This window comes from Notamacropus eugenii, chromosome 3, assembly GCF_028372415.1.
Source record: "Notamacropus eugenii isolate mMacEug1 chromosome 3, mMacEug1.pri_v2, whole genome shotgun sequence".
Taxonomy (NCBI): Eukaryota; Metazoa; Chordata; class Mammalia; order Diprotodontia; family Macropodidae; genus Notamacropus; species Notamacropus eugenii.
The window spans coordinates 113,796,956-113,918,851 of NC_092874.1; the positions used below are offsets into that span (position 1 = coordinate 113,796,956).

The 121,896-nt window shown below is 40.4% G+C and overlaps 2 protein-coding genes across 2 annotated transcripts; both read left to right on the forward strand.

Annotated features, from left to right (window-relative positions):
* Positions 1 to 27,533: 27,533 nt before the first annotated feature.
* FAM180A (family with sequence similarity 180 member A) lies at positions 27,534 to 52,934 on the forward strand. Its single transcript, XM_072652631.1, has 3 exons — positions 27,534 to 27,861; positions 50,412 to 50,512; positions 51,802 to 52,934. Exons 1-3 carry the CDS (start codon positions 27,786 to 27,788, stop codon positions 52,144 to 52,146), a joined length of 522 nt encoding a protein of 173 aa, XP_072508732.1. The 5' UTR covers positions 27,534 to 27,785; the 3' UTR covers positions 52,147 to 52,934.
* A 9,138-nt stretch (positions 52,935 to 62,072) lies between these two features.
* SLC13A4 (solute carrier family 13 member 4) lies at positions 62,073 to 121,288 on the forward strand. Its single transcript, XM_072652635.1, has 16 exons — positions 62,073 to 63,017; positions 69,746 to 69,874; positions 91,925 to 92,061; positions 94,334 to 94,512; positions 94,944 to 95,004; positions 95,572 to 95,611; positions 97,196 to 97,273; positions 99,378 to 99,562; positions 100,390 to 100,509; positions 103,881 to 103,982; positions 105,053 to 105,154; positions 108,586 to 108,683; positions 109,253 to 109,383; positions 113,715 to 113,876; positions 115,244 to 115,381; positions 119,449 to 121,288. The coding sequence occupies exons 1-16, from the start codon at positions 62,919 to 62,921 to the stop codon at positions 119,584 to 119,586; spliced, it is 1,899 nt and encodes a 632-aa protein (XP_072508736.1). The 5' UTR covers positions 62,073 to 62,918; the 3' UTR covers positions 119,587 to 121,288.
* The last annotated feature ends 608 nt before the right edge of the window (positions 121,289 to 121,896 follow it).

Here is a 121,896-nt window from a genome sequence, read left to right on the forward strand (position 1 = left end):
AAGCTTCTATTACGTGTCAGACATTGTACACTGGGGAAACAATAAAAAGAAAGACTTCCCTGCCCTCAGGAAGTTCACAGTCTAATAGGAGGAGTTTCAGTTGTCCTATCTGGCTTTTTGTGACTTCATTTGGGATTTTCTTGGCAGAGATACTGGAGCAGTTGGCCATTTCCTTCTCCAGTTCATTTTACAGAGGAGGAAACTGAGGCAAACAGGTGTAAGTGACTTGCCCAAGGTCACATAGCTAGTTTCTGAGGCCAGATTTTAATCTGAGAAGATAAGTCTTCCTGACTCCAGGCCTGGTGCTATATCCACTGTGCCACTGAGCTGCCTCTTAGAGGAGGACACAACACACAACAGAAGGAAAGAGGAAGCAGAGGTTGGGGGGTTGGACACCAGGGGGTATCTTGTTCTGTGGACTTGAGAAAAACAGGCAGGGAAGCAGATACAGAAAGGAGTGAGGCCAAAAGTTCAGTTTCTGTCCCCTATAAAGAAAGGCATTAGGAGGAGTTTGGTACTCCCCCCTCACAGAGGGGAGAGAGGGATGAGGGACTTGGTGCTAACCTGAGTTAGCAGTGTGCTGATGAGAGCAGAGGCGATGAGCTTAACCTGGAAACGGCATCTTGTGTGGTGGAGCTGAAAAAAGCATGCAAGGCAGCAAAGACAGAGAGGAGTGCGTCGGTAGGTACATAGGTAATTGCAAGTAGGTAGGAAAAGACCCAGAACTCAACATTTTTTCCAGCTTAAGAGAGAGGTCTTAACTGCACCTTGTTTTGAGTCCAGGCCTTCCTCTCCCTGCTGAACCAAGAAGTTTGTATTTTTTTCCTAGTTCTATACTATTCTTGTTCCTATCCTGTTTAGACCCTGAGGGAACCAGTACCTGACAAGGGAACTATTCCTGCTTCTGAGCAAGTTCCTATTTTCTCTGGCATCCAAGGAAGGAACTCTCTCTGGGACCCCAACTTTTTACCAACTTTCCTCTGCCTCACATCCAGACTCCTGGGTTCCATTTTCTATTATGTTACCCGGGACCCAGTGATTTTTGTGTAATATAATGGAAGAAGCACCAAAAAAGGAATGAAGAGACTTCAGCTTTCCAGATCCACTTTGCATTCTAGAAAGAGTCTCACTGTTCTCACAACGAGGAAAACATCTGCCAATCTCACAGGTTTGTTATGAGGAGACAACTCTACTTCAAGCACCGTAGAGCTTTATTGGAGGCCTTCAAACAAAGGCTATATAGGATAACTAGTCAGAAGTGTTATAATGGGGACTACTTTTTGCTGTGGGATGGACTAGATGATTACAAGAGTGTGCTGGAGCCGGCTCTAACTGGCTTGTGAGAGCCACTTGTTAAATTTTCATTATGAGCATTGATGCCTCAGAAATTGGCAAATGTGACAAATTGGACCTTGATTTATTGTTTTTGCTGATTGTCTAGGCTTATAAAAGTGATGCAGAAAATGTTAATAATGCAGATTAAATTTACAAATATCCTGCATACATTTTTTTCCAGCAAAGGGCAAGTTGTTAAACATTTACCAGTATACCACGGCTCTACCTCTCAGACTCTGTGGTTCTGCAAATTATGACAGACTGCTAATGACTTGGCAGGGTTATTATGAAAATCCAATGAGATAATGAATATGACAAAGATGTAAAAACTACAAGGTGCTATACCAGCACCACCCATTCAGCTGCTCTCTAGGCTAAGGTGGCTGTTTGTGAGTAATAACTATTCAATTCATAGCCCGAGCCCCCCATCTGATATATTACTCTATTGCCAGACCATACCATAGACATAGAAACCAGTAGGAAAGTATTTCATTAAAACTGAAGTACTTCTAATGACAAGGAAATTAATCAAAAAATAAAACACATAAGAAAGTATTTCATTAAAGCATAATACAATCCTAATGGCAAGGAAAATAATCAAAAAGTAAGACATACACTGAACCCACAGAGATACAATTTCCTATGCCCTCAGGGCAATTATAATCTAAATCTCCTTCAATTTCTTTGGCTCCTCAGCATAGTGGGAGGCCAGGGCTTTTTCAGAGATCATGGTTCCAGTGATGAACATTTAAGAGTGTAATGTCATTTGCCTCTTGGCATGTCTTTCCTAGAACTCCATCTCAGATAGACTGGAGGATGACTGAAAGCTCTTACCTGGGCTCTAGAATGATCCTGCTGCAGACCACTCCAAGGTTTTCGAGGTATCATGTCCATACTATTTCACTTGATCATCTTTTCTCTATTCCAACAGTAGCTTTGCATCTTGTCTCTCCTGTCCATACCACTTTTCTTTCCTAGGTACCATACTAGCATGACTAGTCCCTCACTTTTTTAATGTAAATACTATTTTATTTTTCCAATTATATGTAAAGATAGTTTTCAATATTCATTTTTATAAGAGTTTGTTCTAAATTTTTCTCCCTTCCTCCTTCCCCTTACCTCCCCAAGACAGCAAGCAATCTGATGTAAGTTATTCATGTACAATTGTGTTAAACCTATTTCCACATTAGTCATCTTGTAAAAGAAGAAACAACAAAAGGAGGAAAAAAAGAAAGTGAAAGCATGCTTCAATCTGCATTCAGATTCCATCAGTTTTTCTCTGGATGTGGACGGCATTTTCCATCATGAGCCTTTGGAAAGGTCTTACATCATTGTATCGCTCAGCAGATCTAAGTCTATTAAAGTTAGTCATTGCACGATGTTGCTATTACGATGCACAGTGTTCTCCTGGTTCTGCTCACTTCATTCAGCATCAGTTCCAGGTTTTTTTCTGAAGTCTACCTGCTCATCATTTCTTATAGCACAACAGTATTCCATTATATTCATATACCACAGCTTGTTCAGATATTCCTCAATTGAAGGGCATTCCTGCAATTTGCAATTTTTTTGACACCACAAAAAGAGCTGCTATAAACATTTCTGTACATGTAGGTCCTTTTCCCTTTTTTATGATCTCTTTAGGATACAGATCTAGTAGTGGTATTGCGGGATCAAAAGGTATGCACAGTTTGATTACTCCTTAGGCATAGTCCCATATTGCTCTCCAGAATTAGCCCCCCACTTTTTAAATCTTCCACTATGTAGTGCACTCTTCACCAATCCGCATCTCACCTCATTACATCACCATGTTATGGACTCACACTAATCCTGAGTATTGTGCAGAGACTCTCTCCCAAGGGGTAATGGTCTTGGTCCCAAGTATTATAGGAAATAAAGTCTTCTACAGTACTGGTGCCAATCTCAAAGAAATTGGACCACCTAACCACATATAAGGAATCCCTGCATCCCTGCACGGTGGCTTAGAAAACCATGTGTTAACATTATCTACATTCTATGGTATTTCTATTTATTTTGTTAAATATTTACTAGTCACATTTTAATCTGGTTTGGTTTCACTTGGGAGTGTTGTAGGTTGCAATGACCAAATGGCAGCATGTTTGATACCTCTGTTCTATAGTGCTGAATATTTATAATGTATTATCAGCTTTCTCAGTGGTAAGACTCTTCTCTTTACCCATTATCAATTAATCTGCCATCATTAGCTGTAGCCATTAGCATGTAATAGTAATTTTGTATATCTTTCAACTGAGTAGACGTCACACACAAATACTAATAGTGGGGTTGTTTCACCAAAAATGATTTCCAAGGGTTTTCTGATGAAGGCATTGGATGATTTCAGCAGTTTGCTAAGATGCACTTTGTAGATCTCCTCAAGCTTTACCCAGGCTCTGCTGAAGGAGAAGGTCCTCTCTCTACCATTTTCCAATACCAGCCTCTTCTTCTCCTGAAAGTTCAGCCCCTCCTGTTTCCTTTCTCTCTGTTTTCTCTCTTTCACTGCATCTGCCCACAGCTGTATTTACCATTCAAATGACCTATCTAGCCAACTCTGTTGACAAGTCAGCCCAATCAGTTATTCAACTGAAATCACTAATGATATCTGATAAAAATAATCATTCCAGGTCTTCTCTTCCTTCTCCTCTTCTTAATTTCTTTTCTTTCTCATTGCCCTCCTCTCTTTCGTTTTTCCATTTTGCCTGAGGTAAATATATCCTATAAAATTTCATCATCCATGGATGTCTTGCTCTCAAAATATCAGTATTGCCAGTGGGGTTCTTTGTAAGCAATGGAAAATCTTTTCTCTTTTATTCATTTTACTGTTGGGAAAACAGATAGAGAATGGTTTCAGTCACTTGCCTGAGGTCCACATCAGATCCAAGACTAGAAAAAAAATGGTATGATTGGATTTTGTAGTGACAGGCTTTTTTTTTTTCCTGCTTTTATTTTACTTGTGACTTGTCCCTTCCAGCTTTGAAATTCTACAGCTCTGTGAAAAATAATTTCCCCTCTGTGCCCACTTGACTGATGATGGCAATATCTGAGGGGCTTCCCCCCTTTCTTATTGCGTAAATTTCAAAATCTAACCTTCCAGAATTCTTACTCAACTCCCCTGTGACAGCTTCATGTGAGCCATCCCTACCAAATACCCCCTTCTATTCTCTGTGTTTCCCTGTCATGACCACCCAAGGAGCTATATACCCTTCACTGTCATTGCTTCTACAATATCAACCACAAGAGATCTCTGCCGCCTTAACCTTGGCCCCAATATCCTTTAGCATCATGGTACATTGGGGAAAGCACTGGATTTGAAGTCAAAGAACCTGGGTTTCAGGTCACTTACTAACTGAGAGACCTTGAATCCTTCACATCTTGGCCCCTCCCTATTTTTCAAGTCTTCTTATACATTACAGTGAATCCTCACTTTACCGGCCAGCCACACTGGCTAACTTGCTGTTCATTACAGGCTCCATCCCCTGTCCCGAGGCCTTCTCATAGGCTTTCCCTCCATGCCTACAAGGTCCTACTTAAGCCCCAGCTTCTGCAAGAAACGTTTTCAGATCTTCTCCATGACTAGTGACCTCCATCCCTAATTACCTTTTATTGTCTTTATGGTAATTCTCTACATGCTTATATATGTTTGTTCTTGTTTATCTTTTGTTTTGAAGAGACCTGATGACATCACAGGATGATGTTCTGACTCGCTCATGAATTGGATTTAAGTGAGAATGGTGCAAAGTCATCAGCCTCATTCTCTCTTCCAGAGTTATTGAAGTCCCAAAGCAAGACAAAAAGTCCAGATGACTGGCGATGGTCTGGGATGCAGTGGATGACCTTGGCATCTTCAATGTCTAATCAAGCTCTAAAAGAGTTTGAGTCCTATTGGTTACCCTCTACCTGGTTTAGCCTGTTGGCTGAGGTGGTTTTACGGGGGTGTGACTGCTTGCATATACTATACAGCTTCTTGGAACCACAAGTGGGAGTTAGGTGAAGGTGAACACCAATGGTGAATGAGCAGCCCTAAAAAAGGTGCCAATTTTCCATGAATACCCCATACAGTAGTAACAATATCTAACATATATATATGTATATATATATATATATGTATATATATATATATATATACATATATATATGTATATACCCTTCTATGTACCAGGCACTACACTAAGCACTTTGCAATTCTTATCTCATTTGATCTTCAGAACAATCCTAAGAAATAGGTGCTGTTATCCCCATTTTACAGAGGAGAAACTGAGGCAAAGTTTAAGGGACTTCCTCAGAGTGTCACACCTAATAAGTGTAAGAGGCAGGATTTGAATTCAAACCTGATTCCAGGCCTAGTGCTCTATCCACTCACTGTGCCAGCCAGCTACCCCATTCATCTCCAGTCATCCTGATCTATATCTTGCCAATGGATGCAGATGACTCTGGAGGAAAAAGTGAAACTGGTGACTGCACAGCCCTGCCTCACTTAAATCCAGTTCACCTGCATGTCACGGCATCTCCTCCCTGATGTCATAGTCCCCTTAGAGAATGAAAGACAAACAACAGATGCCCTATTAAAATGTCTTCCAATCAGAATCTAACTTCCTTGAGAGTATTAATTATTTCATTCTTTTTATTTGGATGCCCAGTATTTATGGCAGTGCCTGGCACATAATAGGTACTTGATAATTGCTTGTAAATTAACTGATTGAACAAGATCCCTGTGGCGAGAGGCATTCCAAGTTCCAAACCACAAGTGGACCAAAACAAACAAACAACTTGAACATAGCTCTTTCACAAGTTGGGTCCACATTCATCCCTCCATCTAAGACTGCTCAGCATGTGAGGATGCCAAATGTTCAGAAAGAGCACTGATTTGGAGTCAGAGGACTTGTATCTGAATCCCAGATCTGCTTCTCTAGCTGCCTATGTTAGGGGCAGGCAAGTGAACTACGTGACCAAAATCATCCTGAATCCCTGCCTCAAACTCTACATTCTGTATTCTCTTGTCAAGAATTGACTCTTCCCCATCCAAAGTTTGGGAAGGCCTTCCCATATGGAGGAAGGGTATGGTTCTACCCTCAGGCACTGATTCATTGAAGACCCCATAGTAAGTCTCTATTGATAAGAGCTGAATAGGACCTTTGAAGCCATATATCCAGCCCCCTCATTTTACATATGAGGAAACTGAGGCACAGAGAAGTATAGTGACTTTCCTAGGGTCACACAGTCAGTAAGTGTCTACAGCAAGTCTTATGTCCTATGCATAAGGAAGAGTAAATCTGGCTTTGTTCCTATGCCACAAAGGTAAGTATGTTAATTAAATAAATTAATGGGTTAAGGAAATGAGCTGGAAAAAAGAGAAACCCAACTCAATTCAGTTCAACATTTATCAAGTGCCTAGTTGGTGCAAGTCACAATGTTAAGGACTGGGGATACAAAGATGAAAAAAACTAGATGGTTTCTGACCCCAAAGAGTTCACAATCTACTGTGTGGTTCTGACACATACAAAGATGATTATAATAGCTAGTACTTATATAGCACTTTAAGGTTCTCAATATTTTCTCGTTTGATCCCTACAACAACCCTATGGGGGTAGCATGTTATTGTTCAGTCATGTCTAATTCTTCATGACACCATTTGGGTGGTTTTTGGCAAAGATATTAGAATGGTTTGCCATTTTCTTCTCTGGCTCTTTCTACAGAGGAGGAAACTGAGACAAACCGGATTAGGTGAGTTGCCCAGGGTCACTAATAAGTGTCTAATATAATAATAAGACACTAATAAGTGTCTGAGGCCAGATTTAAATTCAAGTCTTCCTGACTCTGAGTCAGGCACTCTATCCACCATATCACTATTGTCCCCAAGGTCACAGGGCTAGCAAGTTTCTAAGGTAACATTTGAACTCAAATCTAACACCACATACCTGCCTCTGTAATTATAAAACAATTATAGTATTGAGGAAAGATTCAAGCTTCTAGAAAAAGTTTGAAGACAAGAAAACACGTTCACTACAAGCATCAGGCTACAGCGAGAAAGTGGCAAGGGAGCTAAACCAGCCAGGGAACAATTCATAAATTCAGTTACCATAAATGGTCCTGAACTAAGAAGGCCCCTTTTTTCCCCTTCTTTAGGAATTAGGATAGAGAGGGGCTTTTCTGACTCATTTTGCCCCTAGGAGGGACTGTCTCCTTACAACTAGGTCAAGTAATTCTATTGTCACTTGTCTGCCCCTAAGGAGAAAGTTGGTTACCTTGGAATTCCTAGCCACCCATTTTAGGCGTGAGGCTGGTACTGCTCAGACAGCCGTCTCTGTGGCTTTCAATTCGCTCAGGAAACAGAGACAGCCTTTCAGAGCCAAGCAGCAGCGAATAGAAGGGAGGCAAGGGAGAAACAAGGAGGAAAAGTACGCTCTGCCTCTCGTGCCAGCTATAAGACTCTTTTCATGGCTCAGAATTGGCTTACCCCGCATACAGGAAAGACAAGAGTGAAAGCAAAGGGTGGACCAGGGGCAGGGAACTTGTAGCTCGAGGCCACATACAGCCCTCTAGGTCCTCAAGTGCAGCTTTTTGACTGAGTCTGTTTTACAGAACAAATCCTTTTATTAAGGGGATTTGTCCTATGCAGTTTGGATTCAGTCAAAGAGCCACACTTGAGGACCTGGAAGGCCACATGTGGCCTCAGAGCCCCAGGTTCCTCACCCCGGAGGCAGTAATTGAATGAAGAGGGTTCTAGGCTTGAAGTCAGGAAGCCCTGGGTTCAGTCCTACCTTAGGCACATACTAGCAGTATGGTCTTGGACAACAAGTGTCCCATACAACTCTCTAAAGCTATAAGTCAATCAAACAGCCAGTATTTATTAAGTGCTTATTCTATGCTGGGTACTATACTAAGGTCTTAGGATAGAAAGAAAGGCACCTGAAAATTAAAGATGAATTGCCAGTCTGGGGAGTTCCCTCATTGAGGGGAGGGGGTTCCCCCACATCAATGAAACTACATCTCTTTCCCACTCTACCCTCCAAAAAATCTTTGTCTCAACTTCTAGAGATGACTCACAAGTTATCACAAGAGATATGGGGAAAAATTAAAGTCAAACTTCTTTTGTCATTTGCTAAGTGAGATAAAAGGGGACAGCTAGGTGGTAGAGGGCATAGAGGGCTCTTCCTAAGTTCAAATCCAGTCTCAGACACTTACTAGCTATCTGACCCTGGGCAAGTCACTTGACCCATTTTGCAGTTTCCTCATCTGTAAAATGAGCTGGAGAAGGAAATGACAAAATCCTCTACTATCTTTGCCAAGAAAACCCCAAATGAGGTCATGAAGAGTTGGGCACAACAACTGAGTCTTGACAAAAAAATAACAATTTATCATTATGGATGTAGATATAGATAACATAGATATAGATAGAGAGAAATGTAGAGTAGATATAAACATTGTCTATAGATATAGATATAAGCATACACAAATACAGACATAGACAAATGAGAGACAACTGGACCTATTATTATTATTAGCATAGGAAATTAGCATATTAGCAAATTAGCACAGGAAATTTCCTCTACCAATTCAATCAGAACCTGCTCTGCAACTAATCATCTTAGAAAGCTGCCTAGAACGCTAAAAAATTGTCCAAGATTGCACAGACAGGAAGTGCCACCATTTTGACATCATAATTCCTTGCCACAAAGGCAAACACTTGGAACCACCTTTGGGAATCTCCCTGGTTACCTTCACTTTCCCAATCTAAAGCTATGCCTATGTGTCTGGGTGATATAGGTACAGGACTACAAAAGATGAAACTTCCCCATCCATCCCCACCTTTTATCCCTCCTCTCTTGTCTTTTATTCCTTCTTCTCTCCTTTTCCTTCCTTTCCTTTTCCCTCCCTGCCCCCTCTCATTTCTTCTATCCTTTCTCTTCTCTTCTCTTATCTCTATTTCTCCCCTTCCTTTGCCTTCTCCTTGTCATCTACAAGGAGTAAGGAAGATGAAGGACCCAAACTAATCCATGTGCTTAATTCTCACCACCCCAACTATTGTTTTGTTCTTTCAAAGTGAGTTACAAATACCCAGAGAAGACTATGAAATGCCTTAGTGTGTACCTCTCCTATCACCAACCCCATTAGGACACTAACACACATCTCCTGCCAACATTTGGTTCCTCTTTTCTGAGGTAGAGTCATGCTGGCTAATTAGGACCTTCATGAAAGAGTCAATATAATCCTCTTGCCATTCAAAGAGTTGATTTACATATTATATCACTCTGATTCCCTTCCTCCCTACACTAATATCGCTGTGATCAAACTAATAATATCTCCCAGAATAGATTAGTTTTCCCTAAAAGCTAATAAGCTGTCCCTGGAACTTGAGCAGCCCCTGTCTCCCTAGGTACAGCTTCCTAGTGGCCTCTGGCTATGTTGACAGTGCTCTCTGGTCACGTAAAGGCATAACTTCTCATGGAGTCTGGGGCCCTCATGACCAGATGGATATCTGAAGGCCACACAAGTCACCACATGCTAGCTCTGCTGACAAGACTCCTATATGGAGAGCAGGGAGACTGCACTGAAGTTGTGTCACTGTACCCTTGTTCCATAGTCTTGCTATGCTATAGCTAAGTAGACCTCCTTTTGATAACTGTTTACAGACTTAGGAGTGCCTCATTTCATCCCAACATCAAACCTAAACTAACAGGGTGCCAGTATGAGGCCCACCCCTAGCATCCATCTTGCTCTTAACTTGATAGCACTGCAGAATCATGTCCCACAAAAATCATTGTTTATCCCATCCTTAATCTTCTCTAACCTGGAAATTTGAAGGACCATTCTATCTATCATACATCCTCTACCAATATTAAGAATTCTTTCTAAATGGATATTTTTCTAGCACTTTTCCACTGCAGCCCTTCCCTCTCATCACTTATTCCTTCCAACAGAAAAATGTTTTTGCCCAAACGTTCCTAGCTAAGGAAGAAAATAAATGTAAAAATGTAAAAACTTCTGCTGTTTTGAGTGCTAGGAGAAAATATGACAAGTTGTATAGATGGTCTCTACCTGTAATTTGGGGAATGGGCTAGCCCTGCCTGGCCTGTAGGTTTTATGGTCAGACCCCATGTTGCTTCTGCAGTTGTTCTAAAAACCTCAAGTCCCCAGGAGGTGAAATTGCAAGGCTGTGGTTATTGGCATTATGAATTAAAAAGGCAGGAAATGCCCTGCATAGCTAACCTCCCTTTTCTGATTCCTGCTGGGATCTGGAGCCTGAGGCCTCTCACTAACTCCCTTCTCTCCCTACATCACCCTCCCTTGGCTCAAAGCATGTCTGACTAACCATTTAATGGAAGTAAAAAAAAAATCTTATGAAGAATCAGCTCAGTCCCTCAGCTTCTCAGTTTCAATGGACCCAGCTATACGTTTTATTCTGAAGAGTATGATTTCTGTGAATCACAAAATGTCAAAGCATCCTCTCTAACGGGCCTTAGAAATTATCTAATCTGGCCCTCTCAAGAAGTGATTAGATGTAATTAAAGGAAACTTCAACTTTTGTTTATTTCCTAAGGGCTCTCCACCATAATTTTTTCCCTGTTAGCATTTCCATAAGGTATACTTTGAGGGGAAGGGAGAACAGGTGAGGAGTTGAGAAACTGATGGAGAGAAAGGAGGCAGATTTGGAATTTCAATAGTATAGGGCAGTGTTGTCAAATCCCAATAGAAACTGGGTGACTAATCCATCTATAAGAATCCCTCTAGATGCTAGACATTTGATACCTCTGGTGTAGAGAACTCCCTCTACCAGTACGGATCTATAGCTTTATCTGCAACTTACAGTTAGATAGCACAGTGGATAGAGCACTGGGCTTGGAATCAAAGACTCATGTTCCTGTGTTCAAATCTGGCCTCAGACATTTACTAGCTGTGTGACCCTGGGCAAGTTACTTAACCTCATGTGCCTCAGTTTCCTCATCTGTAAAATGAGCTGGCAAAAGAAATGGTAAATCACTCTAGTATCTTTGCCAAAAAAACTCCAAATGGGGTCACTGAGAGTCAAACACAATTGAAAAACAACTGAATGGTCATACAGAGTTGCCTACTGACACTGAGAGTTTAAGTGGCTTGCAGAGGTTCACACAGCCAGGATGTGTCAGAGGTGGTGGGACTTGGAACTTAAGCCTTCTTGATGCAATCTAGTTTTCTATCTACTACACTAAATTTATTGAAGTACCTTCTTATCAGTCAAGCCTAAGGACTAATGAAATTAGAGGCACCAAAAGAAGAGCTTGAGAAATACCTAGTAGGACGTTTTAAAGCTGCCTATCAGATATTGTTTAAATATGTCAAAGAGAGAATACCAGACAAGTACCAGGCAGGGTGATTGTTTTTCATTGTTTCAATGAATGTACATGGAAAGAAGCCTTGTTCTCATTTTAAAGCACCATAAGTTTAAGACACACAGATGGCAGAATGGCACATTGTGCTGGTTGTAACTTCCTCACAATCATCATTAAACTTGTTGGCAAACACTTGGAACCACCTTTGAGAATCTCCCTGGCTGCCTTCACTTTCTCAGTCTAAAGCTGTGCCTGTTTGTAGGAAGGGAGGTTCACAGAGATAACATGGCGGTTCATCTGACATTGTGGCCTCATGGTTCCTCATCCTGTTTTAGTCCACTGGCTTTCAGCAGCATGATACAGAGGGAAGAACATGGGCTTTTTAGAGGGGGTGATTTCAAATCCTGCCTGTGATGTGCATTACCTTTGCAACCTTAGGCCTGAATGGGGACGTGTGTGTGTGTGTGTGTGTGTGTGTGTGAGACAGAGAGAGAGAGAGGGAGAGAGAGAGAGAGAGAGAGAGAGAGAGAGAGAGAGAGAGGAAAGAGAGAATAAAAGAGAATAAGAGAGAATATGAGAATGAAAAAGAGGAAAGAAAAAGAGAGGAGAGAGAATAATAAAAAGGGGAGAGAGAAGATAGAAGAGGAGGAAGGAGGGAGAGAGGAAAGGAGAAAGGGAGGAGGAGGAGAAAGAAAGGAAGGAAGGAAGGAAAGAGAAAAGGAGAAAGAACAGAGACAGAGGAAAGGAGAAAGAGCAAACAAGAGGGGAAGAGGGAAGAAAGGAGGAGAAGGAGAGGAAGAGGAAAAGAAGGATGAGGAGGAAGACAAAAGAAGAGGAGGAAATGGGTTAGATGGTCTTTGAGGTCTTTTCCAGCTCTATAATTAAGATCCCATGAACTGAAAGTCACTGAAACTTTCCGGACTTCAGTTTCCTCAAATTATAAACGTAAGAGGTTTGAACTAGATCAGGTCTGCACAACCTACAGCCCACTGGTCGCTTGTGGTTCACCAAAGGATTTCAGGCTGCCCACGAAAAATGTAGGGTTGCCACTGCGCACGCTCCTGTTTGTCACGCAACCAGGGGCAACCAACCATCGTCAGTCTGTCTCTAATCTAACCTATCCTCAGCCCAAAGAAGTTTAGCCTATTTTAATTTTGGTCCCTACCTACTGCTAAATTGTGCACATCTGAATTAAATGATCTCTGAAATCTAACCCCTTTCAGCTCTAAAGCTATGCCCTCTTTTTAGCTTCTAGCCTACACAACCACACCCATCATCAGGAAGGTTTTGGAGTCAGATCTTATTGACTTAGAGCTAAATGTTAAATTTTCAGTCTGAGCATTTACACTTCAGAAATTAGCAAACATTACAAACCAGGGCTTAATTTATTGGTTTATTTTTTTTGATTGCTTCATCTTAAGAAAGTGATGGAGAAAGTGTTAATAATGAATATTAAACTTAAAAATATGCCTCATCATGCATTCCCCTCCCCCACCCAAGTCTGGCTGTTAAACATTTACCAGAGAACCCCCATCCATCATGTTGAGTTATTTTACATTTGAGCTCTCCGCTTCTTTGACTATTAAGTCTCCTATTGTCTAATATCTACTAAACTTATTTGGGGCCTTCACTACATCTTCACTTGTTCAATTCCTTCCACTCAATCTCAATTATTTGCCCCCTGGCTAGCTGCCTATGACTCCCTACCTGGTGTGACTTTGTATCATCCATCACTTCAACTGACTATATGTGAAAGTGAGCATCATGAAATATCTAGAAAGGTAGATTGGAGCTTGACTGTGGAGAGTTTTAAATAACAGATTGAAGAGTTTACATTTTATGCTACAGGCACCAGAGAGCCACAAAAGAATTTTGAGCAATGGAGCTGCCTGGTCAGCACCTTCAGTTGTTTAAGAAGATTATTTTGACAGCTATATGGAGGATGGATTGCAACAAAGAGAGACTCTGGAAAAAGGGGGACCAATTAGGAGGCTGGAGAGAAAGGAGGATAAATGTAAGAAATGGAATGTGAATCATAGTTGGCAAAACCTGGCAGTGGGTTGGATGAGTTGGCCAAACCTGGTAATGGGTTGGATGTGGTGGGTAAGAGGAAGAAGTCAGAGATGACTCTGAGGTTTAAACCTTGGGTGATTCACAGCATCGTACTACCCTCAACAAAAATGGCTTGAAAGAATTTAGAGGGTAGTTTGGAAGAATTCAGTGGGTTTAGGAGAGAATTTTTGATGTTTTGGAAAAGAAATAATTGGTACTATTTTGATATGTTGGATTTTGTGTTCATCCTTCATCGCCGAAGAAGACCATGCCATCAGAGAAATGATGACATGACTTGCACTTGACTTTGTTTTGAGTGAGTGTGCAGGTCACCAACCTTACTTGTCCTCCTGAGCCTTCTGAATCCAGTGACCAGATATTCATCAGGATGACTGGAGATAACCCAGGATGCAATAGGAGACCTTGGCCCCTTCAGACCAAGGTCAATTTAGGAACTCACTTAAGGTGAGGTTTAAGATGCCAGGGAACATCTAGGTAAAGATCTCCAGTTGGAAGTTGGTGATACAGAACTGGAGTTCATGAGAGAAATGAGTGTTAGATTCCAGATTTAGCTATCATTTTCCTAGGAATAATTTAATCCACAAGAGTTAATGAAAACTCCTAAGAATAGCATTTTAAAAGACTATAGCAGGAGATCCAGTATGACTCCTGGAGGATCCCCACATTTTGTATGGGGATGGATGATGGTCAGACAGGAAAGAACTAAAGATGATTAGTGTCATAAAAGACAAGTGAGGAGAAGGTGTCCAGAAGTGTCTAGAAGTGTCCAAATCTATAGAGAGATCAAACTAGATGAGGAGGGGAGAAAAGACCATCACATTTAACAGTTGAGACATCATTGGTAATTTTGGAGTGTATAGTTTTCAGTGGAGCCATACAGTCAAAAACTTGATTCCAAGTCTATTATCTGGACTGGCAGCAACCAGGATAGCCTACTCCCTATGACTCAGACACATTTTGGGTGGGGAGAGGATCATGGTGGCAATGAGCCTTTGCTTCTTATCTTATATTGTAAAGACTCTTTACACTCTGTTGATCTTTTCACTTCAGGCTGTTTCAATTCAAAGAATTGAAAAGATCTTCTAAAATGTTATTTTCTACCTTATTGCTTCCTTACCATCTCATAAAAAGTAGCTTTCCTTTCCAAGGCTAAAACTTGCTTTGAATTTCATCCTCTTCTCTGTGAAAAATCATTTGCATTCTCTCTCTCTTTCTCTCTCCCTCTCTCTCTCTCTCTCTCCCCCCCTCTCTCTTCCTCCTCCATCCTTCCCTTTCTCTCCTTCCCTCCCTTCCTTCCTCTCTCCCTTTTTCTCCCTCTCCCTCCCCTCCTCTCTCTGCCTGTCTCTCTTGATGTTGAATTTCCAGTCTTTCCTTTTCCCCTGGCTCCTTCCCCTTTGCCTCTCACTATGCACAATTCTCATCTATCTTAAAGAAATCTCTGTTTTGGCCTTGCTAACCCTCTAGCTATTGTCCTGTCTTTCCTCACTTTCACTGCCAAACTTCTCAAACAGAGTCTTTCTGTTGCCTACACCGTCCCCTTCTCCCCCTAAAATCTAGTTTCATTCTCCACCATCCTATTAAAATTGTTCTCTTAGAAATCACCAAGTGCCTACTAATTGTCAAACTTGTATGACTTCTTTGCAGCATTCAGCAGTATTGACCATCCCCTCAGTCAGTCAACAAACATCTTTTAAGGCTTATTTTGTGCCAGGAACTATGCTAAGTATTGGGGATTTAAAGAAAGATAAAAACAATGCCCGCCCTTGAGGAGTGTACATTTTAATGGGGCAAGACAACTGATAAATAAGTAGGTGTGCACAGAGAAGATGGAAGAAAATCTGAGAGGGGAAGGTACCGGCAGCTAGGAGGACCAGGAAGAAGGTGAAAATTATATTCTCTCTTTCTTTGACTATCTTGATAGTATAATGTTCCTCATTCTCCTGCTAACTCTAACATCAAAAGTTCTTAACCTGGAGTCCACAGACCTCTGAGGGATTCAGGAATAAATTTCAGGGGGTCTGTGTACTTGGATGGGAAAAAAAACCACATCTTTATTTTTGCTAATCTCTACCTGAAACTTAGCATTTCCTTTGATTATGAATGTAGATGATAAACATTACTCTGAGATGGGAACCACTGATTTCACCAAATGGATCCATGCATCCAAAGGGATCTATGAGCCAAAAAGACTTAGAGCCCCTATTCTAAATGTCTAACCTTCTGCTCTTCCCTTTTTACATTCTCTCCCTTAGAAATCACTTCTGTTTTGTTGGGTCCAATGACTACTTTTAAACAGCAGATTTTTAAATCAGGAAATTTAGGAGAGACAGTGGGATTCCTGAATTCCTGAATTCTAATCCTATAGGAGAGACAGTGGGATATAATGGATAGAGCACTGGACTAGAAATCAGGAAGAACCAGGTTCAAACTTTACCTCAGACATTTATTTCCCATGTAACTGACTGACCGTGGCAAATCACTTATTCTCTCTGGGCCTCAGTTTCCCCAACCATAAAATGAAAGGATTGGACTAGATATCCTCTCATTCCCCTTCCTGCAGTAATTCTATGACCTTATAATCTCCAGTCTCTCATGGACAATTCATTTGTGAAAGCCTCTCCACCTTAAACTTAAACTAAGGATGCTTAAAACCAATCTCATCATCTCCATTTCTGTCATGGAAGTCACCTTCCAAATCAATCAGCAAGTCTTAATTGAGTACTTTCTAAGTGAAGCCAATCAATCAATGTGCATTTGCTACACATGAGGTTGTTATTTGTAGAAGAGGACCAATGACATCACGAAGTGATGTCTTGACCCCTGCATGAATTGGATTTAAGTGAGGCAGAGTTGCACGAAGTCGTCAGCCTCATTTTCTCTTCCAGATTCATTGAAGTCCAGTGGCAGGACAGAATCAAGACTATTGGTGGTGGCCCAGGATGCATGTGGGATACAATGCAGTCTGTTGATTGACATTTCAGAGTGTTATCAAGCTCCTCCCTTTCCCTCAGCCCCAATCAACAATGAATCACCAAGTCTTGTCCAATCTTCTTTCAGACTAAGTAGTTTCCTTGTCTCAGTTCTTATCCCCTACAATCCTCTCTGCATCAGGTGGTCTTATTAAAATTTTTCAAACTCTACTTTCTAAACATTCTAAAACATCAAATAAGGCAGCTGGGTGGCACAGTGGATAGAGCACCAGGTCTGAAGTCAGGAAGACTCATCCTTCTGAGTTCAAATCTGGCCTCAGACACTTACTAGCTGTGTGACCCTGGCCAAGTCACTTAACCCTGTTTGACTCAGTTTCCTCATCTGTAAAATGAGCTGGAGAAAGAAATGGCAAACCACTCCAGTATCTTTGCAATGAAGGTCATGAAGAGTGGGAGACTACTGACTAAACAACAAAACATCAAATGGCCCATTGCCTCCAGGATAAAGTCAAAATTTCCTAAACTGAAAATTACCTATCTGACACTTAGTTGATACTTATCATAAAGGGCAACTAGGAGGCAAAGTGGACAGAATGCTGGGCCTAGAGACAGAAAGACCTGAGTTCAAATCCAACCTCACTCACTAGTTGTGTGACCCTGGTCAAGTCACTTTAAACCTTGATTTGCTTCAGTTTCCTCATCTGTAAAAATGAGGATAATGATAATAATTATTAATAATAGCACCTACCTCCCAGAGTTGTTGTGAGGATCCAATGAGATAATAATTGTGAAGCACTTAGCACGGTGCCTAGCACATGGGGAACACCATATACATGTTAGCTGTTATTATAATACATTGCCTTTTTTTAGTGGAAAAAACATAGAACCACACATGAAGAGACCATGGGTTTTTAGTCCTGACTTTCATTAGTTGTAGAACCATAGACAACCTCTCTGAACCTCAGATTCATTACCAGTAAATGAAGGGGTTAAACTAAGTGATTTCTAAGGTTTCTCAAAAAAATTACACATTTATAACTCTAAGCATCTAGACTAGACTTGAGAGGCCATTGAGGCAGAGTGTAGGAACTCCCTGGGGCTGAACTTCAATCTATGCAAGTTGGCAGCTTCTCTGCAAGTTATACCTTCGTCAGAGTGTAAGTTCCTTGAGGCCAGGCACTGTTTTTGCCTTGCTTACATGCCTCAGTGCTTAACCTGGTGTCTAGCACAATGTGAGCCTGTTATCGTTACTTCTTGACTGTCTGACAGAGCACTGAAAGGTTAGGTGACTCGCCCTTACTCAGGGTCACACAGTCTAGAAGTGTTAGAGGAGGAGGAGACTTCAATCCAAGAGGCTTCCTGACTCTTAAGGCCAGGTCTCTCTATTTACTAGGCCATGCTTCATCTCATTAGAATTCTAAATCTATAATTAATTTCCTATATGTATATTTCTTATATGTATATGTCTTGTCCTCCTGCAACTGTTCACCTTATATACAATATGTTATCAATAAATAATATCTTGTATATGATACTAATTTAATATATACTCGTGAGATGGAATGGGATGGGATGGAATTGATAAAGGCAACTAGGCTTTTTAGAAGCATTAGAAGAACAACCAAGCGGCTGCATGAAAAGGAGCATGGATTTCCTTCCTCCTGAAGTACACACATGCTTGGACCCCATCCTATAATTCTGAAAAGATGGATAAACATAGAAACTGGGTCTGTGATTTTATTACTATAGGGGACTCCCAAATGAAGATATCTCATTACCTTCTCTGCAATTTATGTTAAGAGTTTCCTAGGATACTGAGAGGTTAAGGGATTTGCCCTGCATCACACAGTCATAAAAATCAGAGGCATAACTCAAAATTAGGTCCTTCTAGCTCCAAGTCCAGCTCTCTCTCCTCCCCCTCCTCTATGCCATGATGCCTCTGGAAAGACAGAAGCAGAAGGAAATTCAAATTATTTTAAATCCATGAAACATGATTATAAAGTAATATCTGTTATCTTAGTTGGCAAGGCTTAAACATTCTAGATAAATCAGGGGGGGAATGGAGTTAATCTGACTGTTGGGCATTATGGAGGCAAAGTATCTCCATGTCTATCTACCTAGATTTCATTCAACAATTTTGTTTAAACTCCACCAAATAGCTAGATTGGCTGAATTTTCACCTTACTTGTCTAGATCACTTGGCACCAAGGAAACTGAACCTCAGATCTATGCCTACTTAGTTAGATTGCTTCTATGCCAGCATCAGTTGACCCACTGGACTCATTTTACTTAATTGGCCAGTGGATTTAGTCCCACAAGTGGTTTGACAGATTCTTTAACTGGCCTGATGAATGTATCTGGCCGAGTTGACTACATCAACTGAATATTTTGGCCTCATGTAGGCTCAGATTCAGTTTTCTGAGCCACCTGCAAATGACTTTTACCTAGAAAGAAGGACAGTCTGTCTACACAAGGACTTCTCTGTTGTAGGAGAGCTGGTTAGGGCATACAGCCACATTTGAACGTGGCACAGACAAGCCCGCCATAGTAACATTTGTGTTGGCAATACTTGGAGCTGAAGTGACTTACCCACCTATGTTTTAGAGACTAGGACTTCATAATTACTGCAGTGTTTTAGTTGTGGTACCAAATGACCTCACTGACAGCCTAAAAATAGAATCACAGATCGAGGTGTTGGCTGAGGTGGCAAAGGGAGGACTAGAAAAGACTTAAGAGCTCTCGAAATCCCTGTGGCAGCCGAGCTGAGGTGCTGGGCTAGGGGTTGGTGGGTGGACATAGGAGCCAGGCTGTTTCAAATATGCACAAGGACCAGACTGTTAGAGACACAGGTATCTCTCCACCACATCACCCAGCTAAAATAGAGATGTGTGGCCCAAAGATTCCTCCCTAACCTGGGAAGCCACACAATGAAATTCAATTCAATTCAGTATCTAAAATACACTAAGTATGGTACAGTAAAGGGCACAAAGATATCCTCATCACAATCAACTTACAGTCTCCTGGGGAAGACATATATACAAATAATAGTAATGTAAATGAGGACATATGAGCTAGAAGATAAAATAACAGGATATTGGGAATAATTTATTGATTTAGAGGAAGAAGAAGTTACTCAATTCAAGGAGGACCAGGAAATCTCCTTGACAGCAAGAACTACCTCACTTTTGTAGCTTTAGCTCCCAACACCTGGCATATAATTAGTTTTTAATAAGTACCTTTTCATTCATTTATTCAGGAAAGAGAAAATTTGAGATATTGTTACTCTCACAGTCTTATACCATAATAGTAATTATTTAACCTCTCTGAGCCTAAGTTTCTCTGCCTGCAGACCAAAAGTGTCATCTGAAGGGGCTGACCTTAATGATAGGTGTGATAAATTGTCAATTGCCTTTGATTTGAGGAATGGCTAAAAGGCCACCACCCAAAAATATCTTCCATATTCCAACGATCCTACTTCATCTTAAATTCTACCATGAGAAATACATTCTTTGCTTAACTTGAATTTTTTAGGCTTTTATTGATCATTCACACTTTATATTAAATAAGCTTTTCCGATATTCCCTCATGACAGCAATCAGTGAACAAATGACCAAGAGATTAGGACTTTAATGGGAGACTGGGGAAGCAGGCAAAGAATTTTGGAGCCCAGGACACTTTCAAGATATGGCAGGTATTATTAAGTAGCAGTTTTCAGGGGACCGTTAGGGAACAGTTAATGATGGGTTTTAATTAACTCACCAACTGTTTATATGTGTGACCTGGAAGTCCATCAAGTCAATTAATCAATTACCCCCCTCAAAGTGATAAGATGCTTTGCTCTGATACCTTAACCAGGTAAGAACACTTCTCCACTGAACCAGTCATAGGCTTTAGAGTTCAATAGGGAAATACTTTAATCAGTTTAGATGTCTTTGAGAGCTTTTTGCATGAACAGGAGTGACACTGCATAAGAAGTGTGTTCAGATTGTTTGAGGAAACTTGGTCATGCCCCTCAGGCCCTCTATAAGATAAAAAAGGCAGTTCAGAACTCAGAGGATTAACCCATCTTTCAGCTAAAGTGGTGGAGGTGTTCTTGCCAAGCCCCTAAGAAGGAATTGCTTGAAGAGGGGAGAGAAAAGCCTCAGCTTCAGCCTCAGTATCAGTTTCCCATCCTACCCCTCCTGTTTTGGTCAGAGGAAGAACTTGTGTCAGAGGACCTAAGGTTTCTATCAGCATCCTCACAGTATCTCTGGAACAGTACTAACCAGAAGCAGTACCTGCATTGGAAGCCAAGGACTGACTAGACACAAAAAGGAAAAGAGTTGCCTCTAAAAATCTAAAAGAGTACTGAAGCACACCATAGAGGAACTTGGGAGGGAGTGGGAGACTTCACATGTAGCCCACAAAAAGGAAAAAAAGGACTTCTATCAGCCAGGAATGAGTTACTCCTCTGCTAGTTGTGCTCTCCAAATTCTCTGTATGTATTGGAGAGAGAGTGTGCCACAAATTGAGGGGGAGTGAAGTTTGAGGGGGGAGGGAGGATGTATCTGATGTTCTCACTTAAAGTAAATACTCAGTAGATTATGAACATTACCTCTGTAGCTATATCTTTCATAATCTTGTTTATGTAATGGAGGTCTAGAGAATGCACACTCCATCAACTTGCTTGGTTGATATAGAGTCTCCTCTTAGAAGAACTCACTTCTGGAAAAATAATGATGACATGTAAGAGAATAACATGACCTATAAAGAAACTGTGTACCATGTTTAAACATTGCTTAACTGGAATGGTCAGCTAGCAATGTGGTAGAAACGAGGCTTTTGGATTAGACATTCAAAAAGATCCATCAGCAGGGTGGAGCCAAGATAGTGGAGTAGAAGGACAGACCTGTTCTAGTTCTCCCCATGTAGCTCAGAAAATACCTGTAAAAAATGACTCTAAATAAATTCTAGAGTAGCAGAAGCCACAAAAACAACAGAGTGAAAGAGATTTCCAGCCTAAGACAGCCTGAAAAGCCAACAGGAAAGGTCTATCATACCCACTTCAGAGTGGAGTGCCACCCAGCCTTGGCCATACAGCACAGCACAGACAGGTCTGGAGCAGGCCTCAGGGTGCAGATTCATGGGTAGCAGCTGAGGTTCCCAGATTTCTCAACCCACAAATACCAAAGACAGCTTCAAAGGTCAGTGAGAAAATTCTTTCACCTGGGTGAGAAGGGAGCCCAATCCAGCCCTAGCCCCCGATCCCAGGGCAGTGGCAACCACTATGGCACAGTATCCATTTTTGAAGCCCTAGGCCTAAAAACTCTGGGGGAATAGTGCAGTTGATCTGAATCTCAGCCCTGAGTGGTGGCTCTGGGGTGAGGAAGAGTGATGGCTGGCATGGTGGAACTGGTGGAGGCTCTAGAAAGGGAATTCTACTTGTATATCCTGGGCAGAAAAACTTTGGTAGCTCCCAGACCAGAGCTCAGACCAGGAGAGGAGTAAACTCCTCTCCCTTGATTGTGTCACCTTGGAGGAACTGAAAACTTATAGTTCCCTAAAGTATATCCTCCACTTGGCAAAAGACTCAAAATTCAAATAACAGACTGGGAAAATGGCCAAAAGGGAGGGAAGCAAGACTATAGAAGTTTACTTTCTTAGTGAACAGGTATTTTCTTCCATCCTTTTGAGTGAGGAAGAATAAAACATACCATCAGAAGAAGACACAAAAGTCAAGGCTTCTGCATCCAAAACCTCCAAAAAAAATATGTAGTGGTCTCAGGCCATGGAAGAGCTCAAGAAGGATTTTGAAAATCAAGTAAGAGAGGTGAAGAAAAAATTGGGAAAAGAAATGAGAGTGATGCTAAAGGAGACCCCAAAAAATGCTGAAGAAAGTAACACCTTTAAAAATAGACTAACCCAAACAGTAAAAGAGGTCCAAAATATCAATGAGGAGAAGAATGTCCTAAAAAGCAGAATTAGCCAAATGGAAAAGGAGGTTCAAAAACTCACTGAAGGAAATAGTTCTTTAAAAATTACAATGGAACAGATGGAAGCTATTGACTTTATGAGAAACCAAGAAATTACAAAACAAAACCAAAAGAATGGAAAAACAACTGAACTGGAAAATAGATGCAGGAGAGAAAATTTAAAAATTATGTGACTAACTAAAAGTCATAATCAAAAAAAGATCCTAGACATCATCTTTCATGAAATTACCAAGGAAAACTACCCTGATATTCTAGAACCAAAGGATAAAATAAATATTGAAAGAATTCACTGATCACCTCCTGAAAGAGATCAAAAAGAAAAACTCCTAGGAATATTGTAGCCAAATTCCAGAGTTCCCAGGTTAGGGAGAAAACATTGCAAGCAGCCAGAAAGAAACAATTCAAATACTGTGGAAATACAATCAGGATAACACAAGATCTAGTAACTTCTACATTAAGGGATCAAAGGACTTGGAATATGATATTCCAGAAGTCAAAGGAACTAGGATTAAAACCAAGAATCACCTACCCAGCAAAACTGAGTATAATACTTCAGGGGGAAAATATGGTCATTCAATTAAATAGAGGACTTTCAAGCATTCTTGATGAAAAGACCAGACCTGAATAGAAATTTTGACTTTCAAACATAAGAATCAAGAGAAGCATGAAAAGGTAAACAGGAAAGAGAAATCATAAAGGACTTACTAAAGTTGAACTGTTTACATTCCTACATGGAAAGATAATATTTGTAACTCTTGAAACTTTTCTCAGTATTTGGGTAGTTGAAGGGATCATATACATACATACATACATACATATACATATATATATAGACAAAGGGCATAGGGTAAGTTGAATAGGAAGGGATGATATCTAGAAAAATAAAATTAAGGGGTGAGAGAGGAATATATTGGAAGGAGGAAGGGAGAAATGGAATGGGGAAAATTATCTCTCATAAAAGAGGCAAGAAAAAGCTTTTTCAATGGAGGGGAAAAGGGAGAAGATGAGAGAGAAAACATGAAGCTTACTCTCATCACATTTGGCTTAAGGAGGGAATAATGTTCACACTCAATTTGGTATGAAAATCCATCTTACACTATAGGAAAGTAGGGGAGAAGGGGAGAAGGGGAGAAGTAGGGTGTGGGGGATGATAGAAGGGAGGGCAAATGGGAGGAGGGAGTAATTAGAAGTAAACACTTTTGGGGAGGGACAAGGTCAAAAGAGAGAATAGAATAAATGGGGGGGAGGATAGGATGGAGGGAAATATAGTCTTTCACAACATAACTATTATGGAAGTCTTTTACATAACTACACATGTGTAGCCTATATTGAATTGCTTGCCTTCCCAGTGGGGATGGGTGGGGAGGAGGGAAGGGAGAGAAATTGGAACTCAAAGTTTTAGGAACAAATGTTGAAGATTGTTTTTGCATGCAACTGGGAAATAAAAAATACAAGTAATGGGGTGTAGAAATCTATCTTGCCCTACAAGAAAAGAGAGAAGATGGGGATAAGGGAAGGGAGGGGTATGGCTGAAGGGAGGACAGATTGGGGGAAGGAGTAATCAGAATGCACAGTGTCTTGGGGTGGGGGGAGGGGAGAGATGGGGAGAAAATTTGGAACTCAAAATCTTGTGGAAATGAATGTTGAAAATTAAAGATAGATAGATAGATTAGATAGATAGATAGATAGATAGATAGATAGATAGATAGATAGATAGATAGATAGATAGATAGATGATAGACAGATAAAAGGTCCATCAGCATCAACCACAACCTCTTGGTTTCATTCACATCTGGAGAAGCTCACATTCACTTTTAATCTGTGAACAGAAGACACTGTGATGGAAAGGAGCTAGATTTTCTTCTACTAAATCAAATTCTTCTCAAGAACAAGAAACAATAAACCCTAGCATTTTCCATTCTCTGCACCTCCATCAGTGAAATACTTGACTACAAAATGTGGTCTGATTTTTAAAAGCATTTATGGAAGTCAACTTGCTCCTTTCTCATGTTTTCATTAAGGTTATTCTTAATCTGTGCATAGCCCATTCTCAGAGACCTCTTTGGATACATGAAGCGAGCAGTCATGGGTGTCCATAGTGGCCACTGGGGGTCCTTTCTTTTGCTTTATTTTAATAGCACTATGTGTAATCTTTTCCATACTTTTGGAATCTTGCTACCTTTGCTCTTTTCAAAACACCTTTAAAATTTTGTCATCTCAACCAGAGATTTTTTTCTAGATTTGGTCAAGTTCAGTCACTTTTCATGATATCCCAAAAAATCTGATTCTATTAAATTCATGGACTTTTACTATTTTGCCAAAGGGTATTAGTGTGTTCTTCTTTCCCAGTCTCTACCCCTAGAGCCAGGGTTGTAATAAGAACCAAGAGGAGATGTATGATGCCAAAATTTCCCATGACTTAAGTTACCCACCTTTGTAAACTATGGCAAGATGCTGCATATAGCAGATCATAATAGTAGGAGAAAATGACTGCTCAGCTCATTATAAATTAGCTACAGACACAGAAATGGTTAAGTGAAGGACAAATGGTAGATTGGAGACTTGGACCAAATGTCTGACCAGATGGAAAAAACACAGAAGTTAGGTCCTGACTCTGTGGGGATAGAAACTGGGGTAAATTATCCATTCCTTACCCACTGCTTCCTTATCTGCACCAAATCTCTGCTTTCCTCTAATATCCATTAGGTAAAGGACTAAAAAACCTGAGCCCGGTAAGTCTTTATTCAACCAATATTGTGTTGCCTGACATGCCTGACAACAGCTAGGGGGCAATCTTTGATGAGTTTATCATCTAGCTGGGGAGACCACCTAAAATATAGATAATATTATAAAATAATAATAACATAATTGTAATATAACATAATAATATTATAACATAAACAGCTGCCACCAGGCAAATAGGTAGTACAATGGCTAGAATACTGGCTCTGGATTCAAAACATGAGTTGAATCCAACTTGAGATCCTTATCAGTTGTGTAATCCTGGTCACTTACCCTCTCTGGGACTCAGTTTTCTCATCTATAAAGTGGGGATAATAATAGCAACTCTCTCCCATGGTTGTTACAAGGATCAAACGAGATATCTGTAAAGTGTTTTGTAAAGTGTCAAATATAATGCAAATATATTTATATAGGCATAAATGCTAGTTATATGTTAACACGAGTAAAAGAGGGAAAAATGAAGAACAAATTATGCTGCTTATAAATACAAGTTGGGAATTCAGAGACAGGAGATAAGAGGTGTTCTATCCTCTTTGGCAGTACATAAAAAAAATTTTAACTAGAAATAAATGTTAAATCAAATAATCTTAAATCTAATAAAAATTTTAAATCCCAATAATTTAGAGAGATAGAAAAGACAGCCACATAATCATAACCCAACGGAACTAGTAAAGGGCAAGAGGCACTGACCAGAAGTTCCAGTTTTAGGCACTCCCTGATCTAGGCTGCTTCTAAGTAGGGATATGCTAGAGCCAATCCATATGGCTCTCCAGAGAGCTGATTGTTAAATTTTCAGCGTGAGCATTTATACTGCAAAAATTGGCAAATTCTACAAATTAGGGCTTGGTTTATTTTGTTGATAGTCCAGACTGAAGTGAAGTGAATAAGCAGTTAGCTGTTAATAAATACCACCTCATTTAATCCTCACAATAACCTTGTAAGGGAGATGCTGCTACTATCCCCCTTTTACAATTGAGTAAAATAAGGCAAATAAAGGTTACATGACTTGCCCAAGGTCACCCAACTAGCATCTGGCCCAGTACTATAGAACACATTGTGTGTGTTTGTCCTTCGTTGCCGAAGAAGACCGTGCCATCACAAAAATGATGACATGACTTGCACTTGACTTTGTTTTTGAGTGAGGGAGGGCTGTGCAAGTCACCAGCCCCAGTTCTCCTCCAGAGCCATCTGCATCCAGTAACCAGATAATCATCAGGCTGACTGGAGATGACCCAGGATGAGGCAATTGGGGTTAAGTGACTTGCCCAAGGTCACACAGCTAGTGACTGTCAAGTGTCTGAGGTGAGATTTGAACTCAGGCACTCCTGACTCCTGCATTGGTGCTCTATCCACTGCACCACCTAGCTGCCCAGAATACATTGTACACAGTACTATAGAACACATTGTACTCAAGAAAGTGATGGAGAAAATGTAAAAAAAATGCATATTAAACATAAATGTGCACATTTTTTTCAGCACATCCCTGCATTAGGTTAATTGTTCAACATTTGCTATCTTCCTTTATCATAAGATCATAAATTTAGGCCTTAGAGGTAAACTCATCTCCCCTATTTTCCATATAAGGAAACCAAGACAGAGGCTTGCCAAAGCTCAAATACCTAATAAATGCCTGAGGTGGAATTTGAACTCAGATATTTCTGCCTCCAAGTCTAGTATCCTATCCACAATACCATAATGCCTCTCATCAGAGCATCTCCCCTGATGAGAGTTAGGAACTTCCCTCCCTTCCATACTCCAAGAAATAGCTCTCAGGCTTGCCCCCAGACAAAGAAATTCCTAGTTCTGTCCCGAGGGAAAGGCATCTATCTAATTGACATCCTGCCTCGGGCGATGAAATGCTTTTGCTGTCCTGAGGACAATTTGTTGAAGGTCTGTCCCCAAAGCTATGATACTTCCATCCTAAACTAGTCATCCTTGTTCATCTTCTCTCCAATTCCTGCTACTGTGTCCCAGGAACCATGGAGAACTGAAGCAATCTTTCATCAGGTTCCTTAACGAAGTTCCCTGTGTCTGTTTGCTAAAGAAAAGTTCCAGTGGGTCCATCCAACACATGGAACTTAAGTACAGAAATTATATTTATCCACCCTTCTGCCAAGGAAATCACATGCCCCATGAGTCACTCCAGATGTGCTCAAAAACAGAGTCTGTCTGTGAAAGTGGAGTCCCCCAATTCCAGGGAGAGCTGGATTAAGAGGTGCTGACTTCTGTCCCACCCAGGAGGGCAGGCAGGCCCTTCCTTCCAAGGAAAGGGGAAGGCGTTTCTCCATTTCTGAGAGGGGAAGGGCAATAAGAAAGATACACACTTCTTAGTTGAATTATATGCTGCATCACCCTCAGATATTGGGGTTCTGTGTGGTTTTGAGGGTGCTTTTCTCTTCTTGAAGTAAAAGATGTGTTGGAAGACCTTAATGCTTCTCTTGCTGTATTACAACGCTCAAGCTACCCTGGCCCACAGATGGAACAGAGGTGAGTTGTCTTTTGTTTTTTATATGTTTTTTCTCTCCCAAATTTGGAAGAAAAAAAAAAAGGTGGTTATTGGAGGGGAGACAAGAACCCTAAAACATTCTGATTTTCTATTCTATTTTCATTTCACTTCATTAGACTGTCTTTCTTTAACGCCTGTCTTTTTTGTCCCATGGCAGCAGGTGGAGAAAGAAGTGATACTTAAAAGGGAGGGTTAGGCGGGGAAGGAATCAGGCAGCAGAGAGACCTCCTGGCACAGAAACCAGAGAATAGACCTTTCTGGTGCCCTAGGGTAGAATCTTTCCCTCCTTTCCTCTCCCCCAAGAAAACATTAACAGCTCTCTCACTGACACATTGGCTGCTCTATCTGGGAAGGACCCTTCTTATTGCTAGCTGCGAACAGGTACTGTGCTCTCCATCTCAAGGGACCAACCAGTGGGGAGTTAGAGATGGAGATGGAGATGGAGAATGATCATGCCCTCATCCTAGAAGGCAGCAGGCAGTCTTGCCCAATTTACTAGCATAAAGGTGAGGTTGCCTATTGGCGGGAACTTTGTTCATCTCTACAGCCAGCCAGGACTGTCCCTGTGGCAAGAAACACATTTCTAACACAGGCAGCCAACTGGCACACTATTTCTCTTTGGGATTTTTAGGGTTTTCAAATTAATTTTAATTTTTAATTTTTTTAAGAAGTATTTTTTTTCCTTTTCATCACCTCCTCCCCTAGGGGAAAAAAAAGATAAAGAAAACCCTTGTAACAAATGGATTAGCTAGGTAGACCAACAGATGGAATGTTATACTTAAGTCAGAAAGACCTTAGTTCAAATACTGCCTCAGATACTTACTAACCTTACTAACTGTGGGACCCTGGGCAAATCAGTCTGACACTGTCTCAGTTTCTTCATATGTAAAATGGGGATAATAATCACATCTAGCTCATAGTGTTGTAATTAGCAAATGAAATGACATGTGCTATTTCTCTTTGCAAAAAGAAGCTTTCTCTGCATTGAGAGGGGATCATGGAGACCTCCCCATTAGGAGAAGATAGACTCTTCTCCCCTGTGGCTAACATCCCTTCTCACAAGATTTGACTTCCCAGAAGAAGCTGGGCTAGCAGCTAGGGCAGAGGAAATAGTTCCACTTTGCATTCCTGTGACCCACAGCCCTCTTGGAGCTGAGAATGGCAAGGCCCCAGAGTTCATGTTCAATTTATCACTTTGAGGAAATGCCAGCCCAGTAATGCCAACCCCACAGGCTCCACTTCTAATTAGAACCTCTCCTTAGTTGGGAATTGATCAGGGTTGCCTAGAAGTGAGCTCCTTTTGTAATAGGCTGAATGTGCAGAAAGTGCTTAATGCAGCCCCAGATGGTAAGGAAATCAACCTAGTGATTTGGAGGCTCTCCTAAGCCTGGAAGGGAGGGAGCGGAAGGAGATAGAGGTGAATTTGAGAGGGCATGAGAATAAGCAGACATGGCAACGTTTTCCCCGACATAGGTATTTGTTTCACAAGCAAAACAAAAGAACCACCCACCCACCCCTTTTTTTGCCTTCTTAATCCTCTCCTTTGTAAACCTGAGATCTTGGAGACTAAAATTTCCTCTCTGAGAGGCTCTGAATAATGAAGCACTGTTACCACACTGGGTGGAATTCATCTGGATTTTACCTTCTTTCTTTCTGGTGACTACACACTGTTCATCTATGCTCACCACCACCCCCACCACACACCACACACACAACACACACATACAGCACCACCCACACCCATCACTACCCACCACATACCCACACCCACCTACCAACACACACAAATACACAATCACCACCACCCATACACACCACACACACACAACACACACCCAAAATACACACATACACCTATACACACCCACCATCACCCCCCACACACACGTATACACTCACAGCCATCACCACCCACACCCATGTATACCCACCTATAAACATACACACACAATCACTAACACTCATACATCCATACACACCACACACACACTACCACACACTACACACACAACACACACATACAGCACCACCCATACGTATCACCACCACCCACATACCCACATCCACTTACCAACACACACAAATACACAATCACCACCACCCATACATATCACATGCACACACTACACACACAACACACACAACACACACACACACACACACACACTGCTCATACTCTACCCATTCTGAGCATCAGCTTTAGGTGTTAAAAACTGTACCTACTCCTTCAGATAGAAAAAGAGATGGGGTGGATCCATCGAAAGAAAGTTGGCTCTGGAGTCAGACTACTTTAATACAAATTCCAACTCTCCTGTTTACCTCTGTGACCTTGGATGAGTCATTTTTCTACCTCTCTGGACTTCCGTTTCTCCATCCATAAAAATGAGGAACTAGATGACCTCTACTGCTCTTTCCAGCTCTAATTCTCTAATTCTGTGAGTGTAAGCTCCTTAAGGAGCAGGACAAAGTGCTTTCAATAGAGTATGTGCTTAATAAATGCTTTTAAGATGGATTTGAAGTGATCATATGGACTTTCAGAGTGAAATTCTCAAGAAAAGTGAACAGTGGTCTGAGATTTATTCCTTCCAAGCGTACACACTTTCTTTTATGCCAAATTCCACAAGGGAATTTCCATTAATTTACTTAGACAAGAAAGGAAGCCCTGCATAAGCAAACCCCAAGCCCCTCACCCTCCGGACAGATTGCTCATAAACACACTAGCCATAGCACAGTGCTTAGCACATGTTTAAGAAAAGTTTGTTTCATTCATTCATTCAAATTGGGAAGTAAGGAAGGGATGTGTATGACGGCTCCCCCAAATCACACTTTCTCCTCTTCAAAACCAGGTAAATAATCAGAAGCTAAAGGCTGAAATCCCTCATCCCACCTGCACCTCTGCTCACCCTTCCTAGCCTTCCTGTGTGGTTGACTCTACAAAGAAAGGAACTAGTTCACAGAGATACTCAGTGCCTTTTAGAGTGAAGGTGGCCAGCTTTCCCCACATTAACTTCTACCATATCATTCGGCACTTAATTATATTATAGACCAAGTTATATATTCCACAACTCAGGAATGAAGGCACGGTGACTTCTCATTCATTCATTCATTCAACAAATAATCTCTGAGTCCCGATTATGAGCAAGATGCTGTGTTAGGTTCTGGGTACTGTCACAGAAATGTAGTAAACTCACTGCAATGGGAGGCAGGGTCGTATAGTGAATGAAGTGTTTGACCGGTGGTGGGGAGGACTGGAGTTCAAAGCCAGCCTTAGACGTTTACTAGCTGTGTGAGTCTGAGCAATTCACTTACCTTCTCTTAGCTTTAGCTTCTTCGTCTGTAAAGTGGAGATAACTATAGTGCCTACCTCCCAGGGTTGTTCTGAGAGTAAAATGAAGTCATGTGTGGATTTTGTAAGTCTTAAAGCACCACACAAATGCAAGATATTATCATTATTATTCCTGGAGTCAGGGAAATCTGAGTCCAAATCTGGCCTCAAACACTGACTAACCGTGTGACCCTGGGCAAGTCACTTAGCCCTGTTTGCCTCAGTTTCCTCATCTGTAAAATGAGCTGAAAAATGAAATGGCAAACCACTCCAATGTCTTTTCCAAGAAAACCCCAAATGAGGTCATGGAGAGTCAGACACAACTGAAACAAGTGAATAACAACAACACTATTATTATTAGAAATACCTTTTGGGGAAAAAAAAAGTACTTCGTAGAACATAGGGTTTGCCTGATCCAAACTCACTGCTATAACTTTTTCCTCAGTGAGAAAATTCTTACTTGATTTCTTCTCCATCAATCTTCCTTAGCTCCCAGCTGTTCCCTCTAACTAAGTAAAGGTAGGAGCTCCATCCTGGCTTCTCAGCAGACTTAGAGCTGAGAACCCCCATGTATCTCCATTAGAATATGTCCCCTCTACCCCACCTTTTCTAAAAGTAAGAACAGCCTACCTCCCTCAGCATCTTCTTCTAACAAAGAGGGGTAAGAATAAATGAAGATGGTTGACCTTGAATACACAGTGTGTTTATAGTAGAAAGTATGAAGGGCTTAGCATCAGAGGGCCTGGGTTCAAATCCCACCTCAACCATTTATGATGTGTATTTCCTCAGGCAAGTCACTTGACTTCTCAGGGCTTCAGTTTTCTTATATATGTGTGTGTGTCCATATACACACATACACACATACATACATATACGATGATCTCTGAGGTCCCTTACAACTCTAAATCTGTGACAAGCCCAATTTCTTCCCCTTTCAGGATAGAGAGAAAGGCTACAGTAATGATTTCATTGGTATAGGGTAAGGAACTTCCACTGGTGAGGAACTTTCTTTCAATGCAAATCAGCACCATATAATCTTAAGAGCAGAGTCCTCAGAGCACTGAAAAGTTAGGTGATTTTACCAGGGTCACACAGTCAATATTTATGAAGGGCAGCACTTGAACCCAGGTCTCTCTGGTGCCCAGGATATCTCTCCATCTACTAAGCCACACTATATCTCCATATCAAATTTCTGATAAGCCAATGTATACTACCTGATGAAGGTAATTGATGAAGGAAATAAGAGTGGAAAAAGGAAGAAATTTCCAGGTGTTTATCAAAGACAGTCTAGGCCTGGAGGTCATGCACCCTCCAAATACTATTTTCTGCATTTTCTTTCATGCAAGTCCCATGCTTCTCATTATGACAGATGGTACAGATATCTTAAAGGAGAAAAGAGTTGAAAAGATAAAGAGGAAAGTGGGAATGAATGAAGAGTCAGAAAGAGGAAAAAGGGAAAGAAAGGGATCAGAAAACAGAGAGACATAAAATATGTAAATGGAAGGACATGTTCAAAGATTTAGTACTGGGTAAATCATGAATATGCAAACTAGAACTCTACAGCACGGAATTTCTGGTCTAATTACATTGGGATTAAAAAAAATGAAATTATATGCCCCCTGGAACTCGGCAAAAGGTGTCCCGTAATACTATTTTTATAGAAAAGGCCTTCTCTAACTGTTAGTCATCTCCATGGGTATACAGGGTGTATGCCATGTGACTAGAAAGTGTTGGGTGTGTATTGTGAACCTGTAAGCATTTCCATGGTAATGAGGGTGGGACACTGTGACACAGTAAATCTAGGTGGAGTCACACTAATGTGGTAGACCCATGACAAATGGAAACTCTGATTTTGGAAAATGGTAGAAAACAGTCAACTTCAAAATAGAAATGAACCTGCATTGGACTGAGAAAAGTCTAATAAAAGCTCACATTTCTATGGAACATTAAAAGTTTACCTCACAACACCACAGTGAGGCAGGTAGTAAAATGATTACCCCCCCTTTCACAGATGAGAAACTGAGGCCTGAGAACTTTAAGATATTTTACAGTTATTCTATATTCTTTAATCTAGGAGGAACAATTTTTAATTCAGCCTTTAAAATCAGCCAGGTTCCATGCTTGAGAGAGGTTGTATCTGAGAGACAACTAAAATTACATTCAAAAAATAGTAGGATTTAGCTTTTAAATAAAATACACATGGGGGAAGATGAGACACAAATCAGTATCACATTTATTTTACTACAAAATACCAAAATGACTACCTCCAGTTCCCTTTCTTTATAAAAAAATATTAGCTAAAATGACTTGCTTAAGATCAGTTAGGTAGTTGAGGGACAGCACGGATATTTGTATCCAATTCTTCTGACCCAACATTGTGTTCTTTCCACCAAACCACCACCTCTACAGGTAAAAAAGACAAAGTCATTCTCCTGAAAGAAAGTGTTGGCTGACTGCATAATAGATCTAGCCAGACGGAGAGGTTAGGCAGATGATAGTATAGCAGACAAATGGCAGCTTCTTTGACATCAAGGGTATCTTGGCGTCAAATTTCCAAAGTTTGTCATTGCACAGCTGTGATTCTGTTTATTTAACTTGGTTTCCCTTAAGTACTAACAAAGACCTATCTAAAAACCAAACCTCAAAGAATAATGCTCTAAGGAGAAAAAGAGAGGTCTATAACTTTAAGTCAGAAGACTTGGGGATAACTGAAGTACTTCTAAGGTCTTAGTGGAAATTTCAAGAGCTTGATGGCAGCAACATAGAGAGTTCAAAAGGGGCCATATTCATATGAGTCTATATGCCAGCCCAACAAAGAATGAGCATGACAGTAGGAAAGAAGAAGACGATGGAGAACTCTTTTGGGTCCAGGGGCAACTGGAGATCACCTCCTTTTCCTGCCTAAGGTCCTACTCCTTCATACTGTCTTCTGGTCCTCACTTCACCTCTCCCTGCCTTCCCCCATCCCCACCCCCAGCTCCAATCCCACTGACTGATATTCTCTGAAGAAAGCATTCCAATGCTGTATACCCCCTCCACCCAAGAGGTTACAAGAATGTGCTGCCACACCAGGCTAAGGCTGCACATTAAAGGGGAATTGGTAATCTGTGAAAGGAGTTGCCCACAATGATAAAATCATCGTGTTAGTCCTTTGTTGCCGAAGAGGACCATGCCATCAGAGAAATGCTGACATGACTTGCACTTGATTTTGTTTTGAGTGAGGGAGGGCTGTGCAGGTCACCAGCCTCATTTCTCCTCCAGAGCCATCTCAATCCAGTGACCAGATATTCATCAGGATGACTGGAGATGACCCAGGATGCACTGGGAGACCTTGGGGCCTTTAGGCTGAGGTCTTTGCAGATATTCACTTAAGGTGAGGCAATGCCCATTCATTGAATAGGCCTGTTTAAGAAGTAGCCAGGGCATGGCCCCTTTAATGAGGTCAAGAAAAACAAAGACATCAGGCTGGGTGGGAAACAACAGTTACTGTTGATAATCATTGTAAAGCTAGGAGGGTCCAGGACCCATTGGGGTCCCAGTTTCAGAGTGCAGTAGGTTTAGGGTTTGGGGAGAGGACAGGACAGGACAGGGGAAAGGAAAGGAAAGGATAAAATCATAGATCCCATCCAAAGGAACTCCATGCTAGAGCTGCAAAATAAAGTGCTACAAAGGCACAAACACAACTTAATGCTACAGGGGGTTTCCAACCTGTATGGTAAAGGGATTTTCCACACCAGGAATTACCTAAGCTACTACAAACATATAACTTCTCTGAGCCTCAGTTTCCTTATCTGTAAAAGGAGGGGGTTGAGTAAGAAGACCCTTCCAGAAGTAGACATTGCAAAAACTTTCCCCTCTTGCTCCCAGCCTGCCTGCAGAACACTTTCTAGGATTCAGTCCTGTTGTGTAGTTTTCTGGTCCAGGGTCAATATCTGTCAGCTGGATTGAGAAAGAATGACTCACCTGTGGCCAGAGAAGCTAAGCAGAGGGAGCTGGGCCACCTCCTTTGTTCCCCTGGCTCCCTTCCCAGTACAGAGACATATTTGCTCAACCTTTCAGGGGACACAGGAGAGCTCATCTCCAATGTCGATGGAGCCTTAGTAGGTTGTCAGCTTTCAAAACGTCACAGGAAGAAATTATTAAACTATTACTAATATCAAAGAAAAGAAACTTTTATATGATTCAATACTGTCATCTGTAAGGAGCAAGATCATTCGTACAAGTCTATTTCCTAACTCTGTTTGGCTCACACCATCTTCCCTCACAGACATCCGGGGACGGTGGGTGACGATGGCTTTCAGTCAAGCCATTCTTTATCCCCCTCATTTTCTCCTCCGTTCATTCTGCTCTGGTACTCTGCAGCACCTCCATTCAGCTATGCACATGTGCAGCTCAGAGGGCTCGGCTCGGGCCAAGGCAAGCTGGCTAGCTTCCATTTCTTTCACAAGTGGCCACATGTGTGCTCCCAGAGGACCCCACTGTATTGAGCTCTGCTTCCAGCCTCCTCAGAACAGGGCTCTGTTTCCAAAGGCCTGGCCCAGAAGCAAAAAAGTAAATCATATCAGCGGGACCTGAAATAGGCTCTTTTATAAATGAAGGCGCTTCCCTTCCACACCCACTCTCATTCCCATAAAAAGTTGCCTAATCTGATTTATGAAAAACGTACTGAATGTAGTGCTGTACATGGCATTCTATATTATGTTGTTGGATTGACGGCTACAGGCTAGTCTAGTATTGCTTGCTGCTAAACTGAGAAGGCAGTTTTCCCATGCTCTTAACTGGACAAATTGTTCTGTCATGTTCAGACATTTTAACTGTTCAGGAGTTGAGGATGGGAGAGCATGGAGGAAGATTACTCCCTTTGGAAAATCTATAGCAATCAGCGATAGATGGTGGACAAAAGCCAGGTTATAAAATGGAGACAGTTCATCAAGGGAGATTATTCAAACGTTTTCCATTTGGGAAATGTTTAGACTCTGTCATGAGGTACATAGAGGACCTGAAAGCTCAGAACCGTAAACAAGCATAATCTTTCCTGGAAGAAATTAAAAGCAGTGTCTTCCAGGCAGAAGGGGATGGTTGATGTTTCCCAGTTAAGTATCGTGTTAAGGACATGGTTAACACGTACATTTTGAATGAATAGAAGAGAATGAAAACTGAGAAAACAGCTAAGGTTAGTCTTGTGGGTAAGAAAAGTTTGAATAAGTACAATTACTAGTAATAGTGAAGTTTAGTGATAAGAATATCTGACTCATCCTTAGGGGTATTATGTATGCTCTACTATTATCAAAAGAGAAATTAAAGGTTATTAAAATATGTTATAAATTTAAGAAAAAGAAATTTTTGTAGAAAACAGTTAATGAATCATGTGGCATATCTCACACACACACACACACACACACACACACACACTTTTCCATTTCTGGAACAGTAATCAATTTAGTACTGCCTTTGTAACTGGGAAGGGTGTGTCAATACACTCCTATGACTCCAACTACTCACTACCCCAGTGACTTTCCAAATCAGAACATCCCTTGGCCACCACTCCCCTGTATAATTACTGTCTCTATTTATTAAAATAAGCTCCTTGAGGATTCTGTATTTACATTCCCAGTGTTTAGCTCAGCACTTGCACAAAGTAGAAGCTTAATAAATGCTTTTTCATCAGATTCATTCATTTATTCATTTTTAAATCATCTGAGCCTAAGGCATGGACTACACATTCACCAAACAGGTGATCTCTCAAAGCTTAAGCAGAGTACCTAAGAGAATAAACAACAGGGAGACTCTAATGCTGCCTTGTGAACTTGAACTCCAGTCTTGTTTCCAGCTCTGTATTTAGCCATCAGTCAATAAATGTGTCTTACATATTTACTATGTGCAGGGTGCTGAGGATACAAATATGAAGAAAGAAATACCGTATCTGCACTCAAGAAGCTTACAATCAAATAGAGGAAGAAGGCACACAAAAGGAAGTTGGAAATCTGGGAAAGGGAGGGGGGAGGTAACCCACACAGGGGCAGAATGAAGACATCAGAGAAGTCTCAAAACAGTGCAGTCAGGTAAGAAATGAGGAGAACTCGTTCCTTAAAATGCAGGGTTTGAAACTCATGGTTGTTCCCACCCGCTAATCAGAGGGGCAGGGGGTAGTAATGAGATAGAATACCAAGGCTGATGGGATCTTACCATCCTGGGAAGACTTCTCAAACTTTCTTTTTGTTGTTGTCCAGTCGTGTCTGACGCTTTGTGATCCCATTTGGGGTTTTCTAGGTAGAGATATTGGATTGGTTTGTCATTTCCTTCTCCAGCTCATTTTACAGATGAGAAAACTGAGGCAAACAGGAACGGTTAAGTGACTTGCCCAGGGTCATAAAGCTAGTAATTGCCTGAGGCCAGATTTGAACTCAGAAAGATGAGTCTTCCTGATTCTAGACCCAGCACCCTATCCACTGCACCACCCCAGGGGTCAATTGTCAGGGGACTTCTGAAGTCAGAGAGGTGGCACTCTCCTTTCTCTGATCTCTTAGTTGCTTGGGAAGAAAATTTAGGAGTGAATAGAGGTCCTTTAGTGCACAAACCATTCCTAAAAATAAAGAATTTAATGTTCTCTGGCAGTGTTATGGAGCATACCTAGTACTTCTCAAAATAAAATAAAACCCAAAAGGTACTCCACACATATTTAGTGACAGTAGAGAGAGAACTTCAAAGCAAGCACCAAGATTTATTTTTCAAATGTTTGAGTGTCTGATTGATTTAAGAAATCAATAGCATTAATTGAACACCTACTAAGGCACCCAACAATCTACTAAGACAAAGACAAAACTTGCCTATTTTGCACCAGGGCAAGTAGTACAATCTGGCCTGGAGCAAGTGACATGATACACTGGAGAAGCCTCCCCACCCCCCCACGTTCCCCAGGTAGTGGAGTGGAGAAGCAGGCCAGAGCTTAGGAAAAACCACCTCTAGTTGTGGGGGCGTAAGGAGGGGATCTGCAGGATTGGAAGTCAGAGGGAAATGTGCTTCCCCTTGGATCTAATTACTCTTACTAATTGGATCTTAAGATCTTTTAGTTCTTCTAAGATTCTCAGCAGAAGACAAACTGCACAAGCTATCAGCACTTTCAAAATCTGGCATCCACAGACAAAACCTTGGTTGGCTTGTCTTAGTTCTGCCTCTGTACTTGATAGTAAAGACGCATAGAGGGAGGAAGCCTTGAATTTATCTTAAAACAGCACAATATAAAAGGTAGTGAAAATATTCTTATCCTCAGAAAGTTTAAGTGACCTATCTAGATCCTTAGAGGCAGCTAGATGGCTCAGTGGATAGAGCACTGGGCCTGGATTCATAAGGATCTGAGTTCAAATCTAGCCTCAGACACTTACTAGTTATGTGATCCTGGGCAAGTCAGTTAACATCTCTTTGCCTTAAACCACTGGAAAAGGAAATGGCAAACCTTTCCAGTATTCTTGCCAAGAACACCCATGGACATCTTTAGCATGCTGTGGTTCACAGGGTCATGAAAAATCCAACAGTAGCAACAACAGTTGTCAGATAGAGCCTAGTGTCAGATCCAGGATTCCAATCCAGATCTTCTCACCACTGTTGGAGTTGGAGTCAGAAAACCTTACTAAAATCTCAGGTTCCCCGGGATGTCTCTTTCTGTTCTCTGTTACCACCATGATCACCTGATCTAGACCTTCCTCTGCCTACATACGGACTATTGCCATAGCCTGCTGGTCTACCTGCCACAAGTTTCTCCATGCCAATCCATCTTCTATTCAACTGTCCAAGTCATCTTCTTAAAGTGTAGGTCTGACCATGTCACCCATTTAGTAAACTCCCATGGCTCCTACCACCTTCAGGATCAAATATAAAAACCAGTACTTGGTTTTAAAAACCTTTCATCACCTGATCCTACCTATCTTCCCAGTCTTCTTACAGTTTTTATCTTTTAGCATTGTAAAGATTAAATGAGATAGTAAGTGCACAGTGCCTGGCACACCAGAGGCATTTAATAGATGCTTGTTTCCTTGTTTCCTTACATGTTATTCCCCTCCACTTACTCCACAATCAGATGACACCCCCTGGCTGTTCTTCCAACAAGACACTCAACACCCACTCTGTGCATTTTCATTGACTCTCCTCCATGCTTAGAATGTTCTCCTTCTTTATCTCTCCCTCCCGTATTTCCTGGCTCCTTCCCAGTCTCAGCTATAATCCCACCTTCTATGAGAAGACTTTCCCAATCCCCCTTAATGTTAGTGCCTTCTCCCTATGACATCCCCCCTAAATTGCCCTGTCTAGTTTTTGTTTGTTCGTAGCCACTTATATGCTGTGACCCCTGTTAGATTGTGAGTTCCTTGAAGGTAAGAATTGTTTTTGTGCTTAGCACAATACCTGGCACATAGTAGGCACTTAATAAATCCTTGCTGACTTGACCCACTAGGCATGTTACTTCCTAAGCCTCAGCTGCCCCATCTCTAAAATAAGGGAGTTAAACTAGATGGCCTCTGAGATCCCTTTCAGTTCTAAACCTATCATCTATCCATGACCTCCCATACTAATGTTCTGTCTACATTGCCTAGCTCCAGCCCATGAATAGCTTATGATTTCGTTGGGCAACAAGACTTAAGATTGTGAAATAATTAGAAATTATTATAACATTCATCAACAAGCATTTATTAAGCACCTACTGTATCCTAGACACTGGAGATCAAAAGATCAAAAAAAATGAATCAATCCCTGCACTCAAGAAACTTACATTTTCTTTAATACAATAGGTATTAAAGGACAAGGAAGACAGTAGCACAGGATGGAACCATCCAGGAAGGCTTCAGGGAAGAAGTGGGATGGTTTATATTTTCAGGAAGATTGAGATATGGAGAAGAAACAATATTAACTTAAAGACTTAAAGCATTTAAACTCCCATGTACTAAAACATCAAGATGCTGGCCACTGAGTAAGCCAGCCTGAATTTCACTTTTTAGTTAGCTGTCTTGGCATTAGATAGACAACCTCTTGCACAATAACATCCTCCATCCAGAACCTCTGACATTTCCAAGAGAGATATATTGACCCCCCCCCCCCTTCATCATGTATTGGGTGTTAAAAGAGCAAATGTTGAGCAACTGAGGAGTTCCACCCCAGGGCTGATCACACGTTGCTGCTGACCACAGGGAAAGTCATATCTTCCTCTATTATATTTAAAATCATGGAATAATAGAGATGGAAGGCGTCTTAGAGGTCTTCTAGTACAATGCTATCATCTTACAGATGAGGAAACTGAGTTCCAAAGAACCTAGATAATAAATAGCTAGCGTGTCTATCGTGCTTACTATGCGCCACCACTATGCTAAATATTTGAGAATTATTATCTCATTTGATTCTTATAACAACCCTGAGGACTATTATTATCCCCATTTCACAAAGAAAGAAACTGAGCCAAATAGAGGTTAAGTGACTTGCCCAGGGTTATACTGCTAATAAGTATCTGAGGCCAAATAACTAAGTAGAATGATTTCAGGGGCATAGGAAGAGCACTCTACCAGGGCACAAAGACTTTGTTTCACAATTAAAGGCAGTCTTAAGTGCAAATACACCTAGGAGAGGCAAACATTGAGTCAAATTTAGCATAAATGACTGCTACCCAATTCTTTCTCAGAACAGGTTTACATTAAAGGGAGAATACAAGTGCCTCAAAGGTAGCAGGACAGAGACATGGGGCAAGAGGGAAAGAGAGGTTCCCATGTAGCATGGGGAATTGGAAACAAAGGTTCTAGATTGGTATGCCAAGACTATTACTTCCTACTTCCTAGCTATGTGACCTAGAACCCTTCTTTCCACCTCAGTTTTCTACTCTGTAAAAATGGAAATGGATTAGAAAATCTCTGAAGTCACCTCCAGCTTTGTATTCTCTTATTCTATGAGAGCTGGACTCCCACATCTATTGGTTACTTAGGAGCCACATGACCTTGGATAAGTCACTTCACTGCTCTAAAGTTCCATTTCCTTACCTATAAAATAGGAGGTTAGGACTAGATCAGTTTTAGGATCCTTTATAAAATAGTAAAGCATCATTGACCTTGTGAACGTTGCCTATGGCCAGCTTTTATTCTAACTTCACTTCTGGCTCACTAGATGTCTAGGCACACTCCTACTGGACCTCTATGTCTGCTTGGATATAGGTAGTGCCCTCCTTCTATGAAGATGATACTGATGATCCAGCATCACTAGGACATAGAAGTGACACAGTAGATCGAGAGCTGGGCCTGGAGTCAGGAAGCATCAGATTCAAATCCAGCCTCAGAAGCTGTCTGCCTCAGTTCCCTCATCTGTACAAAGGAAAACTTAACAGCACCTACCTCCCAGGATTGTTCTGAGGATAAAATATGGTAATATTTATAAAATATGTATATTTTACATATAATTTATAAACATTTGTAAAATATTTATAAAGCTCTTTGCAAACCTTAAAGCCCAATATAAAGGTTAGATATTATTACTATTGGGTAGGGGATGGAGAGCAGTTAGGTATATAGATAATATAGATAATTATAGATAAAGCACTGAGTCTGGAGTCAGAAAGACATGAGTTCTAATGCAGCCTCAGACACTTACTATGTGACCCTGGGTAAGTCACTTAATCTTGTTGCCTCAGTTTCCTCATCTGTAAAATGAGCTAGAGAAGGAAATGGCAAATCACTCCAGTATCTTTGCCAAAAAAACCCAAATGGGGTCATGAAGAGAAGGAAACAACTGAACATCAACATTATTACCATTTGCTTTGAATTAGTTTTTTTTCAGTAGGAGGTAATACTATAGAATGGAAAAAAACACTGAATATAGAATCAGAAGAGACCTGTTTGGAATACTACCACTAATACCCAATACCTATGTGATCATGATCAGGTCATTTAAACCTCAATTTCTTTATCTGTAAAATGAGGATAATAATAGCTATAAGACCTATACTTACCACATCTACTTCCACTCACCTAGACCCAAGCTTAAAATAACCCCTAACTCTTAGAACTCTTATTGTCTGAAACGTTCATTTAGCAATTAATCCTATAATGTCTTATAACATCTCTTTTATTGCTTTCCTGAAATCTTATCTAAAGATTATATTGTTACTTAATTAACCAGCTTTTAAAAAATATCTGAAGTCAAATTGTATAGAGTTTCGGTTCTGTTGATCTCACCTTACATCACTTCATGGACATCTTTCTATATTGATCTATATGCCTCACATTCATTATCTTTATGGCACTCTAGAATAAGGCATTACATTACTAGGTCATAATTATTGATTCAGTGATGCTTCTGCCATTTAACCAAGAGATCCTAAACAACAGGTAGTGTGATGTAATGGAAAGAATGGGGATCTCATTCTAGCTCTTCCCCTTATGTTCCCTGGGTCTCAGTTTCCTCAGCTATAAAATGAAGGACTTGGACTACCTCATCCAGAAGTATCTTTCTAATGTTAATATTCCATGAGAGTAAGTCACTGTCCCTCACTGAAGCTCATTTGCCTCATTTCCATAGTTAGGGTTATGGCAAAATCTGACCTCCCACCTCATAGAGTTGTTGCAAGGATCAAATGTGGAGTCTTGTAGAAGGGCTTTATAAACAGTAAAGTACTGCACAAATGTAAAAACTAAACTTTGGTAATTAGTAAGAATTGGAAATAGAATCTGCTTGGGTTCAAAGATCATTGCAGATGGTGACTGCAAGTCATGAAACTAAAAGATGCTTGCTCTTTGGAAGGAAATCTATGGCAGCCCTGGACAGCCCACTAAAAAGCAGGAACAAGGGTCCATAGAGTCAAAGCTATGGTTTTTTCCAGTGCTGATGTGTGGCTATGAGAATTGGACTCTAAGGAAAGCTGAGTGCCACAGAATCAATGATTTCTAATTGTGGTGATGACAAAGACTTCTGAGAGTCCCTTGGATAGCAAGGAGATCAAATCAGTCTATACTTAAAGAAATTAATTCAGGCTATTCACTGGAAGGTGAAGTCTAAATACTTTGCCCACATAATGAGAAGACAGGACTCATCAACCATTATAGACATTAGACCGGACTCATTCCTGATATTGGAAAAGATCGAAGGTAAAAGGAAAAGGGGATAGCAGAGGATGAGATAAATCAGAAGCATCATGGAAATAACAAATGTGAACTCGGACAGACTTTGAGAGATGGTAGAGGGTAAAAGGGCTTGGAGTGCTATGGTCCATGGAGTCATGAACAGTCAGATATAGCTGAAAGACTGAACAGCAACAATTATTTTAAAATATTATTATTACTATTTATTTTAAAGAAACATTATATATGGCACCTGCCCTTCAGGAACTTAAAATATTCCTGAGGAAGCCTAGGGCAAAGCCTCTTCTTTGCCTACTTCGAGGGAATGGACGCAGGGAGAAGGAAAGTCATACAAACATATTCAAAATGCTCACTGACAGGAGGTACAGATGAAGACAATTCTCTCTAGTGTAAGAAGAGTGTCAGTGACCTTATGTGAACTTAGCCTCTGGAACAAGTGACTTAGAATGCCACCACAACTAGCACTATCACAGTTGGTGAACATTTAGAAAGAGAAGTCATAATCACTTTAAAAATCTTACACACAGTTTCATCAACCAAGGAAGAAAGAAAAGACATCTGTTTTAGGGGAGAAATGAAACTCTCACCCTAGTCTAAAGTTCCATGGTTATGGGTGTGGGCTGGACTCCTCAGGAAGTAGAAGACAACTGAGCTGGGATTTCCTGGCAACAGCACACGTCCTGGAAGTTATCTTGAGATCACAAATAGACAGCAAGGGCCAGGTTTGGACACTAGCACTCTGTCTTGCTTTTAGGGAGGGCCATGGAGCAAATTAGCATTACTCTGGGAATCGACTAAATGGCCTCAGTTCCCTGTGCCCAGAAAATGAAATCCAGTGAAAGGTTTCTGGGACTTCTTTCAAATAGGTATCTTCTCAATCAGCTATAGTGTGTTCATTATAGGATATATACGGTTCAAAACCTAACTAGAAAAAAAAAGATAGAGAAAGAAAATTCAAGTAGACAGACCAGCCCTTCTTCCCATGAGTGATGAGGAGAAGGAGAGAATGGAGGAGGCAAAGCTTAAGAAGTGACCAATTGTGACCAATTGTGAGGCATCTGAACATTCTGCAGGCATTGAATGCCATATAACATATAGCCATAAGAAGCACATTACATATGGCAATGAGAGGCAATTTTATTAACAATTATGTTGTGTGGGACAACAGAGGTTACACCTGGGGCAAGAAGCATGAGAGTGCTTCCTCTCAAGCCTGAATATATACTCCTATGGAAAGAGCTGCTAGGACATTGTGAGGCCACTGCTGGGGAGACCTGAGAGAGAAGCCATTTGGTAACTTCTTATTTTAACTAATTCTTCTTGCTAAACTGGATTCTAAGCTATATTGTCTTTTCAACAGAAGGACAAGTGCTATCGAGGCCCTCTAAATTTGACACCCTAGGGAAAAGCCCCAACTACCTTACCTTAGTTACAACCCTGATGGTAATAATGTACTGGAGAAAATTCAATTCAACAAACATTTATTGAGCTCCTATGGGGTTACGAAGAGTCAGACATGACTGAAATGACTGAATAACAGCAACAAATTATATTCCAAGGAGGAAGAGAGAGGAAAACTCAGATCCATAGCATTATAGCTTTAGAGCTAGAATGTATCATAAAAGTCATTTAGTCTCACTCCTTCATTTTACATATAAGGAAATTGAGACCCAGAAAGGCAAAATGACTTGCCCAGCATCACACAGATAATAGTTGTTAGAGATAGGATTCAAACCCAGGTCCCATGATTCCAGATCATACTGCCTTTTTCAATTGTAAAACAAAATAAATAGAAAATGATCATTGTATTAGAAAAGTATAAACAAAGGCTCCAAGAGATCCAAGGCACTGTGGGAAAGATTCACAGATAAGGTGGCATTTTAGTTGAATCCTGAAGAATGGGTGGCATTTCAGCTGGCAGAGATGTGAGAGAAAGCCTAAGAAATTACAAGAGCGCAATCCAAAGAAAGACTCCTGCTGGGGGATAGGGGTGATAATGTTGACCCAGAGCTCACTTAGAGTCATAGGAGATTCAAGCTGGAGACCATCTAGTCCTCTAGGGGATACTGGGAAAATAAATCAGGTGAATGATTTAAATGCAAGAACTTTGAAAACACAAAGTGTTACACAAGCCTGGCGCTCAAAGCCTGGATGATCATCATCCCTCGACATCAGATGGCACAGTGGACAGAGCGCCAGGCCTGCAGTCAGAAAGACCTGAAGTCGATGCCAGTCTCAGACATTTTCTACTTGTGCAACCCTGGCCAAGTCATTTAACCTTTCTCTGCCTCGTTTTCCATCTGTAAAATGGAAATAATAATAGCATCTCCCTCCCAGATCTGTTGTAAAGATCAAGTGAAATAATCATTGTCAAGTAGAGCCAGCCACAGAGCCGCTGGAAAGATCCAGAAGTCCTATGGGTTCATCAGTGTGGAGGGCTTAGGTTACATAGGCAGTTATTATGACAGGGCCAGGGGACCACAGGACCTGAGACTGGGCCTGCGGTATTTTGGGAGGTGAGCGTATAGAAAAGCCTAGTGGTCCTTCATCTCATCAGAAGGAATGTGAGCTGGCAAGGTACCTGATCAAAGGAGGAAGGGAAAAGCGGAGGACAATCTTGGTGATAAGGATTCTTCCCCAAGACAGGCTGTTCTGGATGAACAGCCCAGGGCCAGGGAAGGGTCTAGAGGCCATCAGCCAAATGCACTCCCTCCCTGAGAGGGGCAAGAGGTACACAGTGAATCTAGACTCCATTGCTTCTCTATTCCTTGCCTCCATGTACAGAGTGGAGCTGTCTTGCTCAGATAGAAAGGCCTGTATGGCCTCCCTCCCTCCACAATAAAATCACAGAAAGCAGCAAGTGTACAGACATTTGGAGCAAAGCTGACAACCGGAAAGGCAACGGGGCTGTTTTTTTTTCTGAAATATAAGAGAGAAAAATCCAAAGCAGCCAAAGAAAATGACAGAGCAGTGAATTACTAGTCAGTTAGTCACCAGCCTGGGCTGAGCACACATGCTGGGCTAAGAAGTAGAGAGTTCAGAACACAGGCCAAGCACAGAACCTGCTAAAACTTTTCTTAATACCTTGGGAGAGACCTTGATGGAAAAAAAAAGGTCCAAGGATTATTCCATCCTTAAAATTCTCTATAAGTTACCTGAAGCCCTTGGGGTTATTCTGTGTATAATCCTCGTCTGCAGGGAGGGAGCCCCGTGTCCTCCCCACCCCAAAACTTTAGAGCCAAGATGATGTGAAGGAGCCAAAGACTGACAGACTTAAAGGGGTTGATCAGGTGCCAGGCGATGTGCTAAGTGATGAGGATACAAAGAAGGGCAAAAACACTTTCTGTCCTCAAGAAACTCACATTCTAGCATGAGAGACAACATGCAAACAGTTCTGTATGGGACAGAATCGATGGAAGGCGATCCCAGAGAGAAGGAACCATGGTGGGGAGGACTAGGAAAACAGAAGGTGAGTTTAAAGCTGAGTCTTACAGAGAGTCAGGAAGGCCAAGCAGCAGAGATGAGGGGACTGGGGATATTCAGGCATAAGGAACAGCTAGTCCAAGGCATGGAATCCAAGGACGGAGTGTCCTGTAGGAGGAGTGGCAGACAAGAAGGTAGAGGTTGCTGGATTGTAAGACACATAGAAATGGCCAAAGCGTTAAGAAGGCTAGAAAGGATAAAAGGGACCAGGTTATGAAGGACTTTAAAAACCAAACTGAAGATTTTTCTTTATTTGGTCGTAGAAGTAATGGGCAGAACTGAACATGAGAAAGAGACAGACAGACTAAGGGGAGCCTGGGCATTCTCCCTCATCAATTGGATGGAACTGAGAGGTCTAGGTGCAACAGACATCCCCTCTCCCTCATTAGCAGAAAAGTCAATTGATTCTAGCATTACAAAGCCTACAAGCACTGTTTTCCATTATACACACAGGCTGCAACTACATTAGAGACAGCTCTGAGGTGCCCAGGCTCCTTTCATGGCAGTAGGCAGACAGAGACACAGAGAAAAAGACAGACAGACAGACAGAAACACAGAGAGATTTACAGAGACAGAGAGACCTGAATCTGAATCTGAAATGAAATTGGGAAATATTCCACAGAATAAATAAAAATATGACAAAACACAGATAATATTAGATTTTAAAACTAATTCAATATGTAACTCAGAGGGATCCTTCTGTATGACTCAGTGGCCCTTTATCTATTTGAATCTGACATCATGAATGTAATGGAAAGTGCGTTATACCACAAGTCTGGCACTAAAATTCTGGTCCCAGATCTACAAGTTTCAGTGGTGTGTGCAGGTAAATATTTAACAACTTTGGTTTTCTGTGGAAAAAAATAAGTACAGATACTTTTAAGTTTAATCTGCATATTAACTTTATCACCAGCACTTTCTACAGTGTAGAAACTTAACACAACAATAAATTAAGCCCTGCTTTGTAGCATTTGCTGATGTCTGAGCTTTAAATGCTCGTAACGAAAATGTAACAATTAGTTCTCTCAAGTACATCCCTGCTTGCTTTGTAACTTTGGGACAAGTAAGTCACAATTTGATCATTTTCACTTTCTTCATGTACTATAATTAAGACGTCAGCCTCTGATCTCCCCGTCCCTTGCCTGCTCTAGATTTCTGTGACTCTGTTACTCTGAAAAAGGGCTTTGATTTCCTGACCCCATTACTGCATATGACATCAAACTTTGCTTAGGTTATTATAAGGAATATAATATATAAGAAATATAATATTATATTATACTACATTCCTTATAATATTATAAGGCATAGCTCTCTGGGACGGGCAGGAGGCAAATACATTGGGAAATACAAAAACAAAAGATATCTATAACATTTTATTTTTTTAAAACTCCCTCTTCTACCCAGAATATAATCTCCCTGGGATGTTATTACTCCCCTACACAAAGGATGCTGCTTCCCAGAGATGTTTCTGGAAGCCAATTCACAGTTATGGTAATAATAGCCCATATTTATGCAACTTTTAAAGTTTTGCAAAGCCTTTTACAAACATTATCTCATTTAATCTTCACCACAGCCCTTCAAAATAGCTACTGTTATTATCTTAATTTTACAGATGAGGAAACTGAGGCAGACAGCGGTTAAGTGACTTACCCAAGGTCACACAACTAGTAAGTGACTGAGGTCAGATTTGAACTGAGGTTTTGCAGATTTCTGGTCCAGCACTCAATTCACTGAGACACCTAGCTGTAGTGGATAAGACTTTATGAGAAAAGATGGCATAGAGAAGATTGAATGACTTTGCCTTCCATAAATTAGCTGAGTCACTGAATTCCACAGGCAGGGGACAGGACAGAAGCACATACTCAGTGGTCCCATGTTGTTAAGTTGGGAAGGAAGAAAGAAAAGAATGACTATAAGAAGACAAAAAGGTGGCCCAGTCATATATGGATGCCAGGATGGACAGGAGATACTTCCTGATCTGCAAGATCCTCCTGTTTACTTTGCTCAAGTAAATCTCAGAGAAATTCGAAAAAAATAGGATCTTCCAGGCACTGTGCTAGGCTCTAGGAATAAAGAGACAAAAAGAGAACAGTCAAATGAGGTAACAAATATAAAAACCTTAAAATCCAGCTCTCACTGTTACTTAAGGTTACAGATCCACTCTGATTACTCTGTGAAAAGGCCAACGTGGAAATTCCTACCTGTCAGTTACACCATTAAAACCCTAAATAAAGAAAGGGTCTTTGGTCTCCAGTGAGCCTCAGGCCAAACACTGCTCTGGAAGGCAGTGTCCTGGAACACCATTACCTAAAGTTATGAATCCTGCTAATGTTCTGAGCAACCAGTCTGCCCGTTGGCATCAGCTTCTAGACAGCCTGGACATCAAATCCCCTTTTACTGGAAGCCAGCCCTTGGCTGAAAATCTAGAGCTCCTGACTTCCCACCTGGAGGATCATCAAGAATGGACAGTAAATCAACGGAAAATGAAAAACTGGCTCCTTCCTAGGACAGCTGGGTGGAGAGTCAGTCCAGAAAAAATGCTGAGCTAGAAAAGGAGGCCCCAGGAAAAACTAAGTGGCAGCATGGACAGACAGCTTTGGTCCCAAGGCATCCAAGGCATGAGAGGTGTCACCCTGAAGGGACATTGGGGTGGGTACTGGGAAACTGTATTCCACAGTCTGGATTGTCTTTGCTTCAAGTATCTTAGAAGAGCTTCTCAAGGGATGAAGTCTAGTAATGATAACAATAATAACATTTCTATAGTACCTACTATGTGCCAGACACTTTACAAATAGTGTTTCATTACATCCTCACAAGAATCCTGGAAGGCAGGTGCTATTTGAGGGGTAGAGGAGAACATGCTAGATTATAGATAGATGAAAGAGATAGACAGATAGATAGATAGATAGATAGATAGATAGATAGATAGATAGATAGATTGATAGATAGATAGATAGATGATAGATAGATAGATAGATAGATGATAGATAGATAGATAGATGATAGATAGATGATAGATAGATAGATAGATGATAGATAGATAGATGCAAAAACAATTATAGAGAGTTTTATAAAGAGTTATAGTTACATGCAGCATGTAACTATATATGGTTATATATAATTATATAATATAGTTATAACAAATATATAGTTTCATATACACAAATGTATATTATATATACAAATTATATGTAATTATATTGTTTTATACATATCATATATAGTTATATAATATATAATTATATATATTATATTATGTCACATATAATATAATATATAATTAATATATACTTTATAATATATAGTTTATATGATATATAATATAATATGTAGTTATATATAATTATATACAACATAATAATACATAGATATATAATTATACATAATATAATAATATAGTTATATAATCATATAATATTATAATGTATAGTTATACTATATATACATAATATCATATAAAACAACTAAGTGCTTACTACCAAAAGAGTTTATTATCCTTCCTTCATACATCCAGCCTCTCACATTAATCAGTAAATAACTAATGTCAAAATTACCTGGTTAATGTCCATCACCATGAGATCCCTGTCTCTGAACCCCTTTGTATTTTTTTCACTTTCAGCTGTGCTCTTCCCTTCGGCCCATCGTTCAAAGAGATCGTCTTCAGGTCCAGCAAGTCCAGTGCTGCAGAACTCCCTAGAGGAAGTTGAGCTCCTCTACGAGGTAGGCCATGGACCCCAGCCCCTCAGAGGACACTCCCCTTTTGTCAAGAAAGCAACAACAACGATCTAAACTCTGGAAACTCTCCCTAATGTGCAAAACAAAGGAGAAGGAAGAGAAGAATTTAAACAATGACCACAACGATGTAAAGGAAAACTATTAAAATTTATCACCATTCAGATGAAGGAGATGATCAGTCTTGACTCCCAGGAATTGAAGACAAACCAGTCTCCCTCCTCTCCATAAAAGGCAGCCGATAACTGGTGCATGAGATCAGACACGATCAACCTGTCCATTTGTTTTGCTTAACTGTATTTCTTTGTCATAAGGGAAGGTCCTTTATGGGGAAGAGCAGTTCTTGAGAAATGATGCTGTTTTTAAAAGATAAGAAAAACCCTCAATAAAACTTTTTAAATAAAAATTCTGCCTAGTACCTTAACATTAACCTTGGAACCAAATAACAAAACAAAAAACCAGGGCTCTAATCCTTATTGTCACTTGTATGGGACCTTGGACAAATCACTTCATATCTCCAAGATTTCTGGCAGAAGTGAAGAGCACCAGGGAAACTCTAGCAGAGGTGTGGAAAAAAGAAAGTTGTTGTCTTGTTTTTTTTGTTTGTTTGCTTGCTTGAGGCAATCAGGATTAAGTGACTAGCTCAGGATCACCCAGTTAGTAAGTATTTGAGGCCAAATTTGAACCCAGGTCCATCCTGACTTCAGGACCAGTGCTCTATCGAATGCACCACCTCACTACCCCTGAGCAAAGAAAGTTTAAGAGTTACCTTCCCTCCTCCTCTAGCATGCAGTTCTTCAGTAGGTGTTCACTATATGTTTGGTTGTTAAGTAAGGTTGTCAGTGATTTATTTTTAGGATCAAAGGAAATAATGTATATAAAGCATCTTGAAAACCTTAAGTCAGTTATAAATGTCAGCTGTTACTACTATTACTGTTATAGATAGGGGTTCTGTATACTCAACAGCAATATAGTAAAAGCCCAATGAAATGGAACCAAGAGATCAGGGTTCTAATTCTCACTGGGTCACAGACTGCCTACATGACCTTGAGCAAATCATTTCTCACCTCTCTGTACCTCAAATGCTTCACCTGTAAAATGATGGGGTTGGATTACAGTCCAAAGGCCCCTTTCCAACTCAAAAATTCTGATTTTATAAAAGATAAAGAGAATGATGATACTGAGAATGAGAATGATGAATGCTTAATAACAAATTCAGCTATGTCTTCATCAATAACAGACTAAGACATTTTGCTATATTTTATTTCTCCTACCAGTTTCTTCTAGCAGAACTTGAGATCAGTCAAGACCTAAAGATCTCCATCAAAGATGAGGAACTCTCCTCCTTGCGGAAAGCCTCTGACTTCAACACCATCTGCAATGAAGTCATTCCCAAGAGCATCACAGACATTCGACGGCTGAGTGCTCATCTCTCAGAGCGGATTGGAGTTCTCAAGAGAGAAGACTTTGAACGGACAGCACTAACCCTAGCCTACACGGCCTATAGAACAGCCCTGGCCCAAGGGTTTCAGAAAGACATATGGGCCCAGTCTCTCCTTAGCCTCTTCCAAGCTCTGAGACATGACTTGATGAGGTCTTCTGGGTCTAAGCATTCTCAATGAGAGACACCTGGAACACTGACGTGGGGAGGGGACAGGGGAGGTCAGCAACCCAGGGCTTTTGCTAACTTGTCACCCAATAACACAGAAACACACTCTACTTGGAAAGAGAGGTAGCAATTGAAAAAAAGGGGGAAAAAAAACCCTGTCTTCCTTTACCCCAGACTATTTCCAACAAACATGTTGGCTTCAGGTCAAGATTTCTCTGGGCCAGTATTTTTAAGATATCTCCAAGGATAAAATAACTCACCCTCAGTGACATATGCAAGATACAGGAAAGGGTTCCAAATGAGAAACTACCCTAGACTGAGTACAGAATACAGAAGGAGACTGGACAAGTGTTGAGGAGATTGGTCCCTCTTCTTTGGTGCTAATTAGTTGAAAAACAAGATTTAAAGGGCCTCTTTTTCCAAATTTTCACTGGTAGGAAATAGAGACACTAGAACAATAAACAATATGTTAACCAACTGATATGTTTCTCAATATCTTCCACACAAACCACCATACGTATGTATGCCAGATAAAATATCAGCAGTTTTGAGATTTGATCCTATCTAAGACTGACTAAAGCAAAATAGAGCAACATCTTAATTTCTATCATTATAAAGGAAGGAATTTGATACAAATGAATTTTCCAGATAAGTAAAAGATCCCCCTTTGCATGCCAAATCTTTTATACTGAACACTTTTCTAAAATGTGTTAAGTACTTTCCTGCCTTCTTAAACAGAACATACTGAAAATAACTTACATTTTTTCTCTATGGTTCATTACAGTTCATCATGATCATTAATTTTTTGTACTGTATTCTTTAATGTGATTATCCCCCCTGGCAGCTATGAGAGTACAAGGATATTTGCCCCTTCACAAAATGTTCCCAGGCTGCTGCACTTCGCTACTTCTGTGTTTGGCTTTTAAGTTGTTCTGTCTCCTCCCTGACTGTCAGGCTATCCATTTCTACTTTTATCCTATTATATCCTTCCCTCCCTACCTGTTATTTCTAACTTGCTATGGGCTAGGAAATCATATAACTCATTCTGTCAGAATTGTGTGCTGAATAAGTCAGTCAATTTTCTGAGTAGGGACCTCCCTTCAAGGACCCTGTAAATAGCTATTTCTGCAGTAAATAGATCCTTTTGGCTTACCTCCAAATTCATTGCTATGTTCTAAAAAGTTAGATTTGCTCCAAGGCTGACCTTAAGATAAGCAGGACTTTGAGGCCTTGAATTTGGTTATCTCAAGTGAGACTCTGAGGACTGTGATTTGATAATGATAAAAGTCTGGTCTTGATTTCCATAAATCTTGGGATAAATGAAGCTTTGTATACCTAAGCCAAATAGCTTTTTCAGAGAAATAGTAATAGGCTGGCAGGAAAAAGGTATTCACCATCAAAAAATGCTACATATCTTTGCTCCAACCTCCACAGCTCTATCTTGCTGTGCTCAGAAAAGCAATGTCACTATCTTTCTGTCTGTCTGACTGTCTGTTTCTGTCTCTGTCTCTGTATTTCTCTGTGTCTCTGTCTCTGTCTCTGTCTCTCTCTCTCTGTTGCTTGTTAGGCACTATTGTTCCTTCTGGGTTTCTTTCCTAGAGAAAATAGAACATCATAGAACAAAGATGCTTTCCCTCACTTTTCTTTTTCAATCTCTTTCCCTTGATTTTTTTTGAAGAGGGTGGTGAGAGGGGGGAGATAACTATTCATACCCATCTATCTCTATGTCCGACTGTTTATCTCCTTCAGTTCTATCTGTTTTCTTCTTCCTGGATCTGTCCTCTGAGTCTTTTTCCTAATTAATATAATACTATTTTTTTTCAGTGTGTCCTTGTGGGAATGGGGAGCAGTTAATTACTTCAAAATACCAAGATGCTCATGTTTTGGACTCCCCAGGGAAGCAATTAGGTATCTGTCCTATGGCTTACAGGGTAACTGCACTGTCTGTTCCTTTGCTAAGCAGCAGTAGTCCAAGCCCTTAGGAACTCTTACCGATGACCAGGTATCCAAGGAATGTTCTAGGCCTGCTCTCTAGGATATCCTACTCTGGAACTGAATTAACCCACAAAGCAGCAAAACATTTCCAAGAATCATTCTGACCATTAATTCATGGTCAAACTAATCCATCGTAGAAGCAGATACGCCAATTCCATTCCTTTCCATCTCATTCAACAAGCCCTTCTTAATCACCTAGATGCCAGACACAGTGCATGCTAGAATCTGAGGACAAAGATTTCTAAATACATATTGATTAGGATACTATAGAGATAGATCTGACTGATTATTTTGACCCCAGATTATGGTCCAAACATATTAGCCCAATTCACATATTCATTAACTGAAAATGTAAAATATATAATGTCCTTTCAGAGATTCTAAATTCCATGTGGCAGTCAATGATTGAAGAAATATAGGGGAAAATGTTAAAAAAAATAAAGTTCTTGTTGAAAATAAGTAAATTATAGGTAATTAATTTTTAAGCATTGGATTTGCATGGATATAAACCAAACTTTTTTTTAACTCAGAAAAACTTCTCAAAACCTCCCTTACCTCTACACGCAAAATCAATATATACACGTTTCCCCTATCAAAAACCAGAATCCAACGAATACAGTAAAGCTAGCTGACCCAAAAAGTCTTACTTAGCTCCTTGCTCTAAACATTATGGTCACAATAAAATGATCATTGGGTTGTGTCCATTTGAAATTTGCCACATACAACAATATTTTTGCCCCATTTCTACATAATTCTTCTAGATAATTTTTACTAGGAAATTCTGAGATCTAAGATATGCTAGAAGTCATCCTTATGCCATTCTCTAGGTACTCAACCAGTTGGTCAATATGTTTTGAGAAACCTACGTGGACAGAGCACCATACTAGATACTGAGGAACCACAGTAATGTATTCATTAACCTGCACTGCCATGAACTCTCATTCATGACAGAAGAAACAAGAAAATAGAATTGGGAGTTCATAGTAGGAATTTATTTCCATGGATAAGCTAATCTAAGGTTAGCTTCCTTTAAAAAAACAAAAAACAAAGATTAAAGAATTCTGAAAGGATCTCTAACTTCCCAATCCATTTGGATTTCCTATGGTTCTCACAAAATCATACTCTAGAAATGATATGCTTCTTCTGAAAATAGATAGAGCCTCAAAAAAGAACTCCTTATCTTGCTATGTCACTCATCTTCCCATTTTTATTTAACAGATTATCATATGTGATGTAATAAAGATGTTGTTCCATGTATTCCAGACTGACAAATCTCTCTGGTTTGTTTTATCAAGTTATTTTTTACTGAGGAATTTAAAGTGCTTCAAAAGCTTAATAACACATGCTGACTCCAACAGCTGCTTTGGGATCTTGGCACATGGTAGCCAGAGACCCAGATATTTGTTATTTTATCACCTACCCTTCTTAACGATGGCAGCCAAAATATGTCGCATACTTCATGATCTAAGTTGAGTTTTAAAAGCCAGCATAGAAGTAAGGCCAAAATGTCAGTTAGTCCATCAATAAATATTTATTAAATGAATAGTAAGTACCAGGCACCATGCTTACCTCTGGGGATGTAAAGAAAGGTAAAAGAGAGACCCTGCTTTCAAGAAAGTCACAGTTTAATGGAGAATACAATATGCAAACAATTATGTGTAATTGGATGAATTAGAAATGGTCCACAGAAGGCCCTAGACCTGAGGGGGATCAGAATAGGCTTTCTGGAGGGGGTGGTATTTTAACTGGAACTTGAAGGAAGCTAGGAGGTAGAGATGAGTAGGGAGAAATTCTAGGCATGGGGGACAGCCAGTGAAAATTCCTGGAGTCATGAGATGGAATGTTTTGTTTAAGGAAAAGCAAGAAGGCTAGTGACCTTGGACCATAGAGTACATACATGGAGGGGATTAATATGCAAGATGCCTGGGAAGGTAGAAAGGGGCCAGAATAAGAATAACTTTAAAAGCCAAACAGAGGACTTTCTATTTGATTCTAATAGGGAGCCCCTGGAGTTTATTAAGTAGGAGGTTGACATAGTTAGCACTGTGTTTAGGAAGATGAGGTTGACAGCTGTGTAGAGGATGGACTAGACTGGGGAGAGATTTAAGACAGGAAGATGCACCAGCAGGATACTGCATGAGTCCATGATGAGGTCCTGCACCAGGGTGATGGCAGTGACAGAGAACAGAAAGGGGCATGTTCTGGAGCTATTATGAAGGTAGAATTAACAGGCCTTGGCAATAGATATGGAAGCTGAAAGAGACTAAAGAATTGAGGATCAAACTGAAGTTAAAGCTGGGAAACTTGGAGGATGCTGGTGTCCTTGATAATCACAGAAAAGTTAGGTAAAGGGAAGGGAGAAAGATAATGAATTCAGCTTTGGACATGTTGAGTTTAAGATGTCTATAGAACATCCAGTTTGAGATGGCCAATAGATAGAGATGTAAGGTTGGAGGTCAACAGAGAGGTTAGAGCTGGATAAATAAATTTTGAGAATCATCAGCATAGAGATGATCATTGAATCCATGGGAGGTGATGAGATCACCAAGTTAAACAATATAGAAAGAGAATAGGACAGAAAGCCCAAGACAGAGTCCTGTGGGATACTCATGGTTAGCCGGTATGATTCAGATCAAAATCTAGCAAAAGAGATTGAGGAGGGGTCAGAGAGGCAGATGGAGAACCAGGAAAGAGTAATTTCCCAAAAACTTAGAAAGAATAGATTATCAATATGAGGATGATGGACTACATCAAAGACTGACAAGGGGCAAGAAAGATTAGGATTGAGAAAAGACTATTAGATTTGGAAAATAAGAGATCATTAGTAACTTTGGAGACTGAATTTTTGGTTAAAGATAAGAGCAAAAGTCAGATTGTAGAGAGTTAAGAAAGAATTGAAAAGAAAGGAAGTGGAGACATCTATTGTAGACAGCCTTCTCAAGGAGTTTAGCCCCCAAAGGGAGGAGAAATATGGGATGATAACTAGTGAGAAAGGATGGGTCAAGAGAGGGGTTTTGGAGAATGGGGAAGACATGGGTAGACAGTTGGGAAGCAGCCAATAGACAGGGAGAAATTAAAGATAAGTAAGAGAATGGGTGTGTTTGTCCTTCGTTGCCAAAGAAGACCATGCCATCAGAGAAATGATGACATGACTTGCATTTTACTGAGTGAGGGAGGGCTGTGCAGATCAGCAACCTCATTTCTCCTCCAGAGCCATCTGAATCCAGTGACCAATCAGGATGATTGGAGATGACCCAGGATGAGGCAATTGAGGTTAAGTGACTTGCCCAACGTCACGTAGCTAGTGAGTGTCAAGTATCTGAGGTGAGATTTGAATTCAGGTCCTCCTGATTTCTGCACTGGTGTTTTATCCACTGCAGCACCTAGCTGCCCCTAAGAGAATGGGAACGATAGAGGGAACAATGTGCTATAGAAGACAGAGTGGAATGGATCCTTGGGCATGTAGAAAGGTTTGCCTTGGCAAGGAGATGGCCACTTCGTGATGTAAACAGAGGTAAAGGAAGAGATAGTTGTAGAAGGCATCTGGGTGATATGAGACAACAATGAGAGGAGAGGGAGCTCTTCACAAATGGCCTTATTTTTTTTTTTTCAGTAGAATAGGGCTCTGCCATGTAGGTTGGGCTAGCTTTTCCAAAGGCCCTACTCCATGAAGATTTGGCTAGTTCTTTTAAAGGTCTTATAACTTTCCTTAAGAGCTGAAGCTTTCTTTGATTGGCTAAGGCGCTTGATTCAGACTGCTGACATGGGTCACCTGAACGGAGAAGACACAAGGAGATCCACCTCCTTTCTGAGGCTTTTTGACCTCAAATGAACAGTATGACCAAGACCAAGAAGCTGTGCTCAACTGAATCAGTATGGCATCCTCACTGCAACCAAAGCTCTAGATACATGCTATTATTTACACTGGATGTCAGTGGAGTACCTTGGACTGTTGGAGGCTAAGACATAGAGCCAATGACGCTGAATGAGGCTGCCACTTCAGGATTAGTGGGGATGGACCATGGGACTGGTGACTTTCCCCTGATCTTCTGTACCCTCCCCTGCTGCCTCTCTTAGATCTCCATCAACCCAACAAATTTTGCTATGACTTATGAACAGGATGGAGACTCTAAATAAGAAAAGTAATTTATATTTCTTGTTGTTGTTCAGTACTGTCCAATTCTTAACCCCATTTGGAGTTTTCTCGATAAAGATCCTGGAGTGGTTTGCCATTTCCTTCTCCAGCTCATTTTTCAGATAAGGAAACTGAGGCAAACAGAGTCAAATGACTTGCCAGGATCACACAGTTAGTAAGTATCTGAGACCATATTGAAATGCTGAAAGAGGAGTCTTCCAGATTCCAGAGCTAGCTCTCTATCCTCTGCATCCAATTTACATTTTCCACCCATCATCTCAAACAGGGATTCAATAAACACTTTATGGCCAGGCCTGGGGTGACAATAAACCTGACCTCAGCTTAATTATGTGATTTATTTCTTAGTCATTCTTAGGTGGCCTTAAGGGATTTCTCTAATGGGAACCAGTAAGACAAGAGATGTAGAAGGGTGGTAGTGTCTGCCTTTTCTCCAAAGGACTTGGAAATAGGACCAAGGGGAGACAAGTGTCTAGGAAATATAAATATAAAAGAAAATTCAACTCAGTATGATAAAAAAAAAAAATCAAAGACTCACTATGTTCTAGGCACTGTGCTGGGTTCCACAAATACTAAGAGAAAAAAACAACTAAATACTCCCAGACCTCAAGAGGCTTGTGTTTGACTAAGAGACGGGGAGAAGAGAGACACGTACAACAGGTTATAGTTAAGGAAACACAAAACAGACTCAAAGTCAGAGAGAACACTAACAACTTGTGAAATCAGGAAACATTTTTAAATAATCATAATCATAGCAACGATAATAGAATTTACATGGTGCTTGAAGGTTTGCCACGTCCCATAAAAATATTATCTCATTTATCCTCACAGCAACGAAGGTGCTATTATTATCTCCATCTGACAGATGAGAAAACTGAGGCAAACAGAGTTTGAGTAACTTGTCCAGGATTACATAGCTGAAAGGAAGGCATTTGAGGCTGGATATGAGCTGATCCTTGAAAGGAGCTAGGGATTCCAATAGGCAAAAGGGAGAAGGAATGAAGAGGACATATATGTATAAAAATATTTATATCAGCTCTTTTCCAGGGGTAAAGAATTAGAAATTGAAGGGATGCACATCAATTGGGGAATGGCCAAATAAGTTGTGGTATGTAATTATGATGGAATACTATTGTACTTTAAGAAACGATGAGCAGGATGCTCTTAGAAAAACCTAGAATGACTTGCATGGGTTGATACAAAGTGAAATGTACTGGCTACAAAGTAACAGTAACATTGTCAGATGATCAGCTGGGAATGACTCACCTAATCTCAGCAACACAACAATCCATGACAGCTACGAGGGACTTATGATGAAAACCACTATCCATCCCCAAAGAAAGAACTGATGGTGTCTGAATATAGACGGAAGTAACTCTGGTGGGTTTTTTTTTCCATTTTCTTTATTTTTCTTGATTTTTTTTGGTCTGTTTTCTTTCACAACATGACTATCATGAATATGTTTTGAATGACTACACATGTATAACCTATAGTGAATTGCTTGCCTTCTCAATGGGGATGGGAAAGGAAGGAGGAAAGGAGAGAATTTGGAATGCAAAGGTTTAAAAACAAATGTTAAAAACTGTTTCTACATGTAACTGGGGGGAAATTAAATATTAAATAAATATATCAAAAAAAGGAGAAGGGGGAACACTCAAGGCACAGAGTCAAGAGATGGTGTGACACGTACAGGGAATACCTTGTCTAGAACACACTTTGTGAAGGGAGACAAGTTAGTGAAAATCAAGATGTTTTATTTTTCCCATATACGTTCAAGAGCCCCTTGAAATTCATCCACAGATCCCAGATCTGCCAAAGTCTTGTAATGAATAGGAGATTGAATGAGTCCTTTCTCAACACTCTTCAATAATTCTTTTTTCCTCCTCTTCCACCCACACAGACTAGCTCTATCCCATCCCTTTCCTTCCTTCAGCAGCTCCTTACCTGGATTCCTCTGTCTTCAAGATTAAGTAAGAATTACCAGGAATAGTCTCAGCCTCCTAACATATGGTCCTTCAAATGCTGACCACCCACTCTAACCAATGAGCCATAAAGTTAATGAAGGCATTTACTTATTACATGCTTCCTCTGTACTAGGTACCAAGGCAACTAATGTCTGGGGATATAAATCCAAGCAAACAAGCCAATCCTTGACCCACAAGGAGCTTACAATCTAATGAGGGAGATGCTAAGACATTAAGGCAACTTAGAAAGTAGGAGGGGGAATATGTGTGGGGCAGTACATCATATGAACATGACCTGAAGTGTTACAGTGGCATGCTAATCGCCAATATTAGGCGAAAGCTCCCCTCTCAAGGCCCAGACTCCCAAGGTCAGAGTCCAGGATCTTCTGGGAAGAGGACTAAAATAACAGCCCAAAGGGAGAGTCAACATGGTTTGGAAATGTCTGGGAAAGGGTCGTAGAATTTAGAGCTGGAATGGAGCTTATCTTGTCCAACCCTCTTATTTTACAAATGAGCAAACTAAGACCTTGAGGATGAAACAATTTAACCAGTTACACACAAGTAGTAAGCAGGAGGGCCAGGGTTTGAATACAAGTTCATTGACTTGCCAGGGATGTTATAAAGGGGGATTCCTGCTGACTTACAGTTTAGACTAGATGACCTCTGCCTTCATTCTTCTCCAGCTGACTCATCTCTACTGGTCTTTCTCTGTCATCCCTGGACAACAAGTACCTTTTTTCCTGATTACACACACACACACACACACACACACACACACACACACACACACACACACACACACACACACACACTTTCAGTAAGCTGCCTGGGGGCAGAGAATATCTGCTTCTATTTGTATTTCCAGTGTTAAGCACAGTGCCTGACACATAGTAAAACACATAGCATTTACATATAGCAAATGTTTAATAAATGCTTGTTGACTGACTGACTGACTTCCAGCTTGGAGACAACATGATCAGTATGAATTACCTCTTCACTCCATTGCAGTATGGTTCCATCCAATTCTTGGGTCAGAAGGGATCTCCAAAAACTAACCTGCTAAAAACCTAACAGAGTCTGCCATTCTTCACAAGAAGATTCTGAGAGTCTCCCTAATGGACTCTTTCATCCTGATAGAAATCTCTTTTACTGCAAGGGCAGCCCAATTCCTTTGATGGGACCTCGGAAGAGACATAGAGGGGACAACCAACTGTCATCTATAGAACAAGGACTCACTGACTTGGAGAAAGTTGGAACTTGCTCAGTCTCAGAGGAAATCTTTCTGATTTACAATAGGGCTGTATCACAACCCCCAAATCTCAGCTTCCAAACACTTTTACTGCCATTGGCCATTTGTTCCCCCAGTTCTTAGGTAACACATGTCTCACTGTGCCTGGACCTGAGCTCTTAACACATCTTCCAAAGGACTTTGTTGCCTACAACTGGACTGAGGGGTATGTGATACCTCCGAAGGGAAGTTCTAAGCCCATACCTTCAAACCAGAAAACAGTGTTCATTTGGAGAAGTGGCATTATGTTGAGCAGGAGGAAGAGGATTGTTATTTCTGCCCTTGGAATGTTACAGAAAGGTATTAAAAATAAGCTTTGCCAGTTGCTACTATTTTCCAAAGTCAGCAGACACAGGGACCTGCTGTGACCAATCAGGAGAAGCCTTGAGCAAGAAAAGTTAGGTCATTCTTTGAAACACCCTGATTGGCTTGGGGTGTTGGGGCAGGGCCACAATCCTCTTCCAGGCTTCTCATAGGTAGATTCAAAGCAAAGGAGGGTCCCCAATAGCTTTTTATCTTGCTCCAGAAAGGAATGTCTTCAGGGATTTCTCTGGGAGGCCTTGGCTCAGGAAGTAGGGAAAAGGTAAATTCTAAGTAGGAAACTGATTTGAAGGGGAAGAATTTGAATCTAGCATGGTGGCAAGTCCTAGAAGAAAGAAAATCGGCCTTATCTGAAGTTATCATCTTGCTCCATCGAGCTCTGGTCTTTCTCATTTGTTTGGTTGCTTAAAGAGAAGGAGAGGATAGATTTCATAGCACCAGAGAGAACAGAGGTAGCTGAGGGAGACTGGACTCTGAAAATAACCATCAAGGGAAGTGACCAAGAGAAATCACAGTGTTCTCAGGCTTTCTTTACAAAGAATAATAATAATTTCCCCTGTGATTTTCCTAGAGTCAGACTTAGAATTAACAAAAATTTTTAAATAACAAAAACAACTCCATGGAAGAAAACACTTGCTAAAACGCTGGGACCAAGTTATAGGATTGTCCATGCTAATTCACCCAAGCCAAAACAAAGACAGAAATCACTATGTCCCAGTTTGTAATCCTTGGCCAATTCCCTTTTCCTGCTCAGAAAACCCTGCTCATCAATCCCACCTAAAGGATTCGAAGTCATAGACACCTGGCTACTATTTCTTGGTCTTTTTTTTTTAATCAGAGTGAAGGAAGAGTCCCCCCTAAACTCTATTGCTTCAAAGAGGGTGCTACTGTAAAAGGGAGACAAGAAATATTTCAGGTAGTGGTACTGTTTGTTTTCTCTTATTTTTTTTAACTGGAGAAGAGAGGGAGAAAGTCAGGTTTCTTGATAAGGGCAAAATAAAGCTGAATTTTGTTCAGGAGGAGAGTAAGCAGGTCAACAAGAGGGCAAGGAGGAAGAGTGGACAATGGCCTTTCTGAAGGAATTGCTTAAAGTGAGGAATTTGCTGCTGGTCGTCTTTATTCCACTTCTGCTTCTGCCTCTACCGATTCTGCACCCCAATAGTGTAAGTATCTCATTTGTTTCCTCCCTCCAGTGTCAACATGAGCTACAGCTGCATGGGGAATGGGAGAAGGAGTCACCATCTGTCAGAGGGAGGAAAGTTAGAACCCACGGATGCTTTTGTAGCAACTAGATGAGATCCACTACTTGAACTTTTGACCATTCCTTTGAAGGAATGACTGATTTGCATTTAGGGGAGAATGCTAAAGAATTCCCCAACTTGAAATGGCCATTCTTACCACCATAGCCCTCTTTGTCTGTGCTATCAGCAGTGAGGTCACAGAGAGAGGTCAAAGAAAAGAGATGGTTTGAGATGAAGAGATAGAAAAAGTCATTCATTTCTATAAGATAGCATCTTTAGGGGCAGGAAATGGGGACCCTTTACAAGGTATAGAAATGGGTAATGATATTCATCTGTAAAATGAGAGAGCTAAGCTAAGACAGACTCTGAGGCCTCTTCCAGGGCTAGACCCTGTAACTAACGATGAATTTAGAACTATTGGGAATTATCACATGGCTGCCATGTGGTATAGTGGAATGCATAATGGTCCTGAAGTAAAAGAACTTGGGTTCAAATCCCACCTCTGAAGCTTTACTACTTGTGTGACCTTGGGCAAGTCACTTACCCACTCCTGTGACTGAGTTACCTCACCTGCAAAATGAGGGGCTTGGACTAGATGGCTTCTGAGGTTCCTTCCAACTTTAGTGCTACGATCTACAGGGGCAGACTACACCAGGAGTCTGTAACCACTTCTGTGTCATGGATCCTTTTGGCAGCCTATGGACCCATTTTCAAAATAACCATAAAATTCATAATTAAAGAAATACTAAATTTCAGTTCAAGGTAGGTGAAAATAAAGAAGTATTTTTTTCCCATCCAAATTTAAGGACCTCCGAAATGTCTCCTTAGACCCCAGGTGAAGAACCATTGCCTAGGCCTTCTAATGAATGGTGCTGATGTAGTGAAATGGAGTAGAACAGTCAGCTTGGTATCAGGAAAAGCAAACCAGACTTGAAGCAATTGGATTCAAATCCCCCACCAGCTACTTATTACCCTGGTAACCTTCAGCAGTCTATGTAGGTTGATTTTTAAAATAAAATGACTGGAATAAATTACTTCAAAATTCCCTCCCAGTTCTAAACCTTATGATCTTGTATCTTGCTATGACAGTAAATGACAAGATTTAGATTTCCAGGACCAAGCTCAGTTCCAGTAAAGTTTCTTGGGCCAGTAGGCCAGAGCTGAGGAATCCATTTCTATGGCACTTGGGTGACAGAGGGCCCCAGAAAGCCAAAACTTCATTGGAATTCTTACTCTGGAGGACACTGCAAGACAAATATCGAGTGTGTCTTTGTGCCCTGATCTCAGGCGCATGATTCGTTTGATTATTTTTGTTCTATGTGGATTTCCCCTCTGTGCTCTTGGAAGCAAAGAAACAAAATACATGGACTAACTAATGACACATTCAAAAACAAAGAAGATCCCCAAGTCCCTAGAGCGTGACCTTGACTTCCAGCGGGGTTCATGGAATCAGATCAGTCGGCATCCTCTGAGCAGAGATTGTTTTGGCTCCCCATGTTGAATTCCTCTCAGACTTACCCCTTGCCTCTCCTCCCCAGCCACCCCCTTCTCCTTCCCTCTCCAAACACAGACTTTGGTTCTATAGTCCTCAGTAAGCTGTGACTTGATAATTTCCATCAAACTGGTCCAACCCTTTGAGATATCAGATATGAGAGAAGGGTGGAAAAAAACCAAAAAGAACAAAAAAAAAAGCACCTTTTGCTTAGCTATAATAACTTGGTCCCTAAGATTAAGCCCAGAAAAAAAAGTTAAATAGAGGAGATTAGGATGGTTCTCTTGGAAACAAGCTAGCTTAAATCATTCAGTGAATGCCCCCAGAGAGGCAGAGAGAAGCTGATTAAGGTTTGGCTGATATTGGCTAGCCAAGGATCGTGCTCAAACTTTTCATACCTCCACCTTCCCCATGTCTCCTTGCTGCCACTTTGTTTTCTATTTGAATAATAGCTCCCACTTAAATGACTCTTTAAGGTTGAAAAAATCCTTTCCCCACAACAACTCCGTGAAGTAAATAGTGCAAATATTATTATCAATTTTGCCAATGAGGACACTGAAATGGTTAAAAAACCAAATGACTTGCCAAGCATGTGCCTGCACAGCTAGTGTCTGGGGTAGAACTTGAACCCTAGGGCTCCTGACTCCAAATCTAGTGCTGTGTCCCCAGATGCCTCTCTTTAATCCAAATGTATTTGGGGAAAAAGAAAAGAAAAAAGGTGGAGATGGAGGAGGGGAATGTCATGGGAATCTGTCAAGATGAAATTAAATTGTAGTTGCTCAGTCATGTCTGACTCTTTGTGACCCCACTTGGGGTTTTCTTGGCAGAGATACTGGAGTCGGTTGCCATTTTCATCTCCAGTTTATTTTATAGATGAGGAATATTGAGGTAAACAGGGCTAAGTGACTTGCCCACAGTAGTACAGTAAGTGTCAGGTCAGATTTGAACTCAGGGAGATGGTCTTCCTGACTCCAGGCCCAGCACTCCATCCACTATGCCACCTAGCTGCCCTGGAGTCTTTTGGCCCTTTGCCAAGAAAACCCCAAATGGGGTCATAAAGAGTGGAACACAACTGGATCTATTGAAAAAATGAAATGAAAGGGGAGCTATTAAGAATCTCCCCAGCTTCATGTGTAGGTCACTAGAAACTTCTCTCCAGAAGGAAATCATTCTCTCCTTCCAATACAACTTCATAGTTTCTTACATTTCTGTTCAAGGGAGTAGCCATCATGGGAGATGGTATGGTCTAATGGAAGGGATATTGGATGTTGTTCTGGTCCCAGCTATACCCCTTAGTCGTTATGAGATCTCAAGCAACTCACTTAATTTCTCCATATTTCAGTTTCCTCAACTATAAAAGAAAGATAATAATACTTTCTGTGTTTACCTCATAGTATTGCAGTAAGGATCAACTGAATATAAAGTCCATTGTAAACTATAAAGGGTTCTACAAATGTCACCTATGAATATTATTAGTCAAAAGCGCTCTAGGGCTATATTAGTTCATTCTTTAGCTTCAACTTGTAATGTCTAATTTTTCTGTGACCTATAGTGAGCTGAAAGAGAAGTCTTCCAGAAGCAAAATGTGATTTGTGGCAGATAGGATGGGAGTAGGTAGAGCTATTTTATCTGTGCAATTTTGTTGCCCAGAACATACTGCAAAATAAAATAAAATAAAAAACAGGCTCAAATTTGTCATGCAATTTATAATTTAAAAAATAATAGAGGTAATTCCATTAAATGGGAGTGGAAATTAGTTACAATAGTGGCTCACAGATGAGTGTTATTAACAATGCTCAGGGTCTGATAATTTCTATTTCAATTAATTATTCTGGAGGAGAAGAGGAAAAGAGATTAATGACCCCCTCTAAATTTCAATGCCCTGAGGTAAGACATCAGTTGCTCAGCCCTTGTTATAGTTCTGGAGCTGGGAGAGCATATGCACACTAAAGGCCAGAAGGCAGAGAGGCTTTGACATTGAATTTATGTTCACTACGACAATTAAAAGTAGGGAAAGAAAAGGAGAGAAGAAAAAGATGGGAGAGGAGAAGAACTAGGGAGAAAGAAAACAGAAGAGATATGAAAGAGGAAATGAGGATGATGAAGCAAGGTGGGAAAAGAATCCCCAGGGAACCTTTGTTTTGCCCAGTTTTCAGATGATTTGTGAGTTTTGGTTCTAGGTCCTCCGCTTCCCAAACTCTAGCTTGTCCTCTCCCTTATATTCTTTGACTTCTTAAAAAATGTTCATGTTTTTAAAATCTCTATTACTTCTGAGAGATGTTGTTCTTTAGAGCCTTAATTCTTCCTTCAACCTGGACTGCATCTCAGGAAAATAAAGACAGCATTAGTATTAATACTTAGTCCTTGAATCCCCAACTGGATTTGATTGCTTGATCTGCCTAAGTCCCCAGGGCACTTGAAACTGCTACTGAGCCCAACCATGGTGGTCTTAAGGGTGACACTTAGGGCCATTCCCAGAGACCTTCCCTTTATCTCTGACTCACAAGTACATAAGAAGTAGGAACCCAGAACCTAATTTTATGTGGAAAAAAGGGAGAGGAAGAGGGACTGACTTTTATAATCAGCTTAAGTGTTGTTATTAAAGTCATTACAGTTGTGATTGGTGTTTTCTTGGCAAAGATACTAGAGTAGTTTGCCATTTCCTTCTCCAGCTTATTTTACAGATGAGGAAACTGAGGCAAACAGGGTTAAGTGACTTGCCCAGAGTCACACAACTGGGAAGTGTTTGAGGCTGGATTTGAATCAGGTTCTCCTGACTCCAGGTCCAGTGCTCTATCCACTGTGCCATTCAGTTTAAGAAACTTCCCCAAAATAAATACAATAACTGAGTTTTGTGAAGTTAAACTCAATTTAACCCAAACACAATTTCAGAAGAGCCGCCTTTATTTTGCCAACAAACTGAGCTAGTTTGCAACTGCGTGGCACATTATCTAAAGAAGCATTTCAGATCCTCTGTGAATTTTCCTTCTTAGCTCTCTCAGAACTCCTTTAGAATGATGTGATGGAGGGAGTCCCATACTTGGAGTCAAAAGACCTAGGTTAGGGTTTCATTTCTGCCACTTATTTTCTGTGTGACCTTGAGTAAATCACCCACCTCCTCACACTTATTAATCAATCAATCAACATTCATGATGTTATTACGCTATCATGTGCCTGTTATATGCCATGCACCACCCTAAACCCTGGAGATACAAAAAGAGGAGACAGTCTCTGCCTTCAAGGAGCTCACAATCCAGAGGATAATGAGATGTGCCCTGTCTAAATAACTTTTTTTAAAAAATGAAGTCTTGCATTTCATTGTCATAGGGAACTCCCAATGAGTGAATTTCCTCAGCCCATGCTGCTAAGTATTAACTGCACCCCTTAGAGGGGCACTGAAGGAGTGAAAAAACTTATCCAAGTTCATACAGCCAGTATGTGGGATTTGAACTCAGGTCATCATGACTCTGAGGCTGGCTGGCTGTCCACTGTGATACCACTCTGACTCTCCAAAAAATGGTTATGAAGTTCAAAACAGCACATCTGTTCCTGGGTCTGCCCTGGGTGCCAAACAAAACTAGTCCAATTGCTCTTCCACATGACACTCAGGAATTCCATTAATTCAGATGGCATTCACCTGTGTGGTACAATGGCAAGACCTTTGGCTTGGGAGCCAAGGGGTTGGGGTTCAAATCCCAGTTCTGCTACCTGTGTAGCTTTAGCCTGTCTAGCCTCAGTTTCCTTACCTTGAAAATAAGTGGGATGAACCTATATATCAAATGACTTATACTCTTATGAGATGGGAAGGAGAGGGAAGGAGAGAGAAAATTTGAAACTCAAAATTTTATTTTAAAAAAATGAATGTTAAAAATTGTCTTTATGTATAATTGGAAAAAATAAAATTACTTTTAAAGAAAAGAAAAAATAAGGGGTCTTAATTGAATGACCTCTATGATCCCTTCCAACTCTAACTCTATGATGCTATGAACTTTCTCACTTATAATAAACCTTCTTTTTTCCCTGACCTGGTCTAGCTAAGCCTCTCAACAGTTTCGGGAGACAATAGAAGTAAGAAAGGACTATCTTGACTTTGTTTGATGAGGCACACAAAGTGTAAGTGAGTGGCCTACGCAGAGGAAGAACCCAGATAAAAACTCAGGCTGTCCAACTCTTAGACTGTGCATACACACACAAACCAGATTTGATGATTTTTCACAGAATTGACTGGTCTCTCCCATTTAAAATATTTAATTTAAAATTTAACTTCATTTAAAGTATTTTTTTGAAATTTTAAAACTTAGTTCAATTAAATAATTAGTAGTGAATACCCAAATATCCATAAGAAGTGGTATGTTTGTGAACGTAGCCTCAGGTCCCTTCCACATTCATAACCTCAGCCCATCTCTTCAGCCCACAATTTCTGGCTCTATTTGTTTCTCAAGTCCCTTATTCTCTGAGAGTTCTTATAACTGCTTTTCTACTTCAGCTCCCAGCACTCATGTGCTGTGTTTCTTTACATTCTACTCCTGGATCTCAGAATCATGAGATCTCAGAGTGAGCAGGGACCTCTGAGACCACCTAGCTCCACCTAAACTTCTTCATAACCAACAAGTGGCCATTCAGCCTTTGCTTGAAGACTTCCTCTGAAAAGGAACCCATTCCCCTTCGGCTTAGCGCTTATTATTAGGAAGTATTTCCAAATGACAAGAATAAATTTGCTTCTAAACAATTTCTGAGATCAAGCAGATCTGCTAGTATCCTCCAAGATGCCAGCTTAGCAGAGGGCATTAAGGCATGATGCCAATTTCCATAACATACAAAGACAAACTTAACACATAAGATCATAGATGGGATGTCTGCTGGAAGTAGGGACATGCATAGCCTCCTCCCACCAAAGTGTGGACCGAGGGTCAATGCTCCTGACCAAAAGACCCACCCCACCCACTACCAGATCCAAGTCTTCTACTAACATCATCTGTCTCTTTGACAGCTTTCGGTAGTGGATCCCAATATCAGTTTTTAAACCTGGTAGGCCCATGTGCCCGACCCACTGTCTCAGTCTGCCCTCTAGGCTGATCTTGCTTTCTAGGGAAGGGTTGACAAGGGAGCAGTGAGCGATGTTTGCTACAAACTAATCCCCCCATTTCCTCTCCTGCAGGAGGCTGCGTGTGCCTATGTCCTGATCGTGACAGCTGTATACTGGGTGTCAGAAGCGGTCCCACTTGGAGCTGCGGCCCTCGTACCCGCCTTTCTCTACCCTCTTTTTGGAGTCCTCCGATCCAGTGAGGTTAGACCCACATTACACTCTGCTTAAATGTCCCAGGTGGAGGGGAAAGTCCAGAATATTTCACAAATAAAACATACCCAGCTACCACTTGAGTGGTACATCTCTTTACACTCTGGGGAAGAAAAAAAAATCCACAGCTTTATTCAAGCATTTATTAAGCACTTACTACGTACAGAGTATGAGTAAACAGAAGCGCACACATAGGACTTTATAAGCTAGTAAACCTACTTACAATTGAGGTGTTCTGCCGTTCTCTTCTTTAATGATTTCAACAATAATGATCTAAAAAATGACCACACCCAAACCCAATCACTACTTTATTCTGCACAAGTTTACTCTATTTATATGATATGGCTTTGTGCTTAATGTTGTATTGCTATTGATTTTTTAAAATCTTTTTTTCATTTGTCCCTCTCACCCCATTATAGTGTAACCATCTCAGAAATGTGCTCTTTCCTTCATGTTTCTCTAAAGTGCTCACAACACAAGAATTGAGATGTAAATGCTCATTGATCATTTAATGAAGCTTCTCAGAATGCCTTGCAAATGACCCTACCTCCTCCATCTCAGGTTACTATATGGATCTTTCTTAGACTCATTCAACCTCAAATCATTGACTTCTTCTCACTCAGTATCCTTAAATTGTCACCCTTTTCTCTTTATGAGGCATTTTCTATGATCTTTGATGCAAATTGTTCAAGTTGGGTAAGTTTAAACATAGATATCTATGTTTAAATGTCAACCTAAGCCTACAGAAAGGAAAATAGAGTCAGATTCCAGAAGCAAAGGGAATGACAGTTTTCATACAAAGAATCCTAGAATCACATAGAATCTCAGAACTAGAAGAGACCTCAGAAGTCATCCACTCTACCTTGTACCTGACCAAGATTCTACTCTGAGGAATCAGTGACAAAAGGTCATTTGGCTTTTTGTCTGAAGACCTCCAACAAGAGCCAACCCACTACCTCCCATTTCACTTTTTGATTATTCTAACTGTTCAGAAGTCTTTGCTTATGTCAAGCATCTGAAAATCTGAAACTTTATAGCTTCAATTCTTTCTAATTCTGCCCTTTGGAGCTGAGCAGAACAAGTCAGTTCTCATTATTTCACATGACAATCCCGAAAGTACTCGAAGATAGCTATAGTGCCTCCTCCCCCAAACTTTTCCAGGGTAAATACTTCAATCTTTTCTTACAAGGTATGATTTCCAGGCTCTTCATTATCCTAGTTCACAAATACCCTGGCACTTTTAATCTTTCCTGGATTTAAAACTTTGTAAGGGAAAGCAGTACTGTCAAATTCAAAAAGAAATAGGACCACTAACCAACACATATGGATCACTGAAGGCCACATGATAACTGAGAAATCTATATGTCTTATTGAAGTTTTATTGTTTGGTTAAATATGAACCAATTATATTTTAATCTGGTTCAGGCTGCACTCTGGAGCATTTGGGCCATGTTTGACAACTCTGTTCAAGAAGGTCTAAGAAAAAATTTGCTACTGGACTTCATTCTTCCATTTCATTCTTTTTATTAAAAACTGTTAGCTTAGAAGTGGATTTTTTAAAATAAGCCAATATTTAATTAAATAGAATAAAAATTTTTATCTCACTGTAAATAGGACAGAAATTAAACACATGTCCTAGGCTTAGAAGAGAGATGTGGCCCAAGGACTCTGAGGAAATGGAAACTTGCAGGAAAAAGTAGATAGGTCAGGTTCTGAATGCTACAAAGAAGTTGCTAGGCAACAGTTCCACAAAGGATCAATGATCATGAAGAGTCAAGAAGGTCAAACCAATAAGGGATGAAGGTAGAGCCTGTAGTAGCATCTTTGTAAGGCAAGGTGGAGAGCTAGAGATGGTGCTTTTCAAAGGTAGAAGAAGAGAGCTATTGGGATAAAGTAAAAAGGCTTCTTCTCTCCTTAGAAATGCTGAAATACTCATCTCACTGGCAAGGGTAGAGTGGGAGGAGGGCAAGAATCACAAAATAACCAGCACTGATTAATCAGCAACTGGTAGACTGGTTAACTTGGCTTTCACTTTGTTGGTTAATGCACAATGCCAATGAAACCAAACATGGGTTTAACTTTTGTATAAATAAGCTTGTTAACTTCACAAGGTGAAATCAGTTCCACAGCCATAATGCTCTTGAACTCTATCCTCCTAATGCTAAATGTATGACTTTGGAGAAAGTCTCTGCTCCAGTCAAACTAGCCCATGTGCTGTCTCAGTAGCAGTCTTTGTCTTTACCAGCTCAGTTCAATTCCACCAACTCAGTTTGATCTTTATCAGCTCAATTCAACTCCACCAACTCAGTTCAGTCTTCACCAGCTCAATTCAACTCCACAAACTCAATTCAGTCCTTACCAGCTCAATTCAACTTCACCAACTCAATTCGGTCTTTACCTGTTCAATTCAACTCCACCAACTCGGTTTGGTCTTAACCAACTCAACTCAGCTCCACAAACATTTAGGGATACAAAAACAAAAGGAAAAACCAGTTCCTGCCCTCTCCTTATTGTCTACATTTCAACCTCCATCACAGCAAATGTCAATAGTTGGTATGAAAAATACCTAAAGGTTTTAGTTGTTGACTAAAAGCTCAACATATCAACCAAAAAAGCTAACTGTTCTTAGAACATATTACAAGACGTTTAGTGTCCGTAAGAGCATAGAGAGATCACAGAGTAGTAGATCAAAGATTAACTTCAGAGTAAAACTTCTTAATCTGGGGTCCATAGACTCCCAAGGAGACTAGAGATGTCTTTCAGGGGTCCATAAATTTAAGTGGGAAAAAATGACTTCATTATTTTCACTAACTTGTAACTGAAATTTAGCATTTCCTTTTTTTTTTTCACAAACTTTACTTTGGCAAGAGGTCCACAGGCTTTACCAGACTGCCAAAGACTGAGAAAAAAGGCCTGGTTTCCGGTCCCCACTCTAACACAAAACAGTTGTGTGACCTTAGCAAATAGCAAGTTCTCTGTGCTCCAGACAATACTCTAAGACTTGTAAGTTATAGCATAGTTGCCTTTTGGATCTCCTTACACAAGAGGAGAAATAGATCTGTAGAATAAAAGCATCCAGAACAAGGGAGGCAACAGTCCCATTGTACTCTACAAGTATTAAACCATTTCTAAAGTCATGTGTTCCTTTTCAGGTGCCACATTTTTATAGAGACATCTATTAACTGGAGCATGACCAAAGGAAGGCAATGAGAATGAATGAGAATGGTCAAGGAGTCTCCTAATGATGTTGTATGAGGATTATCTGAAGGAACTGGGAAAATTCGATCTAGGAAAAAGATGTTTTTAAAGATGGCTTTTGGAGAGGGGGTGGAAAGCAAGGGACATGAGTGCTGCCTTCAGCTTGCATGACTGTCGTTGGGAAGAGAAATTAGATTTATTCTATGTAGTTCCAAGAGTGCAGAATAAGGCTACAGACAGGAAGTTCACAGAAAGGTATATTTTGAGTGAACCTTTTCACAGTTAATACTATCTCAAAAAAGATCTCTCTGTGGGTTGAGAGGTTATATCAGATAACTGCTGAAATCCCTTCCAGTTTTTAAGGTCTATGATTTTATCATTTTGAGTATCCATACAGATACAGATATGTATATATGTGTATGATCACATCAGTGTGAAAATCCTTTCCAAAGAAGCAGATTGTATTCATGCCTCTCCTTACTGTGTGACTCTAAACCAGGCCTCCAGGCCACATGTGACTTCTTAGGTCCTTGGGTGCAACGTCTTTTGACTGAGTCTAAGTTTTACAGAACAAATCCTTTTATTAAGGGGATTTGTTCTGTGAAGTTTGGATTCAGGCAAAAGGTTGCATTTGAGGACCTACATAAAGGGTCACATGTGGTCTGGAGGTCAGAGGTTCCCTGCCTCTGCAGTCTAATCTATGTCGTCCAACAAGCTGGAATAGGGTCTTCCTCACCTTCTTTTAATATCACAAAGATACCAGTAGAGTCCAGGTACTATCCATCAATAATCCTTTGCTCTTGCCATGTGACTAGCCCATCTTTTCTGTCCATACATTCCCTTCATCCCATACTTATCCACACTTCCCCTTCATAAGTCTTGGTTTATCATGGTCTGCTCCCACTCATGATATGCCTCTTCATTGTCTTCTCATTTTCAATTCAATAGAGCCTCTTGGGGGTTCCATGTGTTCACAGTCATATAATGCCACCAAGAGAATATCAGTATTAAAAAGAGTTCTAGGTCATTAAAAGAATTTTTCAATCTCCTAAAGGCAATCCAGCCTTCTCCCTTCCTACATAATTCTAAATGTAAGTTAATTCTAACAACAAAATTTATATAGCTTATGCTAAATGCTTTACAGTTAGAATCGCACTTGATCCTCACAACAATCCTAGGAGACAGGTGTTGTTATTATCCCCATTTACTATATAATAATAGTAGCTAACATGTATAAGGTGCTTACTATGTGCTAAGTCCTGTGCAAAGCACTTTACAATTATCATTTCAACTTGAATCTCTCTATAATCTTAGGAGATAGAGTCTATTATTATATTCACTTTACAGATGAAGAAACCGAGGCAAAGAAAAGTTAAGTGACTTGCCCAAGGTCACACTACTAATAAGTGGCCAAGACCAAGATAATACGATTACATTATCATACATAGTACTGCCTGTGCTGGGTCTGCTCTCTCATTTTTCTGTATCCTTCACCCTTGGGCCATCAGCTGTAAATTCTCACTGCAGTCACTAAGTAAAAGATCCCTTTCTGGTTTATTGCTTTTTAATCTGTCATGGGATAGGAAACTAGATAATTGAGCCTATTGCAAACTGTGATTTAATTAGGAGAAAGTTGTCCATAAATGATAAGCTAATGGCCTCTACTAGGGAGTAAAGTGAGGGGCTTTAATGCCTGCGCTTTGACAGCTATTTTTAGTGCTGAAAAGTGTCAGGAATGACCTCTTCTAAGCATCCTAGCCCTCCCTACCTGGTACTCCTCCACTCACTGCACTGTTCCCAGGGGCCTTTTCCTGCCATCCCGAAGGCAACCTTCAGCTAGTGATAAATACTATTGTTACAGCAAGGAGGGAAACATCCAAAGCTAGATCTGAGATAGCAAAGTGGCCCGAGCATCAGGGTTCTTTATTCTGTTCACATGCATCTTCCTTTTCTGACTGCTTGTCCTAACTTAGAATTTTCTTCCTTGTCTAACCCTGAGCTACTTGGGGAATTAACTTCTACCCTGGCAACTGGCCTTAACTTTCTGCATACCCTGACTATATTCTTAACTTTCTCTAAACACAATCACTGTTAACAGTGTATCACTTAGAGACAGTCCCCAACCTTCCACCCAGCATGATAACATAACTTAGACCCAAACCTTAGACCCCAATGTGAATTCTAGAGAGAAGCGCAACATGGTTACAGTTTATGATGACTCCCTACGAAACTCCCTACCAAAGCTTTTAAAGGGTTCCAGATGAAGCAATGATCAATAAGGGATAGGGATTTGATCTATGACTTTATTAAAACAGGAAAATTCTGAATGAAGAAACTCCCTCCGTACAAGAGGACTGGCATTTGTAGTCTTAAAGAGTTGTCTAAAGCAATGAGAGGTAAAATGTTTTGCCCAAAGTATATGTTTTAGGGGTAACACTTGAACCCAGATCTTTCTGTCTTTAAAGTTGGATCTTTATCCTTTATAGTATGTTGCTTCTCAATCATCTATAAAACTAAAGAAAAACACCACTAAATTCCTCCATCCATTCCAGGTCTATACAAAAAGGGGGCCTGAAGTCATCATGGTCTCCAATAAATAAAAGAACATGTGAGGTATCAGAATAGTGAAAAGAAAGAATTCCCTGGTCACCTTCTGAAGTACACCATTTGGACAACCATGTTTTCCATAGCTTTTAATCTGAGCTTGAGTTCTTGAGGGGGGAGATGTCATTGCTATGGACATGAACAAGCCACCTGTAGCTCCTCCCACATTCAGTACCTAGCCCTGCCCCACCCCTCCCCCAGTGCTTTGGTTTTCCTACTGCTGGAGCCCTTCAATGGACACTGAAAGAAATTATGGGCATTTATTAATCAATGCTTCCTGACATTCTAAACCTACCACTAACTGTATCCCTCAGAAAGGAGCCAGGTCACAGTATCCTTTTTCGGAGCTTTACTCATAACAATACCAACATTGTCTTTCTTGGATAGAGAAGATCTGAGTCCAGAAAGCCTAGAGAAGGTAGACCAGATGCCCCCAAACCTAACAGGATATTTGAAGATGGGGGATTTAAACCAGGAAACAGAAATGGTCCCCTAGTACCTGAACCACAGGAAACATTCAGAAGCACAGAATCTGTTGAGTCTGACAATACAGTGATTCCCATTCTTACAAGGACTCAACTCAACACCTGAAGGATGAGTTTGCTCAAACAACTACCAAGTCTCCAACCCCCAACAGTCTCAGGCATTTCATTGGTCTCTTTACAAATAACCCAAGAGCAAGTCCATGAGAATTAGGAAGAGTGCACATATCCACCTGACCCCCATTGGCTGTCAGGGGACTACATCATTAGCTAAGGAACCCATGTCAATAAGCATGACACATAATTGGATTTCAGAGATAGAAAACTGCGTTGTTGTACCCTCATTCTACATCTGTACTGCAGAAAGCCCAAGTAGCATTCATTTGAGTGCCTCGTAAAACATTCTCAAAAAAATGTTCCATCCTGAGCATGCTACATGATCCTTCTCAAGGACAGCAGAAGACAAGCCCAGCTCCAATCATACCATTAGCTTCCTAAATGAGGAATCATAATCCACACAGAGATTTGATGACAGGATCATAAATCTGAAATGAGAAGAAACCTTAAAATCCAATTCCCTCATTTTACAAATAAGGAAACTGAGGCCTGGGGGAGGTTAAGTGATTTGCCCAAGGTCACAGAGGTAGAAAGCAAATAAGAGTAAGTAAGTAAGAAGAGGGGCAGCTTAGGTGGTGCAGTACATGGAGTGCTGGCCCTGGAGTCAGGAGAACTTGAGTTCAAATCTGGCCTCAGATACTTACTAGCCGTGTGACCCTGGGCAAGTCACCTAACCCTGTTTGCCTCAGTTATCTCATCTGCAAAATGAGCTGGAGAAGGAAATAGCAAACCACTCCAGTATCTCTGCCAAGAAAATTCCAAATGGGGTCATGAAAAGTCAGATACAACTGAAATGATTCAACAACAAAAAAGAAAGAGGTAGGATATGACCACTGGTCCTTACTCCAGACACTGTGCAGCAACATATCCCTGATTCAATTACTAGACATTAATAGTTGGCATTTGTATAACACTCTAAGATATGCAAAATATTTTACTTATATTATCTTATTTGATCCTCACAGAAACCATGTGAGGTAAGCACTATTATTATCCCCATTTTACAGATAAGGAAATTGAAGCTTAGAGAGGTCAAGTGACCCTATCTAAGGTCAGAGAGCTAAATAAGTATCTGAGGTAGGATTTGAACTCAAGTCCGACTCCAGGGTCAGCATTCCGTCTACTGCACCACCTAAACTGCCCCACCTCTTGCTTACTTACTCTTACTTGTTTTGTGCTTTTTTTGCAGCTTTTTGTCCACTTCATTGTAGGTATTTATTAAATATTTATTTAGGTATTTATTAGGTACCTACAACAAACACACAAAAGCATGCTAATGGTAAAATGGGATAGCAGTCAGAAAGGACCAAAGTGCTATGAGGAAAATCAAGGAAGGAATGATCCCACTGGGATAAGAAGGATGAGGAGAAGGAACTGGGGTTAGGCAAGACATCAGTTGGGTTGAGACTTGAAGAAAGGAGGATTTTCAACAACTATATGTGGAAAAGTAGGGAAGTGGCATGAATAAAGACCTGGAAACAAAACAAGACCAGGACAATTGGGAACCAAGAATAAGCCAGCATGCATACTGTGGGAAGAAGAGTAGTGACCAGACTAGGCAACATTTAAATGCCAGGATCAGGAGTTTATACTTTAAGAAACAATGGGGAACAATGGTTTGGGGCGGAGAAATTATGTGATCAAGGCAGTGCATTATAAAGATGACTCAGGGAATTAGGTAGAAAAAAAATCTAAATGAGATAAGGGGCACCAGGTACTAGGAAGATACCAGAGTAGTGGAGAACAGGAACTAGACACAAGATATCGTGGAAGAATTTGAGAACATACTGGACATCAGGAGTGGGGAGAGGGAAGAGTCAAAGATGGCTCCACATGACCTCAATTCCTTCAAGAAGTCCAGAAAGGGGTCCCTAATCACCAGAAACTCCAGGAAACCATTCCCCTAGACAGCTCACACCAACCAGCCATTTGACTAGGCCCAGTTCACAAACCAGATCATTACAAAATCTAATGATCCTCTATCATAACCCTGCTCTGGGCACACTGCCTCCATGCTCAGCATCAGATGGCTCCACTGTTTAGTCAACCCATCTACTGACACCCATAATCCCAAGACCCCTATTGATTTAGCACTGCCAGAGATCTCCAACCCACAGAAGACCCATATAAAACAGTCAAAACACTTGGGATGAAAAAAACAAACAATCCCGGGATTAGGATTTAGTATATTTAGTAAAACTCCAAGCTCTGTCCCTAGTTAGCAGTGTGACCATAAACAAGTCAGCCTCTCTAGATTTTAGTTTCCTTACCTATAAACTAAGTGAATTAGATGATTTCTGTGGTCCCTGTGATCTGTGATCAGAACTATTCCAACCCTTCCAAAGATGGAAAAACAACTTAAACTGCCTGAAAAGTGTAGGCTACTAGAATATATTGAAGAAAAAAACAAGACTGAGATAATCCACCATAACCACCACCACCACTACCCTTCCCCCAAAAAAAACTGCCCTACAGACTCACAGCAAAGTATCTCAGTCTCTTCAGTAGCCTTCCTGGACCACTTTAGGGACTATCACTGAAATAATTTAGAAATCTCATCCACCTCTCAATATTGATAATAATATTAACAATGTTAATATTATTCAATAATATATAATACTTGTATTAATTGTATTTGTGTAGTGCTTTAGAGTTTGCAAAGTGCTTCACATACATCCTTCTTTCACCATCACAATAATTCTGACATAGATATTAGCATTATCCCCATTCCCATTTTACAGATGGGGAAACAGGTTCACAGAATTTACATGACTTGCTCAGTTGTACAGCTGAAGCATGATTTGCACTTGGCTCTTCCTGAGTACAAATTCAGTACTCTATCCACTATTTCATCTAGCTGCTTCTCCATTTCTTTTCTATACTAACAGAAGCACTGACTTTGACCTTTTGTCTGCCCAGATTTGAAGTATGTGCCAGGCCTAATTATCCAGACTCCTCCTTACACTTGTATATGTTTGGGAGTGGGAAAGGAGGGTGGTTATATTAATGAGGAGGACCAAGCCACAGGGAGAGGGATGTGGCAACTTCCAGACATTTTTCCTTCCTGTTCCAATGCTTATGGTCACAACAGAATAGGAAAGTGTGGGACTGACAGTGCAGTCCTGAAACCAATTATGTGTGGGTCTGAAATAAACCATTTTGGGGGGGTTTGTGCTCTAAAAAAGACCTATTCCCCCAAGATCAGTCCCCAGCTGCAATTTCCTCTCTCACACTTGGAAAATGCCCACCACTTGAAGCCTTGAAGAATCATATTATGGTATGAATTATATAATCATAGTGTTTTAATGCTGGGACATACCATAAGGATCATCTAATTCTATCCTTTCATTTTTTCAAATGAGAAAATTGAGGTCTAGAGAGACTGTGACTTGCCCAAGATCAGACAGCTAGTTAGTGGGAAAACGAGGAATTATAAAAGCCACATTTCTTGGCTCCCAATACAGTGTTGTATCCACAATACCATACTGTAATATTATTAAATATTCTAAATGTCTTATCTGAAGTTTTTCTTTGTATATATGGTTTTAATATGTATCATACTGATCTTAAATGTGATTTTATTACACCAAGTTTTTCTGCCAAAATGTGGCTCCATTTTTTCATGAATGATTAAACTTAAATTCATTTTAGAATGTATTCTGCTATAATGTACGTTATGTTAAGTGAGGAAAACCTTTTCTGTACGTAACTAGTAGCAGCTGCTTGGAACTACCTCCTGTACATGAATGTTGCGTGGTCGCTGGTATGAGTGGAGTTGGGTGGAGTAGTTGGTATGATTTCTTGAAGAAGGGGGGTTTCTAGCTAAGATTTTTAAAAAGGGAGAAAAGTTGCTCTCATGGGAAATAGGAAGGGATGATGGTAAGCAGAATTCTTTAGAGGAAGCAGACAGTCTGAGATTGGGATAAATGGAGGTCTTGTTACATTTGCTGGAAAGACCATGAGTAGGCATTCAGGTTTTACAGTTGCTGTAACTGGGATCCTCAATCAATTACTGTGTAGGAAGGAGAATGTTTGGATCCTAAAGCACTTCAGGAAGAGTACAGAGGCATAGAAAGAATTCTTAGAGTCAGGTAGACCTTGGTTATCATTTAGAGAAATCCTGTCTGTTGTGTCTTTACCAAGAGGGTTGGTTTATCTACCTTCTCTTTAACTACTTCCAGTGAATCCAACTACTTCCTAATCAACCTATTATTCCATAGAAAGACAGTCCATTCTTTAGAAAGTTCTTCTCTACATTAAGCAAAAATTTAATCCTTTTTAACTTCCATCCACTGAGTCTTGCCTTCTGGAAAAGCAAAGAACAGCTCCCTCTTCTATGTGCTGGCTTATTAAGATATTAGGGGCAGTTAGGTGGTCCAGTGCACAGAGTGCTAGACCTGCAGTCAGAAAGACTCATCTTTCTGAGTTCAAATCCAGTCTCAGACACTTATTTAGCTGTGTGATCCTGGGCAAGTTTCTCCATTTCTCTGGGCCTCCCCTCTTTTCTATAAATGAGGGGTTTGGACTCCTTTAATTGATGAACTAAGTACCTACCATGTACTAGGTGCTAGGGATGCAGAGACAAAAATTAAATAGTCTTTGCACTCAAAGAACTTACATTCTATCAGAATGACCTCTAAGATCCCCTTTAAAAAAAGGCTCTGTGGTATAGTGTAAGGATGTGGACACTGGAATTGGAATCAGGAATGCCTCCCTTAGACATTTCTTTACTAGCTATGTGAACTGAGACAAGTCACTTAACCTCAGTGGCCTCTAACATCGCTGCCAGCTTCTAATCTATGATCTCATAATACTGTGATTCCATTTCTAAATCTGAGACCCCAAGATTCTAGGATTCATCAGGCTAAACAGCACAGGATATTAGGTTTTATTGAAACTTGCTTTATTGCACTTTGGAGATAGTATGTTTTTTTTACAAATTAAAGGTTTGTGGCAACCCTGCCTGCGGCAAGCAAGTTTATTGGAGTCATTTTTCCAATACCATGGGATCACATTGCGTCTCTGTGTCACATTTTGGTAATTCTCACAATATTTCTAATTTTTATAATTATTGTTATTTATTTATTATTCATTACTATTTTTTTCATTATTATATGGTGACCTGTGATCAGTGCTCTTTGGCGTCACAATTGTCATTGTTTTGGGATGCCACAAACAATGCCCTTGTAAGACAATGAACTAATGATAAATGCTGTGTGTATTCTCACTGGTCCACTGACCAGCCTTTCCTTCAATTCCTCTTCTTGGCCTGAGACACAACAGTGTTAAAATCAGGCTGTTTCATAACCCTACAATAACTGCTAACTGTTCAAGTGAAAGGAAGAGTCACATATCTTTCACTTTAAATCAAAAATTAGAAATGATGAAGCTTAGTGAGAAAGGCATGTCAAAAGCTGAGAAAGGCCAAAAGCTAGGCCAAAAACAGTCAGCCAAGTTGTGAACACAAAGGAAACGTTCTTGAAGGAAACTAAAAGTACATTTTTTTTTTTAGAAAGAAAGTATTTTTAAATTAAGGTATGTAGTGGGCAGCTAGGTGATACAGTGAATAGAGTGCTGGACTTGTAGTCAGAAAGATTCCTTTTTGAGTTCAAATCCAGTCTCAGACACTTACTTACTAACAATGTGACCCTGGGCAAGTCCCTGTTGGCCTCAGTCTCCTCATCTATAAAATGAACAGGAGAAGGACATGACAAAAACCACTCTTGTATCTTTGCCAAGAAAACCACAGAAGGATTCAGGCACAATTAAAAAAATATCTCAACAACAATTATTGCACATTTAATAGACTACAGCATAGTGTAAACATAACTTTTATATGCATTGGGAAACAAAAAAAATCATGTGACAATTTATTTTGATATTTGCTTTATTATGGTAGTACGGGAACAAACCTGCAATATCTCCAAGGTATGCCTGTACTTTTAAATCTCTCATGATCCTGATCTGATCACTTTCTTCTTGACACAGTAGAATCTATTTTTAAGATCCTTAAAAAGTGGCACCTAGAACTAGACACAGTACTCCAGATACAGTCTGACTAGTGGAGAGTACAGGGAAAATAATATGTCCCAAAATGGACAGCATGGTTCTCATTGCTTCTACTTAGAAAATATTTTTTTAGTCAATTAAGTTTCAGCTAATTCAAAGTCACCAGATTTTTTAAAATTCTAATTTATTTCTTTATTTTTAGTTTTCAACATTCATTACCACAAGATTTTGAGTTCCAAATTTTCTTGCCATCTCTCCCCTCCACCCACCCCAAGACACTGTGCATTTTGATTATCCCTTCTCCAATCTGTCCTCCCTTCTATCACACCCATTCCTTCTCTTATCCCCATCCCCTCTATTTTCTCAGAGGACAAGATAGATTTCTATATCCCATTGCCTGTATATCTTATTGCCCAGTTGCTTGTAAAAACAATTTTTAACAATTGTTTTTAAAACTTTGAGCTCCAACTTCTCTCTCTTCCTCCCTCCCCACCCATCCCCACTGAGAAGGCAAGCAATTTGATACATGTTATACATGTGTAGTACAAAGACTTCCATAAAAGTCATGTTGTGGAAGACTCAATATATTTCCCTCTATCCTATCATGCCCCCCATTTATTCTATTCTCTCTTTTGACCCTATCCCTTCTCAAAAGTGTTTACTTCTAATTACCCCTTCCTCCCATTTGCCCTCCCTTCTATGATCCCCCCCTTATCCTCTTCTCCCCTACTTTCCTGTAGTGTAAGATAGAGTTTTATAGCAAATTGAGTGTGCACGTTATTCCCTCCTTAAGCCAGATGTGATGAGAATAAGGTTCACTTTTTCCCTCTCGCCTCCCCTCTTTTCCCCACCATTGAAAAAGTTTTTCTTACCTCTCTTATGTGAGGATAATTTGCCCCATTAATTTTACATTTTTAGATATCATCCCTTTCTATTCAACTCACCCTGTGCCCTCTCTATATATGTCCCTAATACTGAGAAAAATCTCAAGAGTTACAAAAATTATTTTTCCATGTAGTGATGTAAACAGTTCAACTTTAGTAAGTCCCATATAATTTCTCTTTCCTGTTTATCTTTTCATGCTTCTCTTGATTCTTGTGTTTGAAAATCAAAGTTTCTATTCAGCTCTGGTCTTTTCATCAAAAATGCTTGAAAGTCCTCTATTTCATTGAATGATCATTTTTTTCTCTGAAGTATTATACTCAGTTTTGCTGAATAGGTGTTTCTTGATTTTAATCCTAGTTCCTTTGACTTCTAGAATATCATATTCCAAGCCCTGTGATCCCTCAATGTAGAAGCTGCTAGATCTTGTGTTATCCTGATTGTATTTCCATAATATTCAGATTGTTTCTTTCTGGCTGCTTGCAATATTTTGTCCTTGACCTGAGAGCTCTGGAATTTGGCTACAATATTGCTAGAAGTTTTCCTTTTTGGATCTCTTTCAGGAGATGATCAGTGAATTCTTTCAATATTTATTTTACTGTCTGGTTCTAGAATATCAGGGCAGTTTTCCTTAATAATATCTTGAAAGATGATGTTTACACTCTTTTTTTGACCATGGCTTTCAGTTAGCCCCATAATTTTTAAATTGTCTCTCCTACATCTATTTTCCAGTTCAGTTGTTTTTCCAACGAGATATTACACATTGTCTGCTATTTTTACATTCCTTTGGTTTTGTTTTATAATTTCTTGATTTTTCATATAGTCATTAGCTTCCATCTGCTCCATTCTAACCTTTAAGGAATTATTTTCTTCAGTGAGCTTTTGGATCTCCTTTCCATCTGGTCAATTCTGTTTTTTAGGGCATTCTTCTCTTCATTGACTTTTTGGATCTCTTGTGTCATTTGGATTAGTCTATTTTTTACAGTGTTATTTTCTTCAGAATTTTTTGGGGTCTCCTTTAGCAAGCATTTTTCATAATTTTCTTGCATCACTCTCATTTCTCTTCCCAATTTTTGCTCTATTTCTCTTACTTGATTTTCAAAATCCTTTTTGAGCTCTTCCATGGCCTGAGATCAATTCATATGTTTCTTGGAGGCTTTGGATGGAAGAGCTTTGACTTTGTTTTCTTCTGTTTGCATGTTTTGGTCTTCCTTGTCACCAAAGTAAGATTCTATAGTCTGATTCTTTTTTTGGTTTTTGCTCATTTCCTCAGCCATTTACTTGACTTCTGAACTCTCTGTCAAAGTAGATCTCTGCTTCCAGTAGGGGTGGAGGGGGTATTATCAGCTGCTGAACTCTTCTACAATCTGTGGGCCTCAAGCTCCAGAAATAGTCACTATCTCTGCCCCTGCTGCTTCTGTGGCTGCTGTGGTTTCCTTCGCCCCTTCCCCCTCTGCTGCCCTGGGGCTAGGGCCAGAACACTCCACTCTCCCACACTGGTCCCACAGGCTTTTTCCACTGACCTCTCAATTTGTCTTCACCGTTTTGGGGCCATGAAGTTTGGAAACTGTCACAGGTGTGAGAGATTCAGTCTCCCCAAGGCCTGCTCACATCCTGTCTGTGCTAGCACGGCCCACACTGGACTGCATAGATACTTCCTGAAGACCTTTCAGGTTGTCTTGGGCTGAAAATTTGCTTCTCTCCATCATTCTGTGGGTTCTGCAGCTCCAGAATTTGTTTAGCACCATTTTTTACAGATATTTGGCTAGGTTTGGGGGCAACACTCTAGAAAGTGCATGCTGTTACTCCGCCACCTTGGCTATGCCCCTCCAGATTTTCTTTCACATGAACTTTTGTCAAGCCATATCTCCCAAGACTATATTTTATAACTGTTTTTTGAAATTAAATATTAGACTATTTATTAAAATTTATTTATTATTAAAATGGTGGACATGGATGCCTACTGAATTTCCTCATTTTGACCTGTCATTCCAGCCTGATGAGATCATTTTGAATCTTAATTTTCACCTATTCTACTAGCTATCCTTCCCATACAGAGCTATGTTATATATGCTTTCTTTGTCTTCTAGGGCATTCACAATGTTGAACAGTGCCTTGTGATGTGAAATACTAGAGATCTGATATTTACACATAGGCAAGAATGTTGTTTCCCTTGGTAGAATGTAAGTTCCTTGAGGACAGGGGCTTCCATTTTTGACTTTGCATCTCCACAACGTGACACCTAACACATGCTTAATGAAGGCTTATTGATTGATTCTTGAAGCATTATGTAGAGGCTGAGATCAATGAGGTTCACTACTCTAGGTTGTTGCTCAGCTTTCATTTTTGAAGACCATCAGTGGCATCATGTGTGATATCCTGACTTGTACATGAAATGGATTCAAGTGAGCAGAGCTGTACAAAGTCATCAACCTCACTCTTCCTGAGTCACTGAAGTCCACTGGCAGGACAAAAGTCAAGGTACTACTCTAGGTATATGTCACATGTCTACAGCATTAATGGCAATAACTGACATTTATTTAGCACTTTAAAGCTTGTGATGTGTTTTACTTAATATTAATTTGGATCTTATAACAACCTCATAAAGTAGGTACTCCGATTATTATCCCCATTTTACATAAAGGAAATCTGAGGCTCACAGAGGTAAAGCAATTTGCCCATACAACTAGTAGGTATCAGAGATGAGATTTGAACCCATGTCATTCTGAGCCTATGTCCTGCATTCTGTCCACCATTCCAGGCTCACCACTCTGCTCCTGAGGGATCTCCAAGGACTATAGTTCTGTATTAGTTCTCTCTTGTCTACACTGCCACCAAGTGGTGGTAGGGTCACATGGTGTAATCAGTAGGACCACTGATTTTAAAATGGCAGCACAATTCTGAAAGGCAAAAACTTCCAGGTATGAGAAGACTAGGCCCTAGAGATCAAGATTATGACTGTGAAAATGAATGAGAAGGACCAGCTGAAGAAACGCTACCAAGGATGCTTATGTCATAGCCATTGCCCTCAGCTTTGTCTGGGCTGCCCAAGTAAATTCAATCGCTTTTGGACCTGCTGGGTTTTTCTAGTTCCCAGAAACCAGAGCCCCACATGCTACCTCTCATGCCCTCATTGGACTTCCTGAAGGGCTGTCAGAGCCAGAGCCAGTATTTTGTGATGGGAAGTATCAGGAGACAGAAATTACAATTACCTTCAAGATATAGAGACTCTTTGAAAAGGCACTTCAGAGTACCAAGAGGCAGCAGCATGGTCTACTCTGCTGGGTGTCAAAGAAATGAGTCGTCTGTGGTTTAGTCTTTCATAAGCTAGAAATAATACTACTGAACTACCTGCCAGGAGTATGGAAAAATATTATGCAAATAAAATTCATCATTACAACGAAATCATACAAAGTCAAACTAGAACCTCGGTCTTTCTGACTTCTTGTCTGGTGCTTTTCCCATTCTAGGATGTTAGATGACTCCAGGATCACTCTTCAGAGGGTTGCTTAGGTTATTCTAAAGCTATTTCAATGGCACTTTTATCTCCCTTCAGGAGATCAGCACTTTGAAGTCATTCATGTCACCAGCAAAGGGAGGATGGATTCCCCAAAACATTAATAAACTCCTGCAGAACTGGAATGCCATATCCTCAGTGGAAATAGTTTTAATTATTTTCTTTAGTTACTAAAGGAAAAACGAATTTGCATATGAGGATTGAGTTATCAAAAGAGATCAATCAATCAATAGGCATTTGACTAAGTGCCTACTATGTACCAAGGACATGCTAGGTACTGCGCAAGTTAAAAGTGAGATAGTTCCTGCTCTCATGCAAACATCTCTATGGAGATAACCTTTCCTGGAGCATATATCCCTCTTTTAGGGATTAATTTGGGAGCAGTCCAGCTTGGAATTGGAGAATGATACAGATACTCTAAAAATCTTTTCTAGCCCTTGGATTCTATGTGACTTTTACTACATAGATGAAATTAACCAAACACAGGCCATACAAAACATGTTGGGTTTTGTTTTTATTATTTTGTCCAGTGTTCTATACCTTCTATATAGAAGTGTTCTATACCTTCCTTCTCCAATTTCAATTATTTTCTAGGTGGCTAATATCCATTTTCAATCATTCATTCAATGAGTATTTATTACCTATCTATTTTGTGCTGGGGAATACCAAAAAATATATGATCCCTGTCTTCAAGGATCTTACAGTCTAGTGGATAAATAACATATATATGAATAAAAATTAAATAATGATATGAGCTTAAAATACAAGCATTATAAAATAATATTACAAGTCATCTTTGACTCTTTCTCCTCTCTTAATACACACATCCAAATAGTTTCCAATTCCTGCCAGTTCCATCACCATGAGATCTCTCCTTTCTCTTACAATAGCAATCCCACCACCCCACATGTAAGCCCTGATCTTTTTTTACTTAGACTACTGTCTATTAATTAGTCTCCTTACTCCCAGTGTATCCTATCTCATGCACATATTTCACAAGACTGTCCTGATCTTCCTAATCTATCTTTTTTTTTTTAATTTTTTTTTATTTTTTTAATGTTTAACAATCACTGCCATACAATTGCGATTTTATCCCTCCCCACCCACCCCCTGCTACCTCCCTCCCTCCCCACGACTGCATACAATTCTGTATAGATTCTACATATACTTTCCTATTGAGTATATTTTCACTATAGTCATGCTATGTAGTCAGACTAAGATAAATGAGAGAATCCGTATAACAAATCAGAACATGATACACAAACAGATACACATACACAAACATGATCTGCTACATTATGTGAGTGACTTCCATATTTCTCTCTCTGAGTGTGGAAGGCATTTTGCCTTAAGGTCCACCATTGGGATTTTTTTTTTTTTCAGAAGTTCTTGTGTTATTACAAAAATCTAAGTCTACCAGAAAAAACTCTCACACACTGTGGTTGTTGCTGTGCATAAAGTTCTCCTGGTTCTGCTCCTTTCACTCAGCATCAGGTCATATAAGTCCTTCCAGGCCTCTCTGAAGTCTTCTTGTTCATCATTTCTTATGGCACAATAGTACTCCATTACATTCATATACCATAATTTATTCAGCCATTCCCCAATTGATGGACATCCCCTTGACTTCCAGTTTTTGGCAACTACATAGAGTGCTGCTATAAATATTTTTGTACATGTGGGACCCTTTCCCATTTTTATGATCTCTTGGGGATATAGTCCTAGTAGCGATATTGCTGGGTCAAAGGGTATGCACATTTTTGTAGCCCTTTGGGCATAGTTCCAAATTGCTCTCCAGAATGGTTGGATGCGCTCACAGCTCCACCAACAATGAATTAGTGTTCCAACTCTCCCACATCCTCTCCAGCATTTATCATTTTCTTGTTCTGTCATGTTTGCCAATCTTATAGGTGTGATGTGGTACCTCAGAGTTGTTTTGCTAATCTATCTTTTTGATCAATCAATATCAATCAATATGCATGTAATATCTTTAGCAACTTACAACTAGGAAAGCTACATTCTAGGAAAGATAAATACATATAGAATACATAAAAAATAAATATACAATGATTTGTGGGAGGACATAGTAACAACTAGGGAAGCTAGGAAAAGTCTTTTGAAGGTGGTAGTCACTGAGTTAAGCCTTCAAAGGAATTAGAGGTTCTAAAGGTGAAGAGGGAAAGCATTCCAGGCATGGAGGATACCCTTTCCAAAGGCACAGAATGGAAAGAGGAAATATCATATGGGGAAATGAGGAACAATAAGTTGACCAGTTTAGTTGGGAATAGGGGAAATAATGGATAATTCTGGAATGATAAGCTGGAGTATGATAGGGAAGGGTCATGAAATTTCTTTTGCTCATATCCTTTGACTAGGGAATGACTTTTATTTATCAACTAGGAAATGATTCGTATTTTTATAAATTTGGCTCAGCTCCCTATGTTTGAGAAATTAAGCCTTTATCAGAAAAATTTGCTGTAAATATTTCTTCCCAGTTTTCTCTTTTCCTTCTAATTTTGACTGCATTAGTTTTTTGTTTGTACCAAAGCTTTTTTAATTCAATATAATCAAAAGTATCTATTTTATATCTTGTGATGCTACCTCTTATTCAGTCATAAATTTTTCCCCTATCCATAGATCTGACAGGTACATTTTTCCATGCTCCCCTAATATACTTATGATATCACCCTTTATGGCATATGAGATATTGGTCTATACCTAGTTTCCACCAAACTATTTTCTAATTTTCCCAACAACATTTTTCAAATGCTTAGTTCTCATTCCAAAATCTTGTATCTTTGGATTTATCAGATATTAGACTATTATAGTCATTTACTAATTTGAAATCTGGAACTGCTACACTGGCTTCCTTCACATATTATTTTTCATTGATTCCCTTGCTATTTTTGGGTCATGAAACTTCTTAAATCCACCAGCAAATCCCCATTGATTACAGAAAAATCATTAACACTTAATCAATGCATTCAAAGCCTTCCATAATATGTCTCTAATACACCTTTATGTCATCTCCTCCATGTATTCTACATTTCAATCAGTCTGAACTACTTACCATTCTGCCCTTTCCAATCTCTGGGCTTTCGCTCATGACATCCTCAATGACTGAAACATTCCACTCCACAGTCCTCCCCTCCCCTTTCTTGGGCTGTTGAAGTTCTGCCCCTGCTCCAAGGCCCACTTTGTCCGTAAAACTGTCCCTGATCCATTCCTTTCCCCACACCCAGAATCTCCCCCTCTTTGAATTTCTCATAGTACTTTGCTCCCCTAGACTTTCCTCGGCTCTTCATTCACTCTCCCTTATGTCATTATTACTTGTATGTGCATTCTTCACACACACACACACACACACACACACACACACACACGCACGCACACACACTCCACCATAAGATTATTAATTTCTTGAGAGTAGGATTCTTATTATAGCTCTCTCAGTAGTGATGAAGTCAGGTAGACCTGAACTCAACCAGCGTCAGATACTTTCCAGCTGTGTGACTCTGGACAAGTGAATCTGTCTGCCTCAGTTTCCTCTTCTGTGAAATGGAGATCATGACAGCACTTACCTCTCAGGGTTGTTCTAAGGATAAAATGAGATAATATTGGTAAAAGACTTAACAAACCTTAAAAAGCTATATAAATGTTAACTGTGTTAACTATTCTTATTCTTCTACAGCTAAATGGTACAGTGAATGGAGTGCAGGACCTGGATTCATCTTCCTGGGTTCAAAACTGTCCTCAGAAACTTACTAGCTGTGTGACCCTGGGCAAGTCATTTGACCCTGTTTGACTCAGTTTCTATCATCTCTAAAGTGAGCTAGAGAACAATGTGGCAAACTATTCCAGTATCTTTAATCTGAAAATTAGGGTCCAAAGAGTTGAACATGACTGAAAAATGACTCAACGATAACAATCCTTATTCTGATTATTTCCAAGTTCTAGCACAGTGCCTTACATATAGCTATACTTCAACACTTGCATGAATCAATAGGCATACTTTCTTCATCAGTGCAGACCACAACTCATCCACACCATCTCATCCTGTATGATTTTTGTCCATTCTTGTCCACATTGTCCTGCAGATTCTCTATGAAGGATTTTAGGGTAATGGAATATGACAATCTTCCCTGACTGTTAGTAAGCCTATGTGACCACATATGTGCCCTTTTTTTCCCCTTAGAACAGGAGCCATGTTCCCAGGTCTAAACATACACGGTATTTCAACCATGGATGTCTTGTTTCTTTGAACTTCGGCTCATTTCACAGCTGTGACACATCTCATGCTAAAGTCACACAGGTCCCTGGTGCAGAGCCAGTTAGGCTCTGGGCCACAGGGATTTTCACACCTTTCCAATTAAGTGCTGAGGCACATAAATTTTCAAGCTTCTTCTCTAAGCCAATGAGAGACCAAATCTTTGCTTTAAAACTTGCATATATTCAGGGAGATATAGATTGCCTGGGGGGAGAGGAACTGGTGGAAGGAGGAACTTGCCTAGAGGAACTCGCTTGAGAGGAGGCTTGTTTACTGGGGGGCTAGATGAAAGAACGCTGACGATGTCAACGTTCCCTGGATTGGCTAGATGTTGTGTTATTATTTTTCCGTCATCATTATTTTTTGCATTATTATTGTTATTCAAGCATTATTACCATTTTCTCCATTATTTTCTTAAGTCTAGAAATCATAAAAAGGAAAAATCAAGCCTTGATTTATTAGTATTCACTAATATCTGAGGGGGAGATGCTCACTCTGAAAATTGAACAATCAGCTCTTGAGAGCTGGTCCAAGCTGGCTCCAATATATCTCTGAATTCAATCCTTGTGAGGCTAAATTTTCTTCATGCAGATTAAAAAATGTCAGTGTTCCCAGGTCTGAAGGTACACAGGTTACTTTGTTAACTTTTTTTGGTTACTTTGTTAAATTTTGCCTTCTGGTATCTCAATAGTGATATTTCAAATAAATGGCTTGGTCTTGAATGAAGAGAGCTCATTATATTTTGCAGTCCAACCCTGAAAATATATATGAATATTCATAGCAGCTGCTATGAATATCTCATTGGTGTTACAAGGATTTTAGAACCAGAAGTTTCCCCCTTTCCAGCAGATTTGATGATAGGAGTGGGTCTAAACAAGCCCATAAATATTCATGGGAAAGTTAGAAGAAAATCTCCAGAAACTCCCTATCGTTCTAGATGGCCAGACCCTGTTCTTGCCTCTCTACAGGTGGCTGCAGAGTATTTCAAGAATACTACCCTGCTGCTGATGGGAGTCATCTGTGTGGCAGCAGCAGTGGAGAAATGGAACCTGCACAAGCGGATTGCCCTACGCATGGTCATGTTGGCAGGAGCTAAGCCTGGCATGTAAGTACAGCCTTCAGCTATGGGGAGATTCATGCCTATACCACATTAGGCATTACTGATGTGACATCTCTCCTGCATAGGGATAGTGCCCAGGATATACACTTTATTTTTCTTGGAATGGGAATGGATTTGCTCTGAACTATCCACACTCCAACCCTGTCCTCATTATGACGAGTAATATATACTTTCAAAATGACAATAGACCATTAGGGTAGCCATGAAAATGACATTTTTATACACATGAAGAAAACTTAGCTATATAAGGATTGAATTCAGAGATGTATTGGAATCCGTTTGGACCAGCTCTCAAGAGCTGATTGTTAAATTTTCAGAGTGAACATCTGCCCCTCAGATATTACTGAATACTATAAATCAAGGCTTGGTTTTTCCTTTTCATGATTTCTAGACTTAAGAAAATAATGGAGAAAATGGTAATAATGCATGAATAATAATAATATAAAATATTGATGATGGAAATAATAACAAGTAGCTGTTAGTATTTTTCATTCTTTAACTCAAATATTTTCTATGTTCATATTTCCACTTGGAGGGTGCACTGGATACAGAAGGCCAGCAATTCACTACCTCCTCCCTAAAGTAACACTTTTTCCTGTTCTGCCATTTCTAAAGTCAGAGGACTGTTTACCCATTGACAAGTGAGATCAGCATATAGATGATGTCTGAAAAGGCACTAAAATTGTCCGATGTTAGGTCTATCAGATAACCAACGCTGCTCCTTCCCTTGTACAGAGTCAATATTGATTGCCTAATTATTTCTCTTTTTTGTAGAATGAAAATAAAAAGATAAGTACCTTCTAGGCATATGGTGAGCCTTCATTGAGTTACTCTTGAAAGAATTTTGAACTCTTTTGAATCCTTTTTGCATATTAGCCACAAGAAAATGTTCATCCAAGACTAGATTCTCCTTGACCCATTATCCACCTATTTCTGGATCATTCCCACTCCCCATTTTCCCTACTTCCCCCATCATTCATTATGAGTTCATTGGATATTGAAAATCATTTAGATGTCAGCCTATTCAAAACACCTTTAGAGTATTAGCTTACTCAAGTAATAACTCAGAAATTAAATATGCTGCCTACCACACTCCACCAAATTACAATATGTTTCTTGTCTATCAAAGGTGTGTTTTCATACACACCTTATAGAAATATATACTCATATAGTTACAACCTTATGTCATACATGAAAGAGTCAAACAGAAATGATTTGTGAATGATCGATACCTCTGTTCTTCCCCATTAATGAGTATAGCCAAGAATGGTGTGACAGAGGAGGAAACAAGAAACATTTAAGGAGGTTCAGTGGCTCAGTGAGAAAACAATAAGCTGCATACAGGATTCTAGAGTCTGTTCTCTACTTGACCACTGAAAGACCTTAGCTGTTTTCCCTTTATTTTTAAAGTTTTAGGAACACTTGTGTTCAAATTTAGCCTCAGATACTTACAAAATGTGTAATGCTGGGCAAGTTATTTAATTTTAGCTTGCCTCAGTTTTCTCATCTGTAAAATGGGAATAAAAAGAGCACCTACTTCCCAGGGTTGTTGTGAGGATCAAATGAGATACCTGAAAAGCACTTAGCCTACTGCCTGGCATACAGTAAGCACAACATAAATGTTAGCTATTATTATTTTAATAGTAATACCTCACTGAGCTCTCTCATACGAGTGAGATCTTTTAAAATTATTTTTTGCATACATTCACACACAGGAATGTCTAGGGTAAAGGAAGAAAGGTTAACAAATACGTTTCTTTTGTCACCAATGGTACTATCTGTCTAAGTAAGGGCTTCTGCCTTGCTTAAGACTATTAGCTCTTGAAATTGTATTTGCTGCCAAAATGGATTAATTATTTCTAATATCCCCTTCCGTTATAAATCTATGATCCTATGACTTATTATTTAAGGATCTGTGAAAATGAGACCTTTAGAAATAGACTAGTGCATATTCTAAATAAAATTAGCATGGTTGGAAAATAAAAGAAAGAAATTATGTTTCCTGGTTGTCTGCTATGAGATGCAAGTCCAAGTTTAAGCCTAATAGATATTTACTATTATTTACTAGATTAAGACTATCCAATGCAAAAGCTACTGAGAAATCTATATGTCACCTAGAGGAAGAGTCAAGATGATTTGTTCCTATAGTTCTAGACAGCATTCTCGATTGCATTCTCGATTGCATTCCAGTACTCCTTGGAGTACCATGAGGCCCCTGGCTGGCTTCTCAGTTTTGCTGTGGCCTCCTTCCTTTCAGGCTGCTGTTGTGCTTCATGTGCTGTACCACCCTTCTGTCCATGTGGCTCTCCAACACCTCCACCACCGCCATGGTGATGCCGATTGTGGAGGCCGTGCTCCAGGAGCTGGTCAGTGCTGAGGAAGAGCAGGTCATGGAGGCCCCTGGCAACTCCAGCACTGAAGAAACTCAGCCAATCAGTACAGTTTGCTTGAGCTTTCCTAAACTTCTCTCTCTTCTCCCTCAAATATCTCCCTGTTCCTATGACTTACATACTTACCTATATGACTCTATTTTCCAGTCTTCCCCCTAAAACCCTGAGCATTTTCTCTTGAGACTGGTCACTGACAATCCCTTCCTTTTGTGATTGCCACTACAAATTCCTCCTCCTCCTCCTCCTCTAAATGCTGTGGACTATGTCCAAAGCCCAACCTGAAGCCCATCTATGTATGTAATTCCTCTGGGCCTTCAGAGCAGAGAAGGAAGGCATGGCTATGCACCAAGGTACTCTGGGAATTAGCAAGAGACAATAATCAATGTTATGGGAGGCTTGAAATGCCTTCTCACCAAGCTCAGAACCCTTAAAGCCCCAATATTTTCTCTCTTCTCTCTCTCTCTTCCTTCTCTTCAGCTATAGGTCTTGGTGAAAAAAATGGACCCCCTTCTCTGGAGCTCATTTTTGTCAATGAAGAGTGAGTACATCCATTCACCAACAGGAAGAGGGCAAAGTTCTTGCCACCCTTTATATGTCTCTTGTGCACTTATATTCTATTCTACATTATAGTTAGCTGTACTCTGTGTTACTTAGAGTTACCGAGAAGCAGCAGGACATAAGGAACTTGCCTTGGAAGCCAGAAAACCAAGATTCAAGCCCCACTTCAGAATATTTTGGCTATATGCCCCTGGGCAAGTCACTTAACTTCTTAGGGTTCTAGAGAATTCTCTAAAACTGGAAGTTGCAGAGAAGGTGCCTATTTGCACTAACAGAGGAAGTTCCCTGTGCCTGTAAAATCACAGGTCCAATTCCCATGCCTAGTTTTGTCCAGACATATTATCCCTCCTACTAGGTGTGAACTCCTTGATAGCTGGTGTATTTGTAGTCATTGTTGAGCACAGTACCTTTTACATGGTAGGTACTTAAGGAATGTTTATTTTTTCAATTAAAAAAAAACTTAGTGTCAAGAATGAGATCCCCTAAAGTCCCACGAAGTCCAGTCCAACACGCTCCCTCATTTCTTGTTCTTTTTGCTTTCTTCCAGCTCATCAACCCCAGATTTCCCTACTCTGATGCAGGGCAAGGTACCACTTTTTATTTTTTGTGTGCTCTGGAATCACTCATCAGGCCAGTGGGATAAATCAGGGAGATAGCAATGCCCAGCCCCCCTGGTCCGCAAGACGATCATCTTCTTCTGTCTAAGGAAGGCAAAGAACAACTCAAAAATAGAGGGGTAGGGGAAAGCATCCAACTCTTGGCAAGTTGGTGACTGGCATCACCTTCTACTAAAGGGTCAATCTTGAATGACTTCTAACAATGGACACTACCTCAGAAAGTACAAATTATCTGACAGGGCAGCTAGGTGGCACAGTGGTTCTAGTATAGGACCTGGAATCAGGAAGACTCATCTTCCCGATTTCCAGTCTGGCCTCAGACACATACTAGCTAACTGTATGACCCTGGGCACTTGTTTACCTCAGTTTCTCATCTGTAAAATGAGCTGGAGAAGGAAATGCCAAACCATTTCAGTATTTCTGCCAAGAAAACCCCAAGACACAACTGAACAACATCTCATTTTTCACAAGCTTAATGTAGGAAAGTCCAGATTTGTAAGAAAGATACATTGAGGTGAGGGGTGGGTGGTGGCAGGGGGGTGGGAACATCATTAATTACTTTAAAGAAAATTTATTCCTATTCCAAAAAGGATTCTCCATTTAAATAGCATTAATAGTCCTAAAATAGGTTTGATGGCCCTATAGGGAAAGGGGAAAAAATGCTGTGAGAGGGGGAGAGGGAGAAAAAAAGAAGGAAGAAAAAAATATATATGTTAGGAAGGAGTAGTGCCATCAGCAGATGACCCAGGTAAATTCAGTAGCAATAAGACCATACGTCAGCGATGGCAAATTCCAAGAGAAATAGAAGTTACTAAACCACATATGAGGAAAGATCCCTGGGGGGGTAAATTTCTCTATATTTAAAATAATTTAATTTACAAAAATTCAATATGTACAGAATTGTAAAGGGTTTTATATATACATATATATGTATTATATATATCTGTATATGTATATATATATTACTATAAGTTAAGTAATTTAAATTTTTGTCATAGATCCATCTGACAGTCTAGTCTATGGACTCCTCAGAATCTTATTTTTAAATGCATAATATAAAATATATATGCTTAGAAAGAAAACCAATTATACTGACATACAGTTACTGATCTATTATAAAAATATGCTCATAAATGCCAGGTAAAAGAACTCTGGGTTTAAAGGATTTTCTTTCTGTTAAAGGGGAAAAAAGAACCAAGAATTTCTTTAGAGAAAACAAAATTCCAAAAGATTAGGATGAGCAAGAAAGAGTTATCTTCTATCAGACTTCTAACTTGGTGGTTGTCACTGAGGGTATTTTGAAGTTAACAACATAATTATTACAGCACTAATAATTATATAAGGTTTTAAAATTTACAAAGCATTTTTCTTAGCAAGATAACTGAGCAGAGATGGGCAATGCCAGTCAAATGGTCATTTTCCTTGGCTTCTAGCCCACTGACTCCACAAAGTCAAGCACCATTTTCCACAGTGATCCCAAGTGTCAGGGGTATTCACCTAGCCTCTTCACCCACCATCCTTCTGCTGGCAGCCTCACTGCTCTTGTTCCTACAGAACCTGAATGGAGTGCACATGATCACCAACCCTATCAAGTCTGTGAAACCTCAGAGCAAGAGACAGAGCTCACCTCAGGTAAGGGAGTCAGAGGTTATTCTTGTTTCATATGTGAAGCATGTCTTGAGGGCACATTGTTTTCCACGAAGGTCATTCTCCCTGCAGACCTCAGATCAGGTGTCATACTGCTTAGTGGTGTTATATCTAAGCCCTCTTTGCCCAGATGGATGTGGCTTACGTTGGTGTGTCACAGGAAGAGAGTAACCCCTTCCTCAGCCACATGAAGGCTTGAAGGATCCAGCTTAGGTCTGACCCAGGTGGGGCAGGTATGGCATTGGCTCCAAGCAAGGTGGTCTATTCCTCTACAATCTGGCCCTCTGCTGGGCCAGAGCCAGAGAAGGAAGGGAATGAAGAGAAAAGGAAAGGTGAGTGAGATTCCCACTTGTTATCTGGTCCAGGCTTTAGACCAGTTTTACAGAACAAATACTTTCATTAAGGGGTGGATTCGGTCAAAGGTTCACACTTGAGGACCTAGAGGGCTATATGTGACCCCTGCTTTAGACTAAAGATCAGGAGACTCTTGAAGCCTTAGACTCATCAATAGAGATAAGTAATGCCTGTGGGAGCTACTGGTAGATCTAAAGCATAGACCAGGGAGGAGAGGAAAAGAAAAAGGGAAAAAAATGCTGTGAGAGGAGGAGAAAGGGAGAAAAAGAAGGAAGAAAAAGAAACATATGTTAATGAGGAGTAGTGCATCATTAGCAGATGACCCGGTTACCTGTATTATTCTGTAGTTAAAAAGGCCATGAGTAAGTGAAGTCAAATTCAAAAACAAATAGAAGCTACTAAACCACATACTAGGAAGGATCCCTGAAGAAGCATATTGACTTAGAAAACTACATCTCAACATTATCTGTGTTCTATTCTATTTTTATTTATTTTGTTAACTATTTCCCAATTACATTTTAATCTGGTTCTCCCACACACATGTTGGAGAGTATTCCCGGGGTACATTAGACACCTCTGAAATAAGTCACCAAGACCAACTCAAGAACCTCCTTCCCTTGTCTACATTCTATCCAGGCCAAGAAAACACATTCTGATCAGAAGGCAGATTCCTTCTGTCTTTCACCTTCAAGAATGATCCATTGATATTCACCAAACCAGGACTTTTTCTGACCTGAATTAGAAGAAGGGGTTTAATCTTCATGGTAGTAGTTACAGCCTTCCAACTACATGTGGAAGGATGGTCAGACTTGTTCTGCTTGACCCCATAAGGAAGAACTAGCAACGATGCGTGAAAATTGTAGAAAAGCAGATTTCAGCTTAGCAGAAGGAAAGATTTCCAAAATAACTAGAGTAGGCTGAAAAACAAAATGCGTTATCTCTAGAAGTAATGTTTCCTATCACTGGAAAGTTCCCAATAAAGGGTGGATCTAAATAATAACTCACATTTTACATACATTAAGCTGTTTGACTGTCCTAACCACTTTCTGAGGTAGGTGCTGTTATGCTCATTTTACCGATTAAGAGACTGAGGTCAAGAGAGGCTAATTAACTTGACCAAAGTCACAAAGCTAGCAAGTGTTTAAGGTGGGATTTGAACAAGGCCTTCCTGACTCTAGGTTCAGCACTCTATCCATTCTACCACACTGGCTTCTGCTTGTGAATGTCCATCAGGAAAACTATTGAGCAGATTCCTACTCAAGTACAGGTTGGATTAAATGGCCTCTGAGGTCCCTTCCAGCTGTTGAACTCTGGGATTCTGTGAATAGAATGTCAGTTCCATGAGGACAGGGGCTGTTTCATTTCTGGTTTTGTATCCCCAGTTTCTAGCATAGGGCTTGCTAGTTTAATAACTTGTAGTAGTGGTGGTGGTAGTAGTAGTAGTAGCAGTAGTAGTAGTAGGTAGCAGTAGTAATAGCCATAATAGTAGTAGTAGTAAGTAGTAGTTGTGGTTGGTGGTGGTGATGGAAGTGATGATGATAATGATGGTGAAGGAGGTACTGGTGGTGATGAAGGTGGCGGTAGTGATGTTGGTGATGGAGGTGATGATGGTGATGGAGATGAAGGGCAAATGTCTTTCCTGGAGTATGACCCTGGACACTCCATTACTTATGATGCTCTCTACACCAGGCAGCCAGAACTGGGATGGAGGGGTACAGTACATTTCCTTTGGCAGGAACGGCTATTAGTCCTGCCCCCTGACCCTAGGAACCTGGAGCTGAGCAGCAAGTACAGATCCCAACATGATCACATGGTCTGCAAGTGCCTGTCCCTGAGCATATCTTATGCTGCCACCATTGGGGGCCTGACCACCATCATTGGCACATCCACCAGCCTCATCTTTCTAGAACACTTCAACAAGTAAGTCATGTGGAATTTTGTCCCAAACAGAATCTGCCAGAGTAAAATAATGCCACCTTTGATTCCAAAGGCATAGATTAGGGTTCAACAGGACAGGCTAGTAGCCTTTTGATTACAAAATACCATGTCAGGGTCTTCTTCTAGATAGTAAAAAGACTTGATCAAGCATGGATTCATAGTGGCTAAGCAAAAGGGACATCTCTGCCATCAGAGAGCCCAACAGTAGTCTGTCTGGACCTCCTTTCTAGTCCAGCATTCCTGAGAACAGAAACAGTCCTAAGTACAACTCCGAAATAGATAAAGTTTTTCATTGGATAGAGAGCCAGCCTTGATAGAGAGTCTGGAAAGACATGGTTTTAAGTACAACTTCTGACACTTGCTGGTTATGTGACCTTGGACAAGATACTCCACAGCTCTAGGCAATTCTTTAAGACTCTTAAGTTTAGAAGCAGTGGCCCATCTTTGGTTGGGGGAATATCCTCAACTGGAGTTCCCTGTACCAATGAAATTACAGGTATAAAGAAAGAGACACAGACAGACAGAAAAAAAGAAACAGAGACTAAGAGAGACAGAAACAGAGACAGAGAGATAGAGGCAGAGAGAGGATTCAATAACTGTCCTTTATGATTACTCAGGGGCCTTTTTTGTTTACGTCCTAGTTCCTACCAAGGTCCTGAAGAAATTAAATATCTTCTAGATATGAAAATGTCAGTCTATAATTATAGGCATCATTCCAATCCTATCTATGTTCCAGAACTTGTTAACACCAAAGTGCCAATTAGAACTTCAGCCTCCCAACCATCCTGACCCAACTCTTTCTTTTCCAGTCAGTACCCAAGTGCTGAGGTGGTGAACTTTGGGACCTGGTTCCTCTTTAGCTTTCCCATCTCCCTCATCATGCTGGTGGTGAGCTGGTTTTGGATGCACTGGCTATTCTTGGGTTGCAAGTGAGTAGACTCTAATTCAGAAGCCCTGTTGATCCCTCTCAGGTACAAAAGATTGGCATCATTCCTCTGTGCTCCTGAGGAACCTCACTATCCTCAAGGAAGCGACTTCTGACATCTCTGGTTTAAACATAACTTTTTAATAAACCTAAAAAAAGTACTTTGGATGGGGAGCCAGGAATTCTCCATTCTAGTCTTAGCTGTTTCACTGATTAAAAGCCATACAATATCTAGTCAATTGGTCAATAAACACTTATTAAGAGTCTACTATGTGACAGGTTCTGTGCTACGCACTGATGATACAAAGAAAGGTTAAAAAAATAGCTCCTAACCTCCAGGAAATGGGGAAGACAATACACAAATAACTATGTACAAGCACATAATGTACATAATAAATTGTAAATAATCAACAGAGGGAAGGCACTCCTAGAATTAAGAAGGATCAGGAAAGGCTTCCTGTAGAAGGTGGGATTTTCCAGGAATGAGGGTGAGACCCACTATGGTGGGACTATATTGTGCTCTATGCTCTACTGTGGTTGGAACCACATGGAGTCAACCACAGACTGAGAAGAAAGGACAGCTGAGGCAGAGAATGAACAGAACGAGGCAATCAGGATGGAGGACCACAAGTCCATGCCAGATAGGGATCAGTTGAAAGAACTGGGGTTACTTGATCTACAAAAGAGAAGATTCCTAAGTAACATAATAAATGTAATGGAACAGATGCCATTGGAAGAGAGGTCAGATGTGTTCTGTTTGACTCCAGGCTTGGGCTGAGGAGCTGTAGAGAGAAGTTGCAAAGAGACAAATACAGACTTGATATCACGAAAAATCTAACAATGAGAGATGCCCAAAAGTGGAATGATTGACCTCAGGGGAACATGTGGGGGAGCTCTGGGCACCGGAAGTTTTCTAACAGAGTTTGTATAACCACTTGTCTGATTCCTTTTGGGAGACTGGTTGGCCTAGATGACCACTCCAACCTTCAGATTTTATGAACCCTCACTAGGGAAGCTAGGTGAATCAGTAGATGGAACACCAGGCCTAGAGTCAAGAAGACCTGAGTTCAAATCCAATCTCAGACACTTACTAGCTGTGTAACCCTGGAAAGTCATTTAACCCTGTTGGCTTCAGTTTCCTCATCTGTAAATAATGAGCTAGAGAAGGAAGTGGAAAACCACTCCTGCATTTTTGCCAAGAAAACCCCAAAAGGAGTCACAAAGAGTCAGATACAACCAGAGTCATTTAAACAACAACGATGAACCCTCACAATTTAAACTAGAAGTCACACCCTAACTTGGGTGAACTGGAATTTAGAATAACTCCAACTTGTCATTGAAAATATGACTCCTACTCTTCTCCTGTTTAATGAGTACATAAGCCATTTGTAATTAACAAATTCTTTTTGAATGATAAAAACAATAATTAGCATTTGTAGAGTGATATAAAGTTCACAAAGTACTTTACACATATTATTTCATTTGATCCTTATAACTGCCCTGGGAGGTAAGTGATATAATTCTCTCTATTTTAAAGATGAGAATACTGAGGGGGAAAGGTGTTAAACCACTTGCCACACATCACACAGCTAGTAAGTGTCTGACTCCAGACTTAGACTGTCTAAGGTTCATAAAAATGTTGTTCTCCTTGTGCCCCCTGCAGTATTATTTAACTTGCTTGGTAAACTGCTTCTTCATAAACTGTACAAAGATATGCTCCAGGCCAAGTTTTCATAAATTCCACAGCATTAAAGTCTAGAATTGCATAAGGGATAGAGCACTGAATTTGGCACAACCTATGATTTAAATTCTGCTTCAGGCACTTGATCATTATGTAGTCAAGTCAGTCCTCCCTTCTGGGCCTCTGTTTCTTCATCTGTAAAATGAGGATGCTAATACTTCCAGTGCCTCCCTCATTGGGTTGCTATAAGGGGCTTGTTCGGGGAACTCTTTGAAGTGCTTCATAAATGTGAGATGTTGCTACTAGGTCTGTCCCCCAAAGAGATCAGAAAAAAAAGAAAAGAATCTATATGTACAAAAAGATTTCTAGCAGCTCTTTTTGTGGCAGCAAAGAACTGGAAATTAAGGGGATGCCCATCCTTTGGGGAATGGCTGAACAAGTTGTGGTATACGATTGTGATGAAATACTATTGTGCTATAAGAAGTATCGAGCAGGACGCTTTCAGAAAAACCTGGGAAGACTTATATGAACTGATGCAAAGTGAAGTGAGCAGAACTAGGAGAACATTGTACACAGTAACAGTAATATTGTACAAAGATCAATTGTAAATGGCTTAGCTATTCTTAGCAATACAATGATGCAAAGCTATTCCAAAGGATTTATGATGAAAAATACTATCCATTTCTAGACAAAGAACTGATGAAGTCTGAATGAAGATTAAAGCATACTTTTTAAATTTTCTCGTTTTCTTAGTCTGCATTTTCTTTTGCAACATGGCTAATATGAAAATGTTTTGCATGACTGCACAGGTATAATCTATGTCAAACTGCTGACCTCCTCAAGGAACAGGGAGAGAAGGGAGGGAGAAAATTTGGAACTCAAATTTAAAAAAAAAACAAATATTAAAAATTTTTGTTTACATGCAATTGAAAAAAATAAAATAAAAATTAAATGTAAAAAACCCATAAATGTGAGATATTATTTAAATCAGAATTTTATAGTCATCAGGGCACTGGCAAACACAAGAGAAAGAAAACAGGATGGTTGATGATGACGATAACAAAAACTGTTCACATTTGCATGTTGTTTGATACCTTGGGAAAAAAATACATTCCTTACTCCCACCCTATGAGGTAAGTGGTGGGAACTATTAGCCTCAGTTTTGTAAGATGAAGAAACTAAGTCTGGAAGAGATAAAGTCCTTAGAGACTAGGACACAGTAGAATTGGTAGGTAAACCTCGGGCTAGTAGTCTTTCCACCACTCCAAGCTACCCATAACATCACAGGTATATCTCATATGCAGAAATCTACCACCTCACATTGACATACAAGAGAAAGCTACATCCTCCACATTATGTGTATTTGGGTGGGTAGATGTGTGAGAGGGTATGTGGCATGCAGAAAGGCGAGAACAGTTGTGTCCCAAAATGTGTTTCACAACATTTTGTTGTCTCTCCCATTTTGAATGTGAACTGTCTTGTTTCTCTTTGTATCTCCAGGGCTTTGCACATGGTAATAACTTAATAAATGCTTTTGCATTCTTCCAGTTCAATGATAAAGTGGGGCTAGAGAGGAGAGAATGTAGCAGAAGAGTGGGAAGCAAGAGTAGAAACACAGAGATGTAGGGACTTGATGTCTGATCTACCTTCTGACTTCTTTCCTTAAGCTGGAGCCTCTCTCTTCCCCTTCTCAGTTTTAAAGAGACCTGCTCCCTGAGTAAAAAGAAGAAGACAAAAAGAGAAGAGCTGTCAGAAAGGCGGATTCAAGCAGAATATGAAAAACTGGGAGACATTAGGTAAAAATCAACCTCCTCTCCTTCAGGAGATAACACAGAAGAAGGCTTGGGATTTTTTTGTTTGTTTGTTTTGTTTTTTTCAGGCTATCAAGTAAGTGACTTGCCCAGGGTCACACAGCTAGTAAGTACCTGAGGACACATTTGAACTCCGGTCTTCCTGACTCCAGGCTTGGAGCTCTGCACCACATAGCTGCCTGAGGCTCCTTCTTGAGCATCTCCAAGTCCAAGGATTTTCTATTACTATAAGCCCAAGTGTTCAAGAGTTGCTATTGCCCCAGCATTCAGATGACATCACTACCATTATTCTGAAAGCATATTTCAGAGTTCTTTCCCATAACAGATGAAAAGTGGGGGGAGAAAAAAGAAGACCAGGGAAAGAAAGTTCAGCCACTCTTCTGTAACACAAGACACACCCTCAAAGGCTCCATCTCCAATTATCCCTCTTTCAATTTTTACAGCCTAACACAGAACCATCCCTTGGGGACAGTGGGGATGGCTCAGCAGGATACAGTAAAAAGAGCACTAGATTTTAAGTCATGGGGCCCAGATTTGAAAACTAAACTCTGACACCCACTACCCAAGTTACTTCAACTGTCTGGCCTTAGTTTCTTCATATTTATCAGAATACTAGTCTAGATTCTGGACTAAACTAGGGCTCTTCTATTTGTAAATCTATGCATTTACTTTTATTGGCACAGAAGGGCTTTTGTTTTGTGTTAGCTACCTAAGGAAAAATTTAATGCAGTCTTGCAAATAGGTTTTAAGTACGTACCTGCCAACGGCAGTTTTTACCAGCTCTTCCAACATGACCAAAATCATAGTGAGTGATGGCTCTTCTGTTGGCAAGGAATATATATGGCTTGAAGGGATCAAGTGGAAAGAATGCTGGGTTGTAGGTCACAGAATGTGGGTTCAAATTCCCCCATGCACATTTACCAGCTGTATGACCTTGGACAAATGTCTTAACTGCCCAGAGTCTGTTTCCTAGAATGCTATGCCATTCCAGTAATAGAATAAGGGAACTAGACGACTGGGGATCAATGAATGGATATTTCCTTACTGTTTTCTAGCTACCCTGAAATGGTGACTGCATTCTTCTTCATCCTGATGACCTTGCTCTGGTTTACACGGGAGCCTGGTTTTGTCCCTGGATGGGATTCCTTCTTTGAAAAGTAAGTAATAGAACCTCCCTCCTTATGAACAGGTGCCTGTAATTCCTCACAGAGCAATCTCTCATTCCCTTCCTTCTTCACGGAAGAAAGAGCCAGAGCCATCTTTTTCTTTCTTTTTGCCTTCTTCCCCTTCCCACTCTCCCAGACCCTCTTCCCCAGCAGAATTAGCCTAGAACTAGCTTCCCCCTTCTCGGGAATCTCAGAGAAAAAGAATCATACAACCTCCCCTTATACCCTATATCTCCTCTTGCTGTTATATGAGAGGGGAAAAGTCAAAAAGGAGAGAAAGAGAAGGCAAGAGAATTCTGCACCATTTTTAAGAATTAAAATTTTCCCCCTCCACCCTTCCAATCCTCACAAAAAAAGGAAGAAAAATGCTGCTTAAAGTTTGGCTCTGCAAAAGAGGTGAGATATTGCATGTCCCTCCCTTTTTCAAAGAGGAGGGAGGGCTAATAGGCATGAGATTCTGTATTATACTATTAGAAGTCTCTGCGATCAAGAAGTGGTTGATGTGTTACTGAACTGCTTTTTTTTCTTACCTTAATCTTTGTTACAAGGGATGGGTAAGAGAGGGGAAAGGAAGGAAATGGATGTGATATAAAAAAAAGAATTATCAATGAAAAGATCATTTTTATTCATTTTTATTTTTGTTTTGAATTTAGCAAACCAAATAGAATGGGTATTTGCATAGACAGCATTGAACAGAAAAAAGACAACTGAGAAAAGACTCTATTAGGTGCAGATTGTTTTAAGTAAACAATAAGTCCAAGCTATAGCTTTCCCAGCTGTCCTGCTTGTCTAGCTTTTTTTATAGGCATCCTTCTGTTCTTTTCTCTCCATTATGGTGCCTCAGGGACCTTCTTTTCTTTCTCTTCTTTCCTGAACATAATTTTTTTAACAAAGAAAAAAAGGGTTTTCTCTACCTAACCTGAAGCCTTCCTGCGGCAATTTGCCAATTTCCTCTTATTCTGACCGCTTGGGAAGCTGTGTTTGGAGGACATCGTGTACCATTTCTATTTCATATTTCCAGATAGGTACGTTTCCATGTTTTATTTGGTGCCACCAAAATTTTTCCAGTCAGGTGATACTGTTTATTTTACTCAAGGATTTTATGATCCTATCTTGGGGGGTTTTGTTTGGGTTTTTCAGAGGCAATCAGGGTTAAGTGACCTGCCTCAGCTAGTAAGTATCTGAGGCTGGATCTAAAGTCCTCCTGACTCCAGGGTCAGTGTTCTATCCACTACACCCCCTTGCTGTCCCCTAACTTGTCATTTTAAAGTTCAGGTCCCAATTATTTTTAATTCAATAAACTACTCAGTGAAATTAAATGAGGTGCCCCTGTGAACCAGAAACAATGGTTATTATACACAGATGTATTGCTCTTTGACAGAAACCAACATTCTGAAAGGGAAACAACATGGAATTTGATGATGGAAAATGGAAGTCTGGGTTCTTCTACCTATGCCATTTATCATGTGTGACCCTGGGCATAAATCAATTAACTTCTTTCTCTGAGTCTCATTTCCTCATCTGTACAACAGGAATCTTAATAGTGTGTCCCAAAAGTCTTAGTGTAGTTTTAAGTTATTAAAGCTTAAATTAAAATGTTGATAAAATTAAAATTTCAAAATGAATCAAACTGAAATTTTGAATAAATTAAAGTTTGGATAACCTAAGACTTTTGGAATATCCCATACTTGCATCACCTCCATTACAAGGCTGTTGGGAGGAGCAAATCAGACAATTACACAAAAGGTTTTTGTAAGCATAAGATATGATAGAAATGTAAACTGCTTTCACCATGAAGGCCACTATTATTACCATTCTCCTACCAAGCTGATGCTAACACACAGTAAGACCTCAGTATGACATTCATGCTCCAGTTTGAGGAAGCATGTCTCTCTTTGCTCCCCAGTCAAGCTGCCCCTTCCTGGGACCAAGCTTCTACACCTTTCTTGCCCTAAATAACTGGCCCACACTGATGGAAAAAAAACAAAAAACATCATCTGACTCCCTCACCTCCCAGCCTCACTGGTGAAAAATTATGTTTTACCTTCAAGATGAATGGCATGCCACATTTCTGGACACCATTCCCATTGCCAGTCAAATCCTCTGTAATAACTATTTCCAAGAAAAAGTTGGGTTAAATATAACCAGGAAGTGATCATCCAGACTTTGCTTGGAGATCCGAAAGGAAAGGAAATCTCCTAAGGCCATTCATTCCTTTTTGCAGTAGCTCTGCCTGTCAGAAAGTCTTCCTTAAATCAAGTAGAAATTCACCTCTTGACAACTCTGCCTCATTGCTACTAGTTTATGCTCTAAGCCAGGGGTAGGGATCCTGTGGCCTCAAGACCACATGTGGCCCTCTAGGTCCTCAAGTGCTGCCCTTTGACTGAGTCCAAGTTTAACAGAACAAATCCTTTAATTCTGTGAAGTTTGGGTTCAGTCAAGGTGCTGCACTTGAGGACCTAGAGGACCACAGACGACCTCAACACTTCAGGTTCCCCACCCCTGCTCTAAGCCTTAGACAGGAGGATCTTAGACATACTTCATTTCTAAGAAGATAAAGGGAAAAAAACTCTTGAAAAGAGAAATGCTTTTGAGATATTCAACGATATGTTTCACTGTTGAGTCTTCAGTCTTATCTGTCAGTTTGTACCTCTAGGCATGCATATATGTAGATTACTTTCCGTAAATATAGTACTTCTCTCCACATAATTTGTTTTAAAAAAACCCAAAGTTGGCTCTTAATCTTATTATCCTAGACCATACCTTATTTAGAAAGGATGGGGAATATGGGGCCTCGAGGCCACATGTGGCCTTCTAGGTCCTTGAGTGAGGTCTTTTGCCTGAGTCCAAGTTTCATAAAACAAATTCTTTTATTAAGGGGATTTGTTCTGTGTAGTTTGGATTCAGTCAAAGGGCCACACTTGAGGACCTACAGGGCCAGCTTCCTCACCCCTGAGAGAATTTGTCTCTATCCCTCTTCTGCAGGACAGTCCTTCCAACCCTTGCAAACAGCAAGGTTGAGTTTCTCTCTTTTCCAAGTTAACCAGGAGCTAAAGTTAAGCCTCTCAGCTAAACATCAGACAGCATGATCATACCGAAAGTGGACTCAAAAATCCTGAAATTAAATACAAACTTGGTCCCTTACTAGTCACATGATTGTAGGCAAGCTATTTAACCTCTCTGCATCTCCATTTCTTCTCCTGTAAGAGAGAAGAAATAAAAAATCATTTTCTTAAAATTTAAAAAAAAAATCAAAAGATTAGATTGATTCGGCCAATCTCTGGAGTACTCAATAGAAGACATATAATATCCAGAGGATTGGAGAGGTTCCCAGAAATCCCTGGATACCACCCTCCCTCTGGATACCACCTCTAGCCTCTCTTATGGTGTCTTTGATCTTCATACTTGCTTCTCTGCTACAGGAAAGGCTACCGTACAGATGCCACTGTCTCTGTCTTCCTTGGCTTCCTCCTCTTCTTAATCCCAGCTAAGAAACCTTGTTTTGGAAAAAAAGATAAAGGTACGAGGGATGCTGTGAGGGGGAGGGGGGAAACGGGACACTAGGTCCTACAGACTGCCTCTGGTCAGAGAATACCTGATTATGAAGTTTTCAGACATGAACAGAAGCAAAAAATCATCATGGCAGGTGACTACATTACATAGTAATGTAAATGAAACCAACACCAAAAGTCAATTAAACTAAGACAAATTATAAGGATCACTTATGGTCCCAGAGAACAGAGGAAAAAATAGGCTCCCCTCCTCCCAGTAGAGCAGGGGACTATGAATGTGTTGTGGTACATGTACTGTCAGATGTGGTTATTTTGTGTGTTAGTCTGGCTTACCTTTTTTTCTATGCTTCAAGAGTGGATTCAGTGAGGGTGAAGGTATATCGTGAAATGGGATATAAAAACAAATGTTATCAATAAAAAATTTTTAAAGTCTTCAGAGAGAGCTTCAGGTTTATTATGCTCTTTCCCAAACACCAGAGTAATCATACTGATCTGCAGATCCATTCAAATGCCCCTTATCTCCTTTAATGAGGTGCCTAGGTTTTAACATAAGATCTGTACCTTCATGAAATTTTAGATTCAGGAGACAGCAGAGAAGATGCAATGGAAACGGAACCCATCATTACATGGAAGGACTTCCAGAAGACCATGCCCTGGGAAATTGTCATTCTGGTGGGAGGAGGTTATGCGTTAGCATCTGGAAGCAAGGTGACATTTTTTTTTTCTGGATTTGTTTTGTTGAATGTTTTTGTAAAAGCTTTGTTTAATTGAATATCTCAGTGCTGGTTAGCAAGAGCTAACTGGTGATTTCTTGAAACTGAGAAAGAGAATAAATGTCTATTCCACTATCAATCAATATTTAGTAAGTACCTACTATGTGCCAGGCACTGTGCTAGGGATACAAAAAGGAGCAAAGGAGCTCACGATCTAATGGGGGAGACAGCAAGCAAGCATATGTGTACCAATAAGCTAAATTCAGGATGAAAAGGAAATCATTAAGAAAGGAAGGCACTAGAAATAAGGGTTAGAACAGGCTTCCTATAGAAAATGGGATTTTAGCTTGGGCTTGAAGGCAACCAGGGAAGCCAGTAGGTAGAGATGAGGAGGGAGAGCATTCCAGCCATGAGTGACAGTAAGAGTAAATGCCCAGAGCTGAGAGATGGAGTGTCATGTTCATGGAACAAGGAGGCCAGTATGGATAGAAGAATACATGTTGGGGAATAAGATGTAAGAAGACTGGAAAGGTAGGAGGCAGGTGAAGGGCTTTGAATGCCAAATAGCTTCTCGTTCGTATTTGATCCTGGCAATAGGAATACACTGGAAATACTGAACAGGAGCTGACGTGTTCAGATCTTCATTTTAGGGAAATAATTTTAGTGGCTGGATGGAGGATGGATTGGAGTGGGGTGAGACTAGAGACAGGCAGACCCACCAGCAGGCTATTGCAGTCCAGACAGGAGTTCATAAGGACTGCACCAGAGTGGTGGTGGTGCCAGAGAAGAGAAGGGGGTATATTTGAGAGATCCTGCAAAAGTAAAATCAACAGGACTTGGCAACAGATTGGATATGGTGGGTGAGAAATAATGAAGAGCTAAGGATGACACCTAGGTTTTGAGCCTGATGGGCTGGGAGGTTTGTACGTGGCTAAGGTGGAGTAGAAGAGTAGGTTATAGGAAGTAAGATAAGGAGCCCAGTGGTTAGAGGGAGAGTTCATTACGTATAGTTGAAATCCCATAGTATGAAGGCAGGAGTTGGGAAGGACAGAAATATGTAAGCCATAAACCAAACTCATTGAGGAAAGAAGGGGAAGTACCCGAAGCTCTGTAGAGAGTAGCAACCAGGATTTTGATCAGGTGGTAGTGCTAGCAGTAAAGCTGGGAATAGAAATCTACCCATGGCCCAGCTACTGAGATTTGTGCTGATTGTCCCACCGACCAGCTTTTCTAAGGAAGAGAACAACTAGTTGAGCATTTCTGTTTGCACTTTGTTTTAAAGGTGACAAGAATTAAGACAACTCAGCCTTTCACAGCTAAGGAGGGTAGTGCCTTTAGGTGGTCACATCGCATTATTGGTTCATTTTAAGCTTGTAGTCAACTTAAAGTAATAAGGACATCAAACAACTCACATTTATACAGCACTTTGAGGTTAAGCAGCTAGGTGGTGCAGTGGATAAGGTGCCAGGCCTAGAGCTGGGAAGCCCTGAGTCCAAATCCAGCCTCAGAAATTTACTAGCCATGTGACCCTGGACAAGTCACTTAACTTCTGTTTGCCTCAGTTTCCTCAATTGCAAAATGGGGATAAGAACAGCAGCTACTAGGGTTGTTGTGGGCACCAAAAGAAACAATATTTGAAAAGCATCTGGAACACAGGCTGACGCATAGTAGATGCTTAATAACTATTTGTTTCCTTCCTTCTTCCAAAGCCCTTTCTGCATAACAACTCTGAAAAGTGAGTCATTTTCTCATGAAATGCTCATTAAGCAGGCTCCTCCTGCTGATACATGATTTTTTTTAAATGAACATTTAAATCCTACATTCAGTACTTATCACTGTTAAGTTTTCCCTTTTTTTATTTGGGAGTCATTGTTTCCTGTCTGTTGAGGTCTTTTTGGTGTTTAAGTATTAAAATGTTTGTATATAGAATCACAGCTCTAGAGCTGGAGAGGTTGGAGGTCAGCTGACTCAACTCCTTCCTTTAATGGATAAGGAACCTGAGACCTGGAGGGGGTAAGTGGTGCCTGAGGTTACTTGGGTAGCGAGTGATAGTCGCGATTCACATTTAGGTTCCATGACTCCAAATTCAGCATTTTCTCTACCTTAAGCAATAGTAGGAGAACTACATTAGACAAATTGTCTCATAAGATCGATTTAAAGTCCTTCTGCCCTTGTAAGTGTAATTGCATATATGTGAATGGCTGTGATTATGGCCCCAGTTAGAGAAAGCAAACTGTCTAATAAAGGTTGAGGGGGTTGGGATTGCAGCTCTGCACTGGGAAGGTCACTTTCAAGACCCTATGTGGCTTCCAGAGCTGTGCTGAGCTAGTCACACTAGCTAACATTTCTGTGTGCCTTCCAGGCACAGTGCAAGGGTTTCACAGATGTGATCTCAAAGGATCTTCACAACAACCCTGAGAGATAGGTGCTATTGTTATCCCCATTTTAGAGATGAAGAAACTGAAGCAATAAGAGATGAAGTGACTCCCTCGGGGTCACAGAGCTAGTAAGTGTCTGAGGCCAGATCGGAAATCATATTTTCCACTGTGCCAACTAACTGCTCTGTGCCCTGAACAAAGGGACCCAGGAGATGCAAAGCTTGGGTCAACCACAGGTCCTTTTGAGAAATAAGATTGCAGAAATTGTGTGTGTGTGTGTGTGTGTGTGTGTGTGTGTTTGTCCTTCGTTGCCGAAGAAGACCATGCCATCAGAGAAATGATGACATGACTTGCACTTGACTTTGTTTTGAGTGAGGGAGGGCTGTGCAGGTCACCAGCCTCACTTCTCCTCCAGAGCCATCTGAATCCAGTGACCAGATATTCATCAGGATGACTAGAGATGACCCAGGATGAGGCAGTTGGGGTTAAATGACTTGCCCAAGGTCACACAGCTAGTGAGTGTCAAGTGTCTGAGATGAGATTTGAACTCAGGTCCTCCTGACTCCTGTACTGGTGCTCTATCCACTGCACCACCTAGCTGCCCCTTAGAGAAATTAGAAATATATAGAAATTAGATTTTAACAGAATAAGAGAATATGCTTAGAAACAGGCAGCAGTCATACCAGTTGGAGTAAGGATGATTAATTGTTCCTCCACATTCCCCTCCAGCTACCTGGAAACAGTGATACAAGGTTTCATGGAAGGTCTTAGACATTCTTTCCAGAAGGTTCCTGGAAGACAGCTCAGAGGATCCCAGAGACATAGACTCAGAGGTGGAATGGATCCACACCTGGACAAGAATCCCCTTTAGCTCACATATGACAAGCAGCCATCCAGAACATCTTACAGGATGATTTCTAGTGAGAGGGAATCTACTAAAACTTGAGTAATGAGAAGAAAGTCACTTTCACCTTTGAATAATACTCAAGGTTAGGAAGTCTTGACCTTTAGGTCCTTCTAATGATCACTGCTAATTTTGCTCTCTGCAGATAAGCAGAATGAGTTTTTTCTGTCTTTCATGGGACAGCCATCAAATACTAAAGACAGGTGTCATATCCATCCTGTCTCCTTTTCTTCAGGTTAAGGGTCTTCTCTTGCTTCCACCAGTTCTCATATGGCGCCATCTTGAAGCCTTCCATCACCATCCTGGACCCCGTCTTCTGGACACTTCCCAGCTTATCTATTTCCTTCCTCAAAGATGGCGCTCAGAATTAACTGTAATACTCCTGGTGCATTCTGACCAGGTCAGAGTACAGTGAGCCTATAAACACCAGCCTAAAACTGCTTTAGCTTTTTTGTCCCAGTGTGGCATTCCCTTATTGACAGTATCATTTTCACACACAAAATACATCACAAGAAAGAATTTCTCTGTCACATGAATGATGTAATGATAAAACTAGCATTTATATAGCTCTTAAAAGTTGGCAAAACATTATGCCTGTTATTTCAGTTGATCCTCACCACACCCCTGTGAGGTAGGTGCTATTACTATCCCTAATTTACAGATGAGGAAACTGAGGTTAAGTGACTTGCCCAGGGTCACACAGCTAAGTGTCTGAGGCTGGATTTGAACTCAGTTCTATCCTGACTCCAAGTCTAGAGCTCTTAGCCCCTGCACCACTTAGTGCCTCTGGAATGGAATTCTATTACCATGAAAGGTAATGGAATGAGGGCAATGGAGTCAGGCCCTCATATATACATATATGTGTGTACATATATACATATATATGTATGTATGTATGTATGTATGTGTACACACATATACATATAAGAGCAAAAGTGACCAATTTGGCCTCGGGAAATCTCCTACAAGAATCCAGCTTGAAGATTCCTGGCCACCTCCCGCATTTCTATCTTACTGTTATCCTGTCACCCTCCCTTCTCTCAGTCCTCCGGTCTCTCCACATGGATTGGGCACCAGATGTTATCCTTGAGCAGCCTCCCACCGTGGGCAGTTACCCTGCTGGCATGCATCTTGGTGTCCGTGGTCACTGAGTTTGTTAGCAACCCTGCCACCATTACCATCTTTCTGCCGATCCTCTGCAGCTTGGTGAGTAGAAACAGGGGGCAACCTCAGTTCCCCAGACAAACTGCCCAAAATAGCCCCAGTTTGGAGTCCAAAATCAATGGAAGGGGACAAAAAGGGTGATTGTTTCCTACAACCTTCAGAGTTTCACACCTCTGAATCTCCCTTTCTGTAGGGTAGAGAAATAAGCTTAAAGGATAGGAGAGGGGCCAATAAATAAACATTAGGATGGCTTAAGTGCGATGCTAGAAACCCCTTTCCAGATTGAAGGGCTGAAAAAAAACATGTATTAAGCACGCATTATGAGCAAAGCACAATACTCTATGCTGAAGATACAAACAGAAAAGCAAAATAGACCAGGAACTCATATTCCAGTTGAGAAGATGCCATCTATAAGAGGTTTCATCTGCAGCTCAAGTGGGAGAGCTGGGTGGTCCTTGGAGCTAAACATCAAAGCAGATGCTAATGTATCTTCTTTAGTCATTTCCATTGATAAAAACCACATACGTTGAACAGTACAAGACAATAGTCAACAGTGTTAGGGAATAATTGGGCAAAACAACATGGAGAGAATCCTCATAGAGGCCCACACACCCCAGTTCCCGACCACCATAACCACCCCATCAAAAGTGTGTAAGCCAAGGTAGGAAGGAGCAGGTGAAAAGTGAATTACTCAACCTCAGTAAGAGAGCCTTTCTACCAGGTTCAGCTCAAGAAAGAAGGGGAAACAGTTGCCTAGAAGTTTGGAAAGGCCTGAAGCTAAGAAAATGATACCACATGATAGAAAAATGGTAGCAGTCTGCCTCATTCCACGTAACATGAGACCCAGTGAAAAGGAGGTCAAAAAAAAAATCCCTCTTCTTTATTTTTCTTCCTTTTCCACATCTCTTTCCTTTGTTCTGACCTCTCCAGTCATTCCTTATCCATTTTGTCCTCAGTCTCCTTTTCCTCTCTTTCCCTTGGGCCAGAGATGGGGTGTATTGGCAAAGTCAAGACAGCTCATTATCTTCACTTAGAAGAAAAATTCCATTTTAGAGCTGCATACTGAGCAAACTCAACCGTAATACGATAGGTGTATGCCACTGGCCACAAAAAAGACTCTGAGAAAGACAATGTAGATGGTTTAAAGAAAGCTACTCCTACTGGGAAAAACTCTCAGAGTATATGGCTTATTAGCATCAGCACATGGCATCTGCTTAGAAAAGATGATCTTTGCAGGTGATAACCTCACCTGCACAGTAGTGTTCTCCGAGGAGCAGCAGTTAACATTACATGGTCACTTAGAACTTACTAACAACAACAAACACAACAGAATATGTGCATGGGGGTGGTGACGGGGGAAGAAGTTTCACACTGAACTTAATACTCCTATTAATTCTTTCCTCTCCTAGTCTGAAACCCTCCATATTAATCCACTCTATACTCTGATTCCTGTCACCATGTGCATCTCCTTTGCCGTTATGCTGCCAGTGGGCAATCCCCCGAATGCTATTGTCTTCAGTTATGGCCACTGCCAGATCAAAGATATGGTAAGTTATGGGTACCTAAGGCACCAGTATTCCCTCTCCTTTCTAAGTCCATGAGAAAGGAGTATTTGCCCCCAACTCTCCTAAAATTTTCCCAAATAGTAGTGCCCTATTTAAAAAAAACAACAAAAAACGTTTCTCATCCTCAAATCAGACATCCCCAATAGTTGCTTTACTGGTCCAGTCATCCCTTCCCCACTGGCCAAGCCACCTACCCTAAACCACTGGGATCTCTTTGATGCCATGGGATGTCATATCTGTACCCCGCTGATGAGTTCTGGTTTATCATGAACAAAAGAAAACTTCAGGAACCATTGCAGTATGGACAACTCACCTTTAAAAGAAAAATCTGGTTGAGATAGAAATAAGATAGTAGAACACCTTGAATCCATGATTCATGTGATTATGGGAAGGAACTAGGGACATTTAGCCTATAAGCTTCAGAGAGGTAGATGATAGCATTCAGATAGAAAAGAGATTAGGTTTGTTCTTGCATCCCCAGAGGACACAACCAGGAGCAATGGGTAGAAGCTGCCAAGAGACAGATTTAGGTTTGATGTCAAGAAAAACTTCCTAACAATTATTTCTGTTCAAAAGTAACTAGACTGCTTTAGGAGGTGATGGGTTTCCCTTCTTGAAGGTCTTTAAGCAGAGGCCAGATGGCCACTTGTTGGGTGTCATAGTAGGAGGTTCCTTTTGGTTGTGGGTTGGACTAGATGGCCGTGGTGATTCTGATTCTATGATCTATGATCTATTCTCTGATCAGTATATGGGTTATGTCCCTGGACCTCAGTTTCTCCACCAGATAATCATCCTACTAGCTGATCACTCACAGAGAATAATAATGTATATAAAAGGTTATAGCAGCATAGATTTAGAACTAGAAGGTGGCTTAGAGGTCATCCAATCCAATCTGTTCACTTTACAGATTTGTAAACTGAGGACTAGAGAGTTTAAGTGACTGGCTTACTACTCACACAGTTAATAAAATTAATAAGCCAGTTAATAAGAAAAGATTTGAACTCAGATCTTCTGTCTCCAAGATTCAGCATTCTTTTCTTTAAAATAGCTTTCATTAAGAGCACCATCAAAGAACAGGCTACAAATGTCATACTATTCTGACTTTAGAAAAATGAAAATGAAACATACAGAGTTCTTTGTCCACAGGAAGGCCTTTCAGGAAAAGAGGCTAAGAACTCTGATGAAAACTTGGGTCATTGTTTCCAAGTCCTGAATACAGTTATCCCTTCCACATCTCAGGGGTTAGAGGCCTGGCACCCCCATGATTTGGAAAATCCATGTAAAATTTTTTGTACTAGAGAAGAAATCTGATTTTTTTTTCTTTTATGGGGTGTTTACAGTAACTTCTTGTACTATTTGGGTTAGGTATTTTTTCTGTATTATCTCTGCCCTTCACACGTCTACTGCAGCTTCTGCACAACTCCCCCAACATCCCCATTTAATTTCTTACGTTGACCCACGATATATCAAAACTGCAATGGGGAAAGTCGCTATGTGGAAGGGACATTTTTCATTCACTTGTTCACACACACCTACATATCTCCCCTTCTCCCCAACAACAAAAAGAACAAGAACAATCTTGAGGTTTGTAGTTTATTGTAAGTTTGTAGATATTTAAACCCCGGCCAAATACCAACCACTTATGGAAAGCAAGTGGAAAGTAGAAACCCGGCTTAGAACCTGAAGATCTTGGGTGAGTTTCCAGTTAGAGTCCTTTTATGAGCTATGTGATCTTGGTCATTTCATCTTTCTGATAACTTCACTTCCCTGTCTCTAACACATTCAACTTAACACAAGCTCAACACACCACCTCCCAACTCCATGCATTCTCCTAGGTCATTCCCCAGAATATGCCCTCTTCCTCTTTCAGAATTCTTACCTCTCTTGAAAGCCATCTCCTCCACTCAGTCTTCCTTGATGTCCCAGCTATTAGTGTTTCTTCTTTCCTTGCCTCAGGAAAAATGCCCAAAGCACTTCTTGCCTGATATCTCTTTCAGTCTCTGCTTTGTCTTATGCTCCCCATACACACCTTTCTCTCCCAACCGAATGTAAGTCATTTGAGGGTAAAGACTAGTTTAGTTTTGTCTCTATCCTAAGTGTGTAGTACAGTACCAAGCACGTTGTAGCACTGAATGATGCCATTATATGAAGTATCTGGATTTTCATCAGCTTAGACATAATGTGGGAATTCCTCTACCAAATGACTTAATAGATAATAATAGCTAACATCTGAATAGTACGTTAAGGTTTGCTGAGTGCTTTACTGTTATCTCATTATTTCCATTTTGCAGATAAGGACTCTGAGCCTGAAAGAGGTTAAATGCCTTTCCCAGCATTGCACATCTCATGTCTGAGGCAGGATTCAAACTCAGTTCTTCCTTACTTTAATTCTAGCACTCCAACCACGAAGTCAACTAGTTACTTGTCTGAGGTACAAAGAGGTTAAGCGATTTGCCCAGAGACACAGTGCAAGTCTCCAAGGCCAGATTGGAATCCTGGTCTCCCTGACTCCTACTCCAGCACACTTGCCATTATACCATGCTGCTACCTAGAGTTGGCCAGCTAGGTAGGTGGTGCAGTGGATAGAATTCCAGGCCTGGAGACAGGAAGACTCATGTTTCAGAGTTCAAATCTGGCTTCAGACACTTATCAGACATGTGTTCCTGGGCAAGTCACTTCACCCTGTTTGCCTCAGGTTCTTCATCTGCAAAATGAGTTGGAGAAGAAAATGGCAAACCAGTCTAGTATCTCTGTCAAGAAAACCAAAAGTAGGGTCATGAAGAATCAGACACAACTGAAACAACTCAACAACTTAGAAATGAATAAATACTGAATCTACCACCTGTTCTTATGAAGATGAAACATGTCAAAGAATATGAAAGCTTCATAAATTTAAAAATACTATACAAATGTGTAAACAAAAGGCAGCAGGGTATACTGAGCTGTCCTAGAAACCAGGAAGACTTAGTTTAAGCCCCATCTCTGACACATACTGGTATAACCCTCAGCAAGTCACTCTGGGTGCTTCAGGTAATTCTCTAAGGCTGTAAGTTTCAGGGAGAGTAATGACCTATATTGGTAGAGGAAATTTCCTGACTAGGGAGTTTCCTATACTAGCAAAAGCATAGGACCAGTCTCTTTTCCTATAGGTACCATTATCTATACACTTTCAATGAGAGAGATTCTTAGTGGTAATTACTCCTCTCTCACCTTATAGCCTAGCACATGGTATTTTCAGACCTCTACTTTGACATCAAAGCAATGACCCTTACTGTCCTAGAATTTGGACAGCAGGCCTTTATGTTAAACTTAGCAAAGGACTAGAATTATTAATAACTCCCCAGCTCAGGAAGAGGTTTGTCCTCTGTTTAGTCATTCGTTTGAAAAAAATTTCCTAGGACACATTTTTCCCTTGCAGTTTTTCCACTTAGGTGCCAAGCTAGAAGATTTGTTTTCTGTACACTTTTTGTATGCCTGGTAACTCCCCTGGGTGGGGTAACAGTCATACTTACTGTACTAATCTTTCCATCTGGTCATACCACTCCCATCATATCTCCCACATTCTGCACTCTACACATAGTTCTGCTCAGCGCCGTGGTATAAATGGTATGGGGAAAGGCTACTGAGAAGATAGACCCCAGAAAGAGAGGTCCCATGCTGGTCCTCCCTCCTATGCTCATCTCCAGTAGGAAGGTGTGAATGGAAAGTAACTATAGGCAACCATCAATGACACAAGACCTATAGTATAGATGAAGCTGGCACTGTTCACTCTCTCCCATTCCTAACTCCTGAGAAATTTCCCTTCCTTTCTCACCCTGCCATTATTACCCTGGCAAAAACCAGAACACATGACGGAGGAATAAGAACATTTAGGAGCAAGTGGTAGGGAAGATGTAAGGTAGAGTTGAATATTACAAGGGCAGAATAATGTAGCTCCCATAATTGATACATTCCTCCCTCACTCTCTCTTCTCCCCCCACTCCCTCCCAGTGAATCTGTGCCTTCCAGTTTAGGCAAGTGACTAGAATATATTGGTTTGTTTCCTGTAGGTGAAAGCCGGCTTAGGTGTCAATGTAATTGGACTGGTGGTGGTGATGGTGGCTATCAACACTTGGGGAATTAACCTCTTCCATTTGGATACCTTTCCAGTCTGGGCTAAGGTCAGTAACATCACTCATCAGGCCTAGCTCATGTGGACAAACTCACCAAACCAAAAACAATGAGCACAGGGAGAGTCCAAATGCAAGCTAAGGAATCTGACATGTACCCAGAAGCCAAGCAACCTGAAGCATTCCTCTCTTCAAAAGCTAGTCACATGTGAGGATGGAAGAAAAATGTAGCAACTGGAAGGACAGACATTCTGATTTTCCATTAACTTCTTTCTTATAGTGGTCACTAAGAAAGTAATTTTGAATTTTTCTCATTCCTTTCTATGCATTGGCTTTAGATATGCTTCTTAAAACAGAGATGTGGTTTTATAAAGAGCCCTTTTAAAAGAAAGGAATTTCGCACTTTTCAAAGCCAGCAAATCTGAGGAAAAAGGCTACATACAGTCTTGCCTGTGCAAACCCTGCCCTGTATTTTAAAAGCAACCCAGAAGCCAAGTTCTTGTCCTACAGGGGCTGACTTGGATCCACCATGTGGCAGGTTATAGCATTAAACGTTGCCTTGGGAGGTTGGGCAGTCAAACTGTCAAGCAGATGAGCAAAGAAGGTAAAACAACGCTGGTTGGAATAATTGATAGTATTTTTCACATTCCAGGTGCCTCTCCCAGATCCTAAAAGGCAACTTAAGCTTCTTTCTTCTAAAAGTCTGACTGTCCTAACTCCTGCCAAGCAGGACTTCTATTACAATATCTTCCCCACCTTTGTTATGCATAGCATTTCTCTCTAAAGGAGTAATACAAAGAAAAAAAAATGCTTCCTGTTTCAGATAGGCCCAACATAAAAAGAAGTGCTCAGGATCAGTAAAATTTAGAGCTGGGAGGAACTGTAGAAGTCTAGTCCAGTCCTCTCACTTTACCAAGGAGCAAACTGAAAACTGAGGCCCATAGAATTAGTCTCTCCTAAAGTCACACAAGCAATAGTGGGAAAATTTGAAACCAGGGCCTCTGACTCCAACTCAGGCATTTTCACTATGCCAGCCCGGGAGAGAAAGAAAAGCATAAAGGGCAAAGAGATTGGCACCCCTCTCACTAGCCTCTAGCTTCCCAATACCCAAAATACCTTCTCAATGATTAGGGAAGAAAACATTTTTTTTATGACTATTTTATCAGAAGGCTAAAAAATATATATAAGCCAGTAATAACTGCTAAATGTATTATTTTATTCTATTTAACCCCACATAAACCTAGAAGGCACCATAGGAAACTATGAAGAAACTGAAGCTAGAAACACTAGGTGGGTGCTAGAAGACATAGAGACTGATGAGGAATCAGTCATTCCTTGCAGACTAGAAGGCCCAGTAGGGCACAAATGATCTCTTATCTTCTTGTTTTCCCTAGTGCTTAGCACTATACTCTGTGCTCAGAAAGCATCCAGTAAATGTTTGTAGTTAATGAATATTCCAAAAAGACATTTCAGAATACAGGTTTTTCTTCAACTCAATGAGAACTAGCCTCCTTCTTCCATAAAAAATATTCTATATCTCTAAATGAATGCTCATTATTCCAGTAGCTCACCAGCATCATATATTTTAATCATTGATGTCAGCTATTTGCTAAATGTCTTTGAAAGAATCCCTTGTAGTCATCAGCACCTATTTTAATTGACTTTAAGTTCCTCGTTAGTATGTTTCACTCCTCCTATATAAATAACACAAATAAAATCATTATTTAGCTTCTCTGGGTTGTAAAGATTCTTTTATTATCTAACAGCACTCCACAGTACTCATATTTCTACAGTATTTTAAGGATTTTGGGGATCATTTAAATTGGGGATAGTGGGAGGGGGAAGAAAATATATGTGAAAAATAGAAACCGGGACTATGGGAACAGAACTGTTCTTTCCCGAAACCATTAGCACCAACCATAGCTCCTAGTCCTGCCATACAAAATCACCTTTTTTACTGTTCTATTGTTGGGAACTAACATGATTACTTCATAGCACCAGATGAACAATAACTTCTAAACATTAACATTCCAATACTTGGTAATATTACTCAACCTAGCCCCCTTTTGTAGGTACATCTCTCTTGCCAACCTCCCAAGATAAGCTATTCTTTCTAGACTCAAAGAATTTTAGACTTGGGAAGGACATAAGATTGAGCTAGTAAGAACTTTAGGGGTTAGCCCAACCCCCTCATTTCACATATAGAAAAAGCTGAAACCCTGAGAATTCAAGTGATTTGCATAAGGTGATACAGCTAGCGTCTGAGGTATGTCTGCCTGATTCCAAATCTACACCATACCATTTCTATCTCTCAACTTCATTTTACGACGAAAGAAATGGAGACTCAGAGTGGTGAGACAATTTGCCCAAGGTCACAATTAGTGGCAG

What these genes read in the sequence shown, in the direction of transcription:
- FAM180A (XM_072652631.1), top strand. Translation starts at nt 27,786, where the DNA reads ATGTGTTGGAAGACCTTAATGCTTCTCTTGCTGTATTACAACGCTCAA. An exon ending in GGCCCACAGATGGAACAGAG is followed by an intron (nt 27,862 to 50,411) that starts GTGAGTTGTCTT and finishes TTTCACTTTCAG; the next exon opens with CTGTGCTCTTCCCTTCGGCC. An exon ending in AAGTTGAGCTCCTCTACGAG is followed by an intron (nt 50,513 to 51,801) that starts GTAGGCCATGGA and finishes TTCTCCTACCAG; the next exon opens with TTTCTTCTAGCAGAACTTGA.
- SLC13A4 (XM_072652635.1), top strand. Translation starts at nt 62,919, where the DNA reads ATGGCCTTTCTGAAGGAATTGCTTAAAGTGAGGAATTTGCTGCTGGTC. An exon ending in CTACTCTGATGCAGGGCAAG is followed by an intron (nt 95,612 to 97,195) that starts GTACCACTTTTT and finishes TTGTTCCTACAG; the next exon opens with AACCTGAATGGAGTGCACAT. An exon ending in TGGCTATTCTTGGGTTGCAA is followed by an intron (nt 100,510 to 103,880) that starts GTGAGTAGACTC and finishes TCCCCTTCTCAG; the next exon opens with TTTTAAAGAGACCTGCTCCC.